The sequence below is a fragment of the Salvelinus fontinalis genome, chromosome 4, assembly GCF_029448725.1.
Source record: "Salvelinus fontinalis isolate EN_2023a chromosome 4, ASM2944872v1, whole genome shotgun sequence".
Lineage (NCBI taxonomy): Eukaryota > Metazoa > Chordata > Actinopteri > Salmoniformes > Salmonidae > Salvelinus > Salvelinus fontinalis.
In genome coordinates, this window is record NC_074668.1 from 49,777,556 (window position 1) to 49,884,906 (window position 107,351).

Here is a 107,351-nt window from a genome sequence, read left to right on the forward strand (position 1 = left end):
AAAAGTATTGCTTGAGTTATTTATCTTTGCTAAGGAGCAATTTTTGTTTCTTTTTCAACATTTTAATTAAAACTATTACATTAAGGTACTTAATTGTTACCCAGAAATGATTTAATATTGAGATAAAAACATCTGCGTTGGACCTTTAAGTGTGCTAGCAGTCAACTTTAACAAAACATCTTATCTTCACCCACTGGTGGGACACTTTAGCGCTTCACATCACCTGTATTGTCATAGTGTGTTTGGATTAGTCATATAATGGCCATATTTTGCCAGCTGTTTCCATTTTCCAGTAATAATCTTACTAGCTCTCCCATGCACAGACCACATACATTTGAAGGTTATAACAATTATAACACTACCTTGAACTCAAATAGAAAAAACATATTTAACCACCTTTCCGCACATGCTTAGCAACTATTGCAGTTTGAAGTTACAGTACTAGAAACAAAGTTGCCAGCTTTTAGAGTGATTTAAACAAATGATTCTCACGGGAATTTGACAAATTTGTAAAACAAATACAGTTAAGATTTCATACATCAATCACCATACTTTGCCATGGGAACTAGGACCTGTGAAATGCAGCTTCACTCAGGCTAAACAAATGATCACACAAAAATTATTATTTTGAAAGGCTACATGTCAAAGTGGCCCTGGGGTTTTGGACTGTAATGGTTTGCGTTTCATGGAATTTCCTGCTCGGGAAAATATTAAACAGACAAGGGTCACACTTTCAAAAGCAATTAGTGATCAAGCCGGAGTTTTTCTAACTTCTAAAAAAAAAAATGGTTAATTGGAAACAATGTAGGGAAAAAGTCTGAGAAATGAAAGTTCTCTCTTGACCTAGTTCAATTACAACCACCGTTTATTAACTTAACAAACGTGTCAGAGCGCAGGATTTCCCCCCCTAGTTTTATTGAGTTTACTGTACAGTTGTGTATGTCAGAGAGCATACACCATGCACATCCTGTGATCCAATGGGATCAATTTAAGTGTGGAACATAACAGACAGATGTGAAAGAGGGTGGGAAACCCCAATAACGCATCATCCTCACCTGACTGGTCATAGCACTGTACTGTACGATCATGGTCACATGGTCTAACTGTAATCTTAATGACCTGATTAATTTCTACTTATCTGATTAACACCACTTAATGGAAACTCTCCCAGTGTAAAACATGGTCTAAGGGAGATTTCATTATGGCATGGGGTGATCCATATTCACGTGTCTGACAAATTACTATTAATTCCACCCAGGTTCTCCCATTAGCTGCAACATGACAAATAGTCTGTTCACATTATGCAGAGTGAACACCAGTCACACAAGTCATGCCAGAGATACTTATCATTGTCAGGTTAGGCCCCATGTGTAATGCCAAAGGTAGCAATCAAAGCCTAGAAAAGTGTTTCCAGGCCCGGAGTTAGCCAACAAGGCTCAAACGAGCATAAATCACATGGGCCCGGGTCTGGAGTGAGTGACTCGGTAAACATGCTGATAGTGTGTCTTTATGTCATCTGTGTAAGCTGTTGCTGACGATCTGGCCTCATAAGTACGGGGGAGTTCAATCGGCGAGGAGGGCGAGTGTCTAAACAAGCCATACGTCACTATCAGCTGGGCCAGGTTTTACAGACAGCAGTCTCCAGCATGCCCTGGGCCCTGCTCCTCGCCAGCCAGATAAAGAGCCAGGAGGAATTCAGCCCTTCTCTTCAGCCACCAGACAGATGAGCTGTGAGCGTCTGCACACTGTCAGCCCAGATGACAACACAAGCCATCCACCACCCACCACCAGACAGAACGCATGGGAACACACTCAGGCGGTGTGTGCGGGCGGTGTTAAGACATGTTCAACATGTGATTACATGTGTAAGCTATCACACTCCTGCACCCGCAGGTCAGCAGATTGAGCTCATCAACCCATCTCGCAATATTCAATTACATTGTTCTATCATTTGTTAATGTGGAATTTGGGTTGGTGCCCTAGAATCCATCTGTAAATCCTTGAGTATCAAACCCCCAAAAAAGAAGAGTGATTAATAGAGGCACTTAACATCAAACATGTGTGCGGTGTCAGAGTGGTAGAGTAGCGGCCATTGACATGACAGATACAATGGATATAAATCAAATCAAATTTTATTGGTCACATTCACATGGTTAGCAGATGTTATTGCGAGTGCAGTGAAATGCTTGTGCTTCTAGTTCTGACAGTGCAGCAATATCTAACAAGTAATCTAACAATTCCACAACAACTACCTAATACACACAAATCTATTAAAGGAATGGAATAAAAATATATAAATATAAATATATGGATGAGCAATGACAGAGCGGGATAGGCAACATACAATAGATGATATAAAATACAGTATATACATATCAGATGAGTAATGCAAGATTTGTAAACATTATTAAAGTGGCATTATTAAAGTGACAAGTGATCCGTTTATTAAAGTGGCCAATGATTTCAAGTCTGTATGTAGGCAGTAGCCTCTGTGTTAGTGATGGCTGTTAAGCAGTCTGATGTCCTTGAGATAGAATCTGTTTTTCAGTCTCACGGTCCCAGCTTTGATGCACCTGTACGGGCCTCACCTTCTGGATGGTAGTGAGGTGAACAGGCAGTGGCTCGGGTGGTTGTTGTCCTTGATGATATTTTTGGCCTTCCTGTGACATCGGGTGCTGTAGGTGTCCTAGAGGGCAGGTAGTTTGCCCCCGGTGATGCGTTGTGTAGACCGCATCACCATCTGGAAAGCCCTTCCGGTTGAGGGCGGTGCAGTTGCCGTACCAGGCGGTGATACAGCCCAACAGGATGCTCTCAATTGTGCAGCTGTAAAAGTTTGTGAGGGTTTTAGGTGACAAGCCACATTTATTCAGCCTCCTGAGGTTGAAGAGGCGCTGTTGTGCCTTCTTCACCACACTGTGTGTGTGGGTGGACCATTTCAGTTTGTCCGTGATGTGTACACCGAGGAACTTAAAACTTTCCACCTTCTCCACTGCTGTCCCATCGATGTGGATAGGGGGGTGCTCCCTCAGCTATACCGTAGGATGTGTTTTGAGAAATACTCTTAGGGACTGGAGTCATTTACTGTAATGGGATATTATGCCAACTACACTACATACATCTTTAGAAATTACCAGTCCAAATAAAGACAGCACTTCAACTTTAAACAAAGTTTGACTTTTTAAGGCTTGAAGAGCAACTGCCCCTAAAAACGAACTTGTGGCATCGATATGAGTCTGAAACATTTATTCTACTGTCAAAATTGACTACAAATTGTATAGAGGTCAATTTTGGTCAAAAAGTCATTCTCGTCTGTGAGACTTGTGGTTGTGACTGCACCACAACGTAAATTAAGAATGGCCACAATTGACCAGCTTGTCAATATAGTAGATCAAGTGCTCACGCTAACAATGGAAATACAAGTCCTCGAAGATGGAAGGCAGTCGGGAGAAGGCGAGATCAGGTGGGACCATTCTTGTCAATGAGAGGGCCGATACGACCAACAGGCACAACTCCGATATAAAGTTGTTTGTTCAGTTGCCAGGACGTTACATTTTCATACTTATATCAATCAGTACACTCGTAACAACCTAAGCATTACAAAACTTCACATTTTTTTGTTTACCAAATTCAACACTCATTGAACTTCAAAGAAAACTCCTTGTTTGGTGTGCGCAAAAACAGCACCTGCTGGAGGAGACAGATTTTGGGCCAAGTTGAGACTCTGGCTTCACCTCTTCCTCTCTGGATTGGATTTGTTTCAACCCTGCCCACATGCCCACAGCTGGTAGCACACAGGTAATCATCAATTCGGAGTGCAGCTGCACACGACGCAATCGTAATGCCTGTGGTACATTTGGGTTGTCTTTGGATATCCCGATGGGATTAGTTAGGGACCATAGGTAAATTAGACGTAAAAATTCTAATAGCTCCAAATTTAAATGACTTAACCTCAAACCAACTATAAATTGTAGAAATTAATATACAAATATAAAAAGCATTTCATGAGAAAACTAAAAAGAATTCAACATGAAATTTTGTCTAATTTACATTTTAATTTATTGATAGTGCCTAACTAGCCTTGCAGATATCCAAAGTCAAACCAACAACTTTGCCATGGTTGCACACCAGCTTGCCGAAGCTAATTGGCAAAATTATTTGGATAACTTTTCCCACCTGCGAACACACACAAGAAACCCATCAAACCAAACCCCAAAAACAACTCACGTTTGAATTGTCACGGCCACTAGTATTTCTTAATGAACCAAATCAAAGAATATCTATTATATTGACAAGATAGCCAGATGACCATTCTAACAATGGGAATCATTGAAGGCATGCAAGATCAGGTGGGACCATTCTAGCCAATGAGATGGCAGATACACTTGTCAACAGGCACAATTAAGTCGTTGCCGAAATGCCACGTGCGTCCACTTATATCAGTACATTTGTAACAGCCTAAACATTACAGAACTATTTGATCAAATAAGCCTCATGTAATTCGACACTTTCTCATAGACCTCCATACAAAAAAAAGTGCTCATCTCACATGGACAGATTTTGGGCGGAGTAAATCCTTTGGCTTCGGCTCTCTCGCTGACCAAATTTAAATTAGGCCAAATCAGGAAGTGCGGTCACCCTTTAATAAAGCCTTCATGCTTTATAAGGCCTACAGAAATCCTTCATTAGCAAATAAAACTATGTAGAATGGCTTCTTATGGCACCTTTTGCAAAGCACCAGATGTAGACCTTTTACGTTGCCCTTTATGTCGATGACTTTGTTTATAATTGATTAGTCAAGTTTTATACTGCTTATGAAGAATATAAGATGTTAGATTTAAGTGGGTCCAATGCCAAACAACAAGTTGACTCAACCCAAATGCATGCGATACCATTTTGAATACTACTAAGTATGATTTGACTATTTGACACTGGTATAGAGCAGTGGAGGATGCAGAGGGGAGGACAGCTCATAATAATGGCTGAAATGGAGTAGATGGAATGTCAAACACATGGAAAGTATGTGTTTGATACCATTCCATTAATTCCGTTCCATCCATTACCATGAGCCGTCCTCCCCTCAGCAGCTTCCACTGGTGCAGAGATGAAAACCTACCTGAGCTCACTAACACAAGACTATGAAGGTGCATATAATCCCAAAATCATTTATTTAATACACACAAATCAATATACATTCAAGAATCGTCTATGCATGTTAGTCATGACAAACAAATAATTATCACACTAATTCTGGATCTGAAAAAAGAAAAACAAGCTGGTAAATTTACATGTAGCTTTGCTGATGTTACAGCGCCACCTGGTGTATACAGACAACTCATTCAGTATAAACACACCGACGAACCTTCAACCACTTTCATTCTAATAATTTAAACCATATCCATTTGGAATGTAACGCTTGGTAAAATAATTTTAGGCCTTTCCCTTTTCACAATCATCTCTAAAATGTTGACATTAGCCCATAGTATGAAACAGATAATACACACATGTAACAAAGAAAGCCAAAATGAACATGAAAAATAACCAAAAACACTTACACAAAACAAAGTCAATCCCTTGCAAAGGCAGACACTCTCACTTGTTCCTTCAAGTTTTCTGCCTTTGTGCTAGCTTTCTGTCCCTGGAGCTGCTTTCTACTGTCCCTGGAGAGTTGAAGTGATCTGATAGTCCAATTCAGACCATTTGGCACACTAGGAATTGATCAACACTTCATATTTAGATGAGTCTGATGGCTGGTTTTCTATCATGCATTAGCATGAGATGCTAGACTAGTGGTCCACCCTGTGTGCCATGGCCTCTTGGATTTGCCTGTTGAGCTCGCTGATGATGCGGTCTTCGTGTGTGTACACGCCTGTGCGTAACAGAGTGTCTCTCTCCTCCAGCAGCCGGCTGAGGTGATCGTCGGCGCTCTCGTTGAGAGACACGGCGGGGCCGGCAGAGTTGCTGCCCCATGGCCTCTTGTCCTCCTGTTGTTTTAACCTGCGGTAGAAAAACAGCCAGCGGGGGAGGAGGGTAAGATGTTGAATTCAGAAAACAACCCAAGGAAGAGTGCGGCCCTTCACATCAAATAAATTACATATCCACATATAAATGACATACACACATAAGTAAACATATAATATAATATATATATTTATATATACACATATTACATACACATATATACACACACACGCACATATATATGACACACATATACAAATATATATATACACACACACACACACACACTATATATTATATATATATATACATACACACACACACACACAAAAAAATAAAGGGAACACTTAAACAACACAATGTAACTCCAAGTCAATCACACTTCTGTGAAATCAAACTGCTGGAGGTCATTTTGCAGGGCGCTGGCAGTGCACCTCCTTGCACAAAGGCGGAGGGAGCGGTCCTGCTGCTGGGTTGTTGCCCTCCTACGGCCTCCTCCACGTCTCCTGATGGAGACGCCTGTCTCCTGGTAGCGCCTCCATGCTCTGGACACTACGCTGACAGACACAGCAAACCTTTTTGCCACAGCTCGCATTGATGTGCCATCCTGGATGAACTGCACTACCTGAGCCACTTGTGTGGTTTGTAGACTCCGTCTCATGCTACCACTAGAGTGAGAGCACCGCCAGCATTCAAAAGTGACCAAACATCAGCCAGGAAGCATAGGAACTGAGAAGTGGTCTGTGGTCACCACCTGTAGAATCACTCCTTTTTTGGGGGTGTCTTGCTAATTGCCTATAATTTCCACCTTTTGTCTATTCCATTTGCACAACAGCATGTGAAATTTATTGTCAATCAGTGTTGCTTCCTTAGTGGACAGTTTGATTTCACAGAAGTGTGATTGACTTGGAGTTACATTGTGTTGTTTAAGTGTTCCCTTTATTTTTTTGAGCAATATATATATATATACATATACATATACGTGTACGTGTACGTGTACGTGTATGTATATATATATATATATATATATATATATATATATATATATATATACATATACATATATATATATACATATATATATATACATATATATATATACATATATATACATATACATACATACATACACATACAGATGAAGTCGGAAGTTTACATACACCTTAGCTAAATACAATTAAACTCAGTTGTTCACAATTCCTGACATTTAGTCCTAGTAAAAAGTCCCAGGTTTAGGCCAGTTAGGATCACCACTTTATTTTAAGAATGTGAAATGTCAGAATAATAGAGAGAATGATTTATTTCAGCTTTTACTTCTTTCATCACATTCCCAGTGGGTCAGAAGTTTACATACACTCAATTAGTATTTGGTAGCATTGCTTTTAAATAGTTTAACTTGGGTCAAACGTTGTGGGTAGCCTTCCACAAGCTTCTCACAATAAGTTGAGTGAATTTTGGCCCATTCCTCCTGACAGAGCTGGAGTAACTGAGTCAGCTTTGTAGGCCTCCTTGATCGCACACGCTTTTTCAGTTTACCCACAAATTTTCTATAGGATTGTGGTCAGGGCTTTGTGATGGCCACTCCAATACCTTGACTTTATTGTCCTTAAGCCATTTTGCGACAACTTTCGAAGTATGCTTGTGGTCATTGTCCACTTGGAAGACCCATTTGCGACCAAGCTTTAACTTCCTGACTGATGCCTTGAGATGTTGCTTCAATATATCCACATAATTTCCCCTCATGATGCCATCAATTCTGTCAAGTGCACATGATGCCACCCCGTGCTTCACGGTTGGGACGGTGTTCTTCGGCTTCACTCTTTTTCCTCCAAACATAACGATGGTAATTATGGCCAAACAGTTCTATTTTTGTTTCATCAGACCAGTGGACATTTCTCCAAAAAGTACGATCTTTGTCCCCAGGTGCAGTTGCAAACCGTAGTCTCGTGTTTTTATGGCGGTTTTGGAGCAGTGGCTTCTTTGCTGAGCGGCCTTTCAGGTTATGTCGATATAGGACTCGTTTTACTGTGGATATAGATACTTTTGTACCTGTTTAGTCCAGCATCTTCACAAGGTCCTTTGCTGTTGTTCTGGGATTGATTTGCACTTTTCGCACCAAAGTACATTCATCTCTAGGAGACAGAACGAGTCTCCTTCCTGAGTGGTATGACGGCTGCGTGGTCCCATACTGTTAATACTTGCGTACGATTGTTTGTACAGATGAACGTGGTACATTCATGCATTTGGAAATTGCTCCCAAGGATGAACCAGACTTGTGGATGTCTACAATTTTTTTCTGAGGTATTGGCTGATTTCTTTTGATTTTCCCGTGATGTCAAGCAAAGAGGCACTGAGTTTGAAGGTAAGCCTTGAAATACATCCACAGGTACAACTCCAATTGACAAAAATGATGTCAATTAACCTATCAGAAGCTTCTAAAGCCATGACACCATTTTCTGGAATTTTTCAAGCTGTTTAAAGGCACAGTCAACTTAGTGTATTGTAAACTTCTGACCCACTGGAATTGTGATACAGTGAATTATAAGTGAAATAATCTGTCTGTAAACAATTGTTGGGAAAATTACTTGTGTCATGCACAAAGTAGATGTTCTAACCGAGTTGCCAAAACTATAGTTTGTTAACAAGAAATGTGTGGAGTGGTTAAAAAACAAGTTAATGTTTCCAACCTAAGTGTAAGTAAACTGCTTACTTCAACTGTAAATATTTATTAACTCAGCAAAAAAAGAAACATCCCTTTTTCAGGACCATGTCTTTCAAAGATGTTTCGTAAAAATCCAAATAACTTCACAGATCTTCATTGTAAAGGGTTTAAACACGGTTTCCCATGCTTGTTCAATGAACCAGAAACAAAATGAACATGCACCTGTGGAATGGTCGTTAAGACACTAACAGCTTACAGACGGTAGGCAATTAAGGTCACAGTTATGAAAACTTAGGACACTAAAGAGGCCTTTCTACTGAGACTGAAAAACACCAAAAGAAAGATCCCCAGGGTCCCTGCTCATCTGTGTGAACGTGCCTTAGGCATGCTTCAAGGAGGCATGAGGACTGCAGATGTGGCCAGGGCAATAAATTGCAATGTCTGTACTGTGAGACGCCTAAGACAGCGCTACAGGGAGACAGGACGGACAGCTGATGGTTCTCGCAGTGGCAGACCACGTGTAACAACACCTGCACAGGATCGGTACATCCGAACATCACACCTGCGGGACAGGTACAGGATGGCAACAACTGCCCGAGTTACACCAGGAACGCTCAATCCCTCCATCAGTGCTCAGACTGTCCGCAATAGGCTGAGAAAGGCTGGACTGAGGGCTTGTAGGCCTGTTGTAAGGCAGGTCCTCACCAGATATCACCGGCAACAAGCCTATGGGCACAAACCCACCGTCGCTGGACCAGACAGGACTGGCAAAAAGTGCTCTTCACTGCCGAGTCGCGGTTTTGTCTCACCAGGGGTGATGGTCGGATTCGCGTTTATCGTTGAAGGAATGAGCGTTACACCGAGGCCTGTACTCTGGAGCGGGATCGATTTGGAGGTGGAGGGTCCGTCATGGTCTGGGGCAGTGTGTCACAGCATTATCAGGCTGAGCTTGTTGTCATTGCAGGCAATCTCAACGCTGTGCGTTACAGGGAAGACATCCTTCCCCCTCATGTGGTACACTTCCTGCAGGCTCATCCTGACATGACCCTCCAGCATGACAATGCCACCAGCCATACTGCTTGTTCTGTGCGTGATTTCCTGCAGACAGGAATGACAGTGTTCTGCCATGGCCAGCGAACAGCCCAGATCTCAATCCCATTGAGCACGTCTGGGACCTGTTGGATCGGAGGGTGAGGGCTAGGGCTATTCCCCCAATAAAAATCTGGGAACTGGCAGGTCCCTTGGTGGAAGAGTGGGGTAACATCTCACAGCAAGAACCGGCAAATCTGGTGCAGTCCATGACGAGGAGATGCACTGCAGTACCTAATGCAGCTGGTGGCCACACCAGATACTGACTGTTACTTTTGACACCCCCCCTTTGATCAGGGACACATTATTACATTTCTGTTAGTCTCATGTCTGTGAAACTTGTTCAGTTTATGTCTCAGTTGTTGAATCTTGTTATGTCCATACAAATATTTACACATGTTAAGTTTGCTGAAAATAAACAGTTGACAGTGAGAGGACGTTTCATTTTTTTTTTTGCTGAGTTTAGTATAAGGCTGGCATAAGAATGTCAATGAATAAATGAACTTGGGGGAGGATACAGAGAGCATAAAAAAAAGTCCCTTTTGTCTTTGACTAAAGTTGTTTTGAATTAAATTCCATTTAACTGGTCTTAAGTGAACCCTCCAGGCTCTTGGAAGATAAATAATTCTAGCGTAGAATGTGGTAGTTGGTACCTGTTCAGCTCATTCCTGATGTCCTCCAGCTCGTGTTTCTCGCTTTTGACGGCTTCCTTCTCCTCGGCTGCCAGGTAGCGCAGCCTCATGGTCTCCAGCTCCTGCTGCTGCTTCTTCAGCCGTGTCATGGCGCTCTCCTGCTCTCTCTAACACAACATACCAGAGAAGGCTGTTATCATATCACTCTGTTCTGCAGCACAGCATACTTTCTCACACACAGTAGGAAAACAACCAGGTGTTTGAGGGCTGGGAATTGGCAGGGACCTAAAGATACGAAATTATCACGATACTTAGGTGCTGAAAACGATAATAGGGTATCCCAATTCTCACGATTCTAAATGTATTGCAATTCAATGTTGCGATTTTATTGCGATGATGTTTCATACATATTGCTCACTATATATCTGCAGCAGAGAGACAAGAAAGCACGACAAAAATTGTTTTGATTAGTCATGGAAATAAGTGTTGAAAACATGTTGGCTCATTATTGAAAAATGATAACAAGCTATTGGATGAAGAATACCGGCGTTTTGGCGCAGGTACAGCAGACTAGCGCTAGCTAACACCATCTTAAATAAATACATATATCTATATATACACACACACACACACACACAGTTGAAGTCGGAAGTTTACATACACCTTAGCCAAAAACATTTAAACTCAGTTTTTCACAATACCTCACATTTTATCCTAGTAAAAAATTCCCCGTCTTAGGTCAGTTAGGATCACCACTTTAATTTAAGAATGTGAAATGTCAGAATAATAGTAGAGAGAATTATTTCAGCTTTTATTTCTTTCATCACATTCCCAGTGGGTCAGCAGTTCACATACACTCAATTAGTATTAGGTAGCATTGCATTTAAATTGTTTAACTTGGGTCAAACGTTTCGGGTATTCTTCCACAAGCTTCCCACAAAAAATTGAGTGAATTTTGGCCCATTCCTCCTGACAGAGCTGGAGTAACAGTCAGGTTTCTAGGCCTCCTTGCATGCACACACTTTTTCAGTTCTACCCACAAATGTTCTATGGGGTTGAGGTCAGGGCTTTGTGATGGCCACTCCAATACCTTGACTTTGTTGTCCTTAAGCCATTTTGCCACAACTTCAGAAGTATGCTTGGGGTCATTGTCCATTTGGAAGACCCATTTGCGACCAAGCTTTAACTTCCTGACTGATGTCTTGAGATGTTGCTTCAATATATCCACATAATTTTCTTCACTCATGATGCCATCTATTTTGTGAAGTGCACCATTCCCTCCTTCAGCAAAGCACCCCCACAACATGATTCTTCCACCCCCGTGCTTCACGGTTGGGACGGTGTTCTTCACCTTGCAAGTCTCACCCTTTTTCCTCCAAACGTAACGATGGTCATTATGGCCAAACAGTTCTATTTTTGTTTCATCAGACCAGAGGACATTTCTCCAAAAAGTACGATCTTTGTTCCCATGTGCAGTTGCAAACTGTAGTCTGGCATTTTTATGGCGGTTTGTAGCAGTGGCTTCTTCCTTGCTGAGCGGCCTTTCAGGTTATGTCGATATAGGACTCGTTTTACTGTGGATATAGATACTTTTGTACCTGTGTCCTACAGCATCTTCACAAGTTCCTTTGCTGTTGTTCTGGGATTGATTTGCACTTTTTGCAATAAAGTACATTCATCTCGAGGAGACAGAACGCGTCACCTTCCTGAGCGGTATGACGGCTGCGTGGTCCCATGGTGTTTATACTTGCGTACTATTGTTTGTACAGATGAACGTCGTACCTTCAGGCATTTGGAAATGTCTCCCAAGGATGAACCAGACTTGTGGAGGTCCACCATTTTTATTCGGAGGTCTTAGCTGATTTATTTTGATTGTCCCATGATGTCAAGCAAAGAGGCACTGAGTTGGAAGGTAGGCATTGAAATACATCCACAGGTACACCTCCAATTGACTCAAATGATGTCAATTAGCCAATCAGAAAATTCTAAAGCCATGACATTTTCTGGAATTTTCAGTCGTTTAAAAAAGGCACAGTCTTAGTGTATGTAAACTTCTAAACCACTGGAATTGCGATACAGTGAATTACAAGTGAAATAATCTGTCTGTAAACAATTGTTGGAAATATTACTTGTGTCATGCACAAAGTAGATGTCCTAACTGACTTACCAAAACTATAGTTTGATAACAAGAAATTTGTGGAGTGGTTGAAAAACTAGTTTTACTGACTCCGACCTAAGTGTATGTAAACTTCCGACTTAAACAGTATATTATTATTACTACAAATCAATACTTGGAAAGTATAATATTATCCAAAATAATATTGCGATACATAACTACAGATTGTTCCCCCAATCACTAGTGTTTACATTGGGACCATGGAATAAAAAGCTGATCATAGAATAAAAAGCATTTTTACCAAGAGAATCCTGTGACAGTTTCAAAGAACCGCAGTTAAGGGACATGTCATGTGTTCCCTGACACTTAACAGTTACTGGTTCAGATATGGACACCGCTTCCCTTTTTCAGACAACCACTGGTTAAAATACAGACAAGTTCCTTTTTCTCACACAGCCAGGGCAAAACTCAGTTCATCTTTATTACTGAGTGATATGTTGACACAGAATTAAGTTTAATTTAGTGGTTTCTGTGAACATTAGTCGCCTGTAATACATTTGTTTTACCAAAATTGCTAGAAAAACAAACCACAGAAACATTTCTGGAGCGCACATTGCCAAGTAAGCGCCAAAGCAACAACACTGAAGCAATTATGGCAGGGATTTTTGTAAGGCCTCTTGGGCAAAGGATTTCCTTGGATACTGCTGGTTGAAGAGTGCATTAAGTATTTCCAGTGGACAACAGCGCCACGCTAGGGGTTAGGTGTGTGGTACTCCACTGCATTCTCAGTAATGGAGGACAGGCTCTTGGTAAACACAGCCCTCAAGAGTCTGGCTCTCTCAAAGAGGGAGGAGAGAGGACAAAGGCAGCGCAAGCAGGACTGAGTGACCAGTGAATGACCCCCATTCCCAGTGGCCTGCATCCAGTGGGTCAGACTAGGGACTCGCCTGAGTGAAGCAAGCTGCCCAGACGGGCCTCAACTACAGTTTTCTGGAAAATAAGCCGACTGACAGACAGACACCTGGGGGATTTAAAAGCTCCAGTTTTTCAGGTCTCACACTGACACCAAATACCAAGGCGGTTCAGAGTTAGGGGAGTAGGAGGCAGCAGGCATACTTGGGCTCAAATTAACCAGTTGACCGTATCTGCTGTATTAGAGGCTAAGAGATAAGATAAGGCTAAGGGCTAAGTCAGGAATGTAGAAGTTTTCTAAAGAGCTGCATTTCATTCTTACCATCTGGACATTTAGAGGGAAAAAGGCATTATTCCTGAGGGGAGAATTTCTTTGCCGCAACGTAGCTAAACATTATGCAGACGAGTTGATAGGTGAAACAAATAATGATAGCATAGCACAAACCAAACAAACGTTAACTACACAGAGCGTATCCAAGCACAGGTCTGACAGATACTCCTAAAAACAAGTGTGACATTTAAATGGTTAACGCCTGGGCTAATGCTTAACATAATACAAACATGATTTATAGGGCTATTTCACATTAAGTTATGAAGCCCTTAGTGCAACATAAATCAACTTGTGTTTTCTTAACATATATCTGGCACTTAGAAAGGCCAGAAAAAAGAGGGTTCAGATTTTCCAGCTGGCTTTTGTCTTTAACAGTTATTAGTGAGGCCTGATAAGCCCAGTGTGCCGACATTGTTGACATTGGATCAGTCCCTCGAAGGGTTCACTCCAGACGCAGCACAGGTTTCAAAGCCCACTATAAGGTTGTGCTGATTTAAAAGTGATCGATGTCTAATACACCTTTGGGGAAAAAAATTGGGGCCCATGTAAAAACACACACACCGAATGAATCCACATGATATACTGTATGATGAGGCTGTGAAAGGTAGAGTAAAGTTAACTAACGCGGCTTTATTTGCATTCACACTTATCCTCAAGCTGTTAATTATTTATCATTGACACATGCTGCAAGGATGCAACAAATGTAAAATATTTAGACATCAGGGGGTGGGGGGGACAAAAATTTGATTTAAGCCTAGAGCTGGGCAATATGGCCAAAATAACATATCAACGTTTTTCACAGTATGACAGTATTTTATGTTTTGGAAAAAAAGTTATAAACATGCTATATGAGTAGTTCATTACCCTAGGGATGCAACAATGTGGCTAACTTCATTCTGATTGTTCAATCAAACTTCAACACCCCCAAAAATGTCTGCATTCCCTGCACTTTTGTTATTATATCCACACTATGCCCCGTAGTTGTGCATGATATGGGCTATATCACACAGTGCATTCAGAAAGTATTCAGACCCCTTTACTTTATCCATATTGTTATGATACAGCCTTATTCTAAAATTGATAATCCCTCCCAATCTACACACAATACCCCATAATGGCAAAGCGAAAACAGGTTTATAGAAACGTTTGCAAATTTATAAAAAATTGAAATAACTTTTTCAGACACTTTGCTAAGAGACTCGCAATTGAGCTCAAGTGCATCAGGTTTCCATTGATCATCCTTGAGATGTTTCTACAACTTGGAGTCCACCTGTTGTAAATGCAATTGATTGGACATGTGGAAAGGCACACACTTGTCTGGGGAAGGCGACCAAAACATATCTGCAACATTGAAGGTCCCTGAGATCACAGTGACCTCCATCATTCTTAAATGGAAAAAGTGTGAAACCACAAACCTCTTCCTAGAGCTGGCCACCCGGCCAAACTGAGCAATCGGGGGAGAAGGGCCTTGGTCAGGGAGGTGACCAAGAACCCGCTGGTCACTCTGGCAGAGCTCCAGAGTTCCTCTGTGGAGATAAGGATCTTCCTGAAGGACAACCATCTCTGCAGCACTCCACTAAATCAGGCCTTTATGGTAGACTGGCCAGACAGAAGCCACTCCTCAGTAAAAGGCACAACAGCCCACTTGGAGTTTGCCAAAAGGCACCTAAAGGATTCTCAGACCATGCGAAGCGAGATTCTCTGGTCTGATGAAACCAAGATTGAACTCTTTGGCCTGAATGCAAAGCGTTACATATGGGGGAAACCTGGCACCATCCCTATGGTGAAGCATGAGGGTGGCAGCATCATGCTGTGGAGATGTTTTTCAGCAGCAGGATCGAGGGAAAGATGAATGTAGCAAAGTTCGAGAGATTCTTGATGAAAATTATTGACCATAACCTGTTGTCGAAAACGTGTTATGGCTTTTCAACCTCTGATATGTCATGGATTCAGAGCTATCTAATAGAACTAAGAGTTTACACTAATGGAAGCTTCTCTTATGTCAAACATGTAAAGTGTGGTGTACCGCAGGGCAGCTCTCTAGGCCCTCTACTCTTTTCTATTTTTACCAATGGCCTGCCACTGGCATTAAACAAGGCATCTGTGTCCTTGTACACTGATGATTCAACCATATACACATCAGCAACCACAGCTAATGAAGTCACTGAAACCCTTAAGAGTTGCAGTCTGTTTTGGAATGGGTGGCCAGTAATAAACATCTCTAAAACTAAGAGCATTGTATTTGGTACAAATCATTCCCTAAGTCCTAGACCTCAGCTGAATCTATTAATGAATGGTGTGGCTGTTAAACAAGTTGAGACTAAATTAATTAGCGTTACCTACCTGTAAAGTGTCATAGTCAAAACATATAGATTCAATGGTTGTAAAGATGGGGAGAGGTCTTTCTACAATAAAGAGATGCTCTGCTTTTTTTGACACCATATTCCAAAAAGCAAGTTCTGCAGGGACTAGTTTTGTCTCATCTTGATTAATGTCCAGTCGTGTGGTTGAGTTCTGCAAGGAAATACCTAGTTAAGCTGCAGCTAGCCCTGAACAGAACAGCACGTCCTGCTCTTCATTGTAATCAGAGGGCTGATATAAATATTATGCATGCCAGTCTCCTGGCTAAGAGTTGAGGAGAGACTGACTGCATCACTTTTTATAAGAAACATTGTGTTGAAAATCCCAAATTGTTGTTTACATAATCAATTTACACACAGCTCTGACACACACTTACCCCAGCAGACATGCCACCAGGTGTCTTTCCACAGTCCCAAAATCCAGAGCAAATTCAAGAAAGCGTACCGTATTATATAGAGCCATTACTGCATGAAACTCTGTTCCATCTCATATTGTTCAAATACACCTCACAGCACAATGCCTTTGACCTAGATAGTTTGTGTACATGTATTGATATGTAGGCTGCGTGTGCCTTGAAAAAAAACATTGATGTAGTTCTGTCCTTCAGCTGATCTTGTCTATTAATGTTCTGTATTATGTCATGTTTCATGTTTTGTGTGGACCCCATGAAGCTTCTGCAACAGCTAATGAGGTTCCTAATAAAATACCAAAACCTGCTCCAGAGCACTCAGGACCTCAAACTGGGGCGAAGGTTCACCTTCCAAAAGGACAACGACCCTAAGCATATAGCCAAGACGAGGCAGGAGAGACCTGAAAATAGCTGTGCAGTGACGTTCCCCATCCAACCTGACAGAGCTTGAGAGGATCTGCAGAGAATGGGAGAAACTCCAAAAATACAGGTGTGCCAAGCTTGTACTGTCATATCCAAGAAGACTCGAGGCTGTAATCGCTGCCAAAAGTCCTTCAACAAAGTACTGAGTAAAAGGTCTGAATACATATGTAAATGCAATATTTTTTGTTATAAATTAGCAAACAAAATTAACAAAAACTGTTTTTGCTTTGGATTTATGGGGTATTGTGTGTAGATGAGAATTTTTATTTAATCCATTTTAGAGTAAGGCTGTAACGTAAAAAAGGAGTCTGAATACTTTCCGAATGCACTGTATGTACGTACGTAAATACAGTACAATACTAGTCAAAAGTTTGGACACCTAATCATTCAAGGGTTTTTCTTTATTTTTTACATTGTAGAATAATAGTGAAGACATCAAAACTATGAAATAACACATATGGAATCTTGTAGAGACCCAAAAAGTGTTAAACAAATCAAAATATATTTTATATGAGATGTGTATGAGATTCTTCAAAGGAGCCACCCTTTGCCTTGATGACAGGTTTGCACACTATTTTGATTTAACACTTTTTTTTGGTTACTACATGATTGCATGTGTCATTTCATAGTTTTGATGTCTTCACTATTATTCTTATAGTGTCTGAATACTTATGTAAATAAAATATCTGTTTATTTGTAACAATTTTTCAAACTGTTTTTGCCTTATGGGGTATTGTGTGCAGATTGCTGAGGATTTTTATTTTTTTTTAATCAATTTTAGAATAAGGCTGTAATGTAACAAAATGTGTAAAAGGTCAAGGTCTGAATACTTCCTGAAAGGAACTGTATAGCACATATACTGAGTGTACAAAACATTAGAAACAGCTCTTGCCCATTCACCCTCTGAATGGCACACATACACAAGCCATGTGTCAATTGTCTCAAGGCTTGAAAATCATTCTTTGACCTGTCTCCACCCCTTTATCTACATTGATTAAAATTGATTTTACTTGTTAAATCCACAAGGGATCATAGCTTTCACCTGGATTGAACTGGTCAGTCTATGGTAAGTCTATGTCATGGAAAGAGCAGTTGTTCCTAATGTTTGAGAGAGAGATATATATATATATATATATGACCCCCATATATTCAAACTATAGATTTGCACAAACATGCTGATCTAGGCCTACACCAGCATTGGTATCAGGCTGTATTAGCATACCACAGACAAATACATTTGTGTTGAATCAAAGTGGTAGTCATCCAAATTGGCCTACCTGCTTGAACCTGGCCAGTTCTTTCAAAGCACGCCCCCACTGCTGCTTGTAATGAAGTTTCGACTTTGTTGTCGATTCCAATGTCCTTTCAAGTTCCACCTTGAATAACAGATAGTTGATTAAAAGATGCAGCACAAACTTAACAAAATAAAGGTAAAAATGACAACCTGTGGTTTTAAGTGGTTACAAAAAGACTAAGTGGTTGTAAATAGGTTATACATTGTTATAAACAAGTTATAAGTGATTCTCTTTCAATTACAGGTAGCCTAATGGTTCAGATGTCGCTGGTTCGAACCCCAGATCCAGCTAGGTAAAAAATCTGTAGATGTGCCCTTGAGCAAGGCACCTAATCCAAATAGCCCCTGTAAATTGCTCTGGATAAGAGTGTCTGCTAAATGACTAAAATGTTTGTTTTTTTAAAGTACATTGCTAATCAAATTTTATTTGTCTCATGCGCCGAACACAACAGGTGTTATTAAAGATGAATTAATACAGTGGGTACCGGTTAGTCGAGGTAATATGTACATGTAGGTAGAGTTATTAAAGTGACTATGCATACATAATAAAAGAGTAGCAATGCAAATAGTCTGGGTAGCCATTTGATTAGATGTTCAGCAGTCTTATGGCTTGGGGGTAGGAGCTATTTAGAAGCCTCTTGGACATAGACATGGCGCTCCGGTACCGCATGCCGTGCGGTAGCAGAGAGAACAGTCTATGACTAGAGTGGCTGGAGTCTGACAATTTTTAGGGCCTTCCTCTGACCCCGCCTGGTAGAGGTCCTGGATGGCAGGAAGCTTGGCCCCAGTGATGTACTGGGCAGTACGCACTACCCCTTGTAGTGCCTTGCGGTCAGAGGCCGAGCAGTTGCCATACCAGGCAGTGATGCAACCCGTCAGGATGCTCTCGATGGTGCACCTGTAGAACCTTTTGATGATCTGAGGACACATGCCAAATCTTTTCAGTCTCCTGGCGGGGAATAGGTTATGTAGGCTCCTGTCACTGGGCAGCTCTCAGCTGTGTATCCCTTTGTAGTCTAATGGTTAGCAAGCCCTGCCACATCTGATGAGCGTCGGAGCCAGTGTTGTACGATTCGATCTTAGTCCTGTATTGACGCTTTGCCTGTTTGATGGTTCGGAGGGCATAGCGGGTTTTCTTACAAGCTTCAGGGTTAGAATCCCGCTCCTTGAAAGAGGCAGCTCTACCCTTTAGCTCAGTGCGGATGCTGCCTGTAATCCATGGCTTCTGGTCGGGGTATGTACAGTTTAAGTCGGAACTTTACATACACCTTAACCAAATACAATTAAACTCAGTTTTTCACAATTCCTTACATTTAATCCTAGTAAAAAAAACTCCAAACATTACGATGGTCATTCTGGACAAACAGTTCTATTTTTGTAGTCTGGCTTCTTTATGGCGGTTTTGGAGCAGTGGCTTCTTCCTTGCTGAGTGGCCTTTCATGTTATGTCGATATAGGACTAGTTTTACTGTGGATATAGATACTTTTGTACCTGTGTCCTCCAGCACCTTCACAAGAACCTTTGCTGTGGTTCTGGGATTGATTTGCACTTTTCACACCAAAGTACGTTCATCTCTAGGAGACAGAATGCGTCTCCTTCCTGAGCGGTATGACAGCTGTGTGGTCCCATGGTGTTTATACTTGCCTACTATTGTTTGTACAGATGAACGTGGTACTTAGCAAGCACATTTTTGTGCTTGCGGTTCTAAAATTGCAAGGAAGGACCAAGCCCAGCTGGTGCACGGTCATGGATAGATGGGAGGAGCCTTCCCACTAGTGCAGCCCCATTAAAACAACTGCTACCCGCAGTTCCAGCTTGCATACAGTAAGCTAAGAGTTTGTGGGATAAGCTCCTTACTGTCTAAGGGCACCCCGAGCTTGGACATGCACAAGATTGAAGGGGTGTGGTAGGATTATTTAATTTACTCTGTGAAGAGGTAGTGCTTCAGATATTTTTGAAAGATGGGCAGATGTCTCAGCTTCAGAAGGAACCTGGTCCCAACATAGGGGTGCCAGGACAGAGAAGAGCTTGGACAAGGCAGAGCGGGAGCTGCCTCCCGTAGGAGTGGGAGGGCCAAGAGACCGGAGATCCACTCTCCTTCTCCCTCTTCTGCAAAGGAATAGAATAATCAAGGAGGATGAATACAGAGTTCAGCGGCAATACTGGAAGCTAGCTAATCTACTCCCTATACCAATAAAGCCATCTAGCTAGCCAGCCAGCTACCGGTAACTATTAGCAATATGGATAGTTTCCAATGTTGTTTAAAGCATAAATAGTACCTGTAACAATCTGTCTAGCTACTGTACTCGAAATGCAGCTAGCTTGTTAGCTACCTGGCATGCTAACTAAACAACAGCTGTAACGACCTAGCAGTAATGTTTACAAGGTTCTCCACTAGCTGGCTACTAGGTGACCAATATAACAGTTGGCCCTAAAGCTTTGTGTAGAGAGGCAAGGAAAGGAACTATTGCCTGTATCAGTGATGGACACTAGCTAGAATACTTATAGCAATACACTAGCTAGAATACTTTTATAGCAATACAGTTACCTACTAATACAATACTTTTTGCACACTGTTTTGACGAGCTAGTTAGAATAAGGCTGTCATTTGGTCAAATCATAAACTGTACCAAATGCATTGCCTGTCAAACATCTGACAATGGATACATACACTACACGCTTGTCGAACATCTAATTCCAAAATCATGGGTATAAATAAGGATTTAGTCCCCCCCTTTGCTGCTATAACAGCCTCCACTCATCTGGGAAGGCTTTCCACTAGATGTTGGAACATTGCAGGGGGGACTTGCTTCCTTTCAGTCACAAGAGCTTTACTGAGGTCGGTCTTTGATGTTGGGAGATTAGGCCTGGCTCATAGTCAGCGTTCCAATTCATCCCAAAGGCGCTTGATGAGTTTGAAGTCAGGGCTCTGTGCAGGCCAGTCAAGTTCTCCCACACCGATCGACAAACCATGTCTGTATGTGTGTGCGCACAGGGGCATTGTCATGCTGAAAAAGGAAAAGGCCCTCCCCAAACTGTTGGAGGCACAGAAATGTCTAGAAGGCCATTGTATGCTGTTGTATTAATATTCCCTTCACTGAAACTAAAGGGCCTAGCACGGACCATGAAAAACAGTACCAAACCATAATGCCTCCTCCACCAAACTTTACAGTTGGCACTTTGAATTCGGGGAGGTATTGTTCTCCTGGCATCCGCCAAACACAGATTAGTCAGTCAGACTGCCAGATGGTGTAGCGTGACTGACTCATCGCGCCAGAGAATGCATTTCCACTGCTCCAAAATCCAATGGCGGTGAGCTTTACACCACTCCAGCTAACGGTTAGCATTGCGCCGGGTGATCTTTTGACTGGTACTGTATTTACATACCATATCGTACCAGTCAAAAGGTTGAATACATCTACTCATTTAACCGTTTTTCTTTATTTATACTATTTTCTACCATGTAGAATAATAGTGAAGACAGCAATACTATGAAATAACAATAACACACATGGAATCATGTAGTAACCGAAAAAGTGTTAAACAAATCAAAATACAATTTCTTCAAAATATCCACCCTTTGCCTTGACAGCTTTACACTCTTGGAATTCTCTCAACCAGCTTCATCTGGAATGCTTATCCAACAGTCTTGAAGGAGTTCCCACATATGCTGAGCACTTGTTGGCTGCTTTTCCTTCACTCTGCGGTCCAACTCATCCCAAACCATCTCATTTGTGTTAAGGTTGGGTGATTGTTGGGAGGCCAGGTCATCTGATGCAGCACTCCATTTCACCTTCTTGGTGAAATAGCCCTTACACAGCCTGGAGCTGTGTTTTGGGTCGTTGTCCAGTTGAAAAACAAATGATAGTTGGACTAAGCCCAAACCAGATGGGATGTTGTATCGCTTCAGAATGCTGCGATAGTCGTGCTGGTTAAGTGTGCCTTGAATTCTAAATAAAATCACACAGTGTCACCAGCAAAGCACCAACACCATCACACCACCTCCTCCATGCTTCACGGTGGGAACCACACATGCGGAGATCATCCGTTCACCTACTCTGCGTCTCACAAAGACACGGCGTTTGCAACCAAAAATCTCAAATTTGGACTCAGACCCAAAAAGGACAGATATCCACCGGTCTAATGTCCATTGCTCGTGTTTCTTGGCCCAAGCAAGTCTCATCATCTTATTCATGTCCTTTCGTAGTGGTTTCTTTGCAGCAATTCGACCATGGAGGCCTGATTCACACAGTCTCCTCTGAACAGTTGATGTTGGGATGGGTCTGTTACTTGAACTCTGTGAAGCATATATTTGGGCTGCAATTTCTGAGGCCGGTAACTCTAATGAACTTATCCTCTGCAGCAGAGGTAACTCTGGGTCTTCCTTTCCTGTGGCGGTCCTCATGAGAGCCAGTTTCATCATAGCGCATGATGGTTTTTGCACATGAACTTGAAGAAACGTTCAAAGTTCTTGAAATGTTCCGTGTTGACTGACCATCATGTCTAAAAGTAATGAAGGACTGTCGTTTCTCTTTGCTTATTTGAGCTGTTCTTGCCATAATATGGACTTGGTCTTTTACCAAATAGGGCTATCTTCTGTCTACCACTCCTACCATGTCACAACACAACTGATTGGCTCAAATGCATTAAGTAAAGCAATTCCACAAATGAGCTTTAAACAAGGCACACCAGTTAATTGAAATGCATTCCAGGTGACTAGCTCAAAGCTGGTTGAGATAATGCCAAGAGTGTGCAAAGCTGTCATCAAGGCAAAGGTTGGCTGATTTGAATAATTTGTTTAACACTTTTTTGGTTACTATGTGAATCCATGTGTGTATTTCATAGTATTGCTGTCTTCACTATTATTCTACAATGTAGAAAATAGTAAAAAAATTAAGAAAAACCCTTGAATGAGTAGGTGTCCAAACCTCTGACTAGTACCACACACACACATAAATATGTAAAGTGTTGGGCCAATGTTTCATGAGCTGAAATAAAAGATCCAAGAAATACTACACATGCACAAAAAGCGTATTTCTCTCAAATTGTGTGCACAAATTTATCACATCCCTGTTAGTGAGAATGTTTCCTTTGCCAAGATAATTCATCTACCGGACAGGTATGGCATATCAAGTAGCTGTTTCAACAGCATGAACATTACACAGGTGCACCTTATGCCGGGGACAATAAAAGGCCACAATGCCATGTCTCAAGTTGAGGGAGCGTGCTGTTGAATTTTTATTTCTCTACCATAAGCCTTCTCCAATGTCGTTTTAGAGAATTTGACAGTCCGTCCAACCAGCCTCACAACCGCAGACCACCTGTATGGCTTCGTATGGGCGAGCGGTTTGCTGATGTGAAAAGAGTGTTCCCCATTGTGGCAGTGGGGTTATGGTATGGGCAGGCATAAGCCCCGGACAATGAACACAAATGCATTTTATCTATAGCAATTTGAATGCACGGAGATACCGTGACGAGATCAAGGCCCATTGTTGTGCTATTCATCCACCGCCATCACCTCGTGTTTCAGCATCATAACACACGGCTCCATGTCGCAAGGACCTGTTCACAATTCCTGGAAGCCACAGTTCTTCCATGGCCTGCATACACAACAGACATGTCACCCATTGAGGAATTTTGGGATGCTCTGGATCAACGTGTACGACAGCGTGTTCAAGTTCCCGCCAATATCCAGAAACTTCGCACAGCCATTGAAGAGGAGTGGGACAAAATGCCACTGGCTACCATCAGACTGACCAACTCTATGCGAAGCAGATGTGTCGCGCTGCATGAGGCAAATGGCGGTCACACTAGATACTGACTGGTTTTCTGATCCACGTCCCTACTTTTTTTTTTTAAAGGTATCTTTGACCAACAGATGCATACAGTGCCTTCGGGAAAGTATTCAGACCGCTTTACTTTCCCCACATTTTATGTTACAGCTAGGGGTGCACAATATAATGGTAAGCACATGATAATCGTACGATATTAGCTAAAAATGCCAACATCAGCATTGGCCCGATGTCTAGTTTAACGCCGATGTGCAAAACCGATGTCAAAGCTGACGTGCATACCTATATAACGCAGGTATATGTCGCAATGACGCCACGAAAACTGCATTCCTAAACTAGCCCACAATGTCTGCTGTGTGGATCTATTTTTAAGTATCAAAAGGAAGATAACAAAAAGGCCATATGAAAAGTTTCTGCTGCTATTATTTCCCGAGGGGAGAAAGTGAAATCGTTCAATACCACACACCAAATTACTCATTTGAAAGTGCATCACCACCAGACGTTCAGCGACTACTTTGAACAAAAGCAGAAAAAAAACTAGGTGCACACTTCCAACAACTTAACAAGTTCAAGTCGAGCATTCATTTGAAAGAGTAAGACAATTTCAGCGAGACAACTCAAAGACAAAATCCATTAGCGCTAAGATAATAGAATTCATTGTCCTTGACAATCAACAGTTCTCTGTCGTGGATGATGTTGGCTTTCGCCGACTGGTCAAGCACCTCGAGCCCCGGCACACACTACCAACTATGTGCGTTTCTTTTCCTTTTTTTTCTCCCCAGTTGTTGCCTTCCCGGAGTTGCACAGTATTGTTGAAACGCACATCCATGAGCTACTTGCTATGGGCGTCACTGCCATTAGCTTCACAACTGACATTTAGACCAGCGACGTCAGCCCATTGAGCATGCTGACACTGACAGCACAGTGGGTCGACGAGGATTTCGTACTAAGGAAAGTCGTATGGTTTGCTCAAGAATGAGCTGGTTCTCATACCGCTCCTGCCATTTCAATGGTATTTGAGAACAAGTCAAAGCAAAGTTAATTTCTCACGTGCGCTGAATACAACAGGTGTAGACCTTACAGTGAAATGCTTACTTACAGGCTCTAAACAATAGTGCAAAAAGGTGTTAGGTGAACGGGATGTTCAACAAGCGTGTAGTGTATGTATCCATTGTCAGATGTTTATATATAGGCAATGCATTTGGTACAGTTTATGATTTGACCAAGTGACAGCCTTATTCTAACCAGCTCGTCAAAACAGAGTGCAAGAAGTATTGTATTAGTAGCTAACTGTATTGCTATAAAAAAGTATTGGTCCACATTCTAGCTAGTGTCCATCACGGATACAGGCAATAGTTCCTTTCCTTGGGTCCCTACAAAAAGCTTTAGGGCCAACTGTTATATTGGTCACCTAGTAGCCAGCTAGTGGAGAACCTTGTAAACATTACAGCTAGGTCGTTAAAGCTGTTGTTAAGTTAGCAAGCCATGTAGCTAACAAGCTAGCTGCATTTTGCGTACAGTAGCTAGACTAACTACCTAAACTTTACTCATCAGAAAAACCGCTGAATGTTAGATAGCTAGCATAGTTACAGGTACTATTTCTGCTTTAAAACATTGGAAACTATCCATATTGCTAATAGTTACCAGTAGCTGGCTGGCTAGCTAGCTAGCTTTATTGGTATAGGGAGTAGACTAGCTAGCCTCCAGAATTGCCACTAAACTCTGTATTCATCCTCCTTGATTATTCAATTCCTTTGCAGAAGAGGGAGAAGGAGAGTGAATCTCCGGTCTCTTGGCCCTTCCAGTCCTACGGGAGGCAGCTCCCGCTCTGCCTTGTCCAAGCTCTTCTCTGTCCTGGCACCCCAGGAAAACATCTGAAGCTGAGACCTCTTCAAAGAGTAAATATTATGGCTGATTTCTCTCCTAAAGATTAAATAATCCGACAGCACCCCTCACATCTTGTGCATGTCCAAGCTCGGGGCACCCTTAGCCAGTAAGGAGCTTATCACACAAAATCTTAGCTTACTGTATGCAAGCTGGAACTGCAGGTAAGTTGTTTTAATAGGGCTGCACTAGTGGGAAGGCTTCTCCCATCTATCCATGACCCTGCACCAGCTGGGTTTGGTCATGGGGGGCAGAGCCACTGTTCCCTCCGGTGGCTCGGAGGAGCACAGAGCTAACGAGAGAGAAACTTGTTTGAGCCTCTGTCAGATTCGCCTATGTTAGCAACTTGCAGAACTGGAGGTCCTCGTCCCAAGCACATGATGCATAGAAGATGAGAATCCTTCATTGCAATCATAGAACCGCAAGCACAAGAAAGTGGGGATTTGCATGCTGAGCTAGGTTCGGTTTGGATAGGGGTATTTGTTGTTGCGGCTGATGCCTGGCAATGATGAACACAGTAGAGAACACTATAACCATGAGGCCGAAATGCATTAGCTAGCTAGCAGTTAATCAGAGGTGTGCTGTAGCTAATTAATCAGTTATCGGTATAGGGTTTTTTGGTAAGGAAAACATTGGTATCGGCCAAAAATGTTATATCGGTGCGTCCCTGGTTAAAGCCTTCTTCTAACATTGATTTAATTTGAAAGAAATCTACACACAATACCCCATAAACGACAATGCAAAAACAGGTTAACAAATGTTAGCAAATGTATTAAAAATAAAACCAGAAATATCTTATTTTCAAGTATTCAGACCCTTTGCTATGAGACTCGATCTTGAGCTCAGGTCATCCTGTTTCCATTGATCATCCTTGAGATGTTTCTACAACTTGGAGTCCATCTGTGGTAAATTCAATTAATTGGATATGATTTGGAAAGGCATACATCTGTCTATGTAAGGTCCCAGAGTTGAACGTGCAGGTCAGAGCAAAAACCAAGCCATAAGGTTGAAGGAATTGTCCATAGAGCTCCGAGACAGGATTGAGTCGAGGCACAGAACTGGGAAAGGAACTGGGAAACTGGGAAAGGGTACCAAAACATATCTGCAGCATTGAAGGTTCCCGATATCACAGGGGCTTCAATCATTCTTAAAATGGAGAAGTTTGGAATCACAAGACTCTTCCATCGACCTGGCCACTCGGCCAAACTGAGCAATCAGGGGAGAAAGGCCTTGGTCAGGGAGGTGACCAAGAACCCGATGGTCACTCAGACAGAGCTCTAGAGTTCCTCTGTGGAGATGAGGACCTTCCAGAAGGACAACCATCTCTGTAGCACTCCATCAATTAGGACTTTATGGTAGAGTGGCCAGACAAAAGACACATGACAGCCTGCTTGGAGTTTGCCAAAAGGTACCTAAAGACTCCCAGACCATGAAAACGAAAACGAAATGAAAACGAAACCAAGATTTAACTCTTTGGCCTGGATGCCAAGTGTCACGTCTGGAGGAAACCTGGCACCATCCCTATGGTGAAGCATGGTGGTGGCAGCATCATGCTGTGGGGACGTTTTTCAGCAGCGGGAATGGGAGACTAGTCAGGATCGAAGGAAAGATGAACGGAGCAAAGTACAGAGAGATCCTTGATGAAAACCTGCTCCAGAGTGCTCAGGACCTCAGACTGGGGCAAAAGTTCCCCTTCCAACAGGACCAGCCCTAAGCACACAGCCAAGACAACGCAGGAGTCTCTGAATGTCTTTGAGTGGCCCAGCCAAAGCCCGGACTTGAACTCGATGGAACATCTCTGGAGAGACATAAAAATAGCTGTGCAGCAACGCTCCCCATCCAACCTGACAGAGCTGGAGAGAAACTGCAGAGAAGAATGCGAGAAACTCCCCAAATTCAGGTGTGCCAAGCTTGCAGCGTCCTACCCAAGACGACTTGAGGCTTTAATCTCTGCCAAAGGTGCTTCAACAAAGTAAAGGGTCTAAATACTTATGTAAACGTCATATTTTTCTTTGAAATAAATTGGCAAAAATTTCTAAACCAGTTTTTGCTTTGTCATTATGAGGTATTGTGTGTAGATTGATGAGTGGGGGGAAAAAAGTATTTAATCAGTTTAAGGCTGTAATGTAACAAAATGTGGAAAAAGTCAAGGGGTCTGAATACTTTCTGAATGCACTGCATGAAATGCGTTACACTGTTAGAACGTTCCAATCAGAATGACTGCTCGTTAGCTTGAAGGAGGGTCCCTCGAGGCCCAGTGGTTCTAGTGTTAAGAAATAATCATTTAGAGTATCTGTTAACTAAATATTACAATTATAAACACACACAAAAAAACTCTATCCTCTATAAATAAGGAAGTAAATACAAAAAACTTGTTCAGTTTACCTTCTAAGGCATATCTTTAAGTTGTACTCATCTATGGCAGTGGATACGAATGCAGAAGTGTTTGTGCTGAAGCACCACAAGCTCACAAATAAACAAGCACTGAATGAAACTTAGTCTCCAAGTAAATCTGAAACGGCACTGTTCACAAGTTCACAAAATATGTAGTAACATGCAGTTGGAGTAGATTCACTACAGTGCCTTACAACAGTCAACGTAAAACATTCATGTAAAGAAACACTATGACAACCTGGCAATGAGAGCTTGTTATGACAAGCACACGCTACCTGTTCATTACGAGAATGTTTTCTTATTGAAATCAATGTCAATTACAGTGTTATTCAATACAAATGTATGTGCTACAGTGGGGCAAAAAAGTATTTAGTCAGCCACCAATTGTGCAAGTTCTCCCACTTAAAAAGATGAGGCCTGTAATTTTCATCATATGTACACTTCAACTATGAGACAAAATGAGAAGAAAAAAAATCCAGAAAATCACATTGTAGGATTTTTAATGAATTTATTCGCAAATTATGGTGGAAAATAAGTATTTGGTCACCTACAAACAAGCAAGATTTCTGGCTCTCACAGACCTGTAACTTCTTCTTTAAGAGGCTCCTCTGTCCTCCACTCATTACCTGTATTAATGGCACCTGTTTGAACTTGTTATCAGTATAAAAGACACCTGTCCACAACCTCAAACAGTCACACTCCAAACTCCACTATGGCCAAGACCAAAGAGCTGTCAAAGGACACCAGAAACAAAATTGTTAACCTGCACCAGGCTGGGAAGACTGAATCTGCAATAGGTAAGCAGCTTGGTTTGAAGAAATCAACTGTGGGAGCAATTATTAGGAAATGGAAGACATACAAGACTACTGATAATCTCCCTCGATCTGGGGCTCCACGCAAGATCTCACCCCGTGGGGTCAAAATGATCACAAGAACGGTGAGCAAAAATCCCAGAACCACATGGGGGACCTAGTGAATGACCTGCAGAGAGCTGGGACCAAAGTAACAAAGCCTACCATCAGGTACACACTACGCCGCCAGGGACTCAAAGCCTGCAGTGCCAGACGTGTCCCCCTGCTTAAGCCAGTACATGTCCAGGCCCGTCTGAAGTTTGCTAGAGAGCATTTGGATGATCCAGAAGAAGATTGGGAGAATGTCATATGGTCAGATGAAACCAAAATATAACTTTTTTGGTAAAAACTCGTCGTGTTTGGAGGACAAAGAATGCTGAGTTGCATCCAAAGAACACCATACCTACTGTGAAGCATGGGGGTAGAAACATCATGCTTTGGGGCTGTTTTTCTGCAAAGGGACCAGGACGACTGATCCGTGTAAAGGAAAGAATGAATGGGGCCATGTATCGTGAGATTTTGAGTGAAAACCTCCTTCCATCAGCAAGGGCATTGAAGATGAAACGTGGCTGGGTCTTTCAGCATGACAATGATCCCAAACACACCACCCGGGCAACGAAGGAGTGGCTTCGTAAGAAGCATTTCAAGGTCCTGGAGTGGCCTAGCCAGTGTCCAGATCTCAACCCCATAGAAAATCTTTGGAGGGAGTTGAAAGTCCGTGTTGCCCAGCAACAGCCCCAAAACATCACTGATCTAGAGGAGATCTGCATGGAGGAATGAGCCAAAATACTAGCAACAGTGTGTGTGAAAACCTTGTGGAGACTTACAGAAAACGTTTGACCTCTGTCATTGCCAACAAAGGGTATATAACGAAGTATTGAGATAAACTTTTGTTATTGACCAAACATTTATTTTCCACCATAATTTGCAAATAAATTCATTAAAAATCCTACAATGTGATTTTCTGGATTTTCCCCCCTCATTTTGTCTGTCATAGTTGAAGTGTACCTATGATGAAAATTACAGGCCTCTCTCATCTTTTTAAGTGGGAGAACTGGCACAATTGGTGGCTAACTAAATACTTTTTTGCCCCACTGTATATATTTAAACTGCAAATGGCATGCGCTGATGACCGAAAACATTCCTGCAGGAAAATGTTTGCAGCACTGATTTTAGTCACACGTTCTAATTTAGCTAGCTAGCTAACAAACAATCTTATCTCATCATGAATGTAAGCACATGGCCTGAAAGACAGATCTTCACCAACTGTCTTGCTTTTTTTGCAGATTGCATATTTTGTGTCAAGGATGAGTATTGTGATTCGGTGTTCACTTTGGCGACCGTCCAGTGTTCACACATACTGCTTGCTTGGTGAAGTGCACTTTTGATTATTTACTTATTCAACTACAGTGTCGCTGGCAAACTACTCACCGTCAAACCCCCATGCCCACTCACTCTCACGTTGTGACTTACGGGCTGAATGATGTTCAATGAGCAGCTCGTAGAGCGCCCTGAAGCAACCATTGAAAAATTACAAAAAATGAGCAGACGTATTTATTCATTCTATGTACTCTACAGTTCAAAGGTTTGGGGTCACTTAGAAATGTCCTTGTTTTTGAAAGAAAAGCTACTTTTTTGTCCATTAAAATAACGTCAAATTGATCAGAAATACAGTGTAGACATGGTTAATGTTGTAAATGACTAATGTAGCTGGAAACGGCAGATTTTTTATGGAATATCTACATAGGCATACAGAGGCCCATTATCAGCAACCATCACTCCTGTGTTCCAATGGCACGTTAATCCAAAGGTATCATTTTAAAAAGGCTAATTGATCATTAGAAAACCATTTTTGCAATTATGTTAGCACAGCTGAAAACTGTTGTACTGATTATACTGATTAAAGAAGCAATAAAACTGGCCTTCTGTAGACTAGTTGAGTATCTGGGGCATCAGCATTTGTGGGTTCGATTACAGGCTCAAAATAGGCTCAAAAATGTCTTCTGAAACTCATCAGTCTATTCTTGTTCTGATAAATGAAGGCTATTCCATGCGAGAAATTGCCAAGAAACTGAAGATCTCGTACAACGCTGTGTACTACTCCCTTCACAGAACAGCGCAAACTGGCTCTAACCAGAATAGAAAGAGGAGTGGGAGGCCCCGGTGCACAACTGAGCAAGAGAACAAGTACATTAGAGTGTCTAGTTTGAGAAAAAGACGCCTTCGAAGTCCTCAACTGGCAGCTTCACTAAATAGTACCCGCAAAACACCAGTCTTCTTTGCCATTTCTCGTTTCCATGCCTTTACGGAGCGTGCACCCTCAGTTTAGGGACCTTTGAGGGTCTCTGTGTTGGGACCTCCTGGCTTTTGGAGAGCATGTTGCGATACGGAGTTCACCATATCCCACCGTGAAATATGAAACGGGTAATTGAAAGAGAACCAGGTTATTTACATAACCCCAGTTCTCTGATATTATGAGTGAAATATTTCACCGCACTTCCCTGCTTGCAAGACGAGGAAGAGAAGCATGTTTGAAAAAATGTGGCAGTGAGCAGGAGAGTGGCGTCTTCATACAGGGTGAGGGCGCACCATAGTCGCTGCTCTTCAGGTCTGTCTTCAACAGACGCTTGGTGATTGGTTTCTTCGAGTTATGGGACTTTCAGAATGAAATCCCACTGAAATACGTCACTCATAATATCAGAGAACTGGGGTTATGTAAGCAGTATAGTTAGAAGTTGATGTGCTCACCTTCTCCAGACTTAGCAGGTTGATCTCAGACTGTAGTCTGATCTCAGGGCGAATGCTCTGCTGCTCCCGAAACTGCTGGTATTCCTTCTCCAACAGCTTGTATTTGTTCTCTGCATCCAGCATCTACAACAGAAGAACTTACTATGAGGAGCGAAACGGAAAACAATTATTCCTCATCACTACCAATTATGTCATGTTACACATATAGGGCAACATTTTTATAGCGCAAAGTGCAAAACTTACCACAAACCTCAATCTCGCAATGTTATTTAATTTAAAACTCTTCAACAATGTGTGTTATAAAGAGACTATTTATGTATTGCTCAGTTTACTAAACACGTTAAATTGTCACCGCACAAATTGTTGAAAAGTTTCACATTTAATGACACAGATAATGATTGTTATTTTTGGCATAGAAATAAATGTCACCCAAAGGCTTAACCCCCAGTGTTACATTTTAACAACCTTACAACTGCTCTGACTAAATGGAGAACAGGAGAGAGTAGCTCATGACTTGGCTCGGAGCGCGACCCACAAACGAGAACAATACATTATACTGTAACAACTTTCATTGATGGCCTTGAGTCCTATGCAATGCTTCCAACTGACTAATAAACAAATGCCAGATTCCTCAAAATCATAGGAGCCTAGCTGGTGTTTGTTGACATCTAAATCCCCAGAGTAATTGAGATTGTGCGGTTCTCAATGTTATCCTGTCGGTCTTTTAGACAAGGCAGGCAGCAGAGCAACAAACCCCACACACAATGCCTGGTATTCTGTGCTGGAAGGCAGGGTGGATGGATCCAGGCCTGATAAACGGGCTATGGTGTGTGCCGACAGAGAACGACAAATGTATGTTTACACATTCCTGACATGGGGAGACAAGATATAGAGCAGCGTGGCAGACTGGCTAGCAGATTTCACAGCACTGCCTTCTTTCCGCTTGTCAGAAACCTACTTTGCTTGATTTGTTATGGCCGGAGAGTCCAGATATTTTCTGGGAAAATGAGACGGCAGACAACTATTTCAGTAAGTGAGTTTGTCTGTGAGGAGGACAGGGGAGAGATTCTAGCGAAAATAATGCACATTTTCTTCTTCACTGTAAAATATCCAGAGCATACTGGGGGGGGGGGGGGGGGGGGTGGAGTGGGACTGAAAAGAACCGACATCTCATTGCATACTGTAGCCTACATACCATAGTTAGGCCTACATGAGCAAAGCAGGGGGGCTGGTTTCTCTCCTTAACATTGAAAAAGCACTAAGGACTATACCTGGACTAAATAAAACTCACTATTTTAAAATGAAGAAAAACTGAGCCAATTTCACAGCTTGAATCCATGCTTTAGCCTGCTCGTCAAGGTGTATTATGTATTAGTTCACACACATGGCTGCTGCTGAACTCTTTCTGCTATTTTGATCATTTTGACAAATCTACTATTGAGCAGAACACATTCGTGACACATGGAAATCAAACAGGGGAGTACGAGATACATTTTCCAGAACTTGACCATGCAATCACCTCTCATTCTGTAATGAAATAAATAAAAATTATACATATTTTGCCTTAATTTAACCAGGTAAGTCATTGAGAGACTGAGGAAACAAAATTAAGTATTTAATAAATGCTAAAGGCCAGGTCTGTTCTACTACAGAACCATGCAATGCATTGGGTGTGTTAAGCCTGAGAGAAAACAGCAGATCGGGGTTGGATGGTCACGGATGGTCAGATATTGATGGTATCCTCGGAGACTGCAAGAGGCCATAAGCCTGGCCGAAACCCCGGTGTTCGTCTGCCCAATGCTGCTTTCTTCTCTCTTTTTTTGTCCATTTCACAATGTCCACCGGGGGATGACATGGCCCATTGACCTCATGGTCAATGGTCACCCCAGGACCCTCATCTCCTCCCAAGGTGGGTATTGAGCGGGCCAGCCTAGCATTCCTTCCCCAGCCCAGCGCCCTGACGCCTACCTGCTGTTGCTGCCTGCCACGCTCCTCCTCCAGCTGCCTGACCCTTGACCTCTCCAGATCCACCTGGTGAGCGCAGTCCTCGCGGAGCCGCCGGCCGCTCTCCTGCAGCTTGGACATGCTTAACTCGTGCTCAGCCCGCATCTCCCTCTGCAAGCGCTGCATCTGAAAGCACAAGCAGTGATGATGGGGTTAATGATACAGGTTTGAGCAAGGATCCACACCCTTGTAACGCTAAAGGTATGCAGAGTAAAATGTATTATTGGGATGTACAGGTAACTGCCAAACTGCCCAAAAAGAGCAAATGAGAGTTTTGTTATGGTGTGGTGTTATGGTGTCCATTTTCCTGGTATGGTTTAGGTCCATTCAATCCCTTAGAAGGCAAGATAAACTGCAATAAATAACCAACTGTCTGAGTGATCACCTTCAACCTATGGTGAATAATTTATATCCTGATGCAGTATTTCCCGAGGATTCTTTTTTGCAGCGGTGGCAAAGTTCACGGGTGTGGGGGTAGTGGGCGTGGCCAATGGCATTCTCTCCAACCAACAATTTTAGAGCCCCCCCCCTTCAAAGCTAATTCCAGACCTCCCGAGTAACACAGTGGTCTAACGGGAGGGTTTGGCCGGCAGGGATGTCCTTGTTGCATAGCGCACTAGCGACTCCTGTGGCGGGCCGGGCACAGTGCACGCTGACATGGTCGCCAGGTGTACTTATCTCCTCTGTCACATTGTGGCGGCTGGTTATGTGGGCATTGTGTCAAGAAGCAGTGCGGCCCTGGTTGTGTTTCAGAGGACGCACGGCTCTCGACCTTCGCCTCTCCCGAGTCCGTACGGGAATTGCAGCAATGAAACAAGACTAACTACCAAATTGGATACCACGAAATTAGGGAGAAAAAGGGGTAAAAAAATTCAAATACAAAAAATTCAATAAAAAATGTATAAAGAAAAGATAAAGAAAAAAGCTAATTCCATGCAATTATACACATTTTTCCATGGGGCTGAGAGAAAATTGAGTTTTAAAGCTTGTTTCTTATCCGGTGTATGTGACAAAACAGATATAATAATGTATAATTATTATTTTGCAGTGCTACACATTTTGCCATGGCTCATGCCATGTTCTTATGGGAGCTCCATCAGTCTCGGCGTCAGGATAAAGTGATTAATGGGGCAGTTGAAATCAGCGAGGGTGGCACAATTTTGGGGGGTTCCTGCATTGGACTTATATTGAATTCTGCTTATATCACACTATACCAAAATAAACTATGTTCAAATGTTGAGACTCCGAGATCATTGAGAGCTTTAGAAGTGACAGGTTGGCACGAAATCTGTAGCCCATCTCCGCTGCGCTGTATCAGCACAATGGACAGCGCAAGGTCGTTTTGGTAATGAATATAGATAGGTAAATTACCCTATTACAAACAGCCTATGTGAATGCAGCCGTACACACAGCTGTCTTACCAAAATAATGCAAACTAAATGCTGAATTCCAGGTTGGCTTAGAATACAGACAACGCGAACAAATGCGAAGAGAACAAAACAGCGGTACCAAGTAGTAGGTCTAGTAAACTAAATATCAGATTGATAAAGGAATGACACAATCTAGATTTAGGCTACTTACATTAACACCAAACAAACACTGTAAACAAAAGGCAAATGGTTTCACATCTAGAAAGACTCTCTGGGTCAAGGGCACAACGGTCCTCCAGCAGTTGGCTGTTGCGTTTGCTAAATCGTTCTGACATTTCACCAATGAACGCATTAGCACTGCACTATGCCCAAATGACTTCGAACTCTGTCACACCTCAGGGTCGACGCACTCCAACGCACTTCGGACCACTGATGCCAGTGTGCGAGAAGACTGAGGATACTGTGCACCATGGTGGCTACAAACTTCAAGCCTGGCTCGGTCACCGCCTTCAGCAGCCCTGTAGCCTCAAGTCTTACTTCTGTGTTGTACGAACCCGTGCATTCGATGTCAGAGGAACTTCACAATGCGGTCACAACTTTAAACAACCACTGACACAGTAGCGAGGTGTCCGGCCCACCTTTGATCCATTAGCCTTTTCAAGGTTTCTCCAGTGCACAGGGTAGCCACTGTTGGTTTCTTTAAGAACTAGTGAGTCACAGACATAAAAAAGTCCTACAGCGCATTCTCAGACATTGCCTGAACAACCCCTAAGTGAAGCTTGTTTTTCCTGCTTTTTATGGAAACCCAAAAGGAGTCATATCTAACTGCCCGAGTGGCTTTCCATTGGCCACCAACACATAGGTGCTCTGTCCATTTTGCTGACACAGCAAAGGGGAGATACAGATTTTGCTATTTTTATATAGGGACATGAAACTAAAACTGAGGGGACAACTTTCAACTGAGGGGTCCTCTTCCGCCCCCTAGCGGAGCTGGGTCCGAGCTCCACACATGACATTTTGGGAATTTTAGATTGTCAAGGACTGTTTAGTTTATATTTTGGTTATTGTTAAAAATATATAGCTCCATTATCTTCTCTACATACTTTATCAAATCAAATTTATATAGCCCTTCTTACATCAGCTGATATATCAAAGTGCTGTACAGAAACCCAGCCTAAAACCCCAAACAGCAAGCAATGCAGGTGTAGAAGCACGGTGGCTAGGAAAAACTCCCTAGAAAGGCCAAAACCTAGGAAGAAACCTAGAGAGGAACCAGGCTATGAGGGGAGCTCTGTTTTATGTGGTCGTTATCATATGTCATGTTGTCTGTAAATGTTGATGGTTTAATGTCGTTTCAACTCTGCTCTTAAATGGGAGACAAATTAAATTAACAGATTTCTGTTGAACACTATGGAAAATTATATATATTGTTTTTTTTGGGGGGGTGGGGGGTAGTTGCACTATGTAGAATACAGTCATTTAAAGTGTAGCGATACCGGCTTCATCAGTGAGGTGACTACAGGGTGCCTATCAGGCAGTCAAATTGCACCCAGCGCCTGTGCAGTTTCACATTTGTAAGACTATACATACTGTGCATTACACTGTGCGTCCTGTGCTCTCCTTGAAATGTTTACATTTTAAAAATATTAAATAAACCAACCTCCATTTCTGCATGGCCTAGATGCTTCTCTCTCTTCTCCAGGTCAGCCAGAATCTTCTGAAGCTGCTCCTCCAAGATGGTGTACTCTACCTCCTGGGAACACATCACATAAGGGCCATCTGTCACACAACGATCATAAGAAAAGTAGTATAATGCTCCGGAGTGAGATCTAGGATCATCTTCCCCTTGCCCAATCAAAACCTTAACCATTACTGGGGGGGAAATGCAAAACTGACCCAGGATCAGCATCTAGAGGCAACGTCAACCTACTCCTAGAATTATACATTACAGTGCACCTTTTTTCTGACCAGAGACTCGCGCTCCCGATCCCTCTTCTTCCATTCCTCGGCCAGCGCCTGCATGTGGCCCAGCTCTTTCTTCTTCAGCTGAGGACGGTGAGCGAGTGCACACACACAAACACGTTTGTACCAAAACAAAAAGGCATCAATGGAATTGCTACAATAACACATTCACTGCAGTATAGCCACCTGGTCATCAAAGAGATCCTCCTGCATCTCCTTCCACATCTCCAGCTCCAGGGCAGCCCTGTACTCCAGCGTCTCGCGGGGCTCGGTGGGGACTCCGCCTGCACTGCTGGGAGGAGCTGGTCGCAGAGCTGGCACCGTCTTTTGTGCCACAGGAATCTCATTCTGTCACAATACAAGTTCATGTTACTTACTATGATCTAAAAAAAGCCAAACAGATCCTGGATCCGCCCTTCTACTGTGAGACACTTTATAAATATGGGCCCTGACCAGTCCCGTATACACAAAGCATCTCAAAGCAGAAGTGCTGATCCAGGATCAGTTTGGCCTTTTAAAATTAGAATGAATCTGATTACATGGGCAGGGAAGACCTGATCCTAGAACAGCACCTACTAAGATGATTTATGAATGTGCCCTGGTCATTCTACTTGGTCTCTCACTACAGCTCAAACGGTGAATTACAGTATTAGTGGTGCACAAATCTAAAAGCATCAACAAACATACAGCATGTGCCACATTGTACCTGGGAGGACTCAGACATGACGATATCTTGGACCTTGACTAAACCAAGGTTCTCCAGGGTTGTGACGTAGCACAGCTCAGCCACCTTTTCACTGGGCCTGTGGAAGGAGACACACACGCAAGTTGTTTCACACCGAACGAACACAAGCTCAACCAAGCAGTCAAGAGGCAGCCAAGGGTGCCATCTAGGAAGCATACAATAGAACTGCAGCCACACATGACTACTACTGATGATAATATCTTCCAATAGTCTATATGTAGCATGCCCAGTCCCTGCCGCTGAAATCCCTTGGGCCTTTATGACTGGGATCCTCTCGGAGAAGGTCTGCCTCCAGTGCTGCTGGCCCATGGGGCCCAGGAAGCGGCTCTTCTCTGCAGTCAGGAGGTGGGACAGCTGTATCCTGGCCGTGCCCAGGAGAATGTCTCTGGAGCTGGTATTTTTGTTCCACACCTCCACGACTAGGGGCACCCTACACCAAGGAGAAAAATCCATTAAGAAGAGAAAGGGGAAGGGGGATACCTAGTCAGTTGTACATCTGAATGCATTCGACTGAAATCTGTCTTCCGCATTTAACCCAACCCCTCTGAATCAGAGGTGTGCAGAGGGCTGCCTTAAATCGACATCCATGTCATCGGCATCCGGGGAACAGTGGGTTAACTGCCTTTCTCAGGGGCAGCTCGGGGATTCGATCCAGCAACCTTTCGGTTACTGGCCCAACACCCCTACCTGCCAGGCTACCTGCCGCCCAAGCACAGTGGGACTAGAATCTCTGGTGGGCTCCAGGGTGAAGTTTCCCCCTTGGTACAGATCTAGAATCAGCTTCACCTCCCACAATCCTAACAACCATTTGTGGGGAAAACTGACCCAAGATCAGCGATTATGGGCAAATTCACCCATTCTCCTTGTGGCCATACATAGCCTGATCGTCTGAACACACCAGAATGGTGGCCTGATTATTCAGTCATGTGATTTTGTATAGATAAATCCCTCTTAAAAAGGTGTACATTAATGGGTATTTACAGTGGCTTGGGAAATTATTCAGACCCCTTGACTTTTTCCACATTTTGTTACGTTACAGCCTTATTCTGAAATGTATTAAATACCTCCCCCCAACCTACAAACAATACCTCAATGACAAAGCAAAAACCAGTTTGAATACATTTTTGCAAATTTAATAAACATTTAAAAAAAAATATATATATATAAAATAAAAATAAAAAATCACATTTACATAAGTATTCAGACCCTTTAGTCAGTACTTTGTTGAAGCACCTTTGGAGGCGATTACAGCATCAAGTCTTCTTGGATATGAAGCTACAACCTTGGCACACCTGTATTTGGGGAGTTTATCCCATTCTTCACTGCAGATCCTCTCCTGCTCTGTCAGGTTGGTTGGGGAGTGTTGCTGCACAGGTATTTTCAGGTCTCTCCAGTGATGTTCGATCGGGTTCAAGTCCGGGCTCTGGCAAGGCCACTCAAGGACATTCAGAGACTAGTCCCGAAGCCACTCCTGTGTTGTCTTGGCTGTGTGCTGAGGGTCGTTGTCCTGCTGGAAGGTTAAACTTAGCCTCAGTCGGAGGTCCTGAGCGCTCTGAAACAGGTTTTCATCAAGGATCTCTCTGTACTTTCCTCTGTTCATCTTTGCCTTGATCCGGATCAGTCGCCCAGTCCCTGCCGCTGAAGAACATCCCCACAGCATGATGCTGCCACCATAGGGATGGTGCCAGGTTTCCTCCAGACGTGACACTTGGCATTCAGGTCATCACACAAGAGAATCTTCTTTCTCATGGCTGTCAGAGTGACCATCGGGTTCTTGGTCACCTCCCTGAAGGCCCTTCTCCCCCGATTGCTCAGTTTGGCCGGGCGGCCAGCTCTAGGAAGTCTTGTGGTTCCAAACTTATTCCATTAAGAATGATGGAGGCCACGGTGTTCTTGGAGAACTTCAACGCTGCAGAAATGTTTTGGTGCCCTTCCCCAGATCTGTGCCTCAACACAATGCTGTCTCGGAGCGCTACGGACAATTCCTCCAACCTAATGGCTTGGTTTTTGCTCTGACATGCACTGTCAACTGTGGGACCTTATATAAAAAGGGGTGTGCCTCTTTCCAAATCATGTCCAATCAATTGAATTTACCACAGGTGGACCTCAAGTTATAAAAACATCAAGGATCAATGGAAACAGAATGCACCTGAGCTCAAGTTCGAGTCTCATAGCAAAGGGTCTGAATACTTATTTACATAAAGATATCCGTTTTTTTTAAATTTTGAATACATTTGCAAAAATTTCTAAAAACCTGTTTTCGCTTTGTCATTATGGGGTAGTGTGTATATTGCTGCTTATTTTTAATTTAATCCATTTTAGAATAAGGCTGTAATATAACAAACTGCAGAAAAAGTTAAGAGAGGGAAGCTCAGGACAATGGCAGCTCCTGCTATTCGCTAGACTCTGAGATCTCACAAGAGAGCGTGGATGCCGTCACTGTGGAATGAAAGTGGAAAAAAAATGTAGAAATAAAATAAATACATAGTCCCAAATATACTTCCGAAGGCACTGTAAATGAAAATAAACTTTGAGTTGTTTATCTGTACACAACCAAAATGAAACAAGTAGACAACCATCAACTAAGCCAGTGTTTCCCAATCCTGGGGCCTCATTTATCAACCGTGCATACTAAATTTAATTTAAAATTCTGGTGTAGGTGTAGATTCTAGGATTTGCGTGCGCAGCAAATGATTGGGATTCATGAAACTATCGCAGGCAACATATAGGCATGTTTTCAATTATAAATTAGAGCCATAATATACATGTGTGCTTGTGAACAAGCAACCCCACAACCCCCCCTGGAATACACCCACTATTCACCTTTTGTAGCAAAAGTGCTATACGATTTGGAAATGTTAGAACTTGGGCCATGACAGTTTCGAAATGGCAAATTTGATCGGAATGTTTAAACATTTTGCAGTGACTGTTAAAAACAAGTGATTAATTGTCTATTCGAACTAAGGATGTTAACGGTTAACCATTAATCAGTTAGCTGTCAAAGCCGAACATTTATTTGACCGGTCATGCTTATCGGTCTATAGGTTAATTTGCATTATTTAGTGGAATTCAATTGGCTCGTGTATTTTCGTTAGTCGTCATGTACACTATACATACAAAAAGTATGTGAACACCCCTTCAAAATGGTGAATTCTGCAATTTCAGCCACACCCGTTGCTGACAGGTGTAGGATGTGTAAGAGCAACAACTGCTCAGCTGAGAAGTGGTACGCCACACAAGCTCACAGAAAGGGACGCCGAGTACTGTAGCTCGTAAAAATCGTCTGTCCTCGGTTGCAACACTCATTACCGAGTTCCAAACTGCTTCTGGAAGCAACGTCAGCACAAGAACTGTTCGTCGAGAGCTTCGTGAAATGGGTTTCCATGGCCCGAGCAGCCGCACACAAGCCTAAGATCACTATGAACAATGCCAAGCGTCGGCTAGAGTGTAAAGCTCGCCGCTATTGGACTCTGGAGCAGTGGAAACGCATTCTCTGGAGTGATGAATCACGCTTCACCATCTGGTAGTCTAACGGACAAATCTGGGTTTGGCGGATGCCAGGAGAACGCTATCTGCCCCAATAAATAGTGGCAACTGTAAAGTTCAGTGGAGGAGGAATAATGGTCTGGGGTTGTTTTTCCATGGTTCGGGCTAGGCCTCTTAGTTCCAGTGAAGAGAAATATTAACCCTACCGCATACAATGACATTCTAAATTATTCTATGCTTCCTACATGATTCTGTGCTTCCAAATGTGTGGCAACAGTTTAGGGAAGGCCCTTTCCTGTTTCAGTATGACAATGCCCCCGTGCACTAAGTGAGGTCCATGCAAAAATGGTTTGTTGAGATCAGTGTGGAAGAACTTGACTGGCCTGCACAGAGCCCTGACCTCAACCCCCATCTAATACCTTTGGGATGAATTGGAACGCCGACTGCGAGCCAGGCCTAATCACCCAACATCAGTGCCTGAGCTCACGAATGATCTTGTGGCTGAATGGAGCAAGTCCCCACAGCAATATTCCAACATGTAGTGAAAAGCCTTCCCAGATGATTGGAGACTGTAATAGCAAAGGGGGTACCAACTCCATATTAATGCCCATGATTTTGGAATCAGATGTTTGACAAGCAGGTGTCCACATACTTTTCTTCATAAAGTGTATCTTATTTATCTTAATGACGAATCTCTTAACTTGCTTCAAAGTAGCCTAGCCAAAATCCAACCATAGAAGTGTGGAGGCAATAAAAACTTCCTTTTCATTAACCAGCATTTCTCTCTTGTTCTATTAGTTTTCATATCAACTTGCTTTCATTGTCCAGTAGCCAAAAGCACAATCCTTATTATATTAGCAACCCATCCCAGTTGTTGCTATTAGATTACCTCTAAGTTTGAGATTTTCATCTCTGACACATATGGAACTGTTCGCATTAGGTGTGCTGTTCACAATAGTGTTTTCCAGCTAATTGCATTTTAGGCAAATGTTTTTTAAAACTCTTTATTAGCTGCTTCATTAGAGCAGTTGCATGTTCAATAATAGGTTATAGCCTTTTGACTGAGACGATATTATGATCATCAATAGATGATGTTTATCTCCTGTCTTGGTATAGGCTGATGTCACGCTCCTAACAAACATCAATACTGTAGCCTTCCCATAACGTAAAATAGGTTAGCAGTTTATTTACTTTCGAGCATGCTTGGATATTGGAATGAGCGATGGAAAAATGGTCGCTCGTCAGATGTGGCAGGGCTTGCGAGCTGCCCAGTGACACGAGTCTACCAGACGAGCTAAATTACTTCTATGCTTGTTTCAAGGCAAGTAACATTGAAGCATGCATGACACCATGAGCTGTTCCGGATGACTGAGTGCTCACGCTCTCCGTAGCCGATGTAAGACCTTTAAACAGGTCAACATTCACAAGGCCAGACGGATTACTAGGACGTGTACACCGAGCAAGCGCTGACCAACTGGCAAGTGTCTTCACTACATTATCAAACTGTCCCTGACCGAGTCTGTAATACCAACATGTTTCAAGCAGACCACCATACTCTCTGTACCCAAGAACACTAAGGTAAACTGCCTAAATGACTACCGACCTGTAGCACTCACATCTATAAACATGAAGTGCTTTGAAAGGCTGGTCATGGCTCACAATACCATTATCCCAGAAACCCTAGACCCACTCCAATTTGCATACCGCCCCAACAGATCCACAGATGATGCTATCTCTATTGCACTCCACACAACCCTTTCCCACCTGGACAAAAGGAACACCAATGTGAAAATGCTATTCATTGACTACAGCTTGGCGTTCAACACCGTAGTGCCCAAAGCTCATCACTAACCTAAGGAACCTGAGACTAAACACCTCCCTCTGCAACTGGATCCTGGACTTCCTGATGGTCCGCCCTTAAGTGGTAAGGATAGGTAACAACATATCCACCACACTGATCCTCAACACGGGGGACCCTCAGGGGTGCGTGCTCAGTCCCCTCCTGTACTCCCTGTTCACTCATGAATGCATGGCCAGGCACAAATCCAACACCGTCATCAAGTTTGCCGATGACACCAACGATGAGACAGCCTATAGGGAGGAGGTCAGAGACCTGGCCATGTGGTGCCAGGACAACAACCTCTCCATCAACGTGATCAAGACAAAGGAGATGATTGTGAACTACAGAAAAAGGAGGACCGAGCATGCCACCATTCTCATTGACGGGGCTGCAGTGGAACTATCATGGACTAAACACACTAAGACAGTCGTGAAGAGGGCACGACAAAACCTATTCCCCCTCAGGAGACTGAAAAGATTTGTCATGGGCCCCCCGATCCTCAAAAGGTTCTACAGCTGCACCATCGAGAGCATCCTGACTGGTTGCATCACTGCCTGGTATGGCAACTGCTCAGCCTCTGACCTCAAGGCACTGCAAGAGGGTAGTGTGTACGGCCCAGTACAGCACTGGGGCCAAGCTTCCTGCCATCCAGGACCTCTATACCAGGCGGTGTCAGAGGAAGGCCCTAAAAATTGTCAAAGACTCCAGCCACCCTAGTCATAGACTGTTCTCACTGCTACCGCACGGCAAGCGGTACCGGAGCGTCAAGTCTAGGTCCAAAAGGCTTACCAGCTTCTACCCCAAGCCATAAGACTCCAGCTAATCAAAAGGGCTACCCAGACCCCTCTTTTACGCTGCTGCTACTCTGGTATTATCTATACAGTCACTTCAATAATTTTACCTACATGTACATATTACCTCAAGTAACCGGTGCCCCCACACATTGATTCTGTACCGGTAACCCCTGTATATAGCCTCGCCATTGTTATTTTACTGATGCGGTTTAATTATTTATTACTTTTATTTCTAAATGGTAGCATGCTTGGGTATTGAATGAGCGATGGCTAAATGGTAGCATGCTCGGCTATTGAATGAGCGATGGCTAAATTGTAGCCTAATATTTGTTGTGTAGCGGGAATAAACCAGTTATGCATTATGATTATGATTTAGGCCTAGATAATACAAGTAAAATAAACATATTAGACTACATGCTGCTATGCAATCTCCTTACCAAAGGCAAATGCATCAGTTAACATCATTATAATTCAAAGGCATCAAACACTTACATTACCCCCAAAATAATAATATTTGCTTGCAATACAATTGATCAACCACTAACAGGCCTGAGCTGTACATGGAGATACGCACACTTTCTTCAAGTTCAAAATGTATAAATACCAACCTTTGTGGAAACTGGAGTACGCAAGGTTTAGTGTGTTTCTGTACGTACGCACCTTTGATAAACGAGGCCCCTGGTCCTGGGGACCCTAAGGAGTGCACATTTTAGATTTTGCACTAACACTAACACACTTGATTCAACTAACCAACTAATCAAGCAATTGATTAGATTCTGAATTTTTTGTACTAGGTCAAAAATACCCCTTTGGCACAAATGAAACAAAAAAAGTGCACCCCTAAAAGTGCATGCTTCACGTATTCCTCTAGAATGTGACAAGACACCTGAGGAAGGTGTCCTGGACTTGGTGAGGTAGAGCGGCAAAGTCAAAGGCACAATACGACTGGGGCAGGAACACCTCCATGTTCCTCTTCACCTCCACTGGGGGGTTGGTCATGATGGGGGCGGCACTCCCGAAAAACTGGTACGCATACCTGGAACGAGAGAAAATACTTGGGTCTTTCCACGAAAAAAAGTGCCTTTTGATATTTGAAGTAGAAATTGTGTAACAATACAGAATTTTAAAAGCCTGTAATATTTAAAAAAAAAGGTGCAATTTGCAGAAATCACTCCGCCAGTTCCTGGTTGCTAAAATTCTAATAGCATGGCTAATTTCAGTTTGTGACAAAGCAAGCAAGTGTAGATAATAATTTTACCATCTAAAATGCTGTGAACTATCTTATCAATAACCGAAAATAGTGTTTTCAGCTGGTGTACAAAACCGAAAGTAAAAGGAAAAACTAAACTTCAGAACGGGAAGCACAGAAAGAGCACACATAGAACAGATCTACCACTTCTTAGACTTGCTTTCAGAGAGAATGACAGATCTATAACTGTCTATGTTAATTTGGGCAGAGTTGCCCAAAAAGTTAAATACTGCAGCTTTAAAATGAAGTTCCCTATAATATAGACCACATGGAGAATTCAATAGATCAGATTTTTAATATGGCAGTGTTTTCCATTAGCGCCAGCCGTCGGCTAAATCAGCTGGTGACAGACATTTTCCGCCTGCTATTTTTCCCCACTTCAAATTAACCAGGCTACTTTTCATTTAAAAAAGTTTCAATTCACTAATCCGTCGAGCCCTCTCACGCTAGAATGAATGATGTGCATCTTCTAGTGATCTATTGATAAGATAGGCATTCACATGTCAGTCACAAAGCGAATGACGACAGGGAAATGCAGTCTGCCGTCTGTCCCGCCTCCCAGGACTATTTGTATGTGCTGTGGTTGGTCGAAATCGTTTTTTCATTACAGGGAGAGTATTTGTGGTAACGATGAGTCAAAATCCACTTAGCCACGCAGAGTCGTGGTGCATAGGCTATTTGCTGTGCTGGACAACTGAACAGCAAGTGTTCACTAGTTTAGAAAAGGTGATGAACTGACTGAATCAAGTCAATCCTTGCCATTCATCAATCATGCATCTTGGCTATACAGTGCCTTCATAAAGTATTCTGAAGTCATACCCCTTGACTTATTCCACATTTTGTTGTGTTACAGCCTGAATTCAAAATTGATTAAATAGGTGAGGGAGGGGTCAATCTACACACAATACCCCATAATGACAAAGCGAAAACATGTTTTTCGAAATGTTTGCCAATTTTTATTTTTTTTTATACAGAAATATCAAATTTACAGAAGTATTCACACCCGAGTCAATATTTTGTAGAAGCACTTTGGCAGTGTTTTAGGTTATCGTCCTGCTAATCTCCCAGTGCCAGTGGAAAGCACAGGTTTTCCTCTAGGATTTTGCCTGTGCTTAGCTCCATTATGTTTTGTTTTTTTTATCCTGAAGAAGTCCCCAGTCCTTAATGATTACAAGCATACGAATAAACATGAAGCAGCCACCACTATGCTTGTATTGGATTTGCACCAAACATAACACTTTGTATTCAGGGCAAAAAGTGAACTGCTTTGCCACCATTTTTGCAATATTACTTCAATGGTTTAGTGTTTGTTTTGGAATATTTTATTCTGTACAGGCTTCCTTCTTTTCACTCTGTCAATTAGGTACGTATTGTGAAGTAACTACAATGTCCTATAACCCTAACTCAGCCATTAAACTCTAACTGTTCTAATGTCACAATTGGCATCATAGTGAAATCCCTGAGCGGTTTCCTTCCTCTCCAGCAACTAAGTTAGAAAGGACGCCTGTATCTTTGTAGTGACTTTGAATTGATACACCATCCAAAGTGTAATTAATAACTTCACCATGCTCAAAGGGATATTTAATGTCTGTTTTTTTTTTTACCAATAGGTGCCCTTCTTTGAGGCATTGGAAAACCTCCCTGGTCTTTGTGGTTGAATCTGTGTTTGAAATTCACTGCTTGACTGAGGGACCTTAAGTATAATTGTATATGTGTGGGGTACAGAGATGAGGTAGTTATTCAAAAATCATGTTAAACACTACTATTGTACAAAGAGTCAATCCATGCACCTTATTATGTGACTTGTTAAGCAAATGTTTACTCCTGAACGTATTTAGGTTTGCCATAACAAAGGGGTTGAATAATTGACTGAAGACATTACAGCTTTTCATTTGTAAAAAAAATAATATATATATATATGAATTTCTAAAAAACAATTCCACTTTTGGCATTATGGGGCATTCAATGTAGACCAGTGACAAAAATATATACATTTAATCCATTTTAAATTCAGGCTGTAACATAACAAAATGTGGAAAAAGTCAAGGGGTGTGAATACTTTCTGAAAGAACTGTATTACGCCATTGAGCACGTTCGGATTGGCTAGTGAGGGGCCAAGCCTCGACATAACCACAACTTGTTAATTCATCAAAACCCAGCTCACCTCGCACCACCGCCAGCTACTGTGCCCATAATTCCAGTTGTGAAAATAGCAAAAAGATTTGACGCACCCCTGAACCTATAAAGCGACCACCAGCGCTAAGATTTACCATTGCTGTAGGGCTTGTTAAAATAGAGCCCAGAATGTAAACAATTTGTGAAAGCAAACGTTTCTTTGACCAAGTTACATTTCTCAAAAGGCTGGAATGACCCACATGGTAACGTGGCTTACATTTTGTGGTATGAAAGAATGATTGGAGGAATGGAATGTATATTTCCGAGCTGAATCAAAGTGGACACTTCAAGAAAAATAAGAGATAAAACGAGACCTCAAATGTGCCAAAAAGGGGGGAATAACTGGACTAAATCAAATGTTTGCTAATGGAATACTACACAAATATCTTTTAGTTTTTTTTTTCATTATTCCGTTAATACAATCCTAGAAAATTGTGCATTTCAGCAGTCAAGTTTTCCTTGATAGAGCACTTTCAGTACAGAGCAAAAACTGTGATGATCACTCTACCGGAGTGTGCAGCTGACGGGGAAGCCCAGGTTTAGGTTGCGGATGCTGCGCAGGTCCATGGAGAAACAGTAGTGATGTGCCGAGGAGGGGATGGCTATCTTTGGTGCAGAGACGCTGACCGAGGACAGGCCTCCTTCAGGCTCGTCCTCCACCTGGCACGGGGCAAGGACCGAACCTGGAGGCCCGAGTCAGACAGAAACAACCACAGGCATGTTAGTGCTTTTCATCCTGGTTTTCTTGTTCAGAGGCTACGGCAGCTTTTCAAATGGACTAATTCTTGGGCTTAACTGAGGGCTAAGAAAAATGCTGTGCGAAAGCCTTTAGAGGAAGTGTGGTGGGTGTGCGCCTACTGTGTTGTTCCCCAAAAGTGGAACTAAAGCGTTCAGGTTTTAATGCCAAACCCTTGAGACGGGGCGCATTTGTGTTGCGTCTCCCAGAGATTTCCCTTTAGAACCAATGGAATGGTCTAAAATGTCCAAATTAATGTGAATGAGCCCACTCAAACAAACACCTACCAGTTGGGAGAGGTTGAGCCTGCAAGGCAGCTTCTACCTGCAGGCTGTTAGCCTCGCTTTCTGTGAGGGCGTTGGGAGGGGACTCAGCTAGGGGTGTGGGAGACTTAATGGGGGACGTTATGCCAGGTGAGGGAGTTCGGGGCCACTTTTCAGCAGGGGGAGATGGAGGGAGGACGTGCTCCACAGTCCCGGTCTTCAGTGGAATCAGAGGACCATCTCCTCCCTCTGCATTAGCTCCCACCTACCAACACACAGAGAGAAACCACCTCTATCAAAGTTTATCAAAGTGTTCCTCCTGTCATTTGCAATGATGCAAAATCGAGACGACCAACATCAGAGACAGTAATCAAGTAAATGAGCCCTACAGCAGTAGGGTATTAAACATTCTATTACATCAGATCAGTAGGTTAGTAACCGTGATTAGCTCAATGTGTCAGGTAGGCCCTTTCTTTACCGGCGTAGTGAGAGCCTCTCTCCTGAGTGTGACGGACACCCCCACAGTGGGCTGCAGATCCATGGGGACAGGAGGCAAGCTTTGCTTGGCTCGGTTAGGAGGCTGGAGGATGAAGGCCCCCTCCACTGTAGCCACCTGCTTCTCCAGGTCCACTCTGCTCTTAGCCAGGCCAGCCAGGGAGACCTCTGTGCTGCCAAGGGAGTGGTTCCCACAGCAGAGGTGGACCTGTGACAAAACATACAGAGACAATTATGAAACACTAGTGTAACGGATTCCATTGATGGCAAGAAGGAAACTTTCTTGCAATATTTGTCACCATTTTATGGGAGTCATGTTATATCTGATTAAAAATCTAAAAAAATGATAATGACACCAGACTTTGTTGACACTCCAGCAAAGCAACTATTTGCGTCGCGTAAGCACGTGAGAGCATGACAGATAGCACAGCACCTGAAGACTAGGCTGCAGGCTGAGAAAGGCCAGTAGAACCGGATCACTGCTGCGGATTCGGACCGAGGCCCTCTCTGGCTCAAAGCTGGGGCTAATCAGGTTTTGGAAAGGTTCACTGGTGATGTCATTACCCAGCAGGGTATAATAGAAGAAAAACTCAGACCCTTCACCGACCAGCTTCATCGTACTGGGAATCAACTGAAACACACAAGCAAACAAATCACTGTCAATGCACACCTGCAATACCGGCATAAACTACAGAATACATATTTAAATCTAGCTGCGAGCAGCAATGAACGGTGTTCACAGGATGACAAAGGACAAGATCAGTTGGATAAAGCAAACACTATCATTTAGGAACTATCTTCCTTTATATACAATCAGTGAAAGCATTACCATGTTTATCCCTTAATACCAAGTGATAACAGATGACGCAATTCAAGTTTAGTCTAGTGCTGTAGGTTGGTTATGTTTGAATGCAGCAGGTAATCCTTCGTGAAGTCATTACTTATTGTTTTGAGTTGATATACAAATTCTGGGGTCAAGTTTGACTAATGTTTGTTAATATTTTCAGCATTAGTGTACATTGCAGTCATCTTTGAATTCTCAGTGTTTTCCACAAGTATATAGAGTAGCAGAAGGTGGTGGCGTATTTTTATTTATTTAACTAGGCGTGTCAATTATTTTACAATGACGGCCTACCCCAGCCAAACCCTCCCCTAATCCGGACGACGCTGGGCCAATTGTGCGCCACCCTATGGGACTTCCGATCACGGCCGGTTGTGATACAACCCGGGATCAAACCAGGGTCTGTAGTGATGCTTCTGGCACCGAGATGCAGTGCCTTAGACCGCTGCACCACTCGAGAGCCTAGTCTAGTCTTCATGGCCCTCTTCATACTTTATCGAGGCATTGACAATGTATGCAAAAATCGCTCCATGGCTGTCAGCTCAAGAGGTTAATTAGTTCATTGCTGATATAGTCCGAAAATGTTTTGTTTGTCAGTAATGTTAAAACTTTGGTCATGTAGCGTATGTGAACACCTGCTCGTCGAACATCTCATTCCAAAATCATGGGCATTAAAATGGAGTTGGTTCCCCGTTTGCTGCTATAAAACAGCCTCCACTCATCTGGGAAGGCTTTCCACTACATGTTTGAACATTGCTGCAGGGACTTGCTTCCATTCAGTCACAGGTGCATTAGGGAGGTCGGGCACAAATGTTGAACAATTAGGCCTGACTCGCAGTCAGCATTCATCCCAAAGGTGTTAGATGGGGGTTGAGGTCAGGACTCTGTGCAGGCCAGTCAAGTTCTTCCACACTGATTGACAAAGCATTTCTGTATTGACCGCGCTTTGTGCACAGGAGCATTGTCATGCTGAAATAGGAAAAGGGCCTTCCCCAAACTGTTGCCACAAAGTTGGAAGCACAGAATCGTCTAGATTAGAACGTCATTGTACGCTGTAGCGTTAAGATTTCCCTTCACTGGAACTAAGGGGCATGGCCCGAACCTTAAAAAACCACCCCAGACCATTATTCCTCCACCGAACTTTACAGTTGCCACAATTTATTGGGGCAGGTAGCATTCTCCTGGCATCAGACAAACCCAGATTTGTCTGTCAAGACTGCCAGATGGTGAAGCGTGATTCATCACTCCAGAGAACGCGTTTCCACTGCTCCAGAGTCCAATGGCAGCAAGCTTAACACCACTCCAACCGATGCGTAGCATTGCTCATGATGATTTTAGGCATGTATGCAGCTGCTCGGCCATGGAAACCCATTTCATAAGGCTCCCGACAAACAGTTATTGTGCTGACATTGCTTCCAGAGTCAGTTTGGAACTCGGTAGTGAGTGTTGCAACCGAGGACAGACGATTTGTTACAAGCTACAGTCCCATTCTGTGAGCTTGTGTGGCGTACCACTTCTCAGCTGAGCAGTTGTTGCTACTACACGTTTCCCCTTCACAATAACAGCACTTACAGTTGACCGGGGAAGCTCTAGCAGGACAGAAATTTGACGAACTGACTTGTTGGAAAGGTGGAATCCTATGAGTTCTTCAGTAAGGCCATTCTACTGCCAATGTTTGTCTATGGAGATTGCATGGCCGTGTGCTGGATTTTACATACCTGTCAGCAACGAATCCACTAATTTGAAGGGGTGTCCACATACATGATATATACAAAAGTATGTAACTTTCAAAATACAGAAATCACCACCTTATGATGCATTTTTTGATTTCCAACAAGCAAAACATTTTGGGATCATGTCAACAATGGACTAATGACACAAATATCAAAACAATGTTTTTGGGCGGGTCTTTCCTTTAAGGTCAATAAAAAATGTCATATCAATGAATTTTGTTTTAATGCCTGGATTCTGTGAGGGCCCTAATTAATCGCCACACTGCCACATTGTTCCAGCAGTGATGATTGAAATCAAAATGTATTGGTCGCACACATATTTTGCAGATGTTATTGCAAGTGCAGCGAAATGCTTATGTTTCTAACTTCAACAGTGCAGTAATACTGAACACGTATAAATCCCTTATTTTAAAATAAAGAAATATCAGATTGAGCAATGTCAGAGTCCAGAACACACACACACACATTGTATATGATTGTTTGTATAGACAACATGGAAAGTAAATGAATAGAAAAAGGTGTGTCCAGAAGTAGTTAAATAGAATGAGCCTGGACTAGAATACAGTGTATTCGGAAAGCATTCAAAACCATTAACTTTGTTACATTACAGTCTTACTCTAAAATGTATTAAAATAGTTTCCCACTCAATCTACACACAATACCACATGACAAAGCAAAAACTGTTTAAATTTGTGCAAATTTGTAAAAAATAAAAAACATTAACATAAGTATTCAGACCCTTTACTCAGTGCTTTGTTGAAGCACCTTTGGCAGTGAATTAGCCTGGAGTCTTCCTGGGTATGACGCTACGAGCTTGGCACACCTGTATTTGGGGAGTTTCTCCCATTCTTCTCTGCAGATCCTCTCAAGCTCTGTCAGGTTGGATGGGGAGCGTTGCTGCACAGCTTTTCTCAGGTCTCTCAATCGAGTTCAAGTCTGGGCTCTGGCTGGGCCACTCAAGAACATTCAGAGACTTGTCCCGAAGCCACTCCGACGTTGACTTGGCTGTGTTCTTAGGGTCATTGTCCTGGAAGGTGAACCTACGCCCCAGTCCGAGGTCCCTGGAGCTGGTGTTTATCAAGGATCTCTGTACGTTGCTTCGCTCATCCTTCCCTCGATCCTGACTAGTCTCCCAGTCCCTGCTGCTGAAAAACAGCATGAAGCTGCCACCACCATGCTTCACCTGAGGGATGGTGCCAAGTTTCTTCCAGACGTAAAGCTTGGCATTTAGGCCAGAGTTCAATCTTGTTTTCATCAGACCAGATATTCTTGTTTTTCATGGTCCGAGAGTCTTTAGGTGCCTTTTACTGAGGAGTGGCTTCCGTCTGGCCTCTACCATAAAGGTCTGATTGGTAGAGTGTGGCAGACATGTTTGTACTTCTGGAAGTTTCTCAACTCCACAGAGAAACTCTGGAGCTCTGTCAGAGTGACCAGCGCGTTCATGGTCACCTCCCTGATCAAGGCCCTTCTCCCCGGTTTGCTCATTTTGGCCAGCTCTAGGAAGAGTCTTGGTGGTTTGAAACTTCTTCCATTTAAGAATGATGAAGGCCACTGTGTTCTTGAGGAACCTTCAATGTTGCAGACATTTTTGGTACCCTTCCACAGATCGGTGCCTCGACACAATCCTGTCTCGGTGCTCTATGGACAATTCCTTCGACCTCATGGCTTGGTTTTTGCTCTGACATGCACTGTCAACTGTCGGACCTTATAGACAGGTGTGTGCCTTTCTAAAAAAACATGTCCAATCAATTGAATTTACCACACGTGGACTCCAATCAAGTTGTAGAAACATCAAGGATGATCAATGGAAAATGGATGCACTGGAGCTCAATTTCAAGTATCATAGCAAAGGGTCTGAATACTTATGCAAATAAAGTATGTTATTATTTTTTATAAATTTGCAAAAAATAATCTAAACATGGGGTAGTGCAAGTAGATTGCTGAGGAAAATGTTTTATTTAATCCATTTTAGAATAAGGCTGTAATGTAACAAAATGTGGAAAAGTCAAGGGGTCTGAATACTTTCTCTAGGCACTGTGTACCCCACACAAACAATTAATCTGTAAGATCCCTTAGTCAAACAGTGAATTTCAAACAGTTTCAGCCAAAGACCAGGGAGGTTTGTTTTCCAATGCCTCGCAAAGGGCACCTATTTGTAGATGGGTCAAAATAAAATAAAAAGAAGAGTTTGAATATCCCTTTGAGCATGGTGAAGTTATTAATTACACTTTGGATAGTGTATCAATACAAAGTTACTACAAAAGATACAGGTGTCCTTCCTAAATCCGTTCCCGGAGATTAAGGAAACCACTCAGGGATTTCACCAAGAGGCCAATGGTGACTTTAAAACAGTTACATAGTTAAATGGCTGTGAATGTTGATTCATCCTCAGGAAACTTTGTAGTTACTCCACAATACTAACCTAATTGATGGAAAAGGAATCTTGTACAGGATAAAAATATTCCAAAAAATGTATCCTGTTTACAACAAGGCACTAAAGTAATACTGCAAGAATGTGGAAAACCAATTAACTTTTTGTCCTGAACACAAAGTGTTGTATTGGACTTGCCCCAAATATATTACTGAGTACCATCCTCCATATTTTCAAACATAGTGGTGGCTGCATCATGTTATACGTATGCTTGTAATTGTTAAGGACTGGGGAATTGTTTTAAAAAGACACGAATGGAGCTAAGCACATGCAAAATCATAGAGGAAAGCCTGTCTGCTTCAGTTTGTCTACTTTCCTCCAGACACTAGGAGATCAATTCAAATTTCAGCAGGATAATAACCTAAAACACAAAGCCCAAATCTACACTGGAGTTGCTTACCAAGAAGACAGTGAATGTTCCTGAGTGGCCGAGTTACAGTTTTGACTTAAATCTACTTGAAATTCTATGGCAAGAGCTAAAAAATGGTTGTCTAGCAACGATCAACAACCAATTTGACTGAGCTTGAAGAATTTTGAAAATAATATTGTGCTAACGTTGCACAATCCAGATGTGGAAAGCTTTTAGAGACTTACCCCAACGGTGCTTCTACAAACTATTGACTCAGGGGTGTGAATACTTATGTAAATTAGACGTGAATATGAAACACAGAAACGTTTCACTTTGTCATTATGGGGTAGATGAGTGAGAAAAAAATATATTTAATGAATTTTGAATTCAGGGTGTAACACAAAATATGGAATAAGTCAAGAGGTATAAATATTTTCTGACGGTACTGCATATGCGAACAACTTACAGAAACACAAACTACGACTTAATCTCATCTGCCCAGACCAGCATGCTCACACCCCCATCCTAGTGCCTGCATTGATTGATTTCCAAGTTTTTAGTATACATTTTTTTCAAGATGAGTGATGAGCAATGTTCCCTCTAAAGCCACCGCGCAAAAGAAATGCCAGGCTTTGCAGAGACGCAAGAGATTAACTACATCCCATTAGTTTCAATACATAGATCAACACTTTCTTTGATCGAATGAACATATAAAAATCAGCCCATTTTCAATGCAATAAACAAAAACAAATATAACTTTGCAGGATTTTGTTTGTGATATTGTTGTAGGCAGAGCCAGAGAGCAACGGAGTATAATTCTATTGGCGGGGGTAGCCCACAAGCGATCTTTCAATCATCTGCGAGTGAATGCGCTTTTCAGATCAGTTAAGATCTGGGTGTGCACATTTGTGGGTATTCTTTGCTAATGAGTTATTAGGCAAGTTATAGATAAGTATAGGTCAGCAATGGGGAGTTACTGCTTCCTACAAGAGCACAAAACATGTACTCTTCATTTCAAGCTGTCTTTGTAAAGCCAGTCAGATAAAAATCGTATATCTTAAAAAGGGTCAGTGTTGTATTTTGAGACAGGCTTGAATATGCAAATAGGCAGAGGGGTAGCCAACAGTCTACTTCTCTGTATGGTAATAATAATTAAATGTTATTTTGTAAAGTGGTTTCTTGCATCATACAATACAAAGCATATTGGCTACTGTCAAAAACAGTAAGGGTTCAACCTCAGTGTTCACTCTAAACATGTGCCGGAAGTTGCACAAAATTCTCAAGTTTCCTCCCATAAGACAAATTTGCTCAGTGCCCCAAAAGATTTGAGGGAACATTGGTGATGAGAATAGAATCGTCCAGCCCATTGGGTGTCTCACTACAGCGCCATATGGCATGTCTTGAAATATGCAGACAGACAAATTAAAAGGAAGTTTATATTAACCAGGTTTCCGTGAAACCTTTTTATGCAAGTAAAGCACATGGCGAATAAAAAAATTTATGACCGGCCTGATGGAAACTTTTCAAATGTCGACAAAACAAAAAATGCTAGACAAGGTGTGATCTTTTTGTGTCAGTAAAATTATTTTTGCGAGATATGCAGGTGGAAAAGCTTTTATGCGCAAATATTGACATAACAATCATATCGAAGTAAACTTGGGAGTCACATGACGACCTGTGTGGTTCTCCCACCATGACTCGGGGAAACAATGCAGTTTATTAGGCTACAGATTAAATAAATTTGGATGCTACTTTCCAATAAATATCGAGGATCTTATTCTGGTGACACAATCATCGATGCATGGCTGCCGTTTGACCAAAGAAATGATCTTGCTCTTTGTCAATAATAATAATAATAATATCATCATGTAGGCAATACACATGTGCTAAAGCCAACAGCACACAGATAGCGCTGGTGGCTAGAGCGCACATGCCAATACCAGAGTGCACATGCCAATACCAGAGTGCACATGTCAATACCAGAGTGCACATGTCAATACCAGAGTGCACATGTCAATACCAGAGTGCACATGTCAATACCAGAGTGCACATGTCAATACCAGAGTGCACATGTCAATACCAGAGTGCGCACACTCGGTCTATAAAGCAACATTTGTGCGAAACCATCAGTAGTTGAAAATGTGATGGAAACCTATTTAACTTTTATTTGATACATGAGAATTTAACCACAAAAGGTATTTTTATGTGCACTACACCATCACGCACAGCAACAAATACATTTGATGGAAACATCTCTGGTGGGAAAATGTGCATACTGTTTTTATGCGGATTATAGAATATTTACATGAAAATCTGTTGCCAACTGGATGGAAACCTAGCTATTGAAAAGTAACTACTACATATATGTTTAAACAATGCTTGTGAAGAAGCACTTTACCTGTTCAAGCTTGGTAGCAAAGGCCACAGTAACAGACAAAACAAACAAGTCAGTGCAATAATCCTGATGTCCAATCTGGTGATATCCTTCATCCTCTTTCAGAACAGCCTCTAGTTTCTCTGGCAAAAGGTTACGCAACACAGGAGAACCTACAAAAACAGGTGACAGTTGTTAAAACACCAAATACAGCCTAATCTCTCAAACGTTTTCAAGTAATATATTATAACTAATCTACAGTGTCTTGCAAAATTATTCATCCACCTTGGTGTTTTTCCTATTTTGTTGCATTAAAACCTGTAATTTAAATAGATTTTTATTTGGACTTCATGTACTGGACATACCTCCCCAATTTGAACTATTTTGTGTGAAATGGAAAAAAACTTGTTCAAAAAATAAAAAAACTGAAAAGTGGTGCGTGCATATGTATTCAACCTCTTTGCTTTGAATCCCCTAAATAAGATCTGGTGCAACCAATTACCTTCAGAAGTCACATAATTAGTTACCGTAAATAAAAGTCCACCTGTGTGCAATCTAAGTGTCACATGATCTCAGTAGATATATACAGTGGGGAGAACAATTATTTGATACACTGCCGATTTTGCAGGTTTTCCTACTTACAAAGCATGTAGAGGTCTGTAATTTTTATCATAGGTACACATCAAACTGTAAGAGACGGAATCTAAAACAAACATGCAGAAAATAATCATACAATGTGATCAAGTAATTAATTTGCATTTTATTGCATGACATAAGTATTTGATACATCAGAAAAGCAGAACTTAATATTTGGTACAGAAACCTTTGATTGCAATTACAGAGATCAAACATTTCCTGTAGTTCTTGACCAGGTTTACACACTGCAGCAGGGATTTTGGCCCACTCCTCCATACAGACCTTCTCCAGACCCTTCAGGTTTCGGGGCTGTCGCTGGGCAATACGGACTTTCAGCTCCCTCCAAAGATGTTCTATTGGGTTCAGGTCTGGAGACTGGCTAGGCCACTCCAGGACCTTGAGATGCTTCTTACGGAGCCACTCCTTAGTTGCCCTGGCTGTGTGTTTCGGGTCGTTGTCATGCTGGAAGACCCAGCCACGACCCATCTTCAATGCTCTTACTGAGGGAAGGAGGTTGTTGGCCAAGATCTCGCGATACATGGCCCCACCCTCAATACGGTGCAGTCGTCCTGTCCCCTTTGCAGAAAAGCATCCCCAAAGAATGATGTTTCCATATCCATGCTTCACGGTTGGGATGTTGTTCTTGGGGTTGGACTCATCCTTCTTCTTCCTCCAAACACGGCGAGTGGAGTTTAGACCAAAAAGCTCTATTTTTGTCTCATCAGACCACATGACCTTCTCCCATTCCTCCTCTGGATCATCCAGATGGTCATTGGCAAACGTCAGACGGGCCTGGACATGCGCTGGCTTGAGCAGGGGGACCTTGCGTGCGCTGCAGGATTTTAATCCATGATGGCGTAGTGTGTTACTAATGGTTTTCTTTGAGACTGTGGACCCAGCTCTGTTCAGGTCATTGACCAGGTCCTGCCGTGTAGTTCTGGGCTGATCCCTCACCTTCCTCATGATCATTGATGCCCCACGAGCTGAGATCTTGCATGGAGCCCCAGCCCGATTGACCGTCGTCTTGAACTTCTTCCATTTTCTAATAATTGCGCCAACAGTTGTTGCCTTCTCACCAAGCTGCTTGCCTATTGTCCTGTAGCCCATCCCAGCCTTGTGCAGGTCTACAATTTTATCCCAGATGTCCTTACACAGCTCTCTGGTCTTGGCCATTATGGAGAGGTTGGAGTCTGTTTGACTGAGTGTGTACAGGTGTCTTTTATACAGGTAACGAGTGGAGAACAGGAGGGCTTCTTAAAGAAAAACTAACAGGTCTGTGAGAGCCAGAATTCTTACTGGTTGGTAGGTGATCAAATACTTTTGTCATGCAATAAAATGAAAATTAATTACTTAATGTGATTTTCTGGATGTTTGTTTTAGATTCCGTCTCTCACAGTTGAAGTGTACCTATGATAAAAATTACAGACCTCTACATGCTTTGTAAGTAGGAAAACCTGCAAAATCGGCAGTGTATCAAATACTTGTTCTCCCCACTGTATTTACACACACACACCTGTTCAGAAAGGCCCCAGGCTGCAACACCAGTAAGCAAAGGGTACCACCAAGCAAGCAGCACCATGACGACCAAGAAGTACTCCAAACAGGTCAGGGACAAAGTGGAGAAGTACAGATCAAGGTTGGGTTATAAAAAAAAATATCCAAAACTTTGAACATCCCACAGAGCACCATTAAATCCATTATTTTTTTAAATGGAAAGAATATGACAACAAACCTGCCAAGAGAGGGTCGCTCACTAAAATTTAGACCAGGCAAGGAGGGCATTCAGAGAGACAAAGAGACCAAAGATAACCCTGAAAGAGCTGCAAAGCTCCACAGCAGAGATTGGAGTATATGTCCATAAGAACACTTTAAGCCGTATACTCCACAGAGCTGGGCTTTACGGAAGAGTGGCCAAAAAAAAGCCATTGCTTAAAGAAAAAAAATAAGCAAACACGTTTGGCGTTCGCCAAAAGGAATGCGGGAGACTTCGGAAGAAACATATGGAAGAAGGTACTCTGGTCAGATGAGTCTAAAATATAGCTTTTTGGGTATGAAGGAAAATGGTATGTCTGGTGCAAACCCAACACCTCTCATAACCCTGAGAACACCATCCCCACAGTGAAGCATGGTGGTGGCAGCATCTTGCCGTGGGGATGTTTTTACATCGGCAGGGACTGGGAAACTGGTCAGAATAGAAGGAATGATGGATGGCACTAAATACAGGGAAATTCTTGATGGAAACCCATTTCAGTCTTCCAGAGATATGAGACCAGGACAGAGGTTCACCTTCCAGTAGGACATTGACCCTAAGCATACTGCTAAAGCAGCACGCGAGTGGTTTAAGGAGAAACATTTAAATGTCTTAGAATGGCCTAATCAAAGCCAAGACTTCAATCCAATTGAGAATCTGTGGTATGACTTAAAGATTGCTGTACACCAGCAGAACCCATCCTACTTCAAGGAGCTGGAACAGATTTGCCTTGAAGAATGGGCAAAAATCTCAGCGGCTAGATGTGCCAAGCTTATAGAGACATACCCCAAGAGACTTGCAGCTGTAATTGCTGCAAAGGGTGGTTCTACAAAGTATTGACTTTGGGGGGGGTGAATAGCTATGCAAGTTCAGTTTGTGTCTTATTTGTTTGTTTCACAACAAATATTTTACATCTTCAAAGTGGTAGGCATGTTGTGTAAATCAAATGATACAAACCCCCCAAATATCAATTTTAATTCCAGGTTGTAAAGGCAACAAAATAGGAAAAATGCCTTGGGTGGTGAATACTTTTGCAAGGCACTGTATGGTTGCATCCCAAATGGCACCCAATTCCCTATATAGTGCACTTCTTTTGATGAGAGTCCTTTGACCAGAGTGCACCATGTAGGGAAAAGAGTGTCATTTGGGACACATCCTGTGAAGACACTCCTCACCTTGTCTTGGTGGTGCTTTTTTGGCCTTGAATTGTTCTAGTGACAGCTCTGTTTGTTTGGTGTCATTCTCCAGTGCAATGGTGAGCAGAATGGCTGGCTTCAACTTGGTGTACTTGCTGCATAGTAAGGGATACCATTTAGGAGCCTGGTGACACAATGAAACAAGTCTCATCAGAATCACTTTTTTTCGTCAAATACATTTGTATGTACAGGAATTTGACTGTGTGAAATTGTGCTGGCACAAAAAACAAAAACAGACACAGTACCAGTCAAAAGTTTGGATACATTGTCGAATAATAGTGACATCAAAACTATGAAATTACATAAGTAATCGCGAGGTAACCGAAAAAGTGTTAAATCATAATATATTTTTGATTCTTCAAAGTAGCCAACCTTTGCCTTGACGACAGCTTTGCACTCTTGGCATTCTCTCAACCAGCTTCACCTGGAATGCTTTTCAAACAGTTGAAGGAGTTCCCACATTTGCTGGGCAATTGTTGGCTGCTTTTCCTTCAGTCTGCGGTACAACTCATCCCAAACTGGTGATTATGGAGGCCAGGTCATCTGATGCAGCTCTCCATCACTCTCCTTGGTCAAAAAGCCCTTACACAGCCTGGAGGTGTTTTGGGTCATTGTCATGTTGAAAAACAAATGATAGTCCCACTAAGCCCAAACCAGATGGGATGGAGTATCGCTGCAGAATACTGTGGTAGCCATGCTGGTTAAGTGTGCCTTGAACTAAATCAGTGTCACCAGCAAAAGACAACCACATTTCCATGCTTCAAGGTGGGAACCACACAAATGGAGATAATCTGTTCACCTACTTTGCGTTTCACAAAGACACAGCGGTTGGAACCAAAAATCTCAAATTTGGACTCCAGGCCAAAGGACAGATTTCAACCAGTCTAATGTCCATTGCTTATGTTTCTTGGCCCAAGCAAGTCTCTTCTTATTGGTGTCCTTTAGTAGTGGTTTCTCTGTAGCAATTCAACCATGAAGGCCTGACTCACACAGTCCCCTCAGAACAGTTGATGTTGACATGCGTCTGTTTTTTATCTTACCTTTATTTAACTAGGCAAGTCAGTTAAGAACAAATTCTTATTTTCAATGACGGCCTAGGAACAGTGGGTTAACTGCCTTGTTCAGGGACAGAACGACAGATTTGTACCTTGTCAGCTCGGGGATTTGAACTTGCAACCTTTCGGTTACTAGTCCAACGCTTTAACCACTAGGCTACACTGCCGCCCTTGAACTCTGTCAAACATTTACTTGGGCTGCAATTTGAGGTGCAGTTAACTCTAATGAACTGTGGGTCTTCCTTTCCTGTGGCAGTCCTCATTAGAGCCAGTTTCATCATAGCGCTTGATGGTTTTTGTGACTGCACTTGAAGAAACATTCAAAGTTCTTGACATTTTCCAGATTGAGTGAGCTTCATGTCTTAAAGTAATGATGGGCTGTCATTGCTCTTTGCTTATTTGAGCAGTTCTTGCCATAATATGGACTTTGTCATTTACAAAATAGGGCAATCTTCTGTATACTACTCCTTCCTTGTCACAACTGATTGACTCAAACGCATTGAGGAAAGAAATTCCACAAATTAACTTTTAACAAGGCTCACCTGTTAATTGAAATACACTGCTCAAAAAAATAAAGGGAACACTTAAACAACACAATGTAACTCCAAGTCAATCACACTTCTGTGAAATCAAACTGTCCACTTAGGAAGCAACACTGATTGACAATAGATTTCACATGCTGTTGTGCAAATGGAATAGACAAAAGGTGGAAATTATAGGCAATTAGCAAGACACCCCCAAAAAAGGAGTGATTCTGCAGGTGGTGACCACAGACCACTTCTCAGTTCCTATGCTTCCTGGCTGATGTTTTGGTCACTTTTGAATGCTGGCGGTGCTCTCACTCTAGTGGCAGCATGAGACGGAGTCTACAACCCACAAACCCACACAAGTGGCTCAGGTAGTGCAGTTCATCCAGGATGGCACATCAATGCGAGCTGTGGCAAAAAGGTTTGCTGTGTCTGTCAGCGTAGTGTCCAGAGCATGGAGGCGCTACCAGGAGACAGGCCAGTACATCAGGAGACGTGGAGGAGGCCGTAGGAGGGCAACAACCCAGCAGCAGGACCGCTACCTCCGCCTTTGTGCAAGGAGGTGCACTGCCAGAGCCCTGCAAAATGACCTCCAGCAGGCCACAAATGTGCATGTGTCTGTTAAAACTGTCAGAAACAGACTCCATGACAGCCCACTTGGAGTTTTCCAAAAGACACCTAAAGGACTGTCCATGAGAAACAAGATTCTCTGGTCTGATGAAACAAAGATTGAACTCTTTCGCCTGAAAGCTAAGCGTCACGTCTGGAACAAACCTAGCACCATCCCGACGTTGAAGCATGATGGCGGCAGCATCATGCTGTGGGGATGTTTCAGTGGCAGGGACTGGGAGACCAGTCAGGATCAAGGGAAAGATGAACGGAGCAAAGTAGAGAAATCCTTTATGAAAACCTGCTCCAGAGAACTCAGAACCTCAGACGGTAGGTTCACCTCCCAACAGGACATTGACCCGAAGCACACAGCCAAGACAACGCATGAGTGGCTTCGAGACAAGTCTCAATGTCCTTGAGTAGCCCAGCCAAAGCCTGGACTTGAACTCGATCGAACATCTCTGGAGAGACCTGAGAACAGCTGTGCAGCGACGCTCCCCATCCAATCTGATAGAGCTTGAAAGGATCTGCAGAGAAGAATGGAAGAAACTCCCTAAATACAGGTGTACCAAGCTTGTAGCGTCATACCAAAGAAGACTCTAGGCTGTAATCACTGCCGAAGGTGCTTCAACAAAGTACTGAGTAAAGGGTCTGAATACTTATGTAAATGTGATATTTCCGATTTTTTTTATAAATTTGCTACAATTTCTAAAAAGCTGTTTTTGCTTTGTCATTATGGGGTATTATGTGTAGATTGAAAAGAGGGAAAAAACATTTTAGAATAAGGTTGTAATGTAACAAAATGTGGGGGAAAAGTCAAGGGGGTTTGAATACTTTCTGAATCCACATACAGTATGTTATGTGACATTGTCAAAATACAGACTATCAAGAGTTCAAGCTAACTTTGTACATTCTTCAGACATAAGATCTGGTGCCAGGACAACAACCTCTCCTTCAACGTCAGGAAGACAAAAGAAGCTGATCGTGGCCTACAGAAAACAGAGGGGCGAGCACCCCCCCACCCATATCGATGGGGCTGTAGTGGAGCGGATCGAGAGCTTCAAGTTCGTCGGTGTCCACATCACTAAGGAATTAACATGGTTCACACACACCCAGACAATTGTGAAGAGGGCACGTCAGAGTAACTTCCCCCTTTGGCATGGGCCTTCAGATCTTCAAAAAGTTCTACAGCTGCAACATTGAGAGCATCTTGACAGGCTGCATCACGTACAGCAACTGCAAAGCACCCAAACGCAAGGCACTATAGAGTCGACCGATTATGATTTTTCAACACCAATACCGATTATTGACGGACCAAAAAAAACTGATACCGATTAAATCGGACGATTTGTAATAATGACAATTACAACAATACTGAATAAACACTAATTTTAACTTAATATAATACATCAATAAAATAAATTTAGCCTCAAATAAATAATGAAACATGTTCAATTTGGTTTAAAATAATGCAAAAACAAAGTGTTGGAGAAGAAAGTAAAAGTGCAATATGTGCCATGTAAAAAAGCTATCGTTGAAGTTCCTTGCTCAGAACATATGAAAGCTAATGGTTCCTTTTAACGTGTCTTCAATATTCCCAGGTAAGAAGTTTTAGATTGTAGTTATAGGACTATTTCTCTCTATACCATTTGTATTTCATATACCTTTGACAATTGGATGTTCTAATAGGTACTTTAGTATTGCCAGCCTAATCTCGGGAGTTGATAGGCTTGAAGTCATAAACAGCGCAATGCTTGAAGCACAGCGAAGAGCTGCTGGCAAATGCAGGAAAGTGCTGTTTGAATTAATGCTGCCTCTACCACCGCTCAGTCAGACTGCTCAAGCAAATCATAGACTTAATTATAAAATAATAACACACAGAAATACGAGCCTTGGGTCATTAATATGGTCAAACCCGGAAACTATCATTTCGAAAACAAAACGTTTATTCTTTCAGTGAAATACGGACCATTCCGTATTTTATCTAACGGGTGGCATCCCTAAGTCTAAATATTGCTGTTACATTGTACAATCTTCAATATTATGTCATAATTATGTACAATTCTGGCAAATTAATTACGGTCTTGGTTAGGAAGAAATGGTCTTCACACAGTTCACAACGATCCAGGCGGCCCTAACTGCTGCATTTACCCTGACTCTGCTTGCACAGAACGCAAGAGAAGTGACAATTTCCCTATTTAAAAGAAATTCATGTTAGCAGGCAATATTAACTAAATATGCAGGTTTAAAAGTATATAATTGTGTATCGATTTTAAGAAAGGCATTGATGTTTATGGTTAGGTGCACATTGGTGCAACAGTGCTTTTTCCGCAAATGCGCTTGTTAAATCACCTGTTTGGCGAAGTAGGCTGTGATTCAATGATAAATTAACAGGCACCGCATCTATTATATGCAACGCAGGACAAGCTAGATAAACTAGTAATATCAACCATGCGTAGTTAACTCAGTGCTTCTCAATTATTTTCTAGGAAGTAAATATTTTGCGTCCAACTCTCCGCCGCGACTGTAAATAGTATCATTTGTCTATAAAATTGTTATAAGTACACCTCTGCATAACATTGTATCCTTATTAACATTAAAGAGAAAAAAAGAAAAGAAATAGATCAACTTACAAAACATAGTTTTTTAGTCTGTAACAGAAAAGACTTAAAGTGTATCAATTTGCCTGAAATGTAAAAAAATTCTTGCCTTATTTAAACTGTAATTTTTTTTTGACCATTTGATACTGAAAAATTTAAATAAATAATCAATAAATAATACATTCAAATTGATCAGCAACATTAACTCAGGAGCACAATATATAAAACACTTTGACCTATAAAACAAATAAATAAAACAATTTGTGCTGATTTTTTTTAAATCAAAATGAGGAAGTCATGATTAATGGCTACAATGAGCACGTTTTGCAGAGTACAGCTTTTCGAAGCGGGGTTTGAAGCATGATACTGCAACTCTCAGCTCCTGCTCAATGTTTAGCTGGGACCTGTACTTGGTCTTCAGTGCAGCAACAGCAGAGAAGCCAGTCTCACAAAGATAAGATGTTGAAAAAGGAAGAATGCCCATGGCCCTCTGCCCTAAGAGTGGACACTGCCTCTCTACACTCAGCCAGAATTCACTCAGTGTCTGTGATGTGAACCTCAGTCTCAATGTGGAGTCAGACGTCATATCAATGAACTGGTCCTCCTCTGCAGAGCTGAAACCAGTTGGAGCTGGTGCATTGAAAGGATCTCACCCAGTCATATTGGGAACTGTTCAGGGAAGAACTTTTTAAAGAATCCCATTAGTGATAAAATATGCTCCTTAATATATGGAATCACTGAGGTGGCATCATAGTCAGTAGTGTCAACAAATTCATGCAGGTTCTCGAATTAATCATTATTTCCTTCATCAAGTCGCCTGCCCCACATTGCAAGCTTTCGAGTGAAAGAGCTGATCTTGTCTGTGACCTGAGGGAGGTGTTTATCTTTCCCTTGAAGCTGTAGATTTAGTTAATTTAGCTTTCCAAATATGTCACTCAGGTAGGCCAGTTGCCAGGAAGTTCTCATCACTAAATTTCTGCGAGGTCATACTTGTGCTCCTGCTCCGAAAACATTCTTATCTGCTCTCTGAGCTCAAACTCGGGAAAAGACTTTTCCTCGTGACAGCCACCTTGCTTCACTGTGAAACAGCACAGCTTGATGTTCAGCTCCCATCTCACAGATAGCAGAGAAGACTCTTGTTTTTAGTGGTCTGGTCTTTATAAAATTGACTACACGTACAATGTCAGTCATAACCTCACTTAATTCAGAGGAAAGGTGCCTTGATGCCAGTGCTTCTCTGTGTATAACAGTGTGTCCACTCAGCATTAGGTGAGGCCTTCTTGATGAGTGCCCAAAGTCCTTTTCTCATCCCTGCCATGGTCTGTGCACCATCACTGCAAACACCAATGCAGTTCTCCCACTCTAGCCCATTCTCAGTCAGGAAGCAGTCCAGCATTTTGAATAGCTCTTCAGCTGTGGCTCTGTCTGACATATTTACAAAAAAGTAGATCCTCACACAGGGAGTTTGTCATGTCAAAACGTACATAAGTGATAAACAAACAGTCTTTGTTGCCGTCAGTTGCTTCATCAAACTGTAAGGCAAAACGTTTGTCTTTGAGTTTATCTACCAGCTGTTCTTTAAGATCATTAGCAATGTAATTTATACGTCTGGCGACAGTGTCATTGGACAGAGGGATAGTTTTTATTTTTGCAGCACTTGCGTCATCCAGCATGACAGAGACCATGTCTAATGCTGCAGGCAGTATCAGCTCCTCTGCTATGGAGTGTTTTTTTTTGCACTGACCAATTTGGTACGCCACCTTATATGATGCTAACAGTGCTCGCTGGTTTACTGAAGTAGCATTCACAAAGCGGGACGATTGTTGGCAATATTCGGCACGTTTTCGCTGAAAAAACTCAAGCGGCTTATCAGCGTGATTGGGGTGTAATGTCTTTCAGTGACGCCTTAATTTATTTGGCTTCATGCTGTCCGCTGCCAACATTTTTAGACACAGTAAACATACCGGTCTTTCCTCGTCTCCCACCGTAGTCACAGTGAAGCCAAGCGCTACATACTTCCTCGTCTTAGGAAGTAGGAAGTCATATTTCCTCATCTTAGCTTTCGGGAGACTTACGTTTGTCTCATTATCTCCGTCTCTCTCCGCCTTTCTTCTCATCCCTGTTAAATATTTTTCCATGGTGTCTCTTAAGGGTTTGTTATCTTCACTTCATATCTCCTGCTCTGTGCTGTGTGCTCTTGTTCAGTGCAACAACAAAAAAACTACTCCCTGCGGCATTAAAAAGCATGTTCCCCGGGGCCACACGTGCCCCCCCCTGGCATCGCGCCGAGGCCCCCCAGGGGGGCGCGCCCCACTATCTGAGAAGGACTGAGTTAACTAGTGATTATGTTAAGATAGATTGTTTTTCATAAGATAAGTTTAATGCTAGCAAGCACCTTACCGTGGCTCCTTGCTGCACTCGCATAACAGGTAGTCAGCATGCCACGCAGTCTCCTCGTGGAGTGCAATGTAATCGGCCACAATCGGTGTCCAAAAATACTGATTACCGATTGTTATGAAAACTTGAAATCGGACCCAATTAATCAGCCATTCCGATTAATCGGTTGACCTCTACTATAGAGGGTACGGAGCACAGCCCAGTATATCACTAAGGCCGAGCTCCCTGTCATCCAGGACCTCTACACCAGGTGGTGTCAGATGAAGGCCCAAAAAAAGTGTCCAAGACTTCAGTCATCCAAGCTACCGCACGACAAGCTGTACCAGTGCACAAAGTCTGGATCCAACAGGACCCTGAAAAGCTTATAACCTCAAGCCATAAGAATAATAAACAAGACTGCTAAATAGCTAATCAAATGGCTACCTGGACTTACCGTCTTTTGCACTGACTAGGAACACAGACTGGACTCTACCCACACACTCACATCCTAACACATATGCATACTGACACCATACACACACTACATACGTTGCTCCTGTCTATTATCAATCCTGTTGCCTACTCACTTACCCCATACCTATAGCTACCTCAATTACCTTTTACCCCTACACATCGACTCGGTACTGGTACTCCCTGTATACAGTCATGTTACATTTACTCGTTATTGTCTGTGTATTTAGTCCTCAAGTCCCTATTTCTATTTATTAAACTCTGCATAGTTCGAAAAGGACCCATAAGTAGGCATTTCACTGTTAGTCTACACCTGTTGTTGACGAAGCATGTGACAGATACAATTTGAACTTATCTTCAATATATTAAACGTAATTAGCAAAAAACAGGTATCACATTGATAGCTAACATCTTGAATTGCAGAATAGCAATATTCAAAGAATACCGGAGGAGCTCACCTGTTTGATTTCTTGCACAGATCTTAAATCAAGAATAATATATCCAACACACTCTTTCACAGATGTGGTTGTATCAACAGCATAGCACTGTAGTTTGATGGGTGTGCGCTGGAGTCTGGGGGTACAGAACATTGACATTACAATCTTCAGTTGCATGCATGTGTACTAGTAGCAGCCTAGTGTATCAGCCATCAAAGTGCATAACTGCAGGGAAATTAACCATCATGAAAGTAGAATTAAGTAACTGGGCATCAATAGTATCTAGAGAGAAGGTATGTAGTTATGAATGACCTGTGCTGGTGCAAGGTCCTGCGATCAAGTTCCCATGCCAACTCTGTGCAGAACTGAGGCTGCTCCTTGTGATCAACAGGGTCTGTAGCCAACTGCTCTCCATCAAACTTTGCATGTACTATAAGGTTGTGGCGCTGGCTCTTTGGGAATTGACGACCTGGGTCGAGCAAAACATATTTCAAACAGACATGCTTGTAGCTTCTATGTGGCATATAAGAATGTGTTTAAATAAATGTATACCATGGCGAGCCATCTAACCAACCATTTCAATAAGAAGCTTATCAGTTAGCAAAACGTAGCTAGCTAGATTTAACAGTTAACTAGCTGACGTTAACTAAACATTACCGTAATGTGCTCGCTATCTAAAGTTACAAGATAGCTAACTAGCTAACGTTAGTTAGCTACGTTAACGTTGCAGAAACAAAAGTGAGAAAATGAGCTAGCTAGTTACCAGTATCTTTGGGCTGACGTTAACTACAATACATACGCTTAGTAAATATTTTAGTACTAATGTTAGATAACTAGCCTAGTAAATAAAGAAAACACAAAACGGATTGACTTTGACCAAACGTTACCTTCAAGAATGGACACCACGATGAGAAGTTGGTCGGTCTTCGATGCCATTTGTGTAAGTTAGACTGGCTAGCTAGATTTATTTTTTTGAACGTGTTTCTGGTTGTCTTGCTAGACTTATCTAGCAATGACTGTCAGAAATATGTTTCACCAGGGAGTCTGTCTGCCCGTTGCATACCCCGCTTTGTTGTTATTATTTGCCGCCACCCCTTTCTTTCAAAATCGGAAGTGTCGAGACCTCGGGTGTATTCATTACGCCGATTCTGTTGCAAAACGTTGTCTGTAGTAACCGTTTACTCCAAACGGAAAACGTTTTGGAACGAAAACGAGAGTTTATATTGGACACATTTAAGTAGGTCCTCCTGTTTCGTTACATTTGCAGAATCGCATAAAGCCTCATGTCCAGAAGTTGCACAAACTATGTGTTCCAGCTGAAGTCTTATTGTTAATGAAGCAGTCCGCAACGCTGGGTTGGTGATGCTGCGGTGCATTCTGTATACAGCAAGAATTCCGTTTTTTCAATTAGTGCGTTGTTACAAACAGACGTTCATAAAACAGTCAAGCCAACTATCTAACTACAAAGCTAACCACTTTGCTAGATCGTTTAGCTAATTGCCAGCACCTATCTTCCACTTTCCAGCTAATTCTTTCACATTCAACTAACCAGGTAATCCAATCATATTGGCAATGTGTCTCCATGCAACATTTTTAGCATAGAGATCCCGGTAGCAATCGACGCTTTGGTCGAACACGGCAGAGAACCCAGAGACAGCGAAAATGACCTTATCAATGCTGCAAACCTTTCTGCAGCCTTACGAGACACAAGTGCATCAAGGACGGATATATTCAACTTGTGGACATCGGGCATAAATTAGTTGAAACTAAAACTGCCTACAGAATTTGCTGCTACTCCGCTTCGCTGATTGGTCAGTTCACAGCGCTGGTAAAGCCTCTTCTGATTGGCTCGCTTCACCAGCTTGTTGAGCCTGAAGGGAATCCCGCTGGTGGTGCGAAATAGATTTACCTCAATAATAAATTGAGATATAGGCAGTGGCGATTTTAGTATGTAAATCTTGGTGGGGCAAAAAAGAAATGTGATGCATGCCATTAAAGCCACAACACACAACAATACATTAATTGCACTATAACGGTGCCAACATGAAGCTGTCCCAACAGCAGTCCAAACACCTTACCACTGCTACAGTTCATTCCGCCTCATTGTAATGCCTTAAATAGCTAATATGGCTGACTTGCTTAAACAAATGTGGTTCCTACTTACAATTGAGATGTACACACTATGGCATAAGGGGACGACAAGCGGATATCCGTAATTTCGTTTCAGTCACTAATGAGCGAGAGACGAAGGACGAAAGGGGGATACCTAGTCAGTTGTACAACTGAATGCATTCAACTGAAATCTGAATAAGAGAGGTGCGGGGGATTAATCGAGATCCACGTCTTCAGCACCCGGGGAACAGTGGGTAGATAAAGGGCAAAACAGCCCGGCGATTCGATCGAGCAACCCTTCGGTTACTGGCCCAACGATCTAACCACTAGGCTACCTGCCGCCACGTAATCAGTATAACAATTTGTTCAGAACATTTGAAATGTACAGCGACAGAAGTCAGAACACGGGCCGTTCTTACATATAAACAGACAATGAAAGCTCTTACAATATTCAATGATTACATTTCTCTAAAACAGGCAATAGGCAAATAACCACACACCAGCGATGAACGATGTGTTTACAATACAACGTTGGTGAAAATAGACTAAATTATTAGGGTGAGGCACATGGGCTACTAACAGCGTCTTATGGCTGCAATCCCGTTAACGGGATCGATATGACAACAGCCAGTGAAAGTGCAGGGCGCCAAATTCAAACAACAGAAATCTCATAATTAAAATTCCTCAAACATACATGTGTTTTATACCATTTTAAAGATAATCTTGTTGTTAATCTCACCAAAGTGTCCGATTTCAAATAGGATTTTCAGCGAAAGCACCACAAACGATTATGTTAGGTCAGCGCCAAATCACAGACAAACACAGTCATTTTTCCAGCCAAAGACAGGAGTCACAAAAAGCAGAAATAGAGTTCAAATTAATCACTAACCTTTGATGATCTTCATCAGATGACCCTCATAGGACTTCATGTTACACAATACATATATGTTATGTTCAATAAAGTTAATATTATATACAAAAACCTCAGTTTACATTGGCGCCATGTTCAGAAATGCCTCCAAAATATCCGGAGAAATTGCAGAGAGCCATGTCAAATAACATAAATACTCATCATAAACTTTGATGAAAGATACATGTTTTACATAGAATAAAGATACACTTGTTCTTAATGCAACCGCTGTGTCAGATTTCAAAAAGCTTTACGACAAAACACAATATTCAATAATCTGAAAACAGCGTTCAGCCACAAAAGCAAGCCATACAGTTACCCTCCAAATTGTGCAGTCAACAAAACTCATAAAAAGCATTATAAATCTTCACTTACCTTTGCTGATCTTCGTCGGAATGCACTCCCAGGACTCCCACTTCCACAAGAAATGTTCGTTTTGTTCGGTAATGTCCATCATTTATGTCCAAATAGCTACTTTTGTTAGCGCGTTTGGTAAACAAATCCAAAGTCACAAAGCGCAATCACTGAAAGCTGATGAAATGTCCAAAAGTTCCGTAACAGTCAGTAGAAACATGTTAAACGATGTATTGAATCAATCTTTAGAATGTTTTAACATAAATCTTGAATAATGTTCCAGCTGGTAGAATTACATTGACTTCAGATGAGCGATGGAACAAGAGCTCCCTCTCATGTGAACGTGCATGGTTAGAGCATGGTCAGGTCATGGCAGACCTGACTAATTCCCCTCTCATTCGGGCCCCCCTCACAGTAGAGGCATCAAACAAGGTTCTACAGACTGTTGACATCTAGTGGAAGCCGTAGGAAGTGCAAACTCGTCCATATCTCGCTGTGATTTCAATAGGATCTTGGTTGAAAATCGACCAGCCTCATAATTCCCACTTCCTGTTTGGATTGTTTCTCAGGTTTTTGCCTGCCATATGAGTTCTGCTTTACTCACAGACATCATTCAAACAGTGTTAGAAACCTCAGAGTGTTTTCTATCCAATATGAATAATAATATGCATATATTAGCAACTGGGACTGAGGAGCAGGCAGTTTAATATGGGCACATCTGTGCCCCTTTCAATACTGCCCCTTCAGCCATAAGAAGTTTAACACCTGTCACATATCAGTTTGCAAACAATATAATTTTTGAGTTAATAAAGCCGCATACAAACATGGTCTCTTGTTTTCTTTCTTGAGTAAGGCAGCTCCAAAAGCCTTCTTGGATGGACACTTCTAATATAACTCTGGCAGAACCGAAGGGGCAACATTTTTCGAGCTCTAACCTTAAAATTGGTGGTGACGTACTGTCCCATGAGTGAAAGAAAACGGAGCCAATCATGACAGAAAACTAAGCCAATCAGGCGCAATGCTCTGTATTTTCTGCTGGCTAGCCCTACCACCACAGAAAGCACTGAGCTATGCTGAAACACACGCATTTTGGACCTGCTTCCTCAAGAAATCAAAAGAGACCATGTTTGTATGTGGTTTTATTAACTCAAATAATGTTTTGTTTGCAAACTGATATGTGACAGATATTATTGCCAAAATAAAAAGCAAAACAGGCAAACCCCCCCCAACACACACACTTTTTTTTAACCTACAAATGTGGGGGTCAAAATGACTGGTCACCACTGGGTATAAGTATGCTATCGGCTGTATAAATAGCTGCTGGTAGTAGGGATGCTGAGGCTGCTGCAGCAATTGACTCAAATTATGTCAATTAGCCTATCGGAAGCTTCTAAAGCCATGACATCATTTTCTGGAATTTTCCAAGCTGTTTAAAGGCACAGTCAACTTAGTGTATGTAAACTTCTGACCCACTGGAATTATGATACAGTGAATTGTAAGTGAAATAATCTGTCTGTAAACAATTGTTGGAAAACTTATGTGTCATGCACAAAGTAGGTGTCCTAACTGACTTGCCAAAACTATAGTTTGTTAACAATACATTTGTGGAGTGGTTGAAAAACAACTTTTAATGACTCCAACCTAAGTGTATGTAAACTTCCGACTTCAACTGTATATACTGTATCTTATACCATATATTGCATCTTGCTTATGCCACTCGTCCATCGCTCATCCATATTTTATATGTACATATTCTTATTCCATCCCTTTTAGATTTGTGTGTAAAAGTGGTCAGATGAAGAAGATGCTAAGCTACAAGACTGTTTTGCTTGCACAGACTGGAATATGTTCCGCGATTCCTCTGATGGCATTGAGGAGTATACCACATCAGTCGTTGGCTTCATCAATAAGTGCGATGACGTCGATGACGTCGTCCCCACATTGACTGTACGTACATACCCCATCCAGAAGTCATGGATTACAGGCAACATCCGCACTAAGCTAAAGGCTAGAATTGCCGCTTTCAAGGAGCGTGACTCTAAACCGGAAGCTGATAAGAAATCCCGCTATGCCCTCCGACGAACCATCAAACTGGCAAAGCGCCAATACAGGACTAAGATCGAATCGTACTACTCTGACACTCGTCGAATGTGGCAGGGCTTGCAAATCATTACAGACTACAAAGGGAAGCACAGCTGAGAGCTGCCCAGTGACACGAGCCTACCAGACGAGCTAAACTACTTCTATGCTCGCTTCGAGGCAAATACACTGAAATATTCATGAAAGCATCAGCTGTTCCGGAAGACTGTGTGATCACGCTTTCCGCAGCTGATGTGAGTAAGATATTTAAACAGGTCAACATTCACAAGGCCGCAGGGCCAGAAGGCTTACCAGGACGTGTAATGCGAGCATGCACAGACCAACTGGCAAGTGTCTTCAATTACATTTTCAACCTCTCCCTGTCCGAGTCTGTAGTGCCAAAATGTTTTAAGCAGACCACCATATTGCCTGTCCCCAAGAACACTAAGGTAACCTGCCTAAATGACTACCGACCCTTAGCACTCACGTATGTAGCCATGAAGTGCTTTGAAAGGCTGGTCATGGCTCACATCAACACCATTATTCCAGAAACCCTAGACCCCCTCCAAATTGCATGCCGCCCCAACAGATCCACAGATGATGCAATGTCTATTGCACTCCACACTGCCCTTTCCCACATAGACAAAAGGAAGACCTATGTGAGAATGCTATTCATTGACTACAGCTCGGCGTTCAACACCATAGTGCCCTCAATAAGCTAAGGACCCTGGGACTAAACACCTCCCTCTGCAACTGGATCCTGGACTTCCTGACGGGCAGCCCCCAGGTGGTAAGGGTAAGTAACAATACATCCACCACGCTGATCCTCAACACGGGGGCCCCTCAGAGGTGCGTGCTCAGTCCTCTCCTGTACTCCCTGTTCACTCATGAATGCACAGTCAGGCACGACTCCAACACCATCATTAAGTTTGCCGATGACACAACAGTGGTAGGCCTGATCACCGACAACGACGAAACAGCCTATAGGGAGGAGGTCAGAGACCTGGCCATATGGTGCCAGGACAACAACCTCTCCCTCAACGTGATCAAGACAAAGGAGATGATTGTGGACTACAGGAAAAAGAAGACCGAGCACGCCCTCATTCTCATCGACGGGGCTGCAGTGGAGCAGGTTGAGAGCTTCAAGTTCCTTGGTGTCCACATCACCAACAAACTAACATGGTCCAAGCACACCAAGATAGTTGTGAAGAGGGCACGACAAAACCTATTCCTGCTCAGGAGACTGAAAAGATTTGGCATGGGTCCTCAGATCCTCAAAAGGTTCTCCAGCTGCAACATCGAGAGCATCCTGACTGGTTGCATCACCGCTTGGTATGGCATCTGCTCGGCCTTCAACCTCATGGCACTACAGAGAGTAGTGCCACCGGCCCAGTGCATCCTTGGGGTCAAGCTTCCTGCCATCCAGGACCTCAATATCAGGCAATTTCAGAGGAAGGCCATAAAAAGTCTACCCTAGTCATAGACTGTTCTCTCTGCTACCGCATGGCAAGCGGTACCGGAGTGCTAAGTCTAGTTCCAAGAGGCTTCTAAACAGCTTCTAACCCCAAGCCATAAGACTCCTGAACACCTAATCAAATGGCTACCCAGACTATTTGCCCCCCCCCCCCCCCCCCCCCCTTATACACCGCGGCTACACTCTGTTGTTATCATCTATGCATAGTCACTTTAATAACTCTATCTACATGTACATATTACCTCAACTAACCGGTGCCCCAGCATATTGACTCTGTCCCGGTACCCCCCCCCCTGTATATAGTCTCGCTATTGTTATTTTACTGCTGCTCTTTAATGACTTGTTACTTTTATTTCTTATTCTTATCCGTATTTTTTTTAAGTGCATTGTTGTTTAGCGGCTCGTAAGTAAGCATTTCACTGTTGTATTCGGCGAATGTGACATCAAATTTTATTTGATATTAGGTAGTTGTTGGGGAATTGTTAGATTACTTGTTAGATATTACTGCGCTGTCGGAACTAGAAGCACAAGCATTTCGCTACACTCGCATTAACATTTGCTAACAATGTGTGACCAATAAAATTTGATTTGATTTCTTACTATTGCTTGAAAAACACTATTTGATATTACTTTTACTTTTCACACTCCATCCATATTTGCATGAATCCCAATGCGTTTCAGGTGCCATAGACTTTAGACTTAAATGGGAACGCCTCCCGCTCTGGAGACTGAAAAGATTTGGCATGCGTCCTCAGATCCTCAAAAGGTTCTCCAGCTGCAACATCGAGAGCATCCTGACTGGTTGCATCACCGCTTGGTATGGCATCTGCTCGGCCTTCGACCTCATGGCACTACAGAGGGTAGTGCCACCGGCCCAGTGCATCCCTGGGGTCAAGCTTCCTGCCATCCAGGACCTCAATATCAGGCAGTTTCAGAGGAAGGCCATAAAAATTGTGGCGCAGTGGTCCCGGGTGGCGCAGTGGTCTAGGGCACTGCATCGCAGTGCTAGCTGCGCCACCAGTCTCTGGGTTCGCGCCCAGGCTGGGCTGGGTTCGTGCCCAGGCTCTGTCGCAGCCGGCCACAACCGGGAGGTCTGTGGGGCGACGCACAATTGGCATAGCGTCGTCCGGGTTAGGGAGGGTTTGGCCGGTAGGGATATCCTTGTCTCAGTATGTAAAATTTAATAAAAATGTATGCACTCTACTGTAAGTCGCTCTGGATAAGAGCGTCTGCTAAATGACTAAAATGTAAATGTAATGGAACAATTCGTGTTACTTCTAGTCTTCTAGAAATGCCATTCAAACTTTAAAATGTGCAGACCGGTCTGGAATATTGTGCTTGTATACTGACCACAACTACTGACCACTACTGACTACACAGCTACTGACCACACAACTACTGACCACAACCACACAACTAATGACCACAACTACTGACCACAGCCACAGGCCTACTGACCACAACTACTGACCACTGCCACACAACTACTGATCACAACTACTGACCACCACTGACCACACCTACTGACCACATCCACACAAATACTGACCACAATTACTGACTACAACCACACAACTACTGACATAATTACTAACCACAACCATACTACTACTGATCACTACTACTGACCACAAGTACTGACCACAACCGCACAGCTACTGACCACAACCACAAAACTACTGACTGCCCAATTACTGACCACAACCACACAATTACTGACCACATTTCTGACCACATCTTCTGACCACGACTACTGACCACAACCACACAACTACTGAACACAACTACTGACCACGTAAATATTATAGAGCTAAAGAACCTTCAACACAACTACTGACCACACAACTACACAACTACTGACCACAACTACACAACTGCTGACCACAGCTACAAACACCACCCCAACATTGACATGTAAAGACTGCCTCAACTTAGATGGCTTCAACACAGCTTTTTGCTACCATTCCTACTTCATAAACTAAAAAACTGCTTGTTGGCAGGCTTCATCATTCAAAACTGAAATCGTTGCCACAAAACATTCAGAATGTTCAGACAAAAACATTTTGAGAGGTTAAAAACACAGTATATGGCTTCTGATGATATACCTAGTACTCACTTTAGCCTACTGTACTAGCGCACTATAACCCACTATAATTACTGCACACCTACAAACCATCACAAATTAAGTTACTATAACTAACATATAGCCTATGAAAACCCTATAACTACCATCGCTACTACTACCATTACTACTACCGTCACTACCACTACTGCTACTATTTCACAACCATAAATACCTTAACACTAGCAAGCACACCATATTTACTTCAACAAATGTCATTTTCTATGTATTTATTATGAATGCTTCTTTGTCAGGTACAAGGTTAGTGTAGGGGAGTGGAAAGGAAGATGTGGGAACCCTGAGAAGCTCTCTGCAAATGGCCTTGTTGCTTACCTGTGCCAGGCCAAGAGTAAAATGTCAGCGCTCTGTAGGCAGCTTTGTGAGGCATGGGTTCACCCAGCAAAGTCCTCAGGCCTAAAAAGCCCCTGCACCAATATCACAGAGGGTTTTGTAAAGGATTTTCTCTGAAATATCAAATTTATGAAATCGAAGTTTGATGTATTCAGGGAAGCTCACCATTTGTGTATTTTGTGGTGGTTGCAATAACACAAAACATAACTAAATGTTTATTTAAAGCCACTTCATCACTAGAGTTGTTTGGTGGTTTCAGGTGAAGCTGCTGGTCTAGGCAGGGACATCGAGATGTTGGCAAGTACATTAATAGATTTTAAAGGAGCTTCCAGCAGCATGTCCCTTGGGCCAAGCCGGATAGTAGAGCTTAATGAGGTGCAACAGTTCAAATAAGTTTATTATGTATATAACGCAATGGACATAGATATAATGATAGTACTGTAGTGTATCACTACAACTGATTACTCAAAAGTAATACACAATAACATAAACATTACTGGCCTGTCTTGGGATTACTGGCCTGCGCATTGATAATCCATTATCATTGTGCAATCTCTTTCACATATTGCTCATTAACAAAAATATCTACCATATGTTTACATAAAGTTATTTTTCTATCCTCCAGAGCAACACTGAAGGACCTGGTCGCAGTTCTAGCCTCCCATTCAATTTGGCCACTCATGGTCTGGTAGGAAATCTGCTTAGCCATTTCAGCAATGTGTTGGACAAGTGCATGACAGAAAGAGAGAAAATATTACAGGACAAAATAAACTGAAGTAAGCTTTCTACTTGTCTGGTGTCTTTAATGAGTCAAGTTTGACAATAGCTCAGGGATTATACTGTATACAGTTTAATTAATAACTGTCACACCAGCCTTCGCTTTGGCTCCCCCTCCTGTCCAGCTCAGACGTTCGGCGTCGCCGGCCTTCTAGCTGCTGCCGAACCTACTGCTGGCAAACGCCCTTCACTCGTCAACCCCGGACTTGTCTTGTCATCATTACACACACCTGGTTCCAATCCCCACTATCACATATACTCCCTCTTTCATTTGTCTTTGTCGGTCATTGCAAATGTTACTTGTTTTCCTGAGAGGAATCTCTCCTACGATTTCCTGAGTACTTTATATTTTGCACTTTGGGTTTGCCCGGTGCCTTTTTGTTTATGAAGATAAATTTTGAGCACAACAGCGTTTGTGTTTCGTCCTGCATTGATCTATGGTGCTTAAACAAACTCAGTAGTTCTAAACTTGCGACTGCCTCCTGCCTACTCCTCTACACCAGTAACAATAATGTACATCAATAAACGCATAGACATTTGATTTACAGTCCTCACAATTTTTTTTTAAAGTTTTACCTTTATTTAACTAGGTAAGTCAGTTAAGAACAAATTCTTATTTCAATGACGGCCTAGGAACAGTGGGATAACTGCCTTGTTCAGGGGCAGAATGACAGATTTTTACCTTGTCAGCTCGGGGATTTGATCTTGCAACAAACGCTGTGTCAGTGTTAACATTCTTGACTGTCTTTTTTCTCTGACTACCCTGCTGTGTTTTGTCCATGTATTCTCCGACTGTATGGATGTGGAGGTGTGATTCTGCGGGCTGATGCTGCAAGAGGGAAATTTACCAAAGGCAATCATGTAGGCTCTCTCTACAGAGTTGCACAACTCTGTCTCCATGTACTGAGAAGAGGTGCTCCACTGGTGAAGCTCAGCAAGCATGGTCTGTGTGTCAGTATCTGTAGCAGAGGTCAGTGTGTGTAGCAGCGGTGGGGATGTTGCTGAAAAATAAGTGCTTGGTGGTTCAGCTTCGATTGATGTAGCTACCTCATGCTCATCTTGCTCCTCTGTTATCATGTGATAAACATTTTGACAGACACACTTTTGCCCAAAGCTACTGGTGTTACATGAACAATAACCATTCTCCATATTGACAACACCAGTACTACCTTTATCCAAAAATACAGTTAAGACTGTTTCTATCAAGTAGGTCTGATTTCTTCTCCACTACTTCTCCACTATGATAGTCAGGTGATATTCTCCACTATCACCTGACAACACCATGTTTGCAAAGTTTACGTACTTGCACACATTTCCTGACTGAGAGGCTCTGCATTCACATGTGAAGTTCACAAGATCAACAAGGTATGCCTAGTGGTTAGAGCATTAGGGTAGTAATCAAAAGGACTGATGGTAGCACTCACCTTGTCTTCTACGGACAAGCTTTTTTACGGATGCCCCCAGACAATCGGAAAGGGGATTCATCAGAGAAAATTACTTTACCCCAGTCCTCAGCAGTCCAATCCCTGTACCTTTTGCAGAATATTAGTCTGTCCCTGATGTTTATCCTGGAGAGAAGTGGCTTCTTTGCTGCCCTTCTTGACACCAGGCCATCCTCCAAAAATATTCGCATCACTGTAAGTGCACTCACACCTGCCTGCTGCCATTCCTGAGCAAGCTCTGTACTGGTGGTGCCCCGATCCCGCAGCTGAGTCAACTTTAGGAGACGGTCCTGGCGCTTGCTGGACTTTCTTGGGCGCCCTGAAGCCTTCTTCACAACAATTGAACCGCTCTCCTTGAAGTTCTTGATGATCCGATAAATGGTTGATTTAGGTGCAATCTTACTGGCAGCAATATCCTTGCCTGTGAAGCCCTTTTTGTGCAAAGCAATGATGACGGCATGTGTTTCCTTGCATGGAACCGTGGTTGACAGAGTAAGAACAATGATTCCAAGCACCACCCTCCTTTTGAAGCTTCCAGTCTGTTATTTGAACTCAATCAGCATGACAGCGTGATCTCCAGCCTTGTCCTCGTCAACACTCACACCTGTGTTAGCGAGAGAATCACTGACATGAACGTCAGCTGGTCCTTTTGTGGCAGGGCTGAAATGCAGTGGAAATGTTTTTGGGGGATTCAGTTCATTTGCATGGCAAAGAGGGACTTTGCAATTAATTGCAATTCATCTGATCACTCTTCATAACATTCTGGAGTATATGCAAATTGCCATCATACAAACTGAGGCAGCAGACGTTGTGAAAATGTATATTTGTGTCATTCTCAAAACCTTTGGCCATGACTGTACACACTGCTCTTACCTAAACAGGAAGGCTGCAGTCAAATCACTTCTGTATCTTCAATGTAATCTCTACCCAGAAAAAAATGTAAAATGTCACGGTCAGATGGAGAAGAACAAACAATCCAATGCTTGCATGTAAATCCTTTTGAGCTTCTCCAAGCTGTTGGCCCTTCTGCGCTCTTCATCCTTTTTAAGCTTAAAATAAGAAATAACTTAACCCCCTACAATTGCACCTAACCCCCTACAGGGTCCAGGGGTGCTGCGCTGCACGGCGGTTAACCCATTTATTCCAGCCTCTCTGGGTGTGTGTGTCTGTGTGTCTCGGGGTAGGGTTGTGGGGTAGGGTTGGGTTCTATGCAAGTTAATCGAAAATAAAGTACATCTTATCTTATATCCGCTTTGAACTTTGTATCACTGCAGTTCCATTTCTTTTATTCGTTTTTTTCAACTTTGGTGATGGTAGTATTATTATTAACTCATATGGAGGACAAGGAATACATACAAAAAAAGACCTGGAACCAAAGGGGTTGTACCTGGAACCAAGAAGGGTTCTTCAAAGGGTTCTCCTATGGGGGCAGCCAAAGAACCATACGAGTGTAGTGAAACAAATGTGAAACTCAGCTGAAATCCATTGGGATTTCCAGGCTAGGGGGTAGGGGCTTGGGAGGGTAACTTTGGCTTGTTGTAGAATTTGGGTGTAAAGATTGGTGTTTAGGTTGACTTTTTTAAGTCTTCTTCCATTTCAATAAAACTTAAGCACATTACAAATGTGTGTTTAGAAAAAGGCAGGATGTTATTTTACAATTGCATTTTTATTTTCAGGCAAAGGTCTACCCAAGCCCCCAACAAAGTATGCCCTGAAACACCAGAAAACCTGTTCCACTGCTACCAAGAAGCAAAAGGCTAAAACGCAGGAAAAGCCAGCAAGTAATGACAGTGAGGATGACCGTCCACAACATAAGCCAACTCCTTATTCTTGATAATTGTATTTGAGAAAGGTAGTCTAATTTGTATAAACAATTGGCATGATGTTGCCCAAATCTTTTATCGCAGAGAATCTTGATCCTTCATGCTCCAGGGATAGGTCATGTGGGAGACCGAGGTCTCCTTCTGCCTCTTCAGATGAGAGGCAGTCTCCTTCTGCCTCTTCAGATCCCCCTCACCAAATGCTCTGACCCTTTAGCTATGCTGGAAGCAAGTATGACACATTATTATTTTTTATTTATTTAATGATTAAAAAAAATAATTAGGATGTTATATTTGGAAAGTGAACAAATGTAAAACTACATGTCATTTTGTGATGTCCGTGACCTTCTAAAGGACAGTCGCCCGAGTCCGGTTGAGGAATACGACTTCAATCTGAACGAGACGGAGAAAAATTGACTAAAGATGGAAGAGCAGCTAATGGAGAATGCTTTTTGAAAATGCATAGTGAGAAATGACATGTTTAATTGGTAGGAGTTGAATGACATTATATTGCCATGTGGTACTGGATGGAAAAATCCTGTACATGTGTAATGCATTAGTGTCCTTTTGTAAAATTTGAGGACTCCAACCTTTACCGTGTCACTATAGGAACAATGGAGTCCAAATCACATGACATTTGAATACTTGCTCCTGCTAATATTTGTTTTCCCCCTTGACAGCAGGTGTGAGTATTGGCAAAGCAAAGGCTACAGAGGCAGAACTACACTATATATACAAAGGTATGTGGACACCTCTTCAAATTAGTGGATTTGACTATTTCCTCCACACCGGTTGCTGAAAGGTGTATGAAATCGAGCACCCCCGTGTGTCAGGAAGTTGTTGGAGTTTGGCCCCTTTAAATGTAAAATCCCGTTGCAGATGTATTTTTATTTTGGAACTTTTTTTCCGTTTCTGTTTTAAAACAGATAAAAATACAAACTTGGTAAAGTCGTGTGGTTCTTTTGTATTTGCAATCTCCAAAGATAAACTTTGGTAGTAGAACGGCCTTACTGAAGAGCTTAGTGACTTTCAACGTGGCACCGTCATAGGATACCACCTTTCCAACAAGTCAGTTCATCAAATATCTGCCCTTCTAGAGCTGTCCCGGTCAACTGTAAGGGCTGTTATTGTGAAGTGGAAATGTCTAGGAGCAACAATGGCTCAGCCACGAAGTGGTATGCCACACAAATTCACAGAATCGGACCGCCGAGTGCTGAAGCACATAACGCATGAAAAAGGTCTGTCCTCGGTTGCAACACTCACTACCAAGTTCCAAACGGCCTCTGGAAGCAACGTCAGCACAATAACTGTTTGTCGGGAGCCTCGTGAAAGGGATTTCCATGGACGAGCAGCCACACACAAGCCTAAGATTACCATGCGCAATGCCAAGCGCCGGCTGGAGTGTTGTAAAGCTTGCCGTCATTGGACTCTGGAGCAGTGGAAACAAGTATTCTGGAGTGATGAATTACGCTTCAACCTCTGGCAGTCTGACGGACGAATCTGGGTTTGCCAGATGCCAGGAGAACGCTACCTGCCCCAATGCATAGTGCCAACTGTGAAGTTTGGTGGCGGAGGGATAATTGTCTGGGGCTGTTTTTCGTGGTTCGGGCTAGACCCCTTAATTCCAGTGAAGGGAAATCTTAATGCTACAGCATACAATGACATTGTAGACTGTGCTTCCAACTTTATAGCAACAGTTTGGGGAAGGCCCTTCCTGTTTCAACAGGACAATGCTCCCGTTCACAAAGCGAGATCCATACAGAAATGCTTTGTCGAGATCTGTGTGGAAGAAATTGACTGGCCTGCACAAAGCCCTGACCTCAACCCCATCGAACACCTTTGGGATGAATTGTAACGCCAACTCACTAATGCTCTTGTTGCTGAATGGAAGCAAGTCCCCGCAGCAATGTTCCAACATCTAGTGGAAAGCCTTCCCAGAAGAGTAGAGGCTGTTATAGCAGCAAAGGGGGGACCAACTCTGAATTAATGCCCATGATTTTTGAATGAGATCATTGACTACCAGGTTTCCACATACAACTCAATATTAGGAAAGTGTTCCTAATGTTTAGTATCCTCAGTGTATATCGGATTTGTTTCCTTAAGCCTGTGCTAGAAATACATTTTGTAGTTTTTTTTTATTAAAACAATTGGCTTGTACATCTATTTGGTGGTGCCCCCAATTTTCTTTTTAAGTCATTCTTAACTTTGAACCGCCAAAAATTGCATAATAGTTTTTACATGGACAAAGATTTACACAATGCTGTTCCAAGTTACTGCTCGTGTTACACATAATGACAATAGCCAACAGTAGTAAGGGAAAGGGAAAAGGGATACCTAGTCAGTTGCACAACTGAATGCATTCAACCGAAATGTGTCTTCCGCATTTAAGCCAACCCCTTTGAATCATAGACCCTATGTCTGGAAGATACATTTTGCACCATGAATAGAATTGCATTATACAGTGCCTTCAGAAAATATTCATACCCCTTGACTTATTCCACATTTTGACATGTTACAGCCTGAATTAAAAATGTATTAAATAAATAAAACATCTCATCCATCTACATACAATACCCCATAATGACAAAGTGAAAATATGTTTAATAAAATGTTTGCTAAATTATTAAAAATGAAATACAGAAATATATAATTTACATAAGGATTCACAGCCCTGAGTCAATACTTTGTAGAATCACCTTTGACAGCGATTACATTTGTGAGTCTTTCTGGGTGTCACACCCTGATCTATTTCACCTGTCTTTGTTCTTGTCTCCACCCCCCTCCAGGTGTCGCCCATCTTCCCCATTATCCCCAGTGTATTTATACCTGTGTTCTATGTTTGTCTGTTGCCAGTTTGTTTTGTTCGTCAAGCCTTCCAGCGGTTTTCCCCTTGCTCCTGTCTTGTTCCTGGTTTCCCGGTTTTGACCATTCTGCCTGCCTCCCGTTTTGTACCTTGTCACAACACCCTGGATTATTGATCTCTGCCACCATGATGGTAACTTCCCAGCCCCTCAGTAATCCGGCTGTTAGCAGCGCTGCCTCCCTGGCCATTTCCCGGGAACCCGCTTACCTCCCCCGTAACGCTTCAATGGAGAGTTGAGCATCTGTCGGGCGTTTCTCGCTCAGTGTTCCCTCATCATTGAGTTGCAGCCCTTCTCCTTCGCCTCAAACCGCTCTAAGATATCGTAACTCATCACGCTGATGTCCGGGAAGGCTCTCACCTGGGCTACGGCAGTATGGGAACAAGAGTCGGCCGTATGCTTCAGTCTGGAGGAATTCGTGGCAGAGGTGAATAAAGTTTTCGATGCTCCATTGTCCAGGAAAGAGGCTGCCCGGAAGTTACTCCAGCTTCGGCAAGACTCCCACAGTGTGGCAGACTATGCAGTGGATTTCCGCACGTTGGCAGCTGAGATCGCCTAGAACCCGGAAGCGCTGTACGACATGTTCCTGCACGGAGTATCGGAGGAAGTAAAGGCAAGCTTGCAGACCCGGAACTACCAACAGATCTCGACTCGCTCATCAACTTGACCATTCGGATCGATGGGCGACTACGGGAGAGAAGGAAGGAGAGGAGGTTCGATTTCACTTGCCCGCCCAAGGCTTCCACCTCGCCTCCGAGACATCCCTGAAGTCCATGACAGCTCCATTGCCGAGAGAACCCGAGGCTACCCGAGTTCCCCCGAGAGTCTCCGAAGTCTGCCAACTCACCTCTTCCCGAGCCGATGCAACTAGCCAGAGCTAGGCTGTCCCCAGCCGAACGGCTATGCAGACTTCACACGAAGAGTTGCCTGTATTGCGGGACTACTGGTCATTTCGTGGCCACCTGTCCACAGAAAGACCAGGCTCACCAGTAGGAGCGAGTACTCTGGTGGGCCATATGGAGAACTTTTCCTCTCCCCTTACTCACACCCCTTTTCATGCCATCTTGCTGTGGGGGAACCAGTCAATCTCTATGGACACTCATCGAGAGCTTTATGGACGCAACCCTGGTATCCGAACTGGGCATCCTCACTCAGCCCTTCTCCATTCCCATGGACGTTAGAGCACTGGACGGGCGCTCTATAGGCCGGGTCACCCACAATACCACCCCCATCAACCTACGTGTGTTAGGGAACCACAGCGAGACAATCCAATTCCTGCTTATTAAGTCTCCTTAGGTTCCTGTGGTATTGGGATTCTCTTGATTCCAGCAACACAATCCCCTTATTGACTGGTCTGCTGGTGCCAGCATGTGCTGGAGCCCGTTCTGCCACGCTCATTGCCTGAAGTCAGCACAGCCTGCCCCGGGACATCTTCCTGGGGGCTCGGAAGTTGCCCCAGACCTTTCCGTCATTCCCGCGGAGTACCAGAACCTCTGGGAGGTGTTCTTTACAGCCCGGGCCACTTCGCTTCCGCCGCACCGACCCCATGACTGCGGGATCGAACTTCTCCCAGGCACCACTCCATCCCGGGGACGACTGTACTCTGACTCCGGAGACCAAGGCTATGGAGATTTACATTGAGGACTCCCTAGCTGCAGAGTTCATCCATCCTTCTGCCTCCCCTGCCGGCACATGATTCTTCTTTGTGGACAAGGACAAAACCCTGCACCCGTGCATTGACTACCCGGGCCTCAACGACATCACGGTGAAGAACCACTACCTGCTACCACTCATCTCCTCTGCCTTTGAGCCACTCCAGGGGGCCACCGTGTTCTCCAAGCTGGACCTATGGAACGCCTACCACCTGGTGCGGATACGGGAAGGGGATGAATGGAAGACTGCCTTTAACATGTCCAGTGGTCACTATGAGTATCTGGTCATGTCATTTGGCCTTACCAACACCCCTGCTGTGTTCCAGGCTCTGGTGAATGACCGGTTCGTCTTTGTCTATCTCGACGACATCCTTGTTTTCTCCAGCTCCGCCCAAGAACATGTGCCTCACGTCCGACAGGTTCTCCAAAGCCTCCTTGAGAACCAGCTTTTTGTGAAAGCGGAGAAGTGCGACTTCCATCGCTCCACCATCCCCTTCCTGGGTTACATCATCGCTGCAGGGAGTGTACAGATGGATCCCGGGAAGGTGAGAGCGGTGGTGGATTGGCCCCAGCTTACGTCCAGAGTGCAACTGCAATGTTTCCTGGGATTCACCAACTTTTATCGCCGCTTTATCTGGGGTTACAGCATCCTGGCTTCCCCCCTGTCTGCACTCACCTCCCCCAAGGTTCCATTCACCTGGTCCCCAACTGCTGACCGGGGCGTTCCGGGATCTCAAACGCCGTTTCACAACAGCTCCCATCTTGGTTCATCCTGACCCGTCCCGCCTGTTCGTGGCGGAGGCTGATGCTTCGAATGTTGGAATGGGGGCTGTCCTCTCCCAGCGTTCTGCCCTGGACCTCAAGTTACATCCCTGCGCCTTCTTCTCCCATCACCTCATCGCCACGGAGAGGAACTATGATGTGGGGAATCGTGAGCTTCTCACGGTGAAGATGGAGTTGGAGGAATGGCAGCACTGGATGGAGGGGGCAGAACGTCCCTTCATTGTTTGGACAGACTTCAAGATCCTGAAATATCTCCGCACTTCCAAGCGTCTCAAATCTAGGCATGCTAGGTGGGCTCTGCTTTTCACCCAGTTTCATCTTCTCCCTCTCATACCGACCAGGATCCAAGAATGTCAAGCCGGATGTGCTGTCACGCCGCTATAGCCCCGCGGCTACACCCCCGGAAACCGAGACCATCCTTCTCACCTCGTGCCTGGCAACGGCACTCCGCTGGGGAATAGGGAAGCAGATTCGTGAGGCGCGGTTTTCCCTGCCGAACCCCGGGGGTGGCCCAGATAACCGGATGTTTGTTCCTGACGCTGTCCACTCCTTGGTCCTGGAGTGACCCCACTCCTCCAAGCTTGCCTGCCACCCGGGCTCCCGTCAGACGCTGGCCTTTGTGCGACAACCCTTTTGATGGCCTACCATGGTTCCTGATATCTCTGCGTTTTGTCGCTGCATGCACGATCTGTGTGCAGAACAAGACGCTCCGGCTGGTCTCCTTCAACCTCTGCCTGTTCCTCACCATCCCTGGTCTCGCATATCCCTGGACTTTGTCACTGGTCTCCCCCCATCTGATGGCAACACTGCTATCCTGACAGTAGTGGACCGGTTTTCCAAAGCCCCATTCCTCTCCCCAAGCTACCCTCTGCCAAAGAGACAGCCCAGCTCATGGTGCAGCACGTCTTATGGATTCATGGACTCTCAGTGGACATGGTCTCCGACCAGGGTCCTCACCTCTCGTCCCGGTGCTGGAAGGCGTTACGCACACTCATTGGGTCGTCGGCCATGCTGTCCTCCGGGTTCGATCCCCTGTTCAACTGCTAGTTGGAGCGAGCCAACCAACACCTGGAGACGACTCTTCGCTGCCTGGTCTCTGCCAAACCACCAACTGGAGCCAGCAACTAGTGTGGGTTGAATATGCCCTCAACACCCTTCCTTGCTCTGCCACGGGTCTCTCGCCCTTTCAGTGTTCCCTAAGTTATCAGCCCTCGCTCTTCCCGGAGCAAGAGGAAGAGGTTGGCATACCCTCTGCCTAGATGTTTGTCTGCCGCTGTCGTCGTACCTGGAAGAGAGCCCCATCGGCTCTTCTCAAGACCACCTCCAAGTATCGACTACAAGCGGACCGCCACTGGACCCCGGCTCCCCGGTATTGTCTCGGGCAGAGGGTATGGCTGTCCACCTGAGATCTGCCCTTCCGGTTTATCGGCCCTTTCCCCATCTCCAAGGTCATTAGCCCCTCTGCCGTTCGTCTTCTGTTGCCCCGTATACATCCCACTTTTCACGTGTCTAGGATCAAACCCATGTCTCACAGCTCTTTGTCTCCTGTTTCCAGGCTCACTCCTCTCCCCCCATCTAATCGGCGGCCAACTGGTGTACACGGTGAGGCGTCTCCTGAAGGTTCGGCCTCGAGGCAGGGGATTCCTGTACCTGGTTGACCGGGAGTGTTATGGCCCAGAGGATAGGTGCTGGGATATCCTGGACCCAGGCCTCATCGCTGATTTCCAACACCAGCACCCCTGTCAACCAGGTGTGCGCCCAGGTAGGGGGGGTACTGTCACACCCTGATCCTTTTCACCTGTCTTTGTTCTTTTCTCCACCCGCCTCCAGGTGTCGCCCATCTTCCCCATTATCCCCAGTGTATTTATACCTGTGTTCTATGTTTGTCTGTTGCCAGTTCGTTTTATTCGTCAAGCCTACCAGCGTTTTTCCCCTTACGCCTATCTTGTTCTAGTTCCTGTTTTCTAGTTTTTACCATTTTGCCTGCCCTGACACTGAGCCTGCCTGCCATTCTGTACCTTATGGACTCTGATCTGGATTACTGACCTCTGCCTGCCCTTGACCTGTCGTTTTGCCTGCCCCCTGTTCTAGAAATAAACTTTTGTTACATCGACACTGTCTGCATCTGGGTCTTCTCCTGAAACGTCTCCAAGAGCTTTCCACACCTGAATTGTTCAACATTTGTCCATTATTCTTTTCAAAATTCTTCAAGCTCTGTCAAATTGGTGGTTGATCATTGCTAGACAAACATTTTCAGGTCTTGCCATAGATTTTCAAGTAGATTTAAGTAAAACATTTAACATTCACTGTCTTCTTGGTAAGCAACTCCAGTGTAGATTTGGCCCTGTGTTTTAGGTTATTGTCCTGCTAAAAGGTGAATTCATCTCCCAGTGTCTGGTGGAAAGCAGACTGAACCAGGTTTTCCTCTAGGATTTTGCCTGTGCTTAGCTCCATTACGTTTCTTTTTTATCCTGAAACTCCACGGTCATTAATGATTACAAGCATACCCATAACATGATGCAGCCACTACTATGCTTGAAAATATGGAGAGTGGTACTCAGTAATGTGTTGTGTTGGATTTGCCCCAAACATAACTTTTTGTCCTGAATACAAAGTGTTAATTGCTTTGCCATATTTTTACAGTATCGCCTTGTTGCAAACAGGATGCATGTTTTAGAATATTTTTATTCTGTACAGGCTTCCTTCTTTTCACTCTGTTAATTAGGTTAGTATTGTGGAGTAACTACAATGTTGTTGATCCATCCATTCTCCTATCACAGCCATTAAACTCGGTAACTTTAAAGTCTGCATTGGCCTCATGGTGAAATCCCTAAGTGGTTTTCCTTTACTCCGGCAGCTGAGTTAGGAAGGACGCCTGTATCTTTGTAGTGACTGTGTGTATTGATACACCCTCCACAGTGCAATTAATAACTTCACCATGCTCAAAGGGATGTTCAATGTCTGCTGATTTTACACATCTACCAATAGGTGCCCTTTGTGAGGCATTGGAAATCCTCTCTGGTTTTTGTGGCTGAAACTGTTCACTTCTCAACTGAGGGACCTTACAGATAATTGTATGTGTCGGGTTCAGAAATGAGGTAGCCATTAAAAAAAATTGTTAAACACTATTGCACACAGTGAGTCCATGCAATGTGCAAAGCACATTTTTACTCCTGAACTTATTTAAGCTTGTCATAACAAAGGGGTAAAATACCTATTGACTCGAGACATTTCAGCTTTTCATTTTTTATTTTTTATTAATTTGTAAAAATGTCAAAGAAATTCCACTTTCAAGTGTGTGTGTTTTTGTCACTGACCCACACAATCTAAATTTGTATTTTCTACTCAGGCTGTAACAAAATGTGGAAAAAGTCAAGGGGTGTGAATCCTTTCTTAAGGCACTGTATACTGAACAAAAATATAAATGTAACATGCAACAATTTCAAAGATTTTACATATGTTGGACAAAACTACACATTTTAGATTGACCTTTTATGCTGTTTAATCAGCTTCTTGATATGCCACACCTGTCAGATGGCTGGATTATCTTGGCAAAGTAGAAATGCTCACTAACAGGGATGTAATCAAATTTGTCAAATTTCCAGATGCCCTCTGACACAAGCCCCCTTGTTTTACCTTCTGCCCTGGAAGAGAGTGTATAGTGCATGGGCATTATTAAGGACAAAATAGACAGAACACATAAGGTGTATATAAACACCCTTTAATTCTGATTGCCACACATATGAATTAAGGCATAAACAGTATAAAAAAGCAACAGCAGTTTCCATGTTTAATTGATTCCAAAGTAACTTGATACACTGTGTGAATTACACTGATCATGCAACTTCATTGAAGAGTTTCTCTAGAGATGTCGATACTTGTAAACAGAGTTTGTAGCACTATTCAAGTAATAAAACAACCACTGGAACTATGCAAGTAATGTGCTGTAATGTAAATCACAATACAATGCATTGAAATGAAAACAAACATAAATAATAAGCATTTAATACTATGCCATGTAACTATACAGAATATATACACCACAGTTCTATGGCACTGGTAAAATGTGAAGATTTACTCTCACACAAGACAATACAATCAACAAGTGGCTACAGTCAAGTACAGTATACAAATGTAATTAAGTAATACTGGGAGGACCACTTTATAGACTCTTGCACTTCAACTGCAGTTTCCCAACGGAAAAAAACATTGGGATAATACAAATTTCAGTACATTCAACCATATGATTTACATTACGATACATGTGCATATAAACTTTGTAGCATGGCAATTTATGGCTGATTCTATAACACTATGGGTTTTGTCACGTGTGTTTTCAGACAGGCATCCAAATGCAAAATACTTAAGTCTTGTTACTTGATACATATCTCCACCAATATTACAATACCACTACTCTGACTCTTATAAAATATTGATTAAATCGCAAATGAAAGTGGTCTCTGCCTCCCATAGAGGCTATGAATATAACACCATGGAATTGATGCCTGTAAATCTTCTTAGCCTCATGTGAGCCAGTCACATGGTCTTACTTCTTCCCTTCATTATCTGTAGAAGCAGAGTTCATGAACATCTTATTTGATTTTAGAATGATTTTATATACAATACCTACCTCTCACAGTAAAGAAAATTGAATAAAGTTTGCTAAATCTACCTCATGTCATTATTCAGTACTGATCCTTTTCTCTTTTGACAAAATGATCAAACAATAGGCCTATCATAGAAAGGGTATGGATTGGGCAACTAAGAGGACATACCAGTTGAAGATGAGTGTACCAACACCTTCTGGCTGGAAACCAGGGCTCTAGAGCTTATCCCTTCAAAAGAGAGATGAGAGATCTAGCTATATCTAATGAACTATTGTGTTTTAGTATAGGTAAAGAAAACAACATATGATAGACATAATAAGCATTCCTTCCTCTCAATCACATACTTTTTGTTTTTAGAAATGAAATACATAACATTTTCAAAGTAAAATATTTTTGTTCACTTTACATTTCAATAATTCAGGAAATGTTTGTTTACCTTGGAAAATGTCGTACTGCCCAGACATGAGTGGGTAGCTCATTCCAAGATGTGTATGATGATGAGTGTGAAGGTGCCTGGCAAAGGGAACATGGTTCCTCTCCCGGTCAGTCTCTCTCTCTCCTTCAAAGGATCCTTTCTCACCAGGCTATTGACAAAAAGGGTGATCCTTTACTCAAATATGTCTTTGTAGTACTCTATATACAGTATGTATTGCACACTAATATCATAATTTCAACAGCATGTCACAGATCACACTTGCAATAGGGCTAGTATCTCACAGATGCTCATTTCAATTTCCTATCTCTTCTGCCATAAACTGATGCATGTTCATTTCATGGATTTCCTTTTGCTTTATATTTTTCAGCCTCAATTCTGACTATACTTGATGGACACTCACCGCAGGGGATTTGCCATGGTATGGCAGATTGTGGTGTTGCAGAAGCTCAAGGGCAGTTGACTCACTGGCTGGCTTACTGCTCACACTACGGCTGTTCTGAGTCAAATCCGACTCCTCTCTGCCTGCTGTTTTCCCATAGAGAGGATAGTGGAAACCTAATATGTACAGTACAAAACACAATTTTGAAAACAGCCCTTCAATAAATTCATTCACAATGTCGGGCCAAATAGCAATCTCTTTAACACGACATAAACTTGGCATGAATCTTGAACACGTGATATATTCCAAAATCTTAAATACACAAAATATGATGAAGCAAAAAAAATCACTCAAACAACTCGATTTCAGTTTCTATTGCCCATTGTAGTCATAATTTCTCAAACCATATAGACTTACGTGGGTAATTATGCACCAGGGTGGGTGACTTGACCGTGTAAGAGTTGTTGCTGGGGTCACACATCTGTAGGTATTGGTAGGAATGCTGGTACTGGATATAGGGTTGTTGTTGGGGGTTCATCGCTGGTGATACAGCCACCCTGGCACTCTGTGAGTCCTCAGACATGACCCCTATTGGCTGCTGCTCCTCTAGCCTATCACAGTCCTCTATGTCTGATGTGGTGACGTTCTGGTTCGTGGCCTTTTTGAGCTCTACTCCCAACTTTGTCACTGGCTCAGAGGGCATCTCCCACTCCTTAGACATGTCAGCATTTAACTCCTCTGAGCTCTGGCTAAGCTCTTCACTTTGCTGCTCCACATTATTGGATTGATTTGGGCGGGACCAGCATTGGACTTCTGCATGCTAAATCGATGAGGAAAAGTGTTGTTTGTGATGGGTTTTCTTAATATTTAATTGAATACCAGTAATCCCAGTTTGTGAATTGACAAGTCAATCCATCAACTGCAAATTCAACATTTATATCAAAACCAACTTTTCTTTTCAAATGTTCCTTACTTAGCTACTTATGTTAAATGTTTACATTTACATCTAAAATTGGGTTACGTCCTTTAGTAGTATGGCCATCTTAGATTTGACCGATAAAATAAAACTTATCTTCCTAATCTGTCTTCTTGAAAATATTAGGCAAAAGTACATCTACAGTACCACATAAACAGCCTTTCCCTGGACTAAAGGTTTACATAATGCAACAATCTGACAATCTGACCTTCACAACAGTCGTACACACCAACATCCAAATAGCTAAAGACAGAGTGAAAAACTTACATTTGAAAATGATACATTTGAGTCCAGCTCTGTCTGATTATTTGGATTCATGGATGATTTCATTTCATCACTGTCTTTGACAAGTCCCTGGTTCTCAGTCATATTGACAAGCATCAGCTTCCCTTGTGGCTGTGTGGTCAGAGTCTGGGGTCGCTCATCCATTTCTGCAAACGAGAGCCCAGGTTTGGCACAGCACGTTTTCACAGAGTCTGTCCCCTTAGATAATACAGATGTCGAGGTTATCATGTGTTTCATCTCATCTGGTTCTCGGTTTGCTTGACCTCCTCTCTGCTTGGTGATTTGCTGCTGATCACAGCACTTGGATGCAATTAAGAGTTTTTGATCCATGTAAAGACCTCGTGCATACTGGCCGTAGTACAAGGACTGGGCTAGAGCCGTGTGTGTTTGTGTCATCGCCATCTGAAGCTGGGACTGCGAACTTGAGTTGATGACATCAGTCTTCTTCGAATCAAATAATTCCGGGGTGTTTCTCCCCTCATTGTCCTCCTTTTTGCATTTACTGTCTTGAAGGGTGGCGGTCTTATGAAAAGCAGCTGTGTTTGACTGGCCGGTCTGCATGTAATTCTGAATATAGTAGGGGTCATATCCGTGGTAAAAAGGAGACTGGGGGTCTTTGACAGGCCCTGCAGGAATAGATGCAGCTGGATGAGTCTTTGGATTTAGATTGGGATTGTTGTTTGAGTTCATCTCAGAGGCTGAGATGGACCTTGGACTTTTGGACCTAGTGTCTGAACGGCAGTCTGAACCCCCATCATCACCTGCATCCGATATGTCTGAGTATGCCGGGCTGTTAGTTTTGGTGGTGGTGCCATCTCCACTTTCAAGGGAGCCACAGTCCAGTCTTGAAGAGCTACCTATGGAAGGACTAGGAGAGTTGTCAGTGAACGTGTACACTTTGTCAGCCTCTGCTCTGATGCTGGCCATTCTACTCTCTTGAGACTCCGTTAGACTGTTCATGACGTCTTGTTTGCTCAAGTGCTCTTTCAGAAGGCTTCCAGACGGTTCTTTTCCCACCACCTTTCCCTCGTCCATCTTTAGTTGAATGCTATCGCCATTAGAGGTCCTTGTGTCTTTATTGTGTTTGTCTTTTAATCTTCGTTTGTCTTTGTTCCTGGTCTCCTTGCAAGTGACTAGGGTTGTTTTCACCAGACTTGGCTCTACCATGATGTTTAACTTTGGCTTGATGGGTTTAAGTGAGAGGTTCTTTGTTGTGATGACACCAACAGCTACTGGTGGGGAAGACTGCTGTGTGTTGGCTTCTGTTGTGTTAGTGGAGAACACCGTGTTGGGGATTGCAATCAGTTTTGGGGGAGCAGGAGCTATAGGCCTGTTGGTCCTAGATTTAGATGAACACTTCTCAACTTTCCCATTAACCTTTTTCCCTTTATCACACACTCCCTTCTTATCGATCAGACCCTCGGCTTCAAGCTTAGGCATCTCCACAGAGGAGTTCCTATCAGTAACAAGACAATTTTCCAGTACCACAGTCATGTTCGAAATGATTGGCAAGTTACTCAAGTCATCAATGAGTCCCTCTTTGATCAACGAATTCCTCCTCATTTTAGAATTCGCCATGGGACTATGATCACTATTGAACATTAATCGTCTGCTTTTTGGAGACCCTATTGTAGAAACCTTATATAGAGGGCTGGGCTTCTTTGATGAGCTATTGGTTATATCGGAGCAGTCGAATGTCATGTTACTGAGGGACTCCTCACAGTCAGACAGTCTGTCCTCACTCTCAGCCTCAAACTCTGGCTTCCGGTCCACATCTAAGTGTGCATGTGTCTGGTGGTACCGCAGCCCATTGATATGCTTGTATTTCTTGTTACAGTGCGGATGGGGGCAGTCTATCAGTATGGGAGAGGTACATGCCGGATCGTTAAAGGTAGGATCCGACTTTCCCTGTGGCGTGGAAGGAGCACTCCGGGACTTGGCACGGATCCTCTTCCCGTTTCCATTTTTCATGTCATCTGCGACTAAACTCAAATCAAGATCAGTCGGTGGTTTGTTTTTCCTCTTCCCAGATGGGATGGAGTTTGGCTTGATCTCCTCAACTGTGAAAAAGGGAGGTGTTCTGCAGTTATTGATCAGATTAAGGCTCCCTCTTCGGCCCTTGCTGTGAATGCCCCCGCCACGGCTCTTATGTGGCAGCCCTCGGACCTTGGCGAGCCCAGGTTCAACACAGGGTCGATCCGGGATGGCCAGTCGCATCCTTTTACCACGGCCACGGCCACCTGGCAGATCAGAGTCACTGGATGGTGACTCACAAAATCTAGAAGAAGAAAAAAATATAGATATATATACACTACCATTCAAAAGTTTGGGGTCACTTAGAAATGTCCTTATTTTTGAAAGAAAATAACATTTTTTTGTCCATTAAAATAACATCAAATTGATCAGAAATACAGTGTAGACATTGTTAATGTTGTAAATGACTATTGTAGCTGGAAACGGCAGATTTTTTATGGAATATCTACATAGGCGTACAGAGGCCCATTATCAGCAACCATCACTCCTGTGTTCCAATGGCACGTTGTGTTAGCTAATCCAAGTTAATCATTTTAAAAGGCTCATTGATAATTATAAAACCCTTTTGCAATTATTTTAGCACAAGTTGAAAACTATTGTACTGATTAAAGAAGCAATAAAACTGGTCTTCTTAAGACAAGTTGAGTATCTGGAGCATCAGCATTTGTGGGTTCGATTACGGGCTCAAAATAGCCAGAAACAATAAACTTTCTTCTGAAACGCATCAGTCTATTCTTGTTCTGAGAAATGAAAGCGATTCCATGCGAGAAATTGCCAAGAAACTGAAGATCTCGTACAACGCAGTGTATTACTTCCTTCACAGAACAGCACAAACTGTCTCTAACCAGAATAGAAAGAGGAGTGGGAGGCCCCGGTGCACAACTGAGCAAGAGGACACGTACATTAGAGTGTCTAGTTTGAGAAACAGACGCCTCACAAGTCCTCAACTGGCAGCTTCATTAAACAGTACCCGCAAAACACCAGTCTCAATGTCAACAGTGAAGAGGCAACTCTGGGATGCTGGCCTCCCACTCCTCAACTCTGGGATGCACCGGGGCCTCCCACTCCACTTTTTATTCTGGTTAGAGACAGTTTGCGCTGTTCTGTGAGGAGAGTAGTACACAGTGTTGAACGAGATCTTCAGTTTCTGGACAATTTCTCACATGGAATAGCCTTAATTTCTCAGAACAAAAATAGACTGACGAGATACAGAAGAAAGTTCTTTGTTTCTGGCTATTTTGAGCCTGTAATCGAACCCACAAATGCTGATGCCCCAGATACTCAACTAGTCTAAAGAAGGCCAGTTTTATTGCTTCTTTAATCAGAATAACAGTTTTCAGCTGTGCTAACAATTGTAAAAGGGGTTTCTAATGATCAAGTAGCCTTTTAAAATGATAAACTTGGATTAGCTAACACAACGTGCCATTGGAACACCGAAGTGATGGTTGCTGATAATGGGCCTCTGTACACCTATGTAGATATTCCATTGCAAATCAGATGTTTCCAGCTACAATAGTCATTTACAACATTAACATGTCTACACTGTATTTCTGAACAACTTGATGTTATTTTAATGGACAAAAAAAAAGCTTTTCTTTTAAAAACAAGGACATTTCTAAGTGACCCCAAACTTTTGAACGGTAGTGTATATATAGTAAACCATACAAAAAAAATCTATACAAAATTGGTGTATGACACGGAAATAAAATCAATGAATCAAATCCATCAAAAATTACATAAGTACTCATTATTGAATACTTACAATGGTAATGACATGCAACAAATACAGTCACTGACAGCTTTCGTGGCAACAGAAAAGGCTAAAACAAAATAGGCTACTCATATACTATTTTTTCAATACTATATAACAAATTATGAATGTGTATTATTACCTGGGTGGTGCCCAGTCATGCTTGGTACAGTCCAAAAGAGTCCCCACATAGGTTCTTTTTCTCCATGTTACATTGACTACAAGGACACCTACAATTCAAAAAGCAAAAAGGAGCATGTTACATTAAAGACATTTTGTAACGATGTGCTTTGAACTGTGGCATGGATGGAGGTCCAGTTGACAACCATGATGGCATTGTGATAACTTTTTATCAGATGAAATGACATCAGACTGATAGATGGGATCTTCTTTTTGTGGCTTTTATGGAGGCTTGGTCTACGTCCCAAATGGCACCCTATTCCCTATATTGTGTAATTATTTTGACCAGGTCCCATGTAGTACACTATATATAGGGAATAGAGTACAATGTGGGATACAACCTTGTTCTTACCACAGCACCAATAAGGCTGAATTATGTAGTTTACCATTTTTTTACACAAAGAAAGAATAACATTTTAAAAGCCAATCGCCCTCTGTGATTTCTCCAAGACAACCAAAAGTCGAGAATCAAGATAATGGAGAATCAAATAGATATTGCACATTATCATTTCACTGTACCGAGTATATTCAAATGCTTTTACAGAAGTGATTTTGTATGAAAACATATTACACCTTTATCTTGCCTTGGCAAATGGCCATATAAACTAGTTTGGATTCTAGTCTAATTTTCTTGAAAGTAAACACTAAAAACTGTGAACTGCAAACCGAAATGTCTTGTTGCTGTGACAATTTTAATGAGCTCTGCAATTGAAGGGTTTATTTCCAAAACACGATAAACGCCAATTTTTCAGATGTGCATTTTTTCATCTGAAATTAATGCTCATGGGTCCCTTTCTATGTGCATGAATTATGGCTGTTATCAAACTTTCAAACATTTAGTTTAGGTGTGCTTTAAAACGTGTTTTATTGCTAAATGCGATATCCAGCACACTCGCCCCCCCCCCCCCCCCCCCAAGATGCTCTATATCCATTGTCCAGGTGGATGGAACATTCCATATGGTTTTCGCAGCTGGTGCAAAAGTGAGTCCTTTTGTGAATAATTTCCATGATATTTGACTGTGCAATCATAAGTTACGTTTCTCAAAATATTTTTTACACACTTAGGAATGTAATCGTATTAAATTAGGTTTAGGGGGCTCCCGAGTGGTGCAGAAATCTAAGGCACTGCATCTCAGTGCTAGAGGCGACACTGCAGACCCTGGTTTGATTCCAGACTGTATCACAACCAGCAGTGATTGGGGGTCCCGTAGGGCGGCTCACAATTGGCCCAGCGTCGTCTGGGTTAGGGTTTGGCTGGGGTAGGCCGTCATTGTAAATAAGAATTTGTTTTTAACTGACTTGCCTAGTTAATAAAAGAATGTAGGCTAACCCCTGGCGGGCTGTGTAACTCAGACAATAAGATTCCATCCATCCATCCTTGATCTGCAACTTAATTGCAAATGACTTTCAATGTTCTTATTCTTCCTTAAATCCTTCCCTAAAATGTATAGAATACAATTCAAAAAGATTGATTTATCCTAATGAAAAAACCTGTAAAACCCCCATACAATTTTTCCAAAAGTAGCTTTTTCCAAAATAACACAATAAATCACTAATGTTATATTTGTACAATGTAGTTGAAACAAAGGATTATTTTAATATGGATTTATTTATGGATTGATACTTTATTACATGTAACTGTTTAAAACCCAATCGGGATACTTTTTCTACTGGAGTTCTGTTGTTTGGAGTGGATATATATTATTTGTTTCTAAAATAAAATGACCTTGAAATGTTCAGTATTTCAAACAAAATCAGGTCCGTCTTTTCACTAGCCCCCCAAAAATAGCTCTCTCTTTCACAACATGTGTTTTTCAATTAATATACATTTACCAACATTCCTGAAAATAAAATCAAACCCCTCAATTGCATTTTGATATGCATACATCAAAATCTAGCTCACAGTCAGGGACATTAAGATGGTGGTCTGCAATTAGCATTTGCCTAATCAATATGCACTCGGCATCTCTGCAGCCCTCGAACGCTAAGGTGTCTTACTAGGGAGGTCCCATGGCATAGCTTCCTAATAAGACGGCAACAGCCTTTCTCTTCAAATCCGAGTTTTACAGGAATAATAGGCCTCTTAAAACCAGAACACACATCTGATGAATTCTCTCATGGTCTGTTACCCTATTACATCAGCAGAGATCCTTTAATTAAAACCAGCCTTGAATACAAAAGCATCTTCTAGCTCACGAATCACTTTGTTGACCGTGTGCAAAGACCAAATTCAGTTTTATAAGTGACACTCTAGTCCTCAAGTGAGCCAGCAATGTTGCTTTCTTTAGTGAAGTAGATTAAATCAAGCCTCTCGGTTTTGGGCTGCTGTAAATACTGTTATGTTTACATCTCCGCGTGGCTAAGGCCTACCTTTGATCAGATGCTAATTATTAATACTGGCGTACCGTTAATAATATTACCGTGGAATAAACTGTTTTATGCCCACTGATATAAGCGACTGTACAGCCTTTCATTCATGGTCAATCATGTACATGCTGAACCACATGGTAGAATGCTGAAATTGTAGGAGAGCTGGAGGAATGGAATCCTCACCTTCCTCAGTCTCATGCCACACAATGCCCTCCAGGTTGACACTGGTGCCTGGCTGACAAGGGCCAGGGCGACATGAATCGGTGTCTGGCCCTCCATCTTGTGTGTTGGTTCCTATGGATCTGGTCCTCACCAGAAGTTGCTTTGAGATGGGTGAAGAGAAGGGGGCATTGGACATTGGGCTTTGGGGGCCGGGTGGCGGGGGTGCAGGCACTGTAAACATTGAATCCACCTACGGAAAGGAGGAGTCGCAGTCAAATATCACCCCTGACTTTTCAACATAAAAGGCCCAAAGCAGCCATTTTCATATCAATATCAAATAATTTCTGTGTAACAATTAAGTATCTTACTGTAATAGTTCTCCATCAATAAAATCAATAAGAATTATATAGCTTTTTAGCAAAAAACTATTTTCTCAAGCAAGAATTTTACTAGGACTGTCTTGGAGTGGTTTGAGTGGGGAGGGGAAAACTTAAAACTAGCTGTTATTAGGAGAGAGCTTTGGAACTCTCTTTGTTATTAGTCTATTATCCAATTTCCCGCCTGGTGATGTCATCATGCAAGCCGAAACTCCCACCCATGCAAACAGGCGGATTAGAAGATTCTATCAGAAAATAACACTGATCACATTTTTCCACATGTTACAGTGTTCATGTCATCAGCTGTTGTACAATACAGTGGCTTGTGGAAGTATTCACCCCCCTTGGCATTTTTCCTATTTTGTTGCCTTACAACCTGGAATTAAAATGGATTTTGGGGGGGGGTTGTATCATTTGATTTACACAACATGCCCACCACTTTGAAGATGCAAAATATTTTTTATTGTGAAACAAACAAGAAATAAGACCAAAAAAACAGAACTTGAGCGTGCATAACTATTCACCCCCCAAAGTCAATACTTTGTAGGGCCACCTTTTGCAGCAATTACAGCTGCAAGTCTCTTGGGGTATGGCTCTATAGGCTTGGCACATCTAGCCACTGGGATTTTTGCCCATTCTTCAAGGCAAAACGGCTCCTTCTCCTTCAAATTGCATGGGTTCACGCTGGTGTACAGCAATCTTTAAGTCATACCACAGATTCTCAATTGGATTGAGGTCTGGGCTTTGACTAGGCCATTCCAAGACATTTAAATGTTTCCCCTTAAACTACTCGAGTGTTGCTTTAGCAGTATGCTTAGGGTCAATGTCCTGCTGGAAGGTGAACCTCTGTCCCAGTCTCAAATCTCTGGAAGACTGAAACAGGTTTCCCTCAATAATTTCCCTGCATTCAGCGCCATCCATTATTCCTTCAGTTCTGACCAGTTTCCTAGTCCCTGCCGATGAAAAACATCCCCACAGCATGATGCTGCCACCACCATGCTTCACTGTGGGGATGATATTCTCGGGGTGATGAGAGGTGTTGGATTTGCACCAGACATAGTGTTTTCCTTGCTGGCCAAAAAGCTAAATTTTAGTCTCATCTGACTAGAGTACCTTCTTCCATATGTTTGGGGAGTCTCCCACATGCCTTTTGGTGAACACTAAACGTGTTTGCTTATTTTGTTCTTTAAGAAATTGCTTTTTTTCTGGACACTCTTCCATAAAGCCCAGCTCTGTGGAGTGTACGGCTTAAAATGGTCCTTTGGACAGATACTCCAATCTCTGCTGTGGAGCATTGCAGCTCCTTCAGGGTTATCTTTAGTCCCTTTGTTGCCTCTCTGATCAATGCCCTCCTTGCCTGGTCTATGAGTTTTGGTGGGCAGCCCTCTCTTGGCAGGTTGGTTGTGGTGCAAATTCTTTCCATTTTTTAATAATGGATTTAATGGTGCTCCGTGGGGTGTTCAATGTTTCAGATTTTTTTTTATAACCCAACCTTGATCTGAAATTCTCCACAACTTTGTCCCTGACCTGTTTGGAGAGCTCCTTCAGGTGTATATATACCGAGATCATGTGACAGATCATGTGACACTTAGATTGCACGCAGGTGGACTTTATTTAACAAATTATGTGACTTCTGAAGGTAATTGGCTGCACCAAATCTTATTTATGGGCTTCATAGCAAAAGGGAGGCACGCGCCACTTTTCCGTTTTTTATTTTGTGTTGTTTTTCTCTTCTCACTTAACCAATTTTGACTATTTTGTGTGTGTACATTACATGAAATCCAAATAAAAATCCATTTAAATTACAGGTTGTAATGCAACAAAATAAGAAAAACGTCAAGGGGGATGAATACTTTTGCAAGGCACTGTATGATACAAAACACAGAAAAACATGAATTTTGATTGCACTGGGCCTTTAAGCATCCTGACCTTTAATTCATAAATAATCTCATATCTATTTTCATCATAGGGATGGTAATAAACAAAGGAAAGTGTTGTTTTTCCAAAGCCTATTGATAATTTCATAAAATACAAGCAGCTATTGACAATTCATCTTCAAAAAAATATATGTATCTTTGAATAACAGTGACGTACACATTTCAGCAGTTTAATGAAATATTCTCTGAAAATAGCATTTTTGCATGACCTGAAACACAAATAAAAAAGAAAAACAAGCAATACTATTGCTCTGTGTAGTAACTGCAAAAAGATTGTCATTCATGTATTTTTACTATTTATGTTTGTATGCAGTGCTGAACATGTTTGTACTTCTGACTAAATGTGTTATGTCATTTTTAATTCTTATTGTATGCATTTAACATCATTTGAAAGAGAAGTCATTCCTACAGGGTTGTTTGTGTCTGATCAGATACCTATAAAGGGACAAAAACAAAGACTGATTGATGTATGCTCCCCTGCTTTGATTGCAAGATGCAATGCCACAGTCCTGTACCCTCCCTCCCTCAGACAGAATCACTCAGCAAACGTCTCAAACATTGACCACAATGATGAGTCAAAAACCTAGGGCTTGTCTTCATCACAAATGCCTTGTCTTGTAACCATAAAAGCAACACAAGCGTTCATTGTTACAGGCTATGTGTGATTTTAATATGCAGCACGGTGAGGAGCTGATAGCCAAGAGCAGGGAGAAAAGATGGCTACCGTTCACACACTCCACTTCCCCTGCTGCTGAGTGAAAAACACTGATTACTGATGGCATCTGTCATGAAGAAAGATAGGCGTCTTCTCTTGAAACAAATTAGATTAAATCATTATAAAAAAAACAACTGCCTATGTAGGTTGGGGCTTTGTGGTGTCCCTACTAAGCTATTTAAAATAAATCAAGTCAAAAGACTCAGGTAAAAATTGTGGAGAGTGTGGGACTGTTCCCTGAGAACAATAAATGGTGGGCAACAGCCTCCAATAGCATTAACATTAACCATAAATTACAGAAACTGTAAAAGGATAAGCATAAGAAATTAGTACCTGAAAAAACTTCCCTTCCTTTTGCTGTGGAGTTTCAGTTATATTATAAACAAAATAGAGGACATGCTAATAAGATAAATTGATCGGGTTAGGATACAACTGATGGGTCTGAGATTATGGTGATTCCCCAGGTTTACATCTGGTTATAGCCTTTCATATGTCACAGCTATGCAAAACATCTCTGCTTGCATGCTTGCTTGTGTGCTTAGGGTACCTTGTCATTATATTCATTATTAAATCATTGTCCATATTGTAAATAACATAATATATTGTAAATAATAGTGTGGTAGTGTTTTGTAGCCACATCACTGTACATTATATATTCGTTTGTCATTCTTAGCCTATATTTTGAGGGGATGTTCTGGCCTGGGCCCTTGGAACTGCATTCTTGAACAGCTGTGTGTATTCTGTGCACATAAAGGATTACCATGATAGAACTGTATCTCTATTAGGCTGCTACCTTACTCATGCATAAAACATCTGCCAAGTAATCCTGTTAGGCTACCTCTCTTATGAAAAAAATATTCCACGGCAATTAAGCTAATAAGATAATGATTGGTAGCCTACATGTTTTAAAACGGGCATTAAGCGTACCTTTTCTGTTCTCAGCTTCTTTGCCGTTGTGACAGTGTCGTCATTCTTCCTCACAACAATAGCGCTGCCCTTTATTCCACAATCCAAACCGTTTTTGGTAATGTCTTCCATTCTGCCCCCTGCACAATGACACGGATTCGCTTTGCTTCCGAGGGTGCACAAATGGTCAGGTATAGAATTTAAGATAGGACTTCTTTGACCATCATGTTTCTCTTTCCTCGTCCTGAAAGCATCCCTCTCCCTTTTCCAGCCTCTGATTAGATTTTTTCCCTTTTTTTCCTCTTTGCCTTTGGCGCATGAAACGGTTACATCACTCGACTTTGGGTTGCTGACCGCCTGGCCCAGTGCTGAATTCATTTCAAATGCCTCTATGGGGCGTCCTCTCAGCGATACCACACAGGACCGACGGCTCAAAACCCTTAGAAGTTTTGCTTCTTTTGAATCTATATTTCCTCGATTCCTTGCTGAAGTGTCGCTGGATTTGAACGGAGGGAATTGTTAGTCTGTCTGATAAAGCAGGTGCGTTTGAACAATTGGACAGCTCCTCACAATCCGTCATCGTCCCATTTTTTCCTTTCAAAAATCCACTAATCTCCTGTCTTTGTCGATCTCTCCTCAAATCAGCATTCAAGTCAATTCTCAAATTGCCAACCGCAGTCACTGACGGGAGTAGTAGGCTGCGTGTCAGCCTAGCTGGTTAACAGTCTATTCTATTGTGAAATTGATTGACTTGAATTATGACAGAAAAACGGTGAAACCCCATGACTTCACAAAAGGAAGTCATAGTCAGATGCCTTCTGTCCTGTATAAATTGTCAGTAGGCTACCTTTGGTTCAGTGCAGACCTACAGTATATCTCATTTAATGAATAGAATATTTAAAAAACAACCAAAAGTATTGTGGTGTAATATACCCCATGGGGTTATGAGGACACCTCCTGTTGTGCAAAATTGCTCAATGTATCCTGCCATAGCCCGATGGGGTCTCAAACCTGGGTACCTTAGCCATTACACCAAGATGTCACAGGCTAAGGCTTACTAAAATATGCTAAGGTCACTATAACCCCTGTTCTTATTCTAACTGTTTGGGAAAGGCCGCAGGTCAAATAAAGGCAATCTAACGGTAACTCCAAGTTGTGCAATGAAACCAGCACACACGTAAATAATGTTTCAGCAACCTGGACAGTACCACAATCAGTGCTAGGTAAAACGAAGATCAGCGATTTCAGCAACACGGCTAATGGACAGAGCCGCACCCAGCTCAAAACTCATAAAGATTCTATACACCTGTGTCGTTCAGTCTAGTTGCTAGTTGGGCTCTGTGTCTTCTGGCAGACCTTTGCCATGCTTTGCTATTGTTCCCTATCCCCTGAATTAGAAATGTGAACTAATAGTGAATAAAAGTGGAAGATTATTGCTCAATATCTCCCCCCATAGGTCCTTAAGCCTGGGTTTGCCTGGGTAAGCGTATTTGGGGGGTATCCTGACTGGGACTTGAAACTGGGTGTCCTGCAACTGTCAGTCAAACACCTTAGCCATTGCATCAAGAGGTCCTACCACTGGGGGTTGTGATAGGGCCGCTACAATTGTAACACATATGATTTCACACTGTTGACACTGACATGCAAAGAATTCCGTTTGTGAGATTTCTATACATTGACTTATAGCTTATAAGCTACCAACATGGCCAAATGAGTATTCTACAGAAAAAGGGTGTGACCTCTCCCTAGTGTGCCTCATGGCATTGTCATATTGAGTCTACCATATTGCCCAGCCAACCACTTGACAAGAATTCCCCTCTGTCTGCCAAGCCTTGCATCCAAGCAACTATGTCAAACCACTTATAAACTATAGATATTTTTCTTCCCTTTAAGCCCATTACGCTCTAGAATAAAGCTCAACAGTCAACAGCTAGCAAAGCATTAGATTCACCACTCAAATAGGGAAGTATCCAGGGATGCCTAACAAAACAATACCTGTCAATAGTCACTCCTGTTGTCCCTATAGCAGGGATTTGAAGTACTGATTCAATATTGACTGTGATTGTGTAGATATGGCTGTTCTAACATTACTGTACAGAGGAAACCATAATTGACAGAATTGATGTATAAACTGCTTTTGCACAATGACAGATATTGGGTTTTATATCACTTAGCTTTTTGTATTTACCACTTACAGTGAAGTGAAAAGGCTTTACTCAGTTCCATTTAAAACAATGATTCTAATTTATCTTTATGTTGGTTGTCACTGTAGTCCTTTCCTAAACATTGATAACTATATTAATGAAATACCAGTAATTCATTGAAGTTAACATCTTCAAAATGCCTTTGTCTGGGACCAGGTGTACATGAACCTGTTAACATTTCCAATGCTGCCTATGAGTGGTCAATCACTTACTAACCTATAACAAATATGGAGCAAGACTCAGTGGTTTTAGTTCAATTGTAAGATCACTTATGCAGAAGCCCATCCGAGCAGTCTTTGAATTGCAACCTCTTATCTCTTCAATGGAGAAATATCTTAACTAAGATAAGATAATATCTTATCTTAACCCTTGCCTGTCCGCCTACATTTACATTTTAGTCATTTAGCAGACGCTCTTATCCAGAGCGACTTACAATAGAGTGCATACATTTTATTACATTTTACATACTGAGACAAGAATATCCCTACCGGCCAAACCCTCCCTAACCCGGACGACGCTATGCCAATTGTGCGTCGCCCCACGGACCTCCCGGTTGCGGCCGGCTGCGACAGAGCCTGGGCGCGAACCCAGCCCAGCCTGGGCGCGAACCCAGAGACTCTAGACCACTGCGCCACCCGGGAGACCGCCTACCCCTGGCCTGGTGTTGTAACGGTATGTTATTTGACCTTTTTCAGTAGGCTATGTGTCTGTTTGGTGCTTTACATCTACATAAGAAAACCCGTAACATCATGCTACGTTTCTGAGACGATCATCCCTTTCCTCCACGTGTTTGTATGTGCTACATGGCGAGATTATCAAGACTGGAAGTCTTCTGTATGATTTCTATGCACACCAACATAATGCCAATACGAAACTATACAGAGGGTTATTTTTGTATTTCAAAGTACAATGGGTCAGCCTGCCATCTACTGTAGG

General features: G+C 42.6%; 2 protein-coding genes across 5 annotated transcripts; both read right to left on the reverse strand.

Annotated features, from left to right (window-relative positions):
- Positions 1-5,148: 5,148 nt before the first annotated feature.
- On the reverse strand, positions 5,149-70,270 carry cep120 (centrosomal protein 120). Of its 3 annotated transcripts, XM_055920456.1 has the most exons (20): positions 69,248-70,267; positions 68,673-68,829; positions 68,382-68,496; positions 60,265-60,409; positions 56,728-56,876; positions 49,409-49,606; positions 48,959-49,183; positions 48,505-48,745; positions 47,990-48,164; positions 44,944-45,093; positions 38,164-38,367; positions 37,899-37,995; positions 37,379-37,540; positions 37,187-37,276; positions 36,891-36,983; positions 33,825-33,986; positions 31,857-31,979; positions 18,171-18,269; positions 10,363-10,508; positions 5,149-5,994 (listed from the first exon to the last, which is right to left on the reverse strand). In XM_055920456.1, the coding sequence occupies exons 1-20, from the start codon at positions 69,294-69,296 to the stop codon at positions 5,784-5,786; spliced, it is 2,991 nt and encodes a 996-aa protein (XP_055776431.1). In that variant the 5' UTR covers positions 69,297-70,267; the 3' UTR covers positions 5,149-5,783. The 3 variants fall into 3 exon arrangements, with proteins under 3 accessions (XP_055776431.1, XP_055776430.1, XP_055776432.1); XM_055920455.1 differs by having other exon boundaries at positions 37,899-38,367; positions 69,248-70,268; XM_055920457.1 differs by lacking the exons at positions 56,728-56,876; positions 60,265-60,409 and having other exon boundaries at positions 37,899-38,367; positions 69,248-70,270.
- A 20,532-nt stretch (positions 70,271-90,802) lies between these two features.
- znf608 (zinc finger protein 608) lies at positions 90,803-104,713 on the reverse strand. Of its 2 annotated transcripts, XM_055920458.1 has the most exons (9): positions 104,233-104,713; positions 100,298-100,526; positions 97,707-97,794; positions 93,763-96,058; positions 92,937-93,339; positions 92,541-92,695; positions 92,141-92,288; positions 91,873-91,932; positions 90,803-91,663 (listed from the first exon to the last, which is right to left on the reverse strand). In XM_055920458.1, exons 1-9 carry the CDS (start codon positions 104,587-104,589, stop codon positions 91,644-91,646), a joined length of 3,756 nt encoding a protein of 1,251 aa, XP_055776433.1. In that variant the 5' UTR covers positions 104,590-104,713; the 3' UTR covers positions 90,803-91,643. The 2 variants fall into 2 exon arrangements, with proteins under 2 accessions (XP_055776433.1, XP_055776434.1); XM_055920459.1 differs by lacking the exon at positions 100,298-100,526 and having other exon boundaries at positions 104,233-104,318.
- Between the last annotated feature and the right edge of the window lie 2,638 nt (positions 104,714-107,351).

Bases quoted from the DNA above. Each gene is read 5' to 3' on its own strand.
- cep120 (XM_055920455.1), bottom strand. From the start codon at position 69,296: ATGGCATCGAAGACCGACCAACTTCTCATCGTGGTGTCCATTCTTGAA. The intron at 48,746-48,958 runs GTAAAGAAAGGG...GTGTGTTGGTAG, and splicing joins GAGAGGCTCTCACTACGCCG to GTGGGAGCTAATGCAGAGGG. The intron at 31,980-33,824 runs GTAGGCGTCAGG...CTTCTGTTGTAG, and splicing joins GTGGCAGGCAGCAACAGCAG to ATGCTGGATGCAGAGAACAA.
- znf608 (XM_055920458.1), bottom strand. From the start codon at position 104,589: ATGAATTCAGCACTGGGCCAGGCGGTCAGCAACCCAAAGTCGAGTGAT. The intron at 100,527-104,232 runs GTACGCTTAATG...TCCTTTCCGTAG, and splicing joins AGAAGCTGAGAACAGAAAAG to GTGGATTCAATGTTTACAGT. The intron at 91,933-92,140 runs GTAAACAAACAT...TCTCTTTTGAAG, and splicing joins GCAGTACGACATTTTCCAAG to GGATAAGCTCTAGAGCCCTG.